This window comes from Bufo gargarizans, chromosome 3, assembly GCF_014858855.1.
Source record: "Bufo gargarizans isolate SCDJY-AF-19 chromosome 3, ASM1485885v1, whole genome shotgun sequence".
Taxonomy (NCBI): domain Eukaryota; kingdom Metazoa; phylum Chordata; class Amphibia; order Anura; family Bufonidae; genus Bufo; species Bufo gargarizans.
In genome coordinates, this window is record NC_058082.1 from 354,782,081 (window position 1) to 354,926,259 (window position 144,179).

At 43.0% G+C, this 144,179-nt stretch overlaps 1 protein-coding gene and 1 long non-coding RNA gene across 3 annotated transcripts; both read right to left on the minus strand.

Moving 5' to 3' along the window:
- Positions 1–54,345: 54,345 nt before the first annotated feature.
- On the minus strand, positions 54,346–60,290 carry LOC122933066. Of its 2 annotated transcripts, none has more exons than XR_006388377.1 (4): positions 58,566–60,290; positions 58,401–58,461; positions 55,816–55,888; positions 54,346–54,673 (listed from the first exon to the last, which is right to left on the minus strand). It is a non-coding gene; the product is annotated as an uncharacterized LOC122933066 (long non-coding RNA). The 2 variants fall into 2 exon arrangements; XR_006388378.1 differs by having other exon boundaries at positions 54,346–55,244.
- A 6,296-nt stretch (positions 60,291–66,586) lies between these two features.
- On the minus strand, positions 66,587–116,341 carry LOC122933065 (heterogeneous nuclear ribonucleoprotein R). The gene is made up of 9 exons (XM_044287814.1): positions 116,217–116,341; positions 91,105–91,212; positions 89,733–89,846; positions 79,529–79,705; positions 79,091–79,226; positions 77,716–77,921; positions 76,911–77,060; positions 71,807–71,928; positions 66,587–68,126 (listed from the first exon to the last, which is right to left on the minus strand). Exons 2-9 carry the CDS (start codon positions 91,183–91,185, stop codon positions 67,520–67,522), a joined length of 1,593 nt encoding a protein of 530 aa, XP_044143749.1. The 5' UTR covers positions 91,186–91,212; positions 116,217–116,341; the 3' UTR covers positions 66,587–67,519.
- Positions 116,342–144,179: the final 27,838 nt, after the last annotated feature.

Sequence of the window (144,179 nt, forward strand, 5' to 3'; positions counted from 1 at the left end):
CCATCTGGTGGAGACAGAGAGCTTTAAAAGCCTTATGGCGGTGGCTGTCCCACAGTACGTCGTGCCCAGCCGCCACTACTTTTCCAGGCGTGCCAACCCTTCCATGCACACCAACCCTTCCATGCACAACCAAGTGGGGGACAAATTCAGGTGTGCACTGCGCAACACCATCCGTGGCAAGGTCCACCTAACTACTGATACGTGGACCTGTAAGCACGGTCAAGGATGTTATATCGCAGAACATGGGTAAATGCAGTGGCGGCTGGGAGTGAGGCGGATAGCAGTTTGGCGCATGTCCTTCCACCACGAGGATTGCAGGGCGCTTCAGTTTGCCTCCTGTTGCTTCCTCCTCCTACTCCGCTTCCTCATCCTCTACCAATCGACTCCTCATCTGATCAGCATAACACCTTCACCTCCAACTTCAGCACAGCCAGGGGTAAACGACAGCAGGCAGTTTTAAAACTTATGTTTGAGGGACAAACCCCACACCGCGCAGGAGCTGTGGACGGTCCTTGAACAACAGACCGATGAGTGGTTGGTTCCAGTGAGCCTCAAGCCTGGCCTGGTGGTGTGTGATAATGGGTGAAATCTCGTAGCAGCTCTGGGACTAGCCGGTTTGATGCACATCCCTTGCCTGGGGCATGTGCTGAATTTGGTGCTGCAGAGGTTCCTTAAAAATGACCCAGATATGTCAGAGCTGCTGCAGAAAGTGCGCCCAAACTGTGCGAGCAGCAGCAGGCAGAACAGCACCACTTCACCACCAATGCCTGGGCCTCCATGCGAGACCTGTGTTCCTTGTTGCGCTTTTTTGAGTACTCCACCAACATGGCCAGTGCCGAAATCACAGTTCTCAGCGTTACTATTCCACTTCTATGCTTCGTTGGTGGCACCCAAACTAGCTCATGGCCATCACTGGTGCGTGGCTGGGGGGATACAGAGGACACAAACGATACACCTCCCACAGAGGACAGCTGTTCAATGCCTCTGGGTAGCCTGGCACACATGAGCGATTACATGCTGCAGTGTCTCCGCAACGACCGCCGAGTTGCCCACATTCTAACTTGTGCTGATTACTGGATGGCCACGCTGCTGGATCCCCGTTACAAGGACAACGTACTGTCCTTAATTCCCTCACTGGAGCGTGATCGTAAGATGTGCGAGTACAAGTGCACGCTGGTAGACGTGCTGCTGGTGGCATTCCCATTTCTGTGGGGGCATAGTGGAAGCACAAGGCGAAGGCAGAGCAGGAGGAAGAGGTCGCCAAAGCAGCTGAGGTGCCACCAGCACCTCAGAAGGCAGGGTTAGCATTGCCGAAATGTGGAAAAGCTTTGTAAGCACGCCACAACAACCAGCACCACCAGCTGATATGGAACGTCTTAGCAAGTGGCAGCATTTCACCAACATGGTGGAGCAGTATGTGTGCACACGCCTACACGTACTGAATGACAGGTCTGCCCCCTTCAACTTCTGGGTCTCCAAATTGGGCACATGGCCTGAGCTTTCCCTTTACGCCTTGGAGGTGCTGGCCTGCCCTGCAGCCAGTGTATTATCTGAACGTGTGTTTAGTACAGCAGGGGGCGTTATCACAGACAAGCGGAGCCGCCTGTCTACAGCCAATGTGGACAAGCTCATGTTCATTAAAATGAACCAGGCATGGATCCCACAGGACTTGTCCGTACCTTGTGCAAAATAGACATGTATACCAACCTTAACCAGCCATTGTTATACTACAGCGCAATTGCTCATTGTTGTATTTTGGATATTTCCCACTCTTTTGGAGTGTAACCTAATAAAAAAAAAAAAAAATTGAAACCTAAAACCAGTGTTGGCTACCTCGTCCTCCTCCAGCGCCACTTCCACCTACACCGCTACGTCCACCGCCTCCTCAAACTCCATATGGACCTGCACCTCATAAATCAAGTTTATTTTTTTTTTATTTGTACGTATTTTATTTTATGTAATTTCACTAATTTTTCTGTTACATTATCGGGTGAAATTCACCAATTTTTGGGTGTGATATACTACTATACCTAGTAGACAGGTAACATTTCACTAATTTGTCTGTCACACATTCTCATAAAATTCACCAATTTTTGGGTGTAATATACCACTGCTCTACCTAGTAGACAGGTAACATTTCATTAATTTGTCTGTTACATATTTGGATGAAATTCACCAATTTTTTGGGTGTGATATACCACTTCTATACCTAGTAGACAGGTAACATTTCACTAATTTGTCTATTACATATTCAAGTGAAATTCACCAATTTTTGGTGTGATATACCACTGCTATACTTAGTAGACAGGTAAACAAATTTCACTAATTTGTCTGTTACATTCTCGGGTGAAATTCACCAATTTTTGGGTGTGATATACCCCTGCTCTACCTAGTAGACAGGTAACATTTCACTAATTTGTCTGTTACATTCTCGGGTGAAATTCACAAATTTTTGGGTGTCATATACCAGTGCCATACCTAGTAGACAGGTAAACAAATTTCACTAACTTGTTTGTAACATTCTCGGGTGAAATTCACAATTTTTTCTGGTGTGACATACCACTTACCCACCAAGTAGACAGGTAAAAAAAAACATTAATTTGTCTTTTACATATTCGGTTGAAATTCACCAATTTATGGGTGTGATATACCCTTGCTCTACCTAGTAAACAGGTAACATTTCACTAATTTGTCTGCTTCATATTTGGGTGAAATTCACCAATTTTTGGGTGTGATATACCACTGCTATACCTAGTAGACAGGTAAAAAAATTTAACTAATTTTTCTGTTACATATTCGGGTGAAATTCACAAATTTTTGGGTGCAATATACCCCGGCTGTACCTAGTGCACAGGTGAAAACATTTCACTAATTTGTCTGTTACATTTTCGGGTGAAATGCACCAATCTTTGAGTGTGATATGCCATTGTTATACCTAGTAGACAGATAAAGAAATTACTCTATTTTGTCTGTTACATTCTTGGGGGACATTTGGCCATTTTTGCCGTGATTAACCCCCTGTTCTGCATAGGTCATAGGGACCTAAATTTCACAAAATCGTCTGTTACAAGGTGACATTTTACCAATTTTGCTGTATACAATGTAAATTGCTGTATAGGAACACAGCAAGGCTCTAAAGGAAAAGAGCACCATATGGCCTTTGGAGTGCAGATTATGCTGGATTGGTTTTCGGGCGCTACATCACATTTGTAGGGCCCCTGAGGTACCTTGAAAATCTTCAATATGTGAACCCCTATTGGAGACTACATCCCTCAAGTTTTATATCATGGGGTGGAGTGAGCATTTTGACACCACAGATATTTTGCAGAAATTAATGAGCCGAGGGCGGTGTAAAATGATAATTGAATAAATTAAAGGGACACTGACAGGCCTTCTGAGCATAATTAGCTCTTTATATGCCCCCCTAGGTCTTATAATAAGTTCCCAATTCATATAAGTATTATCCCTGTGCGCATTATAAAACGTTAAAAATAATCTTTATAATCACCTGTCCTTTCTGCCCAAGGGGCGTTCTTTGTGCCGCATTTGTGCCCAGCCGCGTCCCAGCTGCCGGATCCTTAGACACGCCCATCTCATTAGTATTCACTTGGCGCAATGTAATCCCGGCGAGCAAGGGTGCCGGCCGCATGCGCAGGATCTCCGAATGTCGGGGACTGGAAAATACCGCCCAGCGAAGTGAATACTAATGAGATGGGCGGGTCTAAGGATCCGGCAGTTGGGACGAGGCTGGGCACAAATGCGGCACAAAGAACGTCCCCTTGGGCAGAAAGGACAGGTGATTATAAAAATTATTTTTAACATTTTATAATGCGCACAGGGATAATACTTATATGAATTGGGAACTTATTATAAGACCTAGGGGGGCATATAAAGAGCTAATTATGCTCAGAAGGCCTGTCAGTGTCCCTTTAAATTTAAAAAGTTTTCCACAGATATGGCATTTCACTGTTTAATATATTGTGTCTCCCATGTGCCATCTGAGATTCACAGCATACCACTTAAATCGATAGGTAGATTCTACTGGTTACATAAATGCCATAAATGTGGACATAAACTGTTGTTTGGGTACGCTGCAGGGTTCGGAGGTTAAAGACCACCTTTTGGCATTTGCAGCACATATTTTAATGGATTAGTTTATGGGTGCCTTGTTGCTATTGTTCATCCTCTGGGGAACAGTACAGCCATTCTCTGATAACCATACATTTTTTTATATTTTTCTCTCAAATGAGCTGTGCGAGGGCTTATATTTTGCCAGATAAGTTGTCACTCAATTAAACCAATGAAGTTCTATTTTGGGGTACATACGACGATTTGATTTATTCAGCTTTTTTGGAAGCAGGATAAAGAAAAGACAGTAAATCCGCTATTGCTTTTTGAGTTCGTTATTCCGGCATACATCGTACGGTCAGTATGAAAACATAGACACCAGTTTGATATTGTTTTTTTTTTGCCATATTCTGAGAGCTTTTTATTTTAATATTTTTCTGGCAATGGTCTTGTGTGAGGGCTCATTTTTTACAGGATGAGGTGATGTTTTCACTGGTGCCATTTTTGGGTACATGCAGCTTTTTGATCACTTGATATTATGCTTTTTGTGAGGTTTTCATATATTATTTTTTTTTTTTCTACAGTGTTAACCTGATGGGGTAGATCATGTAATATTTTTATAAAGCTGGTCATTACAGATGTGGCGATACCCAATATGTCTATTTTTTTATTTTTACTGGGTTTTACACAATAAAAGTGTTTTTGAAAAGAAAAAAATTGTTTTTCTGAGAGCCATTTTTTTATTTTTATAGTGATAATCTTGTGTGTCGGGCTCATTTTTGCAGGATAAAATGACGTTTTCACTAGTACCATTTGGGTGTACATGTGACTTTTTGATTGCTTGAAATCATATTTTTTGTGAGGACAGTTCTGAGTCTGTTTTTATTTTTTACAGCGTTCACCTGACAGGGTAGATCATGTGATATTTTTATTGAGCTGGTCGTTATGTACTCTGCGATACCCAATATGTCTATTTTTTAAATTGTAAATGGCTTGATGAGGAAAAAGAAGGCTGGAGGCTGGGTCTCATAGGCTTCTGTAGCAGGCAGGCTCTGATGCATATGCAAGCAACAAGCTGCCTTAGCAGCCTGTCACAAACCACAAATACATGAAGTTTTATGCAAAAACACAATATTTCCAGTGTTGATCGTGTGTTAAGCCTTTTCAAGACTTCCGCAATTCGCTGTGGCATGCTGCATATCAGCTTCTGGGCCAAATCCTGACTTATGACAACCCGTTCTTACCTAATTAGGGTTTGGAATTTATCACAATTTCTGTGTTTTTGATTGTCCACCTGCTTTTTGAGGATTGAACATGGTTTCCTAATGGGATTAAGAGAAGGAGGGTTTTCTGGTCATGGACCCAAATTTCAATGTTTTGTTCACAGAGCCACTTAGGCCTCTTTCACACTTGCGTTGTCCGGATCCGGTGTGTACTCTACTTGCCGGAATTACACGCCGGATCCGGAAAAACGCAAGTGTACTGAAAGCATTTGAAGACGGATCTGTCTTCAAAATGCTTTCAGTGTTACTATGGCAGCCAGGACGCTATTAAAGTCCTGGTTGCCATAGTAGTAGTGGGGAGCGGGGGAGCGGTATACTTACAGTCCATGCGGCTCCCGGGGCGCTCCAGAATGACGTCAGAGCTCCCCATGCGCATAGATGACGTGCCATGCGATCATGTGATCCATGCGCTTGGGGCGCCCTGACGTCACTCTGGAGCGCCCCGGGAGCCGCACGGACGGTAAGTATACTGCTCCCCGGCTCCCCACTACACTTTACCATGGCTGCCAGAACTTTAGCGTCCCGGCAGCCATGGTAACCATTCAGAAAAAGCTAAACGTCGGATCCGGCAATGCGCCGAAACGACGTTTAGCTTAAGGCCGGATCCGGATCAATGCCTTTCAATGGGCATTCATTCCGGATCCGGCCTTGCGGCAAGTCTTCAGGATTTTTGGCTGGAGCAAAAAGCACAGCATGCTGCGGTATTTTCTCCGGCCAAAAAACGTTCCGGTCCGGAACTGAAGACATCCTGATGCATCCTGAACGGATTTCTCTCCATTCAGAATGCATTAGGATAAAACTGATCAGGATTCTTCCGGCATAGAGCCCCGACAACGGAACTCTATGCCGGAAGAAAAGAACGCAGGTGTGAAAGAGCCCTTAGCTACCCCTTTTGCCACGTGACATGGTTCTCCATTATACTAAAAACAGCATTGTTCATCACCAAATTGCTCCTGGATCATTTAGAGAAGTTGCTCTTGGAGGAGGTTTTGATATCATTCTTTATTCGTGGCAATGTTTTTAGGCAAAATTGTGAGTGAAGGTAAGACAGGTGCATCAGCATTTTATAAAGTAACTGTGTATGATCTATATACAAACGAATACCGTCATCAGAATGACGCAACAGGCTATTTATTACCTGCTTACCATTGGCGGTAATAATGGTAGCAGTTAGTGTTTTTATGGGTATCTAATTTTACCAGGTTAGATGCCCAGGGTGCATGAGCTGCTGTGTCACTCTGTGCCACCAAAAGGTATACAAATAGGTTTAGAGTTAGATATCCATCCATATAGAGAACACCTCGCAGTTGGTGGATGGGCCCAGGTACGTTTTGATCAAAAAATATATCTGATAAGAACCTCTGATTTATATTAGATGAGGTATTAGTTTGTATACAGCTCATACACAGTTACTTTATAGAAAGGTGCTATGCCTGTGTGACTTTAATAGACATAGAAATAGATTTAGAGTTAGATAGCCATCCACGGTACCAGTCAGAACCGAACCCAAGTTCGGGTCCAAGTTCTAAACTGGTTTTCCATTTTAAAAATCAAATACAGAAGTTTTTCACCAAAGCCTCGCAAGACTTCGGGAATAACTCACTTTGCCCCATCGGAGGCTGTACATTTTAATGCTGTATGGAGACGGATCTCACTTTAGCAAATGAAATTTACCATGTAGAAAAAGATAATACAAGGTGTCACGGTGCAGTTCACCGTGACATGTGTTGCGTGTAATCTGGCTGCACATCCCCTTGCATACTGGCTGCAGGTTTCTGTGTAGGCTGGTTGCTAGGGGCTGCATGCTGACTGCGGTACCCAGTGTGTACTCTGCCCATGCACGTGTGTACTCCTTTGACTGTATCTGCATTTCTGTTCCTGTATTCTGGTTCCGTGTTCCTGGTTGCCATGGGCAATGCTCCGTACTGCAGGGTTCTGTTTCTCTCTCACCTGGAAGGGTTAATTTCCCTGTGTTGTTTCCAGGGGTGTGTCCTCCAGGTGCCCTCATTAGGCAACCTTATCTTCCTGTGAGCTGGTTGCTGGGGGTCAGTGGTGTTTGCGCTTTTGTCTGTAGGTCAGTTCTCTGCTCGGTTCTGTCTGTACTCCGTCTATGTGTTGCTTGTTGGGTGTTGTCCCCTTGCTGCTGATCCTAGGTGTCATTCTGTCTGCTCTTCGGTGTGGTTTCACCTGATTCTGCATACTGTCACATGCCGGGGATCCCTTGAAGGACCTCCAAGACGCCGCTTGCGGCGCAGGTAACTGCTTCTGCCTTTGCTATGTCTCTGCCTGTCTGGTGACTCTAGTACTATTGGTACCTTCATAGGTATCCTCTGGTCTGTCTGGACCAGCTGCCTCTGACTCGGTTTATGCTCCGGAGCAGCCCCTGGCAACTACCTTGGCCGAGCCTATCCTCACCATCTGAGGTTCTAGTAAATACCAGGTGTTGCTTAATCACGCCCCTCCAGAGTATTGCCAGTCAGTGGCACAGTGGGTTCTCACCCGTTGTTTCTTGTGTGTACTTTGAGTGCCTCTGTTCCTGTCATGAGTTTGTTCTCTTTAACCAGCTCAGCCCCCCTAGCTTAAACCCCCTTAACCACTTCAACCCCGCTAGCTGAAACCCCCTTAATGACCAGGCCACTTTTTACATTTCTGCACTACACTACTTTCACAGTTTATTGCTCGGTCATGCAACTTACCACCCAAATGAATTTTACCTCCTTTTCTTCTCACTAATAGAGCTTTCATTTGGTGGTATTTCATTGCTGCAGACATTTTTACTTTTTTGTTATTAATCGAAATTTAACGATTTTTTTGCAAAAAAATGACATTTTTCACTTTCAGTTGTAAAATTTTGCAAAAAAAACGACATCCATATATAAATTTTTCGCTAAATTTATTGTTCTACATGTCTTTGATTAAAAAAAAATGTTTGGGTAAAAAAAAAAAATGGTTTGGGTAAAAGTTTTAGCATTTACAAACTATGGTACAAAAATGTAAATTTCCGCTTTTTGAAGCAGCTCTGACTTTCTGAGCACCTGTCATGTTTCCTGAGGTTCTACAATGCCCAGACAGTACAAACACCCCACAAATGACCCCATTTCGGAAAGTAGGCACCCTACGGTATTCACTGATGGGCATAGTGAGTTCATAGAACTTTTTATTTTTTGTCACAAGTTAGCGGAAAATGATGATTTTTTTTCTTACAAAGTCTCATATTCCACTAACTTGTGACAAAAAATAAAAACTTCCATGAACTCACTATGCCCATCACAAAATACCTTGGGGTGTCTTCTTTCCAAAATGGGGTCACTTGTGGGGTAGTTATACTGCCCTGGCATTCTAGGGGCCCAGATGTGTGAGAAAAAGTTTGCAATCAAAATCTGTAAAAAATGACCGGTGAAATCCGAAAGGTGCACTTTGGAATGTGTGCCCCTTTGCCCACCTAGGCTGCAAAAAAGTGTCACACATCTGGTATCTCCGTACTCAGGAGAAGTTGGGGAATGTGTTTTGGGGTGTCATTTTACATATACCCATGCTGGGTGAGAGAAATATCTTGGCAAAAGACAACTTTTCCCATTTTTTTTATACAAAGTTGGCATTTGACCAAGATATTTATCTCACCCAGCATGGGTATATGTAAAATGACACCCCAAAACACATTCCCCAACTTCTCCTGAGTACGGCGATACCACATGTGTGACACTTTTTTGCAGCCTAGATGCGCAAAGGTGCCCAAATTCTTTTTAGGAGGGCATTTTTAGACATTTGGATCCCAGACTTCTTCTCACGCTTTAGGGCCCCTAAAAAGCCAGGGCAGTATAAATACCCCACATGTGACCCCACTTTGGAAAGAAGACACCCCAAGGTATTCAATGAGGGGCCTGGCAAGTTCATAGAAATATATATTTTTTTGGCATAAGTTAGCGGAAATTTTTTTATTTTTTATTTTTCTCACAAAGTCTCACTTTCCGCTAACTTGGGACAAAAATTTCAATCTTTCATGGACTCAATATGCCCCTCACGGAATACCTTGGGGTGTCTTCTTTCCAAAATGGGGTCATTTGTGGGGTGTTTGTACTGCCCTGGCATTTGAGGGTCTCCGCAATCATTACATGTATGGCCAGCATTAGGAGTTTCTGCTATTCTCCTTATATTGAGCATACAGGTAATGAGATTTTTTTTTCCGTTCAGCCTCTGGGCTGAAAGAAAAAAAATGAACGGCACAGATTTTTTCATTCGCATCGATCAATGTGGATGAAAAAATCTCTACCAAAAAAAAAAAAGGAGGGGAAAGGCGTCTGTCAGGACATAGGAGCTCCGCCCAACATCCATACCCACTTAGCTCGTATGCCCTGGCAAACCAAATTTCTCCATTCATATCAATCGATGTGGATGAATAAATCATTGCCGGGATTTTTTTTTATATACAAAGTGTTTGCCAAAGCATAGGAACACCGCCACCTCCTCAGCTCATATGCCTCGGCAAACGTATCTTTTACTGCAGAGGAGAAATCTCGTCTTGCAGCGCAGCATACACCGACTTGTGTGTAATCTGACAGCAGCGCAATGCTTCTGTCAGAATGCACATCAGTGCTGCAGCTAGTCTTTACCTTCCAGGTTGGTCCACCTGGAAGGTAAAAAAAAAAAGAAAAAAAGAAAAAACCAGGCCGCAACGCAACAATTTTATTAACTTTTGAACAGAACATATAAACTTTACCTTTTTGAACTGAACAACCTTTTTGCTTACTGGTGATTTTTATTTATTTTTTTACCTTTATGGGACAAACCTCTCCTTCCCCATGGGACAATGTGCAAAGCGCAAATCGCCCAAAGATGTGGCGAAGTACATTATGCACTTTATCCCAGGTGAAAGGAGAGGTTTGCAGCAGCTGTATGTGAATGGGCCCAAATAGCCCTGTGTGCCTGTCCTGGTGAGATGTGATCCCTATGCTAGGTGTACCTGTGTGTGGTACTTCCGGAAACACTCCCCTAAGCATAGGGCAGGGTGGTCAGGACAGTCAGGACAGAAATAGCGGGTGTCACGCCTTATTCCACTCCTGCTACAGACACGACATCTTTTTCGGGGTGACGGTTGGGTTGAGGTACTGGCAACGACATTGGGGAAATGTCGCTCGTGTAGACGGCTAACTACACTGGTGGATGGGGCCACGGAACCTCCTGGGTACAGGAGTTTCTCGATGATCTCTTCCTGAATTTTGAGGAAGGATCGTGTTCTCCCAGCCTTACTGTAGAGAACAAAACTATTATACAGAGCCAATTGAATCAAATATACAGACACCTTCTTATACCAGCGTCTGGTTCTGCAGGACACTAAATACGGAGACATCTGGTCATTGAAGTCCACCCCTCCCATGTGAAGGTTATAGTCGTGGACTGAAAGGGGCTTTTCAATGACACGGGTTGCTCGCTCAATTTGGATTGTCGTGTCTGCGTGAATGGAGGAGAGCATGTACCAGCTTCAACTGCCCTTCTGGTGCTCGCCACTTCACCATGTTGTACGGCAGTGCTGGTACTAGGTCCAGGATGGGCTGCGCTGCTGGTGTATGCCTCACCATGTAATCCGACAGCGCCAACCCCACTCTGCTGCCCTTGAAGCGGATCCTGCGCAACCTGTGGTCTAGCGACACGGGGCCGGGTACGCCTGGTGCTATCAGGGACCTCAGCCTCCTCGTCCGAACTTTGGGTCAGAGTGCCACTGCTTTCTACAGGTTCATATTCTGACCCGCTAGATTCATCAGATGAGGGTTCCCATTCCTCATCCGACTGGGTCAGAAGCCTGTAGGCCTCTTTAGAAGAATACCCCCTGTTTGACATTTGGGCAACTAAATTTAGGGGTATTCCCTGAGACTACCCAAGAAAAAAAGCAAGCCTGTCTTACAAATGGGAGGCTAGCGAAGTACCGGAGGCCGCTACGGTTGATAAAAAATATCCAAACTGATTTTTTTATCGCCGCAGCGCGTGTAAAGTGAATGTGCAGTGATCAAAAAAAAAAAATTTTGGGTCACTGCGGTGGGGCGGGCGTGGGCGACCGATCAGGCCTGATCGGGCAAACACTGCGTTTTGGGTGGGCGAACTAAAGTGACACTAATACTATTATAGATCTGACCGTGACCGCTAATCAGCGAATCAGTGACTGCGGTGCGGTGGGCTGGGCGCTAAACAATCGCTAAACTACCTAACCAAGGGGCCTAAACTATCCTAAACCTAACAGTCAATACCAGTGGAAAAAAAAAAGTGACAGTTTACACTGATCACTTTTTTCCCTTTCACTAGGTTATTGACAGGGGGCGATCAAGGGTTAATTGGGGTGATGGGGGTGATGGAGGGTGATCTGGGGCTAAGTAAAGTGTTGGTGGGTACTCACAGTGATGCCTGCCCCTCTGCTGAGACCAACCGACGAAAAGGACCAGCAGAGGAGCAGGGAAGCCATTTAACACATCATATTTACTAATATGATGTGTTAGCTGGCTTCTGATTCGATTTTTTTTTTAAATCAGCAACATGCCAGCGACGATCATTGGCTGGCAGGTTGCTGACGAAATACTCCTTTAACTTTTGCCGGCCCGCGATGCGCATGCGCGGGCCGGCTCTGACCGAAATCTCGCGTCCAGGAGGAATGAATCAACCACCTTCCGGACGCATCCGTGCGTTAGGCGGTCCGGAGATGGTTAATGACCAGACCACGTTTTACAATTCTGCACTACACTACTTTCACGGTTTATTGCTCGGTCATACAACTTACCACCCAATTCTGCACTACACTACTTTCACGGTTTATTGCTCGGTCATACAACTTACCACCCAAATTAATTTTACCTCCTTTTCTTCTCACTAATAGAGATTTCATTTGTGGTATTTCATTGCTGCTGACATTTTTACTTTTTCTGATATTAATCAAAATTGACCAAAATTTTTGCAAAAAAACAACATTTTTCACTTTCTGTTGTAAAATTTTTGAATTAAAACTACATTTCTATATAAATTTTTCTCTGACTTTATTGTTCTACATGTCTTTGATTAAAAAAAATGCAATAAGTGTATATTTATTGGTTTGGATAAAAGTTATAGCGTTTACAAACTATGGTGCAAAAATGTGAATTTACGCACTTTTGACTTTATGAGCACCTGTCATGTTTCCTGAGGTTCTACAATGCCCAGACAGTAGAAACACCCCACAAATGACCACATTTCAGAAAGTAGACACCATAAGGTATTCGCTGATGGGCATACTGAGTTCATGGAAGTTTAAAATTTTTGTCACAAGTTAGCGGAAAATGATTTTGTAAGAGAAAAAATTAATTCTACAGCATTAAAAAAAATGAGTTATCACCAAAGTCTCACAAAACTTCGGTGAATTACTTCGGTATTTGATTATTCAGCTTGAAAACCACTTTAAAACAGGTATCTGAAGTCGGTTTTCAAGTCCAAAAATCAAATCCCAACGTTATTCACCAAAGTCCACAAGACTTCAGTGATAACAAATTTGCCTCACGGGAGCCCATATATTTTAATGCTGTACGGAGATGAATCGCCGTACAGAATTAAAATGAAGTTTGGAGTGAAGCGACTTGGGATCTTGGATCCGAAGCTCGCTTCGTTCATCTCTAGTCTCAAAATAAAAAAAACTGACAACCTCTTTAAAGAATTGTGTCACGGAAAAACAAAACAAGCAAACAAAAAAACTCACAACGCTGGCTACATGACAAAATTAGCTTTTCAACCAAACATGTAAAACCATATCTGAACACCCAAAAAAGAAACAGTTTAAAAGAAATGTCTAGCATTCAATTAACAAGCACAATATTTTAAGATTATTCCATAAGAAGATGTCTAAAACAGTAGACTCAGGTAATTGCAGAGGAGGTGGTAACCCCTGGAAAAAAGCCCTGTATAATGTGATTAAGAGAGGAACCAAGCCAGCAAAGGAGGCAATATGGACAATAATACTGTAGTAAAAAAAAAAGTGGACAATCTTCACATTTTATTTTGGGCCTTAGTGTCCAGGCATGGCCCTAAAAGTATCATTTTGACATGATCCATGGGCTTGCTTTTTTAAACAAATATCTTTAATCGACTATTTGAATGTTGGTCTTTTTCTGTAATATTCCATGCCCCCCAAACGCTGGTCACTAATTCGTTGCTAAAATGTTATCATAGTTGAAAATATACTAATTGATACATAATTTAAGCACTTTTTTTTGTACATGGTTGGTTGTTGCATATGGACCATATAATTAACCATTTAGTGACCAGCCTGTTTTGGGCCTTACTGACCAAGCATTTTTCTTCTTTTTTTCATCGTCACGTTCAAAGAGCTATAACTTTTTTATTTTTCTGTCTATCTAGCTTTCTGAGGGCTTGTTTTTTGTGCGACAAGTTGTAGTTTTTAATGACGCCATTTTTTGGTACACAACTTTTTGATTAACTTTTATTAACTCTTTCTGGGAGGGAGATGGGAAATACAGCAATACTGCCACTGCGTTTTTCCGTTATAAATTTTACGGTGTTAATTTTTCGGTATAAATAACACAATATCTTTATTTTCTGAGTCAGTATTATTACAGTGATACCATTTACTTTTTTGCAATAAAACCCTTTAAAAAAAAAAATAATAATGTTTTTGCATTTCCGCTTCCCAAGAACCATAACTTTTTTTTTTATATGGAATTGTTTAAGGGCTTGATTTTTGCGGGACGACTTGTATTTTGAATTGGTATCATTTTGGAGTAAATGGCGCTTTTTGATCGCTTGTTATTACAACGAAGAATAAATTAGCAATTCTGTCTTTTTTTCTTTTTTTTCTTTTTTTTACGGCGTTCACCGTAGAAGATAATTTACATGATATTTATGTAGTCCGGAATACCAAACATAAAGGGAAGATTATTTTTTGGGGCAATTTTTTTCATTAAAAAGCGTATTTTCAATAGAAAAAAGCGTCATATTTTTCATGGGATTTTTTTATTGAATAAATTAGTTTTTTTTTTTACCACTTAATAGTCCCACAAGGGGACTATAACAGACAGCATTTTCATTGCTTTTAAAATGCAATGCACTATCCCTATAGTGCATTGCATTTTTTAATGGCAATGCTATTCTAACATTGACCAGCAGGGTGAGCCAGAGAGGCGCAGCCTGCTGGAAATGACTGAAGGCTGGTCTGGGGACTACATCAGACCCCAGGCAGCCTTCACACACATCCGCTCCCTCTGTCAGCACTTTACATGTGGCGGGCGCCATTGTAAAGTGCGCCATGTAAAGTGTTAAACAGTCCAGATCGGCACTCATCATGTGAGAGCCGGGTGCCCTCCCCGCATGCCTCTAAAGGCATTCCGTAATAGAGTTCTGTTATTGTCCGTGGTAACGGAATCCATAACGCAATTCACATTTTACCACCAAACGAAGTGTGAACGAATTTCAAAATATGAAATTCGCTCATCTCTAGATATGACAGTGCATTAAATAACTTCTAGTGACTAAAACACTAATAGGGTCATTTATCAAACAGCAATATGCCTAAGTTAGGTGTATTCCTGGCACAGAATGTGACTTCTCCCCACTCACGCCAGGTCTAAAAAAAGTGGGTGTGGCATGGGCAGGGAAGGGGCATCGCAGGTCTGTCACATTTACCATTTTCTACATCTGATTTAGATGTAGTAAATGGTCTAAATGTAAGGCAGCTAGGAAGCTGTCTTACATTCAGAAGTGGCAGAGAATCTGCTGAAGCTATGTAGAGGCCGGCGCCTCTTCAATACTCCAGCAGATCCCGTGGATAGGGGATAACTCAAAAACTTGACACTAACTCTTTATTATGGCATTAAAAAAACACAATGGTGGAATGCTAGCGGAGGGGGGCTGAGGTTTGTTGTTAAAAGTTTACACTTTAATATTTTTTTTTTTTAAGCAAATAGGCATATTCTTATGTTATCATGTCTATTGTGATTAACTTGTAAAAAAGCCTTACCATTTATGGTCTGAAAGATGTGAAAAGTGAGATGCTAGGCATCTGGCTCATGTCACTGGACATATGAAAGTGCATTCCAACAAGTGGTGCTGTCTCATCAAACACTGGGAATATTGTTACATGGGCTCTTGCATTGCAGAGCATATGTATTTTTAGCCATTACTGTGGCTCAAGCAGCACTATAATTACACATTAGCTACTACCTCCATACGTGCTAAATTTAAAAAGAAAATGTTGATTTGAGATGTGTGAAAGACATATTGGGGCACATTTCGAAATGTAAGACAGCTTTCTGGCTGTCTTACATTTATACAATTTTCTACGCCTAAAACAGGCATAGAAAATGATGAATGACACGGGCCTACCATCCCGTCCCCTTACCCGCTGCGCCCACAATTTTAGATCTGGCATGAGTGGGGAAGTCGCAGATAGCAGTATAACTAACCGTTGCGCCGCCATCTGCACCTGAAATATGCCTAATTTAGCTGTATTTCAGAATAGTAAATGACCTCCATTGTCTTCACAGAACTATGAAGTGACTACTATTACATAAAAGTAAAAACATACAGTCACCTTTACACCTTTCCGCCATAATGAAGGCAAACCAATGATTTCATAAAAAAAATATATATATATATATATATATATATATAATGTAAAATACAAAAAGAAAATATAGAAAACATTTGAAGTTTCTATTAGTGTGCCTTCACATGTTGCAGATATTTCTGTGACTTTTTCATTCATTTGAATGCGGTGGCAAGCACATGGATTTCTGCAAGCCCTATTCAGGTGAATTGAGCTGACCTTCAGTCGCAGAAATTTCTGTAACAATATCCGCAGTGTGTTTGTGGAAAAAAAAAAAATGTTAACATAGCCATAAGGATGAACCGTGTAGATAGGCTGGATAAATGTAGTGCTGCATACGTGGGAGTGGCTATATGAATCAGAAATGAGGAATATACAAGTATCTCACAAAAATGAGTACACCCCTACATAGTACATTTTTGTAAATATTTTATTATATCTTTTCATGGGATAACACTGAAGATATGACACTTTCATACAATATAAAGTAGTCAGTGTTCAGCTTGTTTAACAGTGTAAATTTGCTGTACCCTCAAAATAACTCAACGAACACCCATTAATGTCTAAACCGTTGGCAAGAAAAGTGAGTACACCCCTAAGTGAAAATCGCCACATTGTGCCCAAAGTGTCAATATTTTGTGTGGCCACCATCATTTTCCGGCACTGCCTTAACTCTCTTGGGCATGGAGTTCACTAGAGCTTCACAGGTTGCCACTGGAATCCTCTTCCATTCCTCCATGATGACATCACAGAGCTGGTGGATGTTAGAGACCTTGCATTCCTCCACTGTCACAGGTTAAGGGGAAAGGAAAACACCAAATACACACCACAAAGAATAGACAACAATCTAGGCCTCAAAAAGCTAAGGAAAAAGGATGTGACCTCCTAGTAATCCCTAGGCCTTTCCCTAACTCCTGCCATTATAAGCAGATCCTGATGGTGGAAATACTCATACACCGGATACCTAAAGCCCTGCTAAAACTGACCAGCCCTAGGATAGGTAGCAGGGGATGAGACAGCTGGTTCCTTCCAAAATGAAGGAACCTGCGTCTCCCTGAGGACTAGAAACAACACACTCCAGATAATAAGAAACAGCGAAGGCAACAAATACCTAGCTTAGAGATGTATGGAGAAGCAGGAGATCCAAGACTGCTGATGGTCAGCAGTGTGAAGCGGATCTAAATAGAGCCTTATCACTGATAACGAGCGGCACCTGAGGAGAGGTGGGATCCTGCCAAACAACAACATACATAGAGGAAAACGGAGAGACCTGTCAGATAGCCTCACGTGCAGCAAGTCTATTCGATCTTCTCACCTCTCTTACAGGAGGGACCGTGACAGTACACCCCCTTCTACGGGTGGCCTCTGGACACCCAGGACAACTTTATTAGGATGCGCCCTGTGAAAGGCCCTCACAAGGCGACAGGCATTCAGGTCGGTCACAGGAACCCACAATCTTTACTCTGGACCGTAACCCTTCCAGTGCATGAGGTACTGAAGAGATGCACGAAGAATACGTGAGTTCACTATCCTGGCAATCTGAAACTCAAGATTACCATCCACCATGACAGGAGGTGGTGGCAGGGAAGACAGTTCAGCAGGTTCAACATATCTTTTCAGCAATGACTTGTGAAACACATTATGAATCTTCAAAGCCTGCGGAAGCTCAAGACGAAAAGCAACCAGATTAATAATGGCAGAGATCTTGTATGGCCCAATAAACTTTGGCCCCAACTTCCAAAAGGGTACCTTCAACTTAATGTTTCTTGTGGACAGCCACACAGAATCAACCACTCTCAGGTCCGGACCACTCACTCGTCCACAGCCATACGTTTATACTTTTTGCCCATTTTATTTAAATTGTTTTGACTCTTCCGCCAAATAGATGACAACGAAGAGGAGAATCTTTCCTCTTCAGGTATTAGACGTCTCAGTACCAGAAAATGTACCAAACTGTGGTTAGAACCCATATGCACCAAAAAACGGCGACTTATCAGTGGACTCCTGTCTAGTGTCCTTGTCTCGGCCAAGGACAAAAATGAAGACCACTCCTCTTGATTCTCAGAGACAAAACATCTCAAATAAGTCTCCAGATTCTGGTTAGTGAGCTCAGTCTGCCCGTTCAACTGAGCATGAAAGGCCAAAGAGAAGGACAATTGGACCCCCAGATGAGTACAGAATGCCTTCCAGAAGCTGGAAATAAATTTAGTCCATCTATCAGACACCACATCAGAGGGAATGCCATGTAGTTTCACGATGTTATCGACAAACACTTGAGCGAGAGTTTTGGCATTAGGTAAACCTGATAATGATATAAAGTGTGCCATCTTGCTTAAGCAGTCAACAACCACCAGAATCACAGTTTTCCCAAAAGAATTAGGAAAATCTGTGATAAAGTCCATGGACAAATGAGTCCAGGGTCAGGATGGGATAGACAAGGGAAGTAGAGATCCTGAAGGCCTAGTATGAGCCACCTTAGCACGCACACAAGTCTCACAAGCTGCCACATAGCTCTCAACACATTTACGTAACCCTGGCCACCAGAATCTTAGAGAAATGATATCCACAGTGGATCTGCTCCTAAGGTGTCCCATAAGAACAGTATCGTGATGTTCCTTAAACACCTTGTGTCATAGTTCCGAAGGGACAAACAACTTCCCTGGAGGAAAGGAATCATGTGTCTCTCCTTGGCCTCAAACACCTCTGCCTCAACTTCAGGATAAAGGGCTGATACAACCACCCCATCAGCCAATATCGGAGCAGGATCCTTTGAATCACCCCCCACCCTGGGGAAAGCTACGCGACAAGGCATGCACCTTGACGTTTTGAATCCCAGGACGATAAGTGACAATGAAATTAAATCTAGTAAAAAACAACGACCATCCGGCATGTCTTGGGTTCAGACGTTTAACCAACTGCAGGTAGGCCAGATTTTTGTCATCAGTAATTACCATAACGGGATAAATCGCTCCTTCCAACCAAAGACACAACTCAAAAGCCAATTTAATGGCCAACAACTTTCTATTACCTACATCATAATTTCTTTTGGCAGAAGAGAGTTTTTTAGAGAAAAAAGCACAAGGCACCATTTGCGAGGAGAAGAACCCTGCGACAAGACTGCTCCAACCCCTACCTTTCATGCGTTAACTTCTACAATAAATGGTTGGGACACATCCGGTTAAACCAGAATAGGAGCTGAAGCAAAACATTCCTTTATTGCTGAAAAAGAATGCAATGCTTCTTCAGACCAGACTGAGGAATCTGCACCTTTCTTAGTCATATCAGTTAATGGTGTAACAACAGTTGAGTAATTCAAGATAAATTTACGGTAGTGGTTGGTGAACCCCAAACATCGCATGAGTGCCTTCAGATCTTCGTGTCGATCCCAGTCCAACACAGCACAGATGTTTTCCGGATCCATACGAAAACCCAAAGATGAGAGTAGGTACCCCAGGAATTGCACTTCAGGGACCACAAACACACACTTCTCCATTTTGGCATAAAATGTATTCTCTCTTAGGATCTGTAAGACCTGTCTCACATGATCCTTATGCATCTCCATATCAGGGGAATAAATTAAAATATCATCCAGATAAAAAAACACACACATGCCCACCAAATGATGAAAGATGTAATTGATGAAGTGTTGAAAAACCGCAGGAGCATTGGACAAACCAAAAGGCATGACCAGATTCACAAAATAACCCTCAGGAGTATTAATTGCAGTTTTCCATTCGTCCCCTTCCTTGACTCTTATCAGATTATATGCCCCCCTCAAATCCAACTTAGAGAACACCTTGGCGCCGACAATCTGATTGAATAAATCTGGGATCAAAGGAAGGGGATAGGGATCACGGATAGTGATGCAATTAAGCTCACGGAAGAGTCCATCCTTTTTTTTAACAAAGAAGAACCCACCGCCATTGGTGATTTGGATGGTCTAATATGACTTTTAGCCAAACTCTTGTTGATCTACTCTCGCAGGGCTACTCTTTCGGTTCAGAAAGATTGTACACCGAGACTTGGTAATATAGTTCCGGGAATAAGGTTGATGGGGCAATCATACTCCGATGAGGAGGCAACTCCTGGTCTCTACTAAAATGTTACCTCCTTCCTTTCTGATGTATTCTCTAAGGGTAGTACAACAGAAAGCGACGTGCTAAGACAGTTGTCAAGGCAGAAATCGCTCCAATCGAGAATCTGTCTCTCTTTCCAATCGATAGCAAGGTTATGTTTGGTTAACCATGGTAACTACCACCAGCAGTAGCAGGCAAAACTCTCCAGCAAAAACATGAAATAGATTCAATATGAGAATCTCCCACCTTTAGGCAAATGTCCTACACCATTTGAGGCAGACAATTTTGAGAGAGAGGGGCGGAATCAATCGCAAACATAGAAATATTTTTGTCTAATGCGCTTGTTGTCAAACCATACATACGGACAAACTGGCCATCCACTAAGTTAACCCCTGCCCCACTGTCAATAAATACTAACATTTCCACAGTTTTGGTATCTAGCGCCACCTTGGCAGGCAGGAGAAATTGGGTACTACTGGTAAGAGACAAAAGTATATTCTCAACTTTCCCATCCACACTACCAAGAGTGAGAAAAGGACTAGACACATTAGGACTTTTTTTTTCGCCTTTTCACCTTGATGTTTAACATAAGGACATATGTTAACAAAATGTCCTCCTTGACCACAGAAAAAGCAAAGTCTTTTCTTAACCCTAAAGTTTTTATCACTTGGTCCAGGTGTGACCTGACCCAATCGCATTTTCTCATCACCAGACACGAGCTCAAGTGTCTCTTTACCCAGAGTGTCAGAAGAGACCGCTTCCCTGTATGATAATACGTCCCGAGCGAGAGGAACTTTAGATCACTCCCTCAGACGTCTATCAATACGCACCGCCAGAGACATGGCAACCTCCAATGACTCTGGATTTGCGTGAAATGCCAAGGCGTCCTTCAGGTTCTCTGACAGTCCTTGACAAAATTGACTACGGAGAGCTGGGTCACTCCTCTCCATATCAGTTGCCCACCTCCTAAATTCAGAGCAATAGGACTCAGCTGAACGCTCTCCCTGCCGCAAGCAACGCAACTTAGATTCGGCCAGGGAAACCTGATCTGGGTCATCGTAGATAAGTCCCAGAGCTCTGAAAAATTAATCTACCGACCGGAGGGATTGTGAAGCAGCCGGCAAAGAGAAAGCTCAAGACTGAGCGTCACCTTTCAGCAACGAAATAATAATCCCCACTTTCTGACTCTCATCCCCCAAATAGCTAGGACGCAGTCTGAAATATAATTTGCATGATTCCCTGAACCGAACAAAGTTGTCACTTCCCCCGGAAAACCTATCCGGGAGAGCAACCTTCCGTTCAGGGCAGGCCTGGTTCCCGCTGCCGAAACCCACCGCCTGTGGTCTCTGAAACTCTACAACAGCCGTGCGGAGGTCAGCCACCTCCAAAGACAGCCCCTGCATATGATCAACCAGTGCAGAAACAGTATCCATAGCTGTGGTTGATAATGTCACAGGTTAAGGGGAAGGGAAAATACCAAATACACACCACAACGAATAGACAACAATCTAGGCCTCAAAAAGCTAAGGAAGAGGGATGGTGACCTCCTAATAATCCCTAGGCCTTTCCCTAACTCCTGCCAGTATGAGCAGATCCTGATGGTGGAAATACTCATACACCGGATACCTAAAGCCCTGCTAAAACTGACGAGCCCTAGGATAGGTAGCAGGGGATGAGAATTCCAAAATGAAGGAACCTGCGTCTCCCTGAGGACTAGAAACAACACACTCTAGATAATATAAGAAACAGCGAAGGCAACAAGTACTTAGCTTAGAGATGTATGGAGAAGCAGGAGATCCAAGACAAACCAGCACTAGCAACTTCAAGCAGAAACCGCATGGTCAGCAGTGTGAGGCGGATCTAAATTGAGCCTCATCACTGATGACGAGCGGCACCTGAGGAGAGATGAGATCCTGCCAAACAACAACATACATAGAGGAAAACAGAGAGAATTGTCAGATAGCCTCACGTGCAGCAAGTCTATCCGATCTTCTCACCTCTATCACAGGAGGGACCATGACATCCACCTTCCGTTTGAGGATGCCCCACAGATGCTCAATAGGGTTTAGGTCTAGAGACATGCTTGGCCAGTCCAGAACCCTTACCCTCAGTTTCTGTCACGACCCTTGGTCATGGTCGTGACTCTTGTGGCCGCATGCAGTTGTCTGCGGTCTTGGTGTTGTGTTCAATCCTAGTGTGTGTGTGCACTGGGTGTGTCTGACTGTTGGGTGTGGCTTCTTGGCCCTATAAAGCCTCAGTGGAAGGCAGTAGTCAGAGAGGATGCTTCAGCCATGCTTGCTGGAGACATCCTCCTGGTTATTTACAAACTGCCAGTGGGGGCCACCCTTCTGGACATAAAATTATGTTACACGGTGTTATGAAGGTGTGTGTGGGGTTTCCTTATTATTGCAGCTTATGGTCCTGGGTTCCTGTGTGATGTCTGGTGTGTGCTGTGTTCGTTTGTGTTCTGAACAGCAGCACTTGCACATGGGTTCCAGGTTTTGTTGTCTGTGGCAGGTGAGTGTTGTGTTGGTTGCATTTGCCTGTCACTGCCATAAGATGTTTCTGTTCCCCTTGTAGCTTGGCCACTTTAGACTCCTGTTTCTCCGTGTCCAGGAGGAACGGGCTGTCTACCCAGCTCCTAGTTCAGGGACCGACGGAGGGTCAGTAGGGATCCGAGGTTCCTGAGCCTGGGCCCTCCTACCTTTAAGGGCGGCTCATGCAGCTAGGAGTCAGGGTCAGATTAGGGAGGCGCTAGGAGGTGACCTGCTCCCTAATTCTGTGTTTCTGGCCAAGTAGCAACCTTACCATCACCTGGCACCGCACGGCTGAGGGTTTTCCCCATCCTCAGCCGTGACAGTTTCTTTAGCAAGGCATAGTCATCTTGGAGGTGTTTGCGGGGTCGTTATCATGTTGGAATACTGCTCTGTGGCCCAGTTTCCGAAGAGAGGAGATCATGTTCTGCTTCAGTATATCACAGTACATGTTGGCATTCACGGTTCCGTCAATGAACTGTAGCTCCTCACAGCTGGCAGCACTCATGCAGCACCCATCATGCTTGACTGTAGGCAAGACACACTTGTCTTTGTACTACTCGCTGGTTGCCGCCACACATGCTTGACACCATCTGAACCAAATAAGTTTATCTTGATCTCATCAGACCACAGGACATGGTTCCAGTAATCCTTAGTCTGCTTGGCTTCAGAAAACTGTTTGCAGGCTTTCTTGTGCATCATTTTTAGTCTTTCTGGGACGACAGCCATGCAGCCCAATTTGATGCAGTGTGCAGCGTATATAAAAGAAAAACCATAGGGAGTCCAGCTTCCAAAAAGTGACGTACTTTATTCCAAAACTATATTAAAATCCAACATGGCAACTCGGTCTACGCGTTTCGGATCTGCTAATACTGATCCTTACTCATGACAGGTTGCAAGCACAAAAACTGGGGCTTATATAACTGAAGTTACTAATCACAGATAATTGGGATCAGCAAACAGGACACACCCTCATTGACATTACATTAAAAATTTGGAGATACCACATTGATTTAGAGACATACTTTAAAAAAATATAACTAATAAAAACAAATACAGATATAATGAGAAGAATCAATAATGCTGAATCAAATCATGCTTGTGTATCAAGCCTTGCCGGACACGGGAGCCCATAGAAAAGATCCATTAAGTTTTCCTGTTCAGAAGCTTGCGCTTGTGGTCTCCACCCCTGACAGGTGGATTTACTCTTTCTAAACCCTGAACGTGGAAACCTGCAGTGTTACCTTGATGGGCAACCGCATAGTGAAGACTGACGGCTGAAACATTCCTCGTCCCAGCATGCGGAATATCCGATAAATGTCAACAGATTCTGACTTTCAAAATATTTGTGGTACAACCCACATATTGGAGGCAACAAATAGAGCAGTTAATGCAATAAACAACAAAGCTGGTATTACAGTTGATGTATTGTTTTAGTTCAAAACTACGATATGTAGCAGTCAAATAAATAAAATAACCTGTTTGAACAAAATTACAACAAGTGCAGATACAATGTCCGCACTTGTAAGTACCATGTTCCCTTAACCAAATAGCTTTTTTGGTGTCATTCCGATCCGAAAACAAGCTGGGACTAGTCTTTTGTGCCAGTATAGGGGCACGGCGAGCAATGCTTCTGACGCCATCGCCGATGGCGTCTGAGCACTGCTCACCGTATCTCAAAACTGGAAGGTGTTTATTAATTATGCGACAAATTCGCAGAAATTCTGTACTATAATTAGTTAAAAAAGAAAGAATAGACCCAGCGGTTTTCCTATTGTGTGTCTTACTCTCATGTTGTGTGGCATGAGGAAAGACTAAAGCCTGTCTGGACTTAGCCAATGAGCAAGACTTTAGATTTTCTGGGCTGACCCGTTAACACATGTTGAGACACGGCGAATAATTATTTACAAGTGGTCACAAGGACCAACTATTAAGTAAATAATTATTTGCCGTGTCTCAACATGTGTTAACAGGTCAGCCCTGAAAATCTGCAACTATTGGTCCTTGTGACCACTTGTAAATAATTATTCGCCATGTCTCAACATGTGTTAACGGGTCAGCCCTGAAAATCTACAACTATTGGTCCTTGTGACCACTTGTAAATAATTAATGCACAAGATTTAGCACAATTGGATAGTCTGTTGACTATCTCATCCATTTCTTTTTCAAACACAGAAATACTGGAGTAATTGCGTCTTGCTCGTATGTATTCTCCCTTAGAAACATTATGTACCACATGAGAGGGATGGTATGATGTGGCCATAAGGGTAGTATTACTGGCTGTATCCTTAAGGTAAGTACTAGTTGCAACCTGTTGTTTAACAGGACCCCCATGGAGATACAAATCTAGAAATGGAATGGTGGAAGCATCCTATGTAATAGTAAATTTAAGATGGCATCCATTCTCATTGAGGAAGTGCCCGAAGGAAGGGACGCCCACCACCCGGACCGCCAAAAAGTAGGTCGTCGATATATCGACCGTTCCTCCTCAGGGAGCTCCCCCACGGATTGTCAGATGAAAATAGGTAGTGGTGCTCCCACCATGACTTGTAAATGTATGCTATGGAGGGCGAGAATTTAGCCCCCATGGAAACTCCAGTAAGTTGCAAGAAACATGAAAACATTGTGTTTAAGTAAAAACCAAATAACATGGCAAATGTAACCCTGAAAAGCAAGAGAAAAATCTGAATAGATACTGAGAAACCACTTGAGAGAGACAATGGCCATCTCATGTGGTATCACAGTATATAATGACATAACATCAGCTGGAATCCAAGTATATTGATGTTTCCACTGAAAATCAAAAAAGGCTTGTAACATAGCCCGGGTGTCTTGTAGAAACCCAGGAATGAATTGAACCAGAGGCTGCAAAACGCTATCTACCCAGGCTGATAGCATGGAATGAACCGATTTCTGCCACTATTGGTCTCATGGCCGGGGTAAAACCCCCTTTATGTATTTTGGGTAGAGAGTGGAAAATTGGAATAACAGGATATTGTGTATATATAAAATAGAGGCAGCAATTCATGTTGGCACTGGGGGTGGGGTTGTGGTTTAATTCTAGATAGGTACATTTATCCTCTAACATGGCGAGGTTTTGTTGTTTATAAATGTAGCGATCCAGTACCACAACCCCCCCCCCCCCCATAAGCTTGTTTTATAATAATATCATGCATGTTAGTTAGTTCATTTAACGCTGTTTGTTCCCTGTAGGTTAAATTATAATTTTTCTTTTGCCTGTCAACTGAGTATATTTCCTTATTCAAGGCTATTAAATTCTTCTCAATTAATTCATGAAAAGGGTCTAATGCAGACGATTAACCTTATAAAATTTCCACTGACCAAGAATTATTTTGATGTACATATAATTTAATAATTTTAATAACTTTCTGGTGATGAATGGGGAATAAAAAAACACAAATTCCTCCATTGATTTTAAATTTTGTGCCATTCACCAAGCAGAATAATCAAAATGTTACATATATACGTATATTCAACTGGCTGGTGTTATTACGTCGACACTAAGTATGCATACTGTTTATGTTTTTTATTTTTTTGAGCTGATGTCATATGTAGGCCAATTTTTTTCCAGGATCAGATGTAGTCTTTCTGGGTACCATTTTGAGGTACATGGGCCTTACTAACATATATTTTTTTTTTGAGTGGGGGTTGGAGGGGGATAGGAAAAAAAGAACATTGCTATTGTTTTTTTTTGTTTTAATTGTTTTTTTTGTGTGGTTTAAATAACATGTTAACTTTATTATACAAGTCGTGATAATTAATGATACCATATATGGATATGTCTGCCTTTTGGGGGGGGGGGGGAATCTGTAATGTGTAAATTTTTTACCAAAATTTGTCAACTAATTAATGCATTACTGCCTGTCAGTGTCAGCCTAACTGGAATGCGGCCAAAGAAGGCCCACCCTCCTTTTGTCTAACCTGCTAGATGCCAAGTCACTCATTATTGACCACTGCATCTAGGGATTTAAACGGTTGGGACCGCAGTTCTCTCCACACCCGTCTATTACATCAGAATCCTGGAGGTCAGTCAATGCCAGGCTTTTCCTTTCTTGGTGAATGAGCAATTTGCTTTTTTTTGGGATATACTGTATGTAACAAAGGCAATGGAAAATAGAGACATAAGCCACTTTTCCACTGCATGGAATCTGCTCAACTGTATTGGACTACCCTTTCAAATTTTTCTGCTAGACAGTTGTAGATAGTATCTAGTACTTTTTGGTACCACATCCAAGGAGGTTCCAAAGTGATCCAATCCAGTACCATGAAGGTCACATGGCCACACTGCTGAGTGGTCTAAGAGAATTGCCACTACACTGCCACCAGCTACATTGACGGGATACCACAACTGCTAGACAGTTGTAGATAGTATCTAGTACTTTTTGGTACCACATCCGAGGAGGTTCAAAGTGATCCAATCCAGTACCATGAAGGTCACATGACCACACTGCTGAGTGGTCTAAGAGAATTGCCACTACACTGCCACCAGCTACATTGACGGGATACCACAACTGCTAGACAGTTGTAGATAGTATCTAGTACTTTTTGGTACCACCTCTGAGGAGGTTCCAAAGTGATCCAATTCAGTACCATGAAGGTCACATGACCACACTGCTGAGTGGTCTAAGAGAATTGCCACTACACTGCCACCAGCTACATTGACGGGTGGAATACCACATTCACAGTGGAAAACAAATTATCTTGTATCAAAACTGAAGTGAGTAGGTTAGTGCCAGTACCTTGCAGTGGAAAAGTGGCTTTATTTGATTTATGTATAACATTTACCTGCTCATTTTCCTCTTCACTTCACTGGTTCAATTATTGTAGTTTATACTTAATTTATCTTAGCTTTAATAAAAATCAGCTGCCACTTCTGAGTGAGCATATGCATATACAGAGCAGCCAATATGAATAGCACTCCAGTGCAAATTACAGAGAATGAAGTGGGGAACAGGAGAAAATACACAATGTTTTCTGATGTCAGAGGCTCTAGATAGGTGGGATTGTTGTTCCAAAAGACTACACGCTACTAGTGTTGGTCGCGCACCAAAGTGCTCTGGTGCTTGGGTACAACACCTCAGGATGCTCGGGTGCTCTACCGAACACCCGAGCACAATGGAATTCAATGGGAGAACCCGAGCATTAAACCAGGCACCCCCTGCTCTAAAGAGGGGAGGGTGTCTGGTTCACATGAAAATGTCAGAAATTAATGGAAACACCACTGAAATGTTTCGGGAACAGCACGGGGAGGATGTCTGGATGCATCTTGGACTCCAAGGTTGCTGCTGGGAACGATGTTGTCCAAGTAGTATGCCACTTTTACTGACTGACAATAATACGCACAAAACTGAAGATAAAATCGATTTTGGAGGAAAAATTGTTAGGAAACATTCTTTCCTGTATATTTACTTGTATATAAAGTGCAAGTGCTGCCAAAAATTACAAGGAAGAGGCACTCCGATACAACCTGTATATCACATAAACGAGGGCCTCATTCACATTGTGGTACAATTGTTCAGGTAGTGGGATTCCTACATTTATAAAGCCTATGCACTAAGTAAAAGGGCTGCCAAAAATTACAAGGAACCGGCACTCCAATACACCCTTTATTACACATAAAGGAGGGCATCATACACACCCTTGAAAAATTATGATTGATGGCCTGCTAGAGATTCTCAAAAATTATTGGAGCAAGGGCCTGCTGATCTGACCATCTAAAACATTAGGGGCGAGTGCCTGCTGCTGATGTGACCATCTAAAACATTAGGGGTGAGGGTCTGCTGCTGAGCTGTCCCTCTAAAACATTAGGGGTGAGTGCCTGCTGCTGATCTGACCATCTAAAACAGGCATGCTCAACCTGCGGCCCTCCAGCTGTTGTAAAACTACAACTTCCACAATGCCCTGCTGTATGCTGATAACTGTAGGCTGTTCGGGCATGCTGGGAGCTGTAGTTTTGCAACAGTTGGAGGGCCGCATGTTGAGCATGCCTGATCAAAAACATTAGGGGTGAGGGTCTGCTGCTGATCTGACCATCTAAAACATTTTGGACGAGGGCCTGCTGGTGACCCTCTAAAACATTATGGACGAGGGCCTGCTGGTGACCCTCAAAAACATTATGGGCGAGGGCCTGCTGGTGACCCTCTAAAACATTAGAAGCGAGGGCAGCCTAATAAGCATGTTGATATGATGGAGAAGGAGGAGGATGAGAAAAGGGAGATTGAACCATATACCCTTTTTAGTGGTGGAAGGCGTGCACGGGAATACAGTGTATTCAATACACCATAAAAGCCACAGTGCCTTTATGTTCAGCCGCTTTCTTCTGGTGGAGTAAAGAAGTCTGAGGCAATCCAGGCCTTGTTCATTTTTATAAGAGTCAACCAGTCAGCATTTTCAGTTGACAGGCGGATGTGCTTATCAGTTATTATGCCCCCAGCAGCACTAAATACACGCTCTGACAAAACGCTGGTGGCAGGGCAGGCCAGCACCTCCAAGGCATAGAGCGCTAGTTAGTGCCACGTGTCCAGCTTGGACATCCAATAGTTGTAAGGCACAGAGGGCTCACTGAGGACGCTGACACGGTCTGCTACGTACTCCTTTACCATCTTTCAACATTTTTTCCTCCTTGTGACACTAGGTTGAGGGTGTTGATGGGGTGTCGTAAAACTATCCCAGGCCTTAGAGAGTGTTGCCCTGCCTCTGTTGGAACTGCTGTGTGTTTCCCTCGTCTCCCCTTCTCGGCAGGCCAAGGAACTACATACTCTGCAGCCAGCGTTCTCTTTGTAGCGGGGGTCAAGAAGGGTGAACAACCAGTAATCGATGTTGGCCAAAATGTGTACAACGCGAGGGTCACGGGAAAGGCAGCCTAACATAAAGTCAGCCATGTGTGCCAGAGTCCCAACGGACAAGACTTCGCTGTGCTCATCAGGAGGATGACTCTCAATCTCCTCATCCTCTTCCTTTTCTTCTACCCATTCACGCTGAACAGATAGAATAAAACTTCCATGGGTAGTACCCTCTGTAGCGGAGGCAATCGTCTCCAGCTCCTCCTCATCATCCAATTCGGGCTGAGAAGACGAACTGAGGGTGGCCTGGCTATCACCCTGTGTACTGTCTTCCCCCATTTCCACCTCTTCCACATGCAAAGCGTCCGCCTTAATTGTGAGCAGCAAGCGTTTGAGTAGAAACAGAAGTGGGATGGTTACGCTGATAATAGCGTTATCGCCGCTCACCACCTGTGCTGATTTCTCAAAGTTGCATATAACCTCACAGAGGTCAGACATCAATGCTCACTCGTCGCTTGTGAAGAGAGGAAGCTGACTGGAAAGGCGACGACTATGTTGCAGCTGGTATTCCACTACTGCCCTGTGCTGCTCACAAAGCCTGGCCAATGTGTGGAACGAGGAGTTCAAGCACGTGCTTACGTCGCACAACAGTCGGTGAACTGGCAATTGCAAGCGCTGATGCAGCGTTGCCAGACCGGCGGAAGCTGTCGATGACTTGGGGAAATGGGCACACACGCGGCACACCTTCACCAGTAGCTCAGGCAAATTGGGGTAGGTTTTGAGAAACCGCTGAACCACTAAGTTGAACACGTGGGCTAGGCATGGTATGTGTGAGCTTGCTGAGCTCCAAAGCCACCACCAAGTTACGCCCATTATCACACACAACCATGCCTGGTTGTAGGTTGAGTGGCGAGAGCCACAGCTCAGTCTGGTCCCTTATACCCTACCACAGCTCTGCGGCGGTGGGCTGTTTGTCACCTAAGCAGATCAGTTTAAGCACGGCCTGTTGCCGCTTCCCCACTGCAGTGCTACACTGCCTCCAGCTACTGACTGATGTCTGGGGATTGGCCAGCACGTAACACAGGGGAAGAGGAGGCAGTGGTGTGACCCACAGACACTGATTGTGGACCCAGATGTTCGGCCTACCTATTAGGGTGCTTTGATGCCATGTGGCGGATCATGCTGGTGAGGTTGCTAGTGTTCACGCCCCTGCTCATTTTGGTACGGCAGAGTTTGCAAATGACAATTCTTTTGTCGTCCTCACTTTCCTCAAAAAGCGCCAGACTGCGGAACACCTACCCCTTGGCAAGGGAGATTGCCGCAATGTGGTGCTCCGGGGAACAGTTGAGGGCCTGTTTGGTGTGGCCCGCCTTCTCCCTTTTGTCACCCCATTGCCTCTTCTAGACTGTTGCGGTGCTGCGGATCCCTCCCCCTCTGTATTGCTATCCTCGCTCGGCTTGCCTCCTTCCTAGGTTTGGTCAGTGACTTCATCGTCCACCACCTCATCTTCCACTTCTTCACTCTGGTTATCCTCCTCACTTGTTGCCCTAACAACAACCTCAGTTATGGACAACTGTGTCTCATCCTCATCTTCAACCTCTTGAGACACTAATTGCGGTTGACTTATTGGCAACTGTGTCTTATCATCATCATCCACCTTGTGAAACACTAATTGCCGTTCCCCACCGTCATCTTCTTGTGACTGTGGATGCTCAACAGTTTGGAAATCAGGGCACAAGATCTCCTCATGTCCCTCTTCAAGCGGGCTTGTCGAGAGGCCCAAATTAAGGAATGGCGATGAAAAGAGCTCCTCGAAATATCCGAGTGTGGGATCACTTGTTTGCCAAGATTCTTAATGGTGGGAGGAAGGAGGATCAGGGTGAGGATTCTGTTGACCAGACTCATGCCTACTTAGACTTTTTAGGACTTTGTGGAAGACAGGGTGGTGCTTAACCGACTGGAAGCATTATCTGCTGCAATCCAACCGACCACCTGGTCGCACTGGTCTGACTTCAAGAGTGGTGTCCTGCGCCACCCTGCAAACTGGGACATGAAGCTAGGTATCGTGGATGAGTGTGTTTCTTGTGTTCTGACAACAGGCACAGTTTCACCACACCCGCGCACATTAAATGGTATATATGCTTGCAAGTATTTCAGGCGTTCAGTAGCGCAGGCAAATAAAGTACACAGAATGTCACAGATATTTTTAGGATGCGCACACGTTAAACAGGAGATTTAGCACAGATAATGTCGCTGTCACTACCGCCTAATAAAAAATTACACTGAATGTCACTGATATTTAGGTTGCACAAACGTTATACAGGGGGTATAGAGCAAGTAATGTCGCTGTCATCACCCCCTAATAAAAATTACACTGAATTAATGTCACTGATATTTAGGAAGCACAAACATTATACAGGAGGTATAGCGCAAGTAATGTCGCTGTCACCACCGGCTAATAAAAAATGACACTGAATGAATGTCACTGATATTTAGGTTGCACAAACGTTATACAGGAGGTGTAGCGCAAATAATGTCACTGTCACCACCGCCTAAGAAAAAATTACACTGAATTAATGTCACTGATATTTAGGTTGCACAAACGTTACACAGGAGGTATAGCGTAAGTAATGTCGTTGTCACCAACGCCTAATAAAAAATTACACTGAATTAATGTCACTGATATTTAAGATGCACAAACGTTATACAGGAGGTAAAGCGCAAGAAATGTCGCTGTCACCACTGCCTAATAAAAAATTACACTGAATTAATGTCATTAATATTTAGGTTGTACAAATGTTATACAGGAGGTATAGCACAAGTAATGTCGCCGTCACCACAGGCTAATAAAAAATTACATTGAATTAACCCCTTCAGGAACCTGCCAATTTTCACCTTAAAGGGAGTTTTTCACCTAAAATGACCATTATACACCACAAACATCATGATATCCATTACATTCCCCATATTATAATCTTACCTTTCATATTGCTGTCCGTCGCCTATTCTCTCTTAAAAACACTTTTATTCCATATGCTAATCAGGTTCTGAAGGTGCCCAGGGGCGGCGTTTATGCGGCCGGTGCCCAGGCTCCACGGCGCTGTTCAAATCAAACCCCTCCCCTTTCACCCCTTTGGCCCGCCCTCGGTTCTTCAGATACCATCCTCCAGTCAATGACAAATCCGGCGCCTGCGCCTGCGCCCTCCATTACCCACTAGGGCAGAGGCAGCAGAGCGTTTAATGCGCATGCGCCGGCCCGTACATCCCGATCTAGCCGGCGGAAGTACGGGCCGGCGCATGCGCATTAAACGCTCTGCTGCCTCTGCCCTAGTGAGTAATGGAGTGCGCAGGCGCCGGATTTGTCATTGACTGGAGGATGGTATCTGAAGAACCGAGGGCGGGCCAGAGGGGTGAAAGGGGAGGGGTTTGATTTGAACAGCGCCGTGGAGCCTGGGCACCGGCCGCATAAACGCCGCCCCTGGGCACCTTCAGAGCCTGATTAGCATATGGAATAAAAGTGTTTTTAAGAGAGAATAGGCGACGGACAGCAATATGAAAGGTAAGATTATAATATGGGGAATGTAATGGATATCATGATGTTTGTGGTGTATAATGGTCATTTTAGGTGAAAGACTCCCTTTAAGGAAAAGGCCATTTTTTTGCAAATCTGACATGTGTAATTTTATGTGGCGATAACTTTAAAACGCTTTTACTTATCCAAGCCATTCTGAGGTTGTTTTCTCGTCACATATTGTACTTCATGACAGTGGTAAAATTTTGTAAAATAAATAAAAAAATTATTTATAAAAAAAGCCAAATTTACAAAAAAAATGGAAAAATTAGCAAATTTACACATTTCTATTTCTCTACTTTTATAATACATAGTAATACCTCCAAAAATAGTTAATACTTTATATTTCCCATATGTCTACTTTATGTTTAGATCATTTTGTGAATGCCAATTTATTTTTGGGCAACGTTAGAAGGCTCAGAAGTTTAGAAGCAAATCTTGAAATTTTTCAGTTGTTGCGCAACCCAAGGTCCCTCTCCCTGACAGATTTTCTGGGGGAAGGGACAAGTTTTTGACATTCCGTGAGGCCTGTAAATTATATTTTAAACTGCACCCTTACTCCTCTGGTAATGAAGAACAGCGGGTGGGGGTTGTTATTTCCCTGCTGCAGGGGGACCCGCAGTCCTGGGCGTTCTCTTTACCCACTGATTCCCAGGCTCTTCGGTCAGTGGATGAGTTTTTCGGGGCCTTGGGTCTCATATATGACAACCCTGAGTCGCACTGGCTGAATCAAGATTATGGAGACTCCTACAAGGAGAGCGGCCGGTAGAGGAGTATTGCTCTGACTTCCGTAGGTGGGCTACGGATACCCAATGGAACGACCCGGCTCTCAGGAGTCAGTTCTGCTCTGGGTTATCCGAAAGGGTTAAGGATGCGCTTGCATTATATGAGACCCCCTTTTCCCTTGATGCGGTTATGTCCCTTTCTATCCGAATAGATAGACGCCTTAGGGACAGGTTGAAAAAACCGAAGTAATTGGTAACCCCTCCCAAGCAGCAGTTAGTCTGTACGGACTTAGACGAGCCTATGCAGCTAGGAGGAACCACTCATCAGGTCCGTCCTCCTGAGGTTCGCCGTAGGCATGTTTTTTTTTTTTTTTGTGGGGAGAGGGGTCATTTCATTAATGTCTGTCCTTCTTTCCTCAGAAACAAAAGACCGTCGGAAAACTACTAACCCCAGGCTGTGTGGAGGATGTCAGCCGGGGGGTATATGTTTCCTCCATACGTACATCGCAATTTGTGTTGCCAGCGGTTATTGTTTTTGGTGTTAAGACGGAGACTATTTCTTTCTTTCTAGACAGTGGAGCGGGGTAAATTTGATAGATGCCCATTTTGCCCGCACTATGGGTTTGTCTCTCTGTACGCTACAGAGACCTATTCCCATATTCGCTATTGATTCTGCTCCTCTGTCTCAGAGAAACCTCACCCACATTGTTCGTAATTTACACCTTCGGGTAGGGGACCACCATAACGAGATGCTTTCATGTTATGTTCTGGAGGGGCTTCCCACTCCGGTAGTGCTGGGCCTTCCCTGGTTTGTAGCGCACAATCCAGTGGTGGATTGGCAGGCCAAGGAGATATCTGAGTGGAGTGAGCATTGCAGAGAAAATTGCTTAAATAGCAATTGCTTAGTCACCTCCATAACTACCCTACCTACATTTATTTCGGATTTTGAGGACGTTTTTTCTGAAAAGGGTTGTCAGAAGTTACCACCTCACCGTCCTTATGATTGCCCGGTTAACCTTATTCCCAGCGCAAAATTACCCAAGACCAGGTTATATAATCTTTCGGGTCCAGAAAGACAATGTCACGACCATGTTTATGGCCGTGACTCCTTGGGAGCCGCATACAGTTGCCCGCGGTTTGGGTTGTAGTGTCAACCGCAGCGGGAGGCATATTGTTGTTGGCCTCAAGTGCGGTTGCCGCGGACAACAGCTATGTGTGCGGTTCCCTTGGAGTTGTGTGCGCGTTTTGTATGCACTTTCGTATGTCTGTGTGCACTCTGTGTTATGTGTGGTGTGCACTTACAGCTTCCCCTCACTGTGGTTGCCCGCGGCAACGTTTGGTCGTTGTGTGTACATGTGGTGGCAGTGTTCCGGCCTTCGGGCTGACTCCCAGGACATGAGTGCCACCCATGTCGTTGCCTGCGGCAACAGCCACAGTGTGTTTCGTGTTTTGGACACTTCCCCTTTTAAGTTGTGTTTTCCCTTCCCTGGTACTGGAAGGGTTAACTCCCTTCCCAGTGTGTGTGTGTGTCACTGGGTGTGTCCGACTGTGGGGTGTGGCTTCTTGGCCTATAAAGCCTCACTGTTAGCACAGGTCTGGGGGTTGCTTCAGCCATGCTTAGCTGGAGCAGCCTCCTGTGTTTTCTACCTGCCAGTGAGAGCCACCCCTGTGGTCATAAAGATATTGTCACATTATGTTTATGTCTTGTTGTGTGTGATGTCCATGTGATGTTCTGTTGGGACCTCCCTATGTTGGTTTGTGCAGCTAATGGTTCTGGATTCCTGTGTGCACAGGGATCCAGTCAGCTAGGCTGTGGCAGGTTGGTGGAACTACTTAGTTCGCCTGCCATTTCCGTTAGTCTGTTTGTGTTTCCCTTTTCCCAGCAGCTTGGCCATTGAGACTCCTGCTCCTCCGTGCCTAGGAGGAGTAGGTCGTCTTACCCTGACTCCTAGTCCAGGGACCGGACGGAGGGTGAGTTAGGGATCCGAGGTTCCGGAGCATGGGTCCTCCTACCTTAAAGGTCGGCCCATGCAGCTAGGAGTTAGGGTCAGGTTAGGGACGCGTTAGGAGGTGACCTGCTCCCTAATCCTGTCTTCCTGGCCGAGCAGCCTAACATCATCTGGCATCGCACGGCTGAGGGTTTTCCCCATCCTCAGCCGTGACAGACAAGCCATGAAAGATTATATCTCCGAGAGCTTGGCTAAGGGACACATCAGACCCTCTTCTTCACCCGTGGCTGCAGGGTTTTTCTTCGTTAAAAATAAAGATGGGGGTCTGCATCCTTGCCTAGATTTTCGCGAATTAAATCGGATAACCATCCGAGACCCATACCCTCTTCCTCTCATTCCTGACCTGTTTAACCAGATTGCGGGTGCTAGGTGGTTCTCCAAACTTGATCTTAGGGGGGCCTACAATCTGATTCGTATCAAGGAGGGGGATGAGTGGAAGACAGCTTTTTAACACCCCTGAGGGGCATTATGAAAATCTAGTTATGCCTTTCGGTCTGACCAATGCTCCTGCCGTCTTTCAACATTTCGTTAATGACATTTTTAGTAATCTAATCGGCAGGTTTGTGGTAATATACCTAGATAATATTTTAATTTATTCGTCTGATCTGAGAACACATGAGGCGCATGTCAGACAAGTACTGCAGGTCCTACGGACGAATAAATTATATGCTAAAATTGAAAAGTGTGTCTTCGCCGTTCAGGAAATACAATTCCTAGGTTATTTTTTATATGCTTCAGGTTTCCGTATGGATCCTAGGAAGGTCCAGGCAATTTTAGATTGGGATCTTCCTGAGAACCTCAAAGCACTGCAACGGTTCTTGGGCTTCGCAAATTTCTATAGGAAATTCATAAAAAATTATTCAGTTATTGTAAAACCCCTTACTGACATGACTAGGAAGGGGACTGATTTTTCTAAATGGTCTGACGCCGCTAAAGTTGCTTTTTCCTCTCTAAAAGAGAGGTTTACCTCGGCACCTGTACTAGTCCAACCTGATGTCTCTCAGCCTTTTATTGTTGAAGTCGATGCGTCAGAGGTGGGAGTGGGGGCGGTGCTGTCTCAGGGTCCGTCTCCTGGCAAATGGCGTCCTTGTGCTTTCTTTTCTAAAAAACTATCTGCAGCAGAAAAGAACTACGATATTGGCAATAGGGAACTATTAGCTATTAAACTAGCATTTGAAGAATGGCGTCACTTTTTAGAGGGGGCAGTCCACCCCGTCACTGTGATTACGGACCACAAAAATCTTCTGTACCTCGAATCAGCTAAGCGTCTCACTCCTAGACAAGCTAGGTGGTCGCTATTTTTTTACCAGGTTTAACTTTGTTATTACCTATCGTCCTCGTTGTTTCCCTGGAGGGGGTAATGTGAGTGATCCGGTACCCATTCTTCAAAGAGGAGTGGTTGTTTCTGCGGTACACTTTGCTCTGGAGGGGAAGGTGTTAGAGGCCCAGGGGGATGCCCCGGTCTCTTGCCCCTCAGAGAAATTGTTTGTACAGTTGAACCTGCGTTTCAAATTATTAAAGGAACATCATAATTCGGCACTTGCTGGGCACCCGGCACCCGGGTAGTAAAGCAACCTTGGAGCTATTGTCTCGTCGTTTTTGGTGGCCAAGGTTGCATCAGGATGTATTGGATTTTGTGTCTTCTTGTTCTACCTGTGCACGCGCAAAAGTTTCACATACACGTCCTGCAGGGTCTCTATTACCACTCGTCATTCCCAATAGACCATGGACACATCTGTCAATGGATTTTATCACTAACTTACCTTTGTCTGCGGGTAAAACAGTTATTTTGGTAGTAGTGGACAGGTTTAGCAAAATGGTACACTTCATTGCGCTACCCGCACTACCTAATGCTAAGACTCTTGCTCAGGTATTCATCAGTGAAATCGTGAAGCTTCACTGGGTCCCTTCCGATGTTGTTTCAGATCGGGGTACCCAGTTTATTTCTAAATTTTGGAAAGCTTTTTGTTCCCGTTTGGGGGTACACTTGTCGTTTTCCTCAGCTTTCCATCCTCAGTCGAAAGGACAGACTGAGCGTACCAACCAAAACCTTGAGACATATCTAAGATGTTTTGTGTCTGAAAACCAAGAGTTGTGGTCATCATATTTACCGTTAGCTGAGTTTGCCATAAATAATCGTCAGGAATCCACTGGCAAGTCACCATTTCTTGGTGCATATGGTTTTCATCCCCAATTCTGTACTTTCAAAGAGGGGGGGTCTTCTTGGGTTCCCGAAGAGGAACGGTTTTTGTCATCTCTTTCATCAGTATGGCAGAAGGTGCAAGCTAACTTGAAAAATATGGGAGGTAAATACAAATGCATGGCTGATAAGAGACTGTCGCCAGGTCCGGACCTAGGAGTGAATGACTATGTGTGGTTGTCTACTAGGAATATTAAATTAAAGGTTCCCTCTTGGAAACTGGGTCCTAGGTTCATTGGCCCTTACAAAATTGTAGCCATCATCAACCAGGCTTTTCGCCTGGAGCTACCTCAGACTTTTAAAGTCTTTCATAAGTCGATACTCAAAAAATATGTTCCACCTCTAGAACCGTCACCGCTGCCACCCCCTCCTGTTGTTGTGGATGGTAATCTAGAGTTTCAGATATCCAAAATTGTTAATTCTCGTCGGGTCCGCCGCTCTCTTCAATATCTGGTGCATTGGAGAGGTTACGGTCCCGAGGAAAGAATGTGGGTTCCTGCGTCTGAGGTAAACGCCGACAGGCTAGTTCGGGCTTTTCATGCCTCTCATCCTGAGAGACCTGGTCCTGAGCGTCCGGAGGCCCCTCGTACAATTGTTTATTTAGCACAGTTTTTATTTTATTTTTTTGACAGTGTTCATCTGAGGGGTTAGGTCATGTGATATGTTTATAGAGCTGGTCGATACGGACGCGGAGATACCTAATATGTATACTTTTCTTTTTTTCCCTATTTTTTCCCAATTTTTTTTTTACTTTATTTTACTTGAAACTTAATTTTTTGGGGAAAAAACTTTATTTATTTTTTTTCAATTTTTTTTTCACTTAATATATTTTTTCCCACTTTAGGACTTCAACTTTTGGGGGTCTTATCCCCTTTACAATGCATTCCAATACTTCTGTATACAGGAGATGTAGCACAGGTCATGTCGCTGCCACCAGCAGCAAAAAAATTAGACTGTCATTGATATTTTGGATTAGCGTAATGTAACTGTCCGCAGCGGACACCGTCTACACATTACACAGGAGACGTAGCAAAGATAATGTCGCTGTCACCAGCAGCTAAAAAATTACACTGAATGTCACTAATATTTCGGATGCGCTAACGTTATACTGGAGATGTAGCGCAGGTAATGTCGCTGTCAGCAGCAGCAAAAAAATTTGACTGAATGTCACTGATATTTCGGATACTCAAACGTTAAACAGGAGATGTGGCGCAGGTAATGTAACTGTCCACAGCGGACACAGTCTACAGAAAAAGTACACTGGATGTCACAGATATTTTTAGGCTGCGCACACGTTAGACAGGTGGTTGCGCTAATAATTATATTGCTGCCAGATAGAACAATAGTCCTTAAAAGGACTTTTGGGTCTCCCTAACAATTCCACGCAATTTAGCGCAGGTTGCGCTAATAATTATATTGCTGCCAGATACAATAGTCCTTAAAAAGACTTTTGGGTCTCTAACAAGTTTTTTTAAATAAAAATATTTGTATTTCACTCTCTACGCTATCTGTCCCTTCTTCAGCACAGCTCTCCCTGACTAAGACTGAGCCGAACACCGCAATGTGCCGAGCACCGCGATGCTCGATTAAAATTAGTGTTTGGCTGAGCATGCTCGCCCAACACTACACTTTAGCTAATATGCAGTCGGTGATAATAAATCAGTCACAACTGAGCAGATTTTAAAAAGCAGTCAGTATCAAAATGAATAAATTGCAATAAAACATCTCCCACAAAGGGGTGTCTAAAACTAAAACTGCTCCTCTTGTATAACATAAATGCTTTCCAAGTCTGGAGGTGCTAAAGGAAATCTGAGAAATGTTTTGCTTTTTAGCTCTCTTATCATAGGTTTTGACCATCATGGCTGAGTAGCCTGACAGTAAAACTCACCAATATGTAGTCTCTGCGAATGCCAGAGCATAGTTTGTAGTAAGGCCCTGCCCCTCACCTCCAGTCCTGCTCACATTCTAGGACAGGCTGCTGGTGGCCATTTTAAATCATTTCCAGAGAACCCCTTTAACAATTGCCTATCCCTACCTTATCTTTTCTAGTTGGAATGTCACAGCTAAAAATGCTTATCATGGCATAGGATTTCTTTTTATTGAAAAGCAAGATGTACCAGCACAGATTGCCAACGGCAAGTATTGCACGCAGGCCAGTGCAATCCAGAATAATATCCTCATATATCCATTAAATTCGTTGACAGGAATAAGCAAAAAGGCATTCTTGCAGTAAATATATAGAGTGGAAAAATACAGATAGCAGCATTGGAAATATTACTAAGGCCTCATGCACACGACCGTTGTTCTGGTCTGCATCCGAGCTGCAGTTTTTGCGGCTCGGGTGCGGACCCATTCACTTCAATGGGTCCGCAAAAGATGTGGACAGCACTCTGTGTGCTGTACGCATCCGTTGCTCCATTCCGAAGCCCCGCAAAAAAAATATAGCATGTCCGTTTTGCGGACAAGAATAGGCATGTCTACAATGGGCTTCCGTTTTTTTGCGGATCCGCGGTTTGAGGTCCGCAGAAAACAGCACGGTCGTGTGCATGAGGCCTAAAGGTAAGCCTACTAAACCATAATGATCAACATGCTGGTACTATCTACACAGCATTGCGTGTAATAAAAGATTAAATTCCCCCTGCCGTTCCAGTGTCACTGCTACCATGCTTTGTTCATTCGTTTGCATAGATGTCCCATCGACAACATACGACTGCTGAAACTAATCCTTGGCCTCAGCTGTGTACAATATTTTCAGTATACAACTGTCTTTCCAAAGTCTGCAACTTGAATCTACAGTCAACGTATAATTCCATGTACAGTTCAATTGACTATGATAGACTGGATGATCCAGCCAATCAGTATGGGCATATCACTGGTAAAACACCTCCATTACTGAAATGCACTCACTGACTGGCTGTCTAGTAGCGCTTCTCTACAGTACAGTGTGGTACTACATATTCTGTGGTGCTCATTACCTGTGCCAGGATGAGCAGCCCCACTGGACACCACGTAACATGGCCACCACGTTATTTTTGTGTGTACTGTACAGGACCCTGAAAACACAACATAACTGAAAAACATGCCACTATTAGGGTCCATTCACTCATCCTCAAAATGGGTCCGCATCCGTTCCACAATGTTGCAGAACAGGTGTGGACCCATTCATTTTCAATGGGGCCGGAATGAGCTGTCCGCATCCGCATTTGAGTATCCTTACTTCCGTTCCTCAGAAAAATAGAACATGTCCTATTCTTGTCCGCAATTGCAAAGGCATTTTCTAGGAGAGTGCCGGCGATGTGCGGTCCGCAAAATGTGGAATGCAAATTGCCGGTGTCCGTGTTTTGTGCAAAACACATACGGACGTGTGACTGGACCCTTATAAAAATGCATGTGTGTACTGCTTTTTATAATTCCCACAGACTTTTATTTGACATGTGGAGTTGGCGCTTGTTTCATAAAAAAAAAAAATCCATCAAAAGCATGGCAAAATGCCATAATAAAAATATATGACTCCAGTGATAAACAGTTTTGTTCCTTTTTTTAATAATCATAGGGGCAGCAATAATTAGTCAGTTCTCTCATTGCTGCTATGTGTACATATTAATATGCAGACACTGCTGCACTGAATATATATACTAAAACCGATATTGGACGTAGAATGATCACAGCAATATATATATATATATATATTCTTGTAATGTATACGCTTTTGTACTAGTATATTATTATACGCCTATATAAGTACATTTGGTAATGTGTACTAGAAGTTGCTGTCATTCCCATTTTAAAATGGAGATTATGAAAATGAACAGGAAGAGGAGGGAGCTCAGGACATCTCAGTACGGGGCTCAGCAATGTGTTAAAATGGCCTTGGAAGTAACAACAATGCTTTTCTCACAATTTAATAAATCCTTGGATGATATTCTATGGAAAAAATCTATTAAAAAAGAAACATTGTACAATGCCTGCAACACAATAGTTAATGCTGTAGGCCTCCAATTCTTACAAAAGTCAATATAAATGGGGAGAACTTACCAAACTCATCAGTTTTCTATTCTATCCACCTAGTAGATCTCTTTTTCTCTGTGTACACCAATCAGCCATGACATTAAAATCACTGGTGTGAACTAAAAAAACACTGAAAAAGATAAGAAACATCCTGCACAATGTGATAAATATATACCATATGCGGATGTACATGGCTACATTTAAAAAAGAAAAATCATTACAAGTCAGCAGCAGGTGAACAGCCAGTTCTTGTACTGTTGGAAGCCGGCAAAATGGACAATCATAAAGATCTGAGTGACTTTGACAAGAACCAAATTATGGTGGCTCGTTTACTTAGTCAGAGCATCTCCAAAATGGAGGATCTTGTGTGGTGTTCCTGGTATGCAGTGGTTAGTACCTACCACAAGTAATCCAAGGAAGTACAACCAGAGGGTGATGGATGTCCAAGGCTCATCTAAGGATAAAATAGTTACTGCAGGATTAATTGCTGAAAAAGTTGATGCTTGCTATGATAGAAAGGTTTCATTGCATCATAGGTTGCTGCATATGGGGCTAGGGAGCAAACAACTTTAGGCCTGTAGTTTTAATTTTATGGCCAATTGGTGCATAAACAAAGTTGTGCTCTTTAGTTCACATACCCCTGGTTGAGTCTGCAATATGTGTACCATTTTAGACAAAACGTATCTGTTAGGCCCCTTTCACACGGGCGGGAATTCCGTGCGGGTGCAACGCGTGAGGTGAACACATTGCACTCGCACCGAATCTGGACCCATTCACTCAATGGGTCTGTTCAGATGAGCAGTGATTTTCACGCATCACTTGTGCGTTGCATGAAAATCGCAGCATGTTTTATATTCAGTGTTTTTCACGCAATGCAGGCCCCAAAGAAATAAATGGGTCTGCGTGAAAATCGCAAGCATCCGTAAGCAAGTGTGGATGCAGTGAGATTTTCACGCATGGTTGCTAGGAGATGATGTAAGTAAATTGATAAAAGTCAATATACTGTATTATTTTCCCTTATAACATGGTTCACTGCATAGCGCAACCAAGAAGCACTGTGGGATTTTTTATCTTTGCCCATATAGTGCAGGTTAGGCCATTATTAAAGAGCAAGATAGAGGCTCTTATGTGTACCCGTTTTATTTCATGTGAAATTTGTGAGTTGTCTGCCATCTTGATTCCTTCTCCCCTCAGCAGGGGTGTTACTAGGGTCTCAAAAGATTCTGGGCCCGAGCCCCAATGACTATGGCCCAGTTCTCTAAGTCTTCCCTCCTCCCGCACACTGCATTTTGCTGTACTTGCTATACAGCAGCAGATACCTCTCACATCCGGAGCCTCCAGGTGATGTCTCCTCTGATGTAGATCTTCTCTGTCATCATCTTCTCCATTTGGTCCATACAACTTCTCTCAGCCGCGCCTTGTCTCTGCAGACATCTCTGCAGACAGACATCTTAGCTTCCTCTCACATTTCTATCATCATCTCCCAACCTAAAGTCCCCACAGTGTTATCCTGCTGCTCGCTATGCTCCCCAATACCCTCAAATACTCTCCTGAAGAAAAATTTGTGCCCCCATAGTAATACTGTCCCATACAGCGTCCCCAACCGTGATAACGCTCCCCAAGAGTGCCCCCATTAGTAAAAGAGCCCTCCAGTATTAATAGTACCCTCACAGAGCCCCCAGTAGAAATTAAACCCCCTATTGTTCCCCCAGTGGTAATAAAGCTATCTACAGACCCCTCAGTAGTAATAAGGTGGATCTATAAATCCCTACTATAGAGCCCCAGGTAGTAATAAGAATGCCTATAATGCCCCCGGTATTTATATCGCCCCCTACTGTTATAATGCTCACTCTGAAGTACCCCCAGTATTTATAATGCCCCCTGCAGTGCCTCTCTCCACCATAGAGTCCTATGTAAATAACATCACACAACTCTCCAGCTCCCTCCAATATACAGTCCCATGTAAATAACAGCCCTCTCTATCTACAGCCCCCTCCAAAATACAGTACCATGTAAATAACATCACCTCCTCCCCAGCCGCCTTCAACATGCAGTCCAAAGTAAATAACATCACCCGCTCCCCAGCCGCCTCCATCATGCAATCCCATGTAAACATCACCCCCTCAACATTCAGTCCCATGTAAATAACATCATTCCCTCACCAGCCACCTTCAATATACAGTCCTATGTAAATAACATTGCTCCCTCCCTCAGACCTCTGTAACATCCAGTCCCATGTAAATAACATCACTCCCTCCCACAGCCGCCATCAACATACAGTCCCATGTAAATAACATCACTCCCTCCCACTGCTGCCTCCAACATAGTCTCATGTAAATAACATAAGCCCCTCCCACAGCCCTCTCCAACATTCAGTCCCATGTAAATAATATGACCCCTGCCCAGCCACCTCCAACACACAGTTCCATGTATATAACATCCCTCCCTTCAGTCCTAACATACAGTCCCAGTTAAATAACCACAACTGCCAGCATTGCTCTGCCTCTCCCTTCACTTACCTCTCCTCATGTAGCAGACATCACCACAGCTTCTTCCCCACATTTCTCCTCCTCACTGCCATCCTCTCCTGCACTGGTCACATGACGGTGGCATCATCGCAGGTCCTTCTAAACCACTGCCTATTTTACTGGTCACATGAACTGTGATGTCATCACAGGTCCTTGAGATCTTCCAGTGCATTAGATTCAATTTGTATTGCCCTCCTAAGGACGGCAATACAGTTGTATCTAGCAGGCAGGAAGGACATTCGGGGCCCGGGACAAAACATCAGGGGCCCAGGCCCCGAATGTTTTAACCTAGCAATGCCCCTGCCCCTCAAGTAAGGTTTTCCCAATGAATCCTACAATTCCTGTCATGCATGGCTTTTTTAGAGACAGATATGGCAGAATCTTATCACACTGCACTGCTCTGAGGGTATATATGTCAGGTCAGTGACAAATAACGACTGTCCCCTCACACTGCAGGGTCTCAATGTTTTCCTATGTAATGCAGCTTGAGCCTCTCTCTACACTGGAAAGTCATCAGACACAGGTGGCACAGACAGAATTACAACTTTGCATTCTTTTGTGAAAACAGCTGGAAAACTCCATTAATACTTTATGTTGCTAAAAATTTTGGTAACTACAAATGGAAATATGCAACATCAGTGGTTAGCTGGGAGTATCTATTGAATTAGTTTGATGAAGTACAGAAAATCATTTTCATCCTTGACAATATCGTATTTCAGTAATGCCGCAAGACAAAGATCCAAAAAAAAAAAAAAGTTCAATTTGTGCTCAGCCATGCTGGAATAGTTTAGGTTCTGGATAACAGCACATAGTAGTACTGACTAGCTCTTATCTTTAAACCAGCCAACATATATTTAGTACATAATGAAGTCATAAAAAGGGACCATGGCAATTCCCATCCGGATATAAAGTACCACATTTCTAAGACTATAACACACTTTTTAGCAAGAAAAAAATCGTATAGTCCACAGTCAGGGGGGTCCAGCTGTGCCAGAGCGAACATACAGTGCTTTGCCCGATAGGGCTTAGTAACAGGTAGCTGAGAGAACATAGCACACACACTATCTGGCACACACCATGTTCTAATCAGTGGCTGCAGTGTGAGGTAGCAGCTCAGCCCCCTGACATTCTCATCTCTATAGTTATTCCTGCAGTAGATGCTAGATCATATTTGGGTGAATGGCTTTTGATGATGTCACAATCATGTGATCAGTCACATGACAGAGAAAAGCCAATCTCTCAATTTTGCTTTTTACACATTGTGATTAGGGATGAGCGAATCATCTTCAGATGAAACATCCGAAGTCAATTCACATAAAGCTTTGTTTGAATACTGTAAGGAGTGAGCGCTCAATACAGCATTAGAATGTACTGGCTCCGATGAACCGAAGTTATTACTTCACGAAGTCTCGCGAGATTTCGCATAATAACTTCATAAATTAATTTCTACTGTAAAAAAAACTTTTTCTGAACTCGGGTTGGGTTCCAAGTGGCACCTTGGAACCGAACCCAAGTCCGGGAAATGTTTTTTTTTACAGCATAAATCAATTTCTGAAGTTATTATGCGAAGTAATAACTTTGGCTCATCGGAGCCAATACATTCTAATACTGTACGGAGCTCCTGCTCCGTACAGTATTCAAACAAAGTTTTATGCGAATAGACTTTGGATGTTTCATCCAAAGTCAATTCGCTCATCCCTAATTGTGATCCTGGCCTCTGGGCAGACAGCTGAGACCTGTTGTGTGAGTCATCTTATGTCTAGCGGAGCTGTGTGTGTCCTACATGTAGCAGATTTTGCAACCGTTGTTTGTGCACCTGTAGCAGGCAGTGTGTATATCTGTACAGGCAGCAGAGTTGTGTGTGTACACATGTAGAAGAGTTGTGCCTCTGTATATAAGATTTCTGCAGCAGAGCTGTGTGTAAGGTTCAGTGCACTTTACTTGTAGGGGGGTTGTGTGTCTATATAGGAATCTTATTGAGAGAAACACAACCCTCCTATTTTTTTCTGTTGCCTAATCCTGGGTACGTTTTAGAATCCAGTTCATCTTATAGTCCATAAAATACAGTACTTCTAAACAGTAAGGAAAGTGAAAAGAAAGTTATCAGTTGACATCAATGTTTAATAGTTTATGCCGCGTTCCATCGATACGATCAGTGTGCTCAGTCACCTTCTTTACATACTGTTTAAAAGTCTCTTGATGAACCTGGAAAAGACAAAATGGGAAACACATCAGGATGTTCTGTAGGATGAGTCTGGTGTGAGGGCACCTTTTTTGAGCAGCACTTCAGTATAATTAGAAGTTGGATTTAGTACAAAAATAGAGCACTGTGCCCCTTCTACTCCCTGTTTTATCTACATATTGTTGCTGGGCATAGATACTTAAAGGGGTTGTCAGGGTTCAGAGCTGAAGCAAACAAACCCAGACTTTAACCCAGGCAGCCCTCTGTTAGCACCGGAGCATTTTGTGCCGGTGACGGCACTGACTCTGATGGGTTGGCTGTAGCGCTGCCCTAGCTGTTTTACAGGCTAGGGCAGCGCTAAAGCCTGCCCATCAGAGCTGGTAACGTCACAGGGCTCACTGCTGGGCAAAGTCTCCATCTAGCAGTTCCTTTGGAGAGCCCAGTAGGTCACCAGATCTCCATAAAATGCCTTTGCACTGCACGATTCAGCACAGGGCAAATGAGAGCATCGGAGCATGAAAAATGCTCCGATGCTCATAACAGGGGGGCTGCCGGGGTGAAATTGTGGGTATGTCCAGGTTCAGCTCTGAACCTGGACAACCCCTTAGGTATTATAACAAACTGCATCCTATAATTTATTATCAAACTTTTGTTAACAGCAATAGTTGATGCATTATACTGATGGGGCTAATTCATGGTTGCTTATCACATCGTAATATCATTCATATCCTTATGATTATGGATTCTTTTTAAGAACTTTCTTATTTAACTCTTACAGCATATCTAAGTTACATTTTATTAATGGCTTCTTCATAGTGAGCTGTGCTCTAGTGGATGATATTTGCAAATGTGTGCTTTCTCTGAAATAGCACTGGAAAGTAGGAGCCATAGGCCAGTTTCACATGAGCATCGTAGTGATTTATGATGGCGCGAGTTCCAGCCCGACTGCATGTCTACTGTCCCCTACTTATGGCATGATTTAAATACGTGACAGTATACCCATGGTTGGGCTGCAACTCACAGCATCATACATCACTTTGACGCAGTGAGCTTGAGTCAGCCGAGACAAGGTCAGTCCTGGAAATTCAGCTGTCAAATGGACCATATATACGCTCGTGTGAAACTAGCCTTAAAGATTATTCACCTAAAGCAGATTAAAAATACTTACTCGAAACTTATATAAACAATCCCACATTGGATCTTTCTGTAAAAATTACAGCCGTTAAAAAAGTTATATATTAAAGTGTACCTAAACTTAACTAAATTTTATTAAACCTTATTCTAAATGTGCCAAAATAATTTTTGTAATACACATTTTTCTTTCCCATGCGAAATAGGCACCTAAACTTCAGGTGCCTATGATGCTTTAGAATCTGTACTCCCATACAGTTCTCTTGTATGGGAGTATGTATTCCCCTGTGGACACACTGAGCTCTGTACAGGCCAGAGCTGCTCCACTAAAAAGCATGACGTACATGTGCCCAGTGCCAAGGAGGCTTAGTCTGACAGCAGCGGTAGTGTTGGACTATTGGGTCATACCGCCTGCAGGCACTATTCTGGGGCAGCTGTCGTGATGTGGTGCTACGCCAAGTTACCCACTTGAAAAAGGCAACATTGATGTGCTGAGTGTGCTTCTACATTTTGATCAAAATGTATACAATTGCTTAGTGTAAAGTATGTGAATTATGTCATGGTATACTATTAATTGGGCTGAGAAGCAGTGTACAGTAACTTGTGCTGGAAGGCCACAGATCAATACATGGATGTGTAATTGATGGGGTTTTATTAAATAATTTTATTTGTGGTTTTATTTTTTCATCTTATCAGCACTTCTCCCATTCAGCCTAGGTGCTTTAAGTAGTAGGAGACTGCACAAGGGTTAATCAACTCCTACTTGGTCTCAGTGTAGTTGCGGAGACCCCATGGAAGGGTAATCTTTTGACACGTTTATATGGTACTATACTGCAAGGAAAAGTTATAGGACAACTACATAATCAATATTTATGGTACTTGTCCAATATCCATGGATGGATCATGTGATGGACCATGTGATGAGCGCAGTGACGTCACCACAGGTCATTTTCCTCACAGATGAAGGCAGAAGAGAAGCTGAGCTGCGCGAACAAGTGGATTAAGGTGAGTTAAATTATTATTTTTTCTTTTAACCCCTCCAGCCCTATTGTACTATGCATTCTGTATTAATAATGCTATTATTTTCACTTATACCCATGTTATAAGGGAAAATAAAAATGATCGGGTCCCCTTCCCGATCGTCTCCCAGCAACCGTGCGTGAAAATCGCACCGCATCCGCACTTGCTTGCGGATTCTTGCGATTTTCACGCAGCCACATTCACTTCTATGGGGCCTGTTTTGCGTGAAAAACGCACAAAATAGAGCTTGCTGTGATTTTCACGCAACGCACAAGTGATGCAGAATATCACCGCTCATCTGCACAGCCCCATAGAATGAATGGGTCCAGATTCAGTGCGGGTGCAATGCGTTCACCTCACGCATTGCACCCGCGCGGAAAACTCGCCTGTGTGAAAGGGGCCTAATAGCTTTGCTTTCTCCTCATCACTGTGTAAAGGGCCGACACCTTCAGATTTATACTTTTTACCATTTATATAATTAAAGAACGTTTTAGCGTTAGTTTAACTCTTTGGCTATGAACCTCTCTGTGTCTAGTTTGGCTGCATTTATTTGTCTTTTTCCCCCTTATAGTTTTTCAATGCTTCCTCGCTACCCTCCTGTTTTAGTGATTTAAATGCTTTCTGTCATTTATGGCTTTCTTTAGAATTCTATTTATCCATAGTTTTTTTTTTTTCTTGTTCTTTTCCCTTTCTTGTCCCTTACCCTTTTATTCTCACAATTAGAGTTTAGGATGCTTTTAAAAATATCCCATTGTATTTTTATTTTTGAGGAGTTTGTCCCAGTTAGTTAGGCCAATGGCCTCTCTTAGTTGGCTAAATTTAGCTTTTTTGAAGTTTGGTATTTTTGTGCCTCCTTAAAGAAACACTTTTTAGAATGACAATTGGAAGGTTATTATTTTATGGTCACTATTTCCCAGTTGGGAGAGGTAATTGTCTTTGGTTATTGCCAAGAACCTGTTTCCTTTATGAGATATACAAGTTTCAGTTTCCCAGTCTATATCTGGGTAGATGAAGTCCCCCATAATAACCACCTCATTATGATTTGCCGCCTCATCTATCTCGTTTAGTAGTAGATTTTCTGTGGACTGCAGTATATTAGGTGGCTTATAATAAACTCCTATCAGCATTATAATTTTTGTCACCATGTATTTGTATTAGTTAAACAAACAATCATCTGGTCAAAGATTTTTTTTTTTTACAGACATGGCTTTTTTGCAAGTCCATATTGGGCGTTGCACTTGTTCAAACTGGCCATGCATATTAAATGGAATCGGGTGATGGATGAAAGAAAGCAATATCTTTTATCCGTGAACTATATTTCTTTGAACAAAGTCCGACTGTCGGACTAAAATCAGCTGACTCCTTTTCAGACTCTGGTGAGCTGTCATTGGTCAGCTGAAACAGTCGTTCGTTAAGTTTCACCCAACTAATGATCATTTTAGTTAAAATTGTCCAATCAATTCTCTGCTCAATTTTAGCCTAATGTACAGTATTTTGTCGGACTAAGTTTCGACCACTATTGAGTCCTAGTAGTGCATATAGAAAGGACCTACAATCCCTATAAGGGGCCTCATGCACACAACAGTGTTTTTTCACTGTCAGTGATTTGGCTTCAGTGGTCAGTGTCCGATTTTGCTTCAGTTGTGTTTCCTTGTGTCTTCCTTTTTTTTTTTGTCTGACAGGGGATAAAAAAAAAAGGAAGGTTAATGAAAAGTGTCATTTTATTGCACCAAGGTCTTGTAGAAAAAAACTGACATGGACGACATACCAGTTGTGCATCATTTTATTTTTTTCTGACCCATTGACTTGAATGGGTCCGTCCTCAGTTTTCCACTGACAAGAATAGGACAGGTTATATTTTTTTGACGGACGCAGAGAAAAAACAGAACTATCCGGTTTTTTTCACAGCTCCATAGAAATGAATGGGACCTCCGCTAAATTGCGAAAAATGATGGAACGGACGCAAATGCACACAACGGTCGTGTGCATTCAGTTTCACATAACTGAAATAAGAGTCAGAAATGCATTTGCATGGTAGTAGCCTGAACAAATGTTTGGTCAATGACATGTCAATGTCATCCCCATAGCAACCGATCAGATTCCACCTTTCATTTTTGACTGCTCCTTTGTAAAATGAAAGGTGGAATCTGATTGGTTGCTATGGGCAACTAAGCCAGTTCTACTTTACACCAGTTTAATAAATGACGTCATATACCCACTGCACTTCCCTGGTGAAATCTGTAATATACTTGATATACATTAAAAGTGTTCGACCACAGTGTTTTGTAAAAATCCATGCTAAATTGGTACTTGTGCAAAACAAAGAAACCAAATGCCTGCTGCCATGTATTATTCACTGCAGCCAAAAATCAGTGATGCGAGAGAGGTTATGCTCAGCCATTACTAAACAATGCAGAAACCTGGGTTAGGATAAAAAAAAAAACACTGAATACAATCCTGTTTAGGCCACATTGACATATGACATAACCGCATTTTTGGACTGCATCCGATCCCCTTTTTCTGCGGATAGGATGAGGACCCATTCATTTCAATGGGTCCACAAAAAATGCTAACCGCATAGTGTGCTGTCCGCGTCCATATGTTCGTTCCATAGCCCCGGAAAATAGATTGATACCGTTTTGAGGACAAGGCTCAACATAGTTACAGTGGATCCACACACAAAAAAAAAAAAAAAAAAACACAGGTCATCCGTGTTTTTGGGAGGATCCATGTTTTACAGACCGCAAAATACATACGGTTCTGTAAATGAACCCTTAATCAGTGGGGAAAACAAACTGTTAGGGCTGTTTCACATGAGCGGATGCCGTGCGTGAATGACAGCCAAGACCCGATGCGGACAGCAGAAGCACGGAGCATTAATATGACTGATAATGCTCCGTGCCTCTCTGTGATCTCTTTACTATGAAATCACTGTGAGATAAAAGTTGTCACCGTGATTTTGTAGTAAAGAGATCACAGAGAGGCACGGAGCGTTATCAGTCATGTTAATGCTCCGTGCTTCTGCTGTCCGCATCGGGTCTTGGCTGTCATTCACGCAGCGGATGTCACACACTGCATCCGCTCGTGTAAAAACAGCCCTTAGAGGTAATCCCGCCTTTACCACTCCATTCAGCCCCCAATTTGCAGGGGAAAAAATGAAAATGTTAATTTAGTATCTATTGATCTTTAAAAGGGGTTCGCCGGGAAGAAAATGAAAATATGTAAATATTATTATAAATATATTCCAAAATACCTTTCATTAGTTATAACTGCTCATTTTGTTTAGGGAGCAATGATTAGGAGAAACAAAATGACCACTGTCCTACTAGTGTACACAAAGCCTGTACTAATCACACAGGACAAGTTACTTTACAACACAGATAAAGAGCTGCCTCATCCTCCTCTCTGCTTGTCAAGGATTATGATCCCGAATACAGATGTGAAGATATTCAGCTGAATCTCTGTAAGAATGGCGTTCATGAGGAGACATGAAGTACAGAGAGGCCGGGCAGGACAGGCTGTGGTAATGGAGACCGCATACAAGTGCTGGTCATTAGCCACATCTGCTCATGAACTCCATTCCTACAGAGATTTAAGTGATGACCATATTAAACTCTATTCAGGATTATAAAAACTGAGAAGCAGAGCAGAGAGGAAGCTCTTTACCTCAGTGTTGTGAAGTAACTTGTCCTGCTGTGTGATTAGGACAGGTTTTGTGTGTACTAATAGGGCAGCAGCCATTTTGTTTCTCTTAATGATTGCTCCCCAGACAAAACTAGCCATTATAACTAATTGTAAGTTATTTGGAAATATATTTATAATGAAGTACTATTTAAGTATTTTCATTTTCTTAATTCCTGTGCGCTGTCCACATCCATACTTCTGTTCCGCGGCCCCGCAAAAAAGATAGAGCTTGTCCTATTCTTATAGGCATTTCTATCATAGGGCTGTCCCGTGTGCGTTCTGCATTGCAGACCGCAAAACACATGCGGTCGTGTGAATGTACCCTTACAAACATTGATCCCTCACAGCACTCGTGGATGTCTGACACGCACAACCCACACATTGTAGTGCCCGGAAACTAATTATACCAGGGAGCACTGGCCCAGTAGAAAAATTTCTCATCAGTGGCGGTGCTAGGATCTTAAAACATCAGGGGCACAAGCCCAAGGCATAGGTCTACCCCAAACCCCCCTCCCCAGAGCTGAGCTCCTAGAAGCTGTTTATAGTATAACACACTGGCCCATAAACAGACATGGATTAAAGTGGACTTGCATGTAACTTCCCTGCACTGCTTGCACTTTTCTGTGCTCTTTGGAATCACACTGGCACTGGTTTCTGCTGGACTGGAAGAGGGAATTTACACAAACCCTTTTACTGGTACCAGCACTAGTGAGGGACAGGACTCAGCAGCTCTGTAATCTGCTTGTACTGTCTGGGATGTAGTGCTCAGCTGCTAGGCCTGCTTATGGGCCAGGGATAACTACAGGACGCGCTTCAGACTCATACTGAGCCACCAGTGCAGGGCTGCTGGCTCATTTCCCTATACTTTAGACTGGCATTAAATGGAGCTGCTAATTATGTTTAATATGCCTCTGGCTAAACTCATACACAGCTGCCAAATAGCTTCACACTGGTGGCTCAGTGCAGAACAATGGAGAAAAACGCGCTGGCCAGAGGTTCGGGGCAAAATGCTTGTAATCCGGGACCAAGGATTATAGGGGGAAAATCTATAGACAAACTGTAAAACAAACTTTATAGGGGTTGTTCATCTTCGGGGAGCCTTTCTGCCAGAGCCATCCCCTATGACCGGAATTCCCCACCACTGGATTCCAGATTCTTCTGTGCCCCACTAGCGCTGCCTCCGTAAGTGTAACTGCCTGTGTAGGGACAGTGACAGGGAACATTTTTGTAATATACTTTATTTAGGTAAAATGCTTATTTGTGGTAGAAAACTTGGCCTGAAATGTTCCTTAGTGGCACTCTTTCAATTGAGTCTATCAGCATAGTACTATGCTGACTAGAGAGACAGGCTGTGCTGGGAGCTGCACAGCCTGGTGGAGACAAGAGCCTGGTAGATTTAAATTAAATGTATATTTCTTCTTTTATAAAATATGGACTTCTGCACTATTGTATATGCTCACTGACTAGCGCTGTCAGCGAGTTCCCCCCTGCACTCCTGACGTGCTGACTAATGAACCAGCTATCAGGAGCGATGTCTGTGTGAGCGGTAAGCACTCACTACAGGAAGTGCAGGGAGAAGCCGCTATACAGTATATAGGGACAGGCATTGCTCGCAGCGGCTGGTTCATTAGTCAGCACACCAGGAGTGCAGGGGGAAAGCTCACTAGCAGCGCTGGCTAGTGAGCAAACACATTGTATAAGTTCATATTTCATAAAAGGGGGAATGTATACTTAATTGAAATTTACCAGGCTCCTGTCCCTACCAGGCTGTGAGGGTGCAAGGCAGGCAAAAAATGGTAAACTGCACTATAACAGGCTACATAATTAAAGCTGAGAAACGGAGCAAGATTATGCCACAGAAGAGATGTGTTTGTAGTAGTTTTATTTAATAGAAGACAGTCCAAAATATTGTTAACTTATTTAAAAACTTTATTTTGTTACAATTCTGAAAGCTCCTGATCTCATTCATACAGCAGGGTAAAATACATGGTGAAAAATCAGAAACAACTGATAGGATAAGGAAAAAAAAAAAAAAAAAGTCAATTTCTACAAAAAATTAAAAATAAAAATTCTGCAGCATAATGGGATTTGGCAAAAACCTCAATGAAGAGTGAACTTTTTTTGCCAGTGAAAACTGCGGACTGCCACATATTTGTCCTGCAGCAATAAGCACTGTATTATTGTGCACAAGGAGAGTCCTCCACAGCCACTTTTTGCAGTAGCTTTCTCCTCTGACCTTCGCATAGAATATACCACCCCTTTAAATGACAAATTCAAGAACCTGTAAAAACAAAGAGACGAATGAAGAACTGGTGTAACAAAATTAGAACATACTATGTACAATGTCTCACATCAGGTCTTAGACAACATTTCAGCATTTAAGGCAGAGTGCCAAGCTAAACCAATTTAAAATGGATACCAGAACTAAAAAGTTGAACTATTTGGAGGGAATTAATCAATGTTGCAGTTAGGGGCTTTACAACTTTTTGGGGCCATCTGCACATACATTTTGTGACGTAATCAGCAGTGTGCATTCCAGCGCCACCTACAGATTTGGAGTGAAAATTTGGCCAGAATTTCAGTGTACATCACTTTTGTGACACATTTATGAAGTGCTTCCACTCTTCTGTGAAGGCTTGCTACAAGATTTTGGTGTGTTTGAGAAGGTTTGCCCATTCAGACAGAAGAGAATTTGTGATGTCTGACACTGATGTTGGAAGAGAGGGCCTGGAATACGATCTCTGTTCTAGTTCATCCCAAAGGTGTTCAAGAGGATGGAGTTCATTGCTCCATATGGATTAGTCATGTTCTTCCGCACCAAACTCTGCTTTGTGCACAGGAGTACAGTCACACTGGAACACAAAAAAAAAAAAAAAAAAAAAAAAGAAGTCTTCCCCAAACTGTTCCCACAAAGTCTGAAGTATACAATTAATTGTCCATTGTATGCCGACATATTCAAGGGTTAATCTGGGAAATATTGAGGACCTATAAACATCATCAATATTAATTCCCGAATAAGCTCTTTAAGAATTCCAGTGAAATTAGGGGCTTAGGCCCACCCCTGAAATATAAATCTCACAGCAATATAGCTCTTCCACCAAACTTTACAGTTGGCACAATGCTGTCACACAGGTAACGTTCTCCAAGCATTTGCCAAATACAGACTCGTCCATCACACTGCCAGATAGCAAAGTGTGGTTTTGTCACACCACAGAACATATTTCCATTTTTTACAGAGCACTCTTCCAGCATTCAGTGGGATTGTGCTTTACACCACTCTATCCAGTGCTTGGTGATGTAAGGCTTACATTAAGTTGCTCAGCTATGAAAACCTGCTGGCTAACAGGAGGTTAATACCAGAGGTTATTGAGTCAGCAGAGCGTTGGTGCCTCAGCACTCGGTGACCCGATTCTATAACTTTACCTGGTCCGAGTTGCTGTGGTTCTTATACGCTTCTACTTTGCAATAATGACATCCATAGCTGATCATGAAACATCTAGGAGGGAAGAAATGTAATGGCTTGTTGCAGAGTTCTTTATAATGAAACAAAAATTTCACAATGTATAGCCTACATGGCTAGATGCTGGATGTTATACACCTGTGGAAATGGGACTGAATGGAACAGCTGAATTCAATGATTAACCCTTAGGATACCAGAGTTTTTTGTTTTTGCGTTTTCATCTCTTCCCCATCTTCCTTGAGCCATAACTTTTTTATTTTTCCGTTCACATAGCTGTATGAGGGCTTGTTTTTTTGTGGGACAAGTTACAATTTCTAATGCTACCATTAATATGGCATACAATTTAGTGGGAAGAAAAACAATTCCCCCAGTGTATTACAGGTTTTGTCCCCACGGCGTTCCCTTTGCGGCAAAACTGATTCTCTGGGTCAGTACGATTACAACGATACCACATATGTTTAGGGTTTTTTATGTCTAAATTGTGTAAAAATACATTTTAAACAATATTGTGACCCCCCCCCCCCCCAATAACTTTTTTGTATAGTTATATCTACTAAGCTGTGTAGACGAAGGTACGCCGAAACGCGCGTTGGGGTTGGTGCCATCCTGGAGGAGACACAGCATGGGTAATTGTCCAATGTTCATTATATTTATTAGCTTTTTGCACATGCATTTTAATGAATGAGAATCATGTTGAATACCAATGGACTTGCATCCGCTGTATGTCTCCTCCAGTGAGGTCGTGTTTTTTTTCTCCTGTTTTTAATCATGTCTGTATTTAATTATGTAATATACTGTGAGTTTTGTAATAAAGGATATAACTAGTATAAGCGGTCTGGCATTTTCTGTGTAGGATATATATATATATAATGGCTGCCATAGGCTTAATCAATTACTTAGACAAGTAATCATCCCTTGGTTGGGGCAAATATCGCATGTTGAAAGCTGTGTTGGGGCAAATTCTTTTGCAGGACAACCTGTAGTATTTATTTTACAATTTTCTACACCATCTTGGAATTTATGTGACTTTTTGATCACATTTTATAAAATTTTTGGGAGAAGGAATAAAAAATTAAAAAAGGCAAATTGGGCATTTTGACCCTTTTTTCTTTCACGCCATTTGCCATATTGAAAAAATATTTTTATGTTTTCGGACACGGTGATGCCCATAATATATTTAGTTTGTTTATGCATTTATTTTTAGTCTACAGAAAGGAAGTCGATTTAAACGTTAAGTTGTTTTACATTTTTTGTATATATAAAAAAAAAAAAATTCACTTTAAGATTTTGAAGCTTGTATTTGAGCCTACAAAAAAACTTTGTTTTTTATTCTGAACCCTTCTCTAAACCCATGATTTGTACAGAATTTCTCATTTATGTTGGCCTGCCACCTGCTGTCCAAAATAAGAATTCCAGCTTTAATACCCTGGGTCTCTTCAGAGAGACCCAGTGTATTGAATTCAATTACTGTGATCCTCATTGGCCGCAGATGATGCTGGTAAGAAGCCCGGAAGTGCGAGCTTTCAGGTTTTTCAACCTTTAGTCTCCATTCACACACCTGCAATTTCGTTCCACAAATTGCAGACCCATTCATTTCTATGGTTCAGCACGATGTGCTGCCTGGATACAGAATTGCGGACCCGCACTTCCGAGTCTGCAATTCAGTTTCCGGAAAAAATAGAACATGTCCTATTCTTGTCCGCAATTGCAGACAAGAATAGGCATATTCTATTAGTGCCGGTGATGTGCGGTCCACAAAATGCGGAACGCACATTGCCGTGTCAGTGTTTTGTGGATCCGCAACACGTTACGGACATATGAATGGACCCTTAGATGCAGCTATCTCACTTGATCACTGCATCTAAAAGGCTTAAATGACAGCTATCGGCATGTTTGCACTTCGCTCCAGCGCCATAACAAAAGGGTTAAGAGGAGTATCCCAATATGTTTTTCCATATAGTGTACGTGCTGTTTGTATGGGCTTTTTTTTTAGAGGCAATTTATGATGGATTTGTAAAAATATATGTGTCCCATTCAAGACACTTTAGAACTGAACTTGGCCCTACAAAAATAGGTTCCCCACTCATACCAGGTCTATACCTAAAAAAGGGTGGGGGCGTGGTTGGGGATGGGCTGACAGGCTTGTCTCAGTTATCATTTTCCACGCCTGTTTCAGGCGTAGAAAATGGTCTAAATTTAAGCCAGCTACACATTTGAAATTAACTGTCAGATCCACCTCCAGCGCAAGGGGTTATTAGGATCGGCGTCCAAAACACCGGTCATAAGTGACCCCCAAACTTTATCATATAACGTAGAGCATAGGTTGAAGTCTTTACCAATCTGACATAATGGGGCGTGAACCCATCTGCTTCAGCGTATTTACAGCTTCTGTGCAGAGCCATAATGTGGCCGCATGCACAAAGACCCCCATGTCAGGAAAGAAGATCCATTATGGAACATGAAGGATGTCTACCAGTGGCCAATTTGCAATTACAATTAAATTCATGAGAGGCCAAATCACAATTTTTCACATTTACTTTATATTTACCTGGAAATCATATTACTCTTGTATATTTGACTAGTCTTCGAGTTAATAATGTGTGTCACATCTATGAAAAAAAAAGCTTCTCATTTTAGTTTTAATAGGCAATTCTAGTATAAGTTTACTTTACTGAATGAGAGATTATGGCAAGTTTCTAAAAGTCTTACTTACCAGGGATTAACAGCAGCAAGTTTTAGGGAGAACTTCTTTTTGGCACTTGTAACAACTGTTCTCTTCACCTGCAACAGGGGACATGGAACAGCCTAAAACAAGTCTAACATTAAAAGGCTCTGCAGACTTGCTTTGCTTATTTCTTAGCACAATTTGCGTCATAAAAACCTTAGTTTCCAATTGCCATAAGAGGAAAATTTAGGAAGAGTTACTAGGATGAGCAGCTATAGGTGAGCAGAAAGTGACAGCACTGTCATGTTCCAGCCATACTTCCTATAGACATCGACTGTATCCTCTTGTATCATCATTTAGTCATCATTTGTTAGGCAGTAAAGAGGAGCAAGAATCGAAATGTTCATTTTCCTGTAACATACACTATTACCGTTAACCAAAGAAAACCAACTTGTTTTCAGAAATATGAGTTCAACATAGATATCTTTATTTCTTTCCAATGTGAGTACCTTAACATTATGTCAATTACTGTATTTTTCACTTTTTTAAGATGCACCTAGGTTTTAGAGGAGGACATTCAAAAAAAAAAAAAAAAAATTCATCTGACCTCAGATCAGACCGCTAAACTTTCAGACCTCAGATCAGAACCAAACCCCCAACTTTATTAGACCGCAGATCAGACCCCTCAACCCAATCCTCATCAGACCTCAGATCAGATATAAAATGAACTCACCTCTCCTGCTCTGGACCGCGCGCTCTTCTTGCACTCACCACTCCCTAATCATCTTCCAGGCCCTGTGCTGCACTGTAAAATGACGACACACAAAGTCAGGTCATAAGTGCATGCCTACGCGCACTACGTCCTGACACTACACGCAGTCAGGACACAATGCTGCGAGAGGCCCGGAAGAAGAGTAGGGAGCAGCAAGTACAGTCAGCACTAGCAGCATTACAGTCACCAATCCACATGCTTCCTGCGTACTAATGAACGCTTCTGCATATTTTTATGGAGATATGATCTTTAACAAGGTTCTCAGTGCTGTTGAAGGGTTTTTCATCATTTTGATACAGATTACCTATCCTCAGCTGTTTGAGAAGGCACCGATGCTCCTGTGAGGGCTGCAGCCTTCTCGCAGTTTACCAAGCACATTGCCGTAAGTGTATAGTGGCTGTGCTTGGTATACCGCTCAGTCCCATTAAAGTGAATGGGGCCGAGTATGATGCCAAGCACATCCACTATACAATATACAGCGCTCACAGGAGTGCTGGAGCCCTCAAACAGCTGATCGGCTGAGGTCCCAAGTGTCAGACTACCAAACAGAAACTGATGACCCATCCTGAGGATAGATGATCAGTATCAAAATCTCAGAAAACCCCTTAAAATAGATTAAATAGCCTGTTATCAGGAAATTCACTTTTAAGCCACGGTGCTCCTCCTGCTTCCTCTGCCAGTCATCCCCCTTCCCCCAAACCTCCCCGTTTACCAACATGGTCAGGCAAGTAACCAGGCCCCCATCAATCAAGGAGAGGGAAAGGCTGGCAGAGGAAGAAAAGTGCACCGAGTGGCTTCGGCCCACATTTGGTGCACTTAACTGCTCATATGCATATGGATGACAAGTTATTTTTCTGGGAAGAGAAGGAATTTAAAATGTTTCTTAATCTACTAAAGTATTGTGAAATGCAACATTTAGGGTCCATTCACACATCCGTGTGTTTTGCGGATCCACAAAACACAGACAGCGGCAATGAGCCTTCCGCATTTTACGGACCGCACATTGCCTGCACTAATAGAATATGCCTATTCTTGTCTGCAATTGCAGACAAGAATAGGACATGTCCTATTTTTTTCGGGAACGGAATTGCGGACCCGGAAGTGCAGGTCTGCAATTCCGTATACGGGCAGCACATCGTGCTTCCCCATAGAAATGAATGGGTCCGCAATTCCATTCTGCAAAATGCGGAACGAAATTTCTGACTTGTGAATGGACCCTTAAACGATGTTTAATATATGCAAAAGCAGAAATGTAAAGGGTGTCTTTCAAATGACTAAATGCAGCACAGCAAAGTGCAGGGGCAGAATAAGGTAGTCCTGTATAGTGCTCAAATTAACTAAAGTGGAAAGTAAGTGCACCAGCTGGTAGTTAGGGACATGAACTTGAAAATGTATTTTTCCCATTTCCTGTGTTGGGCTTCATCACCACGTTTGATTTCTTTGACCTCAAGAGTCTGGCTACTGTGGTGTGAATATGTTTTTCAGGAAAACCTTTCAAAGGGCATAAGCAGGAAAGACTATATTAGTTTAGTATGAGAAATGTTTAGCGTGTAATCATGAAGAAAGAGGTCTTACCAAGTAATCCATCTTCACTGAAAATGTAGTTTAGCAAACCCCCATTCATAGCATTCAGAGCAGATTCTCCTGATAGTTAGGTAAAAGAAGGAGTTAATACAAATAATCATGTTTTCCAACTCTACAGTATTCTCATATTAGACAAAACGTGGACAGTGTGAAAACCAATATTGGTAAACTTTTTTTTCAGTGTAGGTCTTAAAATGGTGTCTTTTTTGAATACATAGAAATTGACATAATTTGTGATTAGTTTTACTTCAGTTTTTCTAAAATTCCACAGATTAAAAGGAGAATTCAGGTAATGGAATTATCCCCTATCCAGTGGAAAACAGGAATTGGACAAGGTTGAAATTTAACATGCGACTTTTCTTTCCACTTCTTAAAATAATAATAAAATTAGCTGAGAGGCCTCCTTGGCCATTAGATAGTTGGCAGACTAGACTAAAATTTCAGGGTATACGTGGCTTTTTTACTAATGTGTATAGTTATCTTTATTATAACTGATTAAATAGATCTGGATATCTGCATAAGTGTTATGTCACGCTGCCAGCGTTCAAACTCTCTGAGCAGTAAAGAGTTCTTTCATTCTGGAAACTAGCGACATATCAAAATGTTTTGCCTCTATCCAAAAAGGTGCAACTTAATCTAGTCTCCTGGCGAACTTTATTTTTATAAATAGAGTGCACCTAAGCAGTGCTCAGAAATTTGCATCAGGCTTACATTGCATTTAGACTGTAAGAGTAACATAGCACACTTTACTACTCTATCCAGTAAAGAAAAAAATGGATGGATGTCAAAAGGGGGTAAAAACAGCTCTTAAATAGATTCTGTAGAAAGCAGAAGTCATGATGCCAACAGTGAACAGCTCTACACCTTCTACAGTACACGTGCCCACACATGGTCTGGTTACAGATCAGCGAAAAGGCTGCTGGAGACCGCGGCTATTGTCTTTCATCACCCAGGGACGTTTCTGGTAGGTACACATTTTCCCTGAAGTAAAGCATGAAATATTGCATGTGCCCACAAAAATCAATGGGCAACTATGTAATACATATTCATGCCAACAAATCTAATCACAGCCATTTTGCCTTAAAAAGTGTAACTAAACCTTTTAACAAACTTTGCATTAATCTTATAGTGTGTGTACATGAGGAATAACTATATCTGGTTACTATATGACTTGTATCTGGCATATTTAGCAGTTGTCCTCTGTGCATTCTGAATGTCTAGTTTGAAGTTCTCCCAGAGATGGTGGGTGGAGACCAGCTCCCACCCACTGCACACAGAAAGTAGAAGTTGCTTCCTAGCCTTCTCTTACTCACTTAGAAGCATCCCTAGTATGATGGAGGACATTATATAGAAGTTATGATCTGCATAGTTGCAAATAAAGCATGGGTGCTTAGATATAAACTTCCTATTCAGCTACAGCAGTCTGTATGTGCGCCTCTTCTGTCTCACTTCTGCTCCTACTCACTCCTCTCCTCTCTCTATAAACTTGTATTGGCATGTGTAACCTGATCCTTCTGCGGAGCTACTCCCATCCTGGATGGTTTTCAAACATATTTTAAAATGAAAAGCAATTAGCAAGTGTGTTAAGCAGCCAACATGAAATCTAGACATTTTAGCAAGTTTCCTGTGGTCGCTTGTATTATTAATTTATGCAAAAGTTGTGTGAAAAGTTAGTGACCATTTACTGGTATTCAAACAGCTGTATGGTATTTCATGAACACATATCGAGAGACTAAAGAAGCCCTTTCTGTCTATTTTTTTCCCCATGTAGAAGATTACATTTCCCTGAAATCAGAGAGCCCTTTGATAATGTATTCTCACAATTTAGGCTACTTTCACACTAGCGTTCGTCGGTCCGCTCGTGAGCTCCGTTTGAAGGGGCTCACGAGCGGACCCGAACGCTTCCGTCCAGCCCTGATGCAGTCTGAATGGATGCGGATCCGCTCAGACTGCATCAGTCTGGCGGCGTTCAGCCTCCGCTCCGCTCGCCTCCGCACGGACAGGCGGACAGCTGAACGCTGCTTGCAGCGTTCGGGTGTCCGCCTGGCCGTGCGGAGGCGTGCGGATCCGTCCAGACTTACAATGTAAGTCAATGGGGACGGATCCGTTTGAAGATGCCACAATATGGCTCAATCTTCAAGCGGATCCGTCCCCCATTGACTTTACATTGAAAGTCTGAACGGATCCGCCCGAGGCTATTTTCACACTTCGCTTTTATATGCCAAAATAATGCAGACGGATCCGTTCTGAACGGAGCCTCCGTCTGCATTATTATGATCGGATCCGTTCAGAACGGATCCGATCGAACGCTAGTGTGAAAGTAGCCTAACTTGTTTTCTTGAAGAGTATGTTTCGACCTATACATACTCCCATGAATATTGTGTTGTCCGTCATATTTTAGTTGTTGGTGCAAAACGAGTTTCTGTTCTTACTTCAACTGGGGGCAAAAAAAAGCTGCAGAGGGAACCAGCCATTCGTAGACTTGTGTTTTTTCCCCCCAAACTGGTGTATGTTACTCTCAGTCAAAACCATGTGCCACTCAGATTAGTACTCAATTGTCTGTGCAGTAGGAACACTAACAACCTAAATGCACTCTGGGATCTAATAATGCAAATTTTCATCATTTCTACTGGATTCAAAGTCTTGGCAAAACAGATACAAAAATGTCAAATCAAAAAGACTTTTGAATGAAGAATTGACTTCTCTAATTTGATCAACCGACAGTTTAGGTTGTATTTTTTTTTTTTTTATACAGGTTTCCTATGGCTACAATGCTAGAACAATATAATTAAACATGACCATAAATATATGTACATACACAAAACATCACAAGCTAGAAAATAATGAAACCAGACTAAGAAATAAAGTGATATTCTAGTGGCATACAGATCAGCGTCACAATATGCAAGTGAGCTTATCTGCCTGGAAACTGTTCATTCCAGTTCAGTGCTACAACGACAGCTGATATATGCCCTAAAATAGTGCACAAAATATCAGGAAGGGAAAAGGTTTTTCACATTTTTTGCAATTCTCTGTGAAGGGATAAATTCATACAAGTCACATTTGCAATATTTTCATTTGCCCCTGAAAATATCTCATTCAAATACAATCAAGACATTGATTTTTGTTGGAGGCCTTAAGTCCACTTCAGAATTAAGAAAGAAGTAGATTGCAGGTCAATTGATTTGCTTTTAGAACAATTTCAAAAGGATAATCATTTAATTCAGCTTCATGAATAAAATAACTTTATTTGCAAAAGGAAATTGCACAATCGCACAAAATTTAGAAGGAAGATTCGTGATGTAGATCTTGAAATAAGAATCCAAGCTCAGTATAGTTTTGAGATCTGTAAGCTGACTTTGTGTCCTCTGCTCAGACCTGTTTACAATACAAATTTGGTTTCCATACAGAATAAAAGAAGACAAAGTTGGTTTTATTGTGACTGCTTTAAATGAGTGATCAAATACATTTGGAAATCTGAACTGTCTATATAATACTGCTGGTTTTCTTGAAGATACGCAGACCAAGTTAAAAACTTAGTAAGGTACAACCATCCACTGTCTAATTTTAACGAGACAAAAAGTCAATAATTTCTCAAGATTTTCCCCTTTTTGAAAATATCAATTTTCATAAGATGTCAATTAAAACAATTCACATTAGAGAAAATATAACTAGATACAATTTATTTTAACTTGTGTCCATGATCGGCCTCTACTTTTATGTATTTTTTAACACAAGCAACTAATAATTTTTAAAGAAAAAGAAATGGTAAGAAAAAAAGTGAGGATTTTATCCATTATTCCTTTAATTCATTATTAGTACTAATATTCATTGTGGATGACTGCTTCGAGGACTAGTAACATGCATTTCAACTTACTAAGGGCAGGAGCACTAACTTAAAGGGATTCTGCTGACTCTTGCAAGTCCTATGAACTACAGTAATAAATCAAAAGATCACCTGCTACGAAGCTTAGATAAGTAATTTGTAGGTCAATACACACCACCGTTCCCCTCTGTGCACCTACAAATCAGCCATGGAATGCACAGAGACTTCTGCAGTCCTTTCTACTATGTGTACACAGAAATGAGTCCTCTCAATGCATTCGATTTGCAGACAGGTGATCAATACATGTATTACTGTAGTTTATACGGCTTGCAGGAGGTGATAGATTCCCTTTAAATGCTGTGAGTGAAAAACCCACCATCTTGAGGACATCCAATAAGGAGCACCTGGTGATAAAGAGGAGAGGAATGGGAATCTCCAATGAAAATGTTGATATAACCCTCATCTATTGAACAGAGTAGGATTGAAGAATTCAAATCTGAATGGTTTTGATGTTCATTTTCATATGAAAAATCTATTTTACGGATATCAATTGGAGCAAAACTAATTAACCTATTTGGAGGTCTAACACATCAGTCCTATTTCATTTTCCAAAATATATGTTAATAGATTTAGGGGCTTAGCGACATATATACAATTAATCTTATCACAGTAAGCCATTTCCTTTCCTGTAAGGAGACAACTTGTTTCATGACCTGTTCTGGGAACCCTAAAAGCCCACATATAATGAAATGCAAATTTGTGGCAGCACCTTAAAATGAGTAAACTGAATTTTAGTACAATACACTGGGTCTAATAGCTGAAAATTAAATCATGGGGAACTGGCATTGTTGCCTGTAGATAAAGTTCAGATTTGCAACAGATTTGTATTGGTTGCTGTGGGCAAGAAAGCTACTATTCTCTAAGGCCACTATATTTTCTTTGCCACATTTTATTCTTTGACACTTTGAATGCACTGAATTGTGTTACGCAACTTCAATATACATTTACATTTTGGATATACTCTCCAGAAACATCTTATAGCGAAGGGTCATTTTCAGACATATCATTTAGACACATCAGAATATACTATTGGAAGGAGTAAAGTGTCCTTTCCACTTCAACTTGGAGATCTGTGGACGTCCAAATTGTGTCAAGTGTCTTATGGAAATCATAAGAATTGTAAAAAATAAATAAAAATAAAATAAAATTAAAACACAACCCAGAGTACATCTGGCCCTACTTCATTTTACCAGTTATTGGGAGCTCAGCACAACCAAACCAATGACATCTCCTAACATGTCTCAGTGGAATGTCAGAAGAGGTCTTTGGTCATTAGATGAGTTTCCCTTCCCTTTTGAGGAATCTTTGGTTATTTGGCTGAGGTTGTGTTTCAAAGCTTTTTAATGTGTTGGACATTGTCTCACAGGGTGAATACCTCTAACTTGTGCCTTCTGGAGGACAGCTAAACATATATAGGATGTTTTAACATGAACCTTGTTTTCAAGTCAATGCAGTGCAGGGCAAGCTTCAGCTTGTACAATTTCTCATCCGTTTTTATACATGTTTCGCTCTGAAATTTATTGCTCTGAAGAACTAGTCAAAGTAACTTCAAGTTCAAATAAAATGCAGTAACTAAAGAAAAGTGAAAATGGGAGTTTAAGCCACCTCTTCTGTACCTCAAAAAATTCAACCCTAGTCATATGAGCAACATGGGTATGCTATGAGACAACACCACTGGAGCACAATTTCATGTCCTTGAGTATCCACGTTCAGCTGTTGCGTATCTATTTTGTCAAATTTTTTTGTTTCGTTTTTGAAACACAGATTTGATCACTCACATATGCAGTCCATCTTAAATTGTGTTTGTTTCAAGAATCACAACTCAGATTTTTTTTTTTCTTTTGCTCTTTTTAATAGGATACAACCAAGTTTGGAAAAGGATGAGGTTGTTTGCAGTTGAATTTTGAATTTTATTATAATTTTTTTTTTTTGTGAAGAGTTTTATTGAAATTGCACATGAACAAGTAAACGGGAAAATACAATCACAGAACATTTTGCAGAGGCTTCATGAGCCAAAGCGAAACAATTTGGTAGGGCATCTTTTTCCCTTCCAAAAAATGTGAAATTATAACAATAAAAATACAAATTAACTAAGCCTAGAAAGTCATAACAGCAAATACACAAAATCCTAAAATGTTTAATTATAAAGACGACTTTTAAAATTACTAAAGACTTCAAATACTGTTTACATTTATGTACAAAAGAATGCTACTGCAGATACATTAAAAGGTAAAGGAAATATTGCCAGTAATCCTGCATTTCTGCACAAATTACTTTGTCCTAACCTAAAATCTTCTTCACCTTATACGCCAATATAAAAAAAAAAAAAAAAAAAAAAAAATCAATACAATAAAAACAACAGTATCTGCTATGTTACGGGCAACTAAAACATAAATCAAATTAACTGCCAAGGGTGGAGAAACCATAGAATCACAATCTAGAATCAAGAAACATAAGCCAAAATGGTAACATCTGGAACAAAAAGGAACCATTGGAACAATAGTATTGTATTACAGAGTTCCCTTCAAGCTTGGTTCTCACCACGGCTTAAATGCTAAGTGAAAGCCCCATTTATATTTCCATGACTGTACCAGAGCATAATTGGAGTGCACCAATGTTAATGAAAAAATAATATGAAAGCTATTTACAATATAGCAAAGAAACAAGTACAAGAATTACAGGAAACTGATGAAGCCTGTGTGTGTGAGTGTACGGAAATGTAGTCGTTTGAAAAATCAAACATTCTAAGTGTTGCCTTTCCTATTTCCACTGCTGACCATAAGAATCCTGATAAAACTCTTGGTTGTCATTACTGTAACCATAGTTACCAGTATAATCACCACCTTGCTGTAATGGCTGTTGCGCTATGGGCTGGGTTCCCCAATTCTGCTGATTGTTGGTCTGGCGACGCTTGGAGTCTGGCTGGCTGTACCCATCTGCCTTTCTTTTTCCACCAACATTCCCACCTCTACTTCCACGGTTACGAGAGTTGCGACCTCGGGACTGCTGCGAAGGCCCACCTCTTCCACCTCTGGATCCTCTAGGAGGGCCCATGGGGGAACCTCTTTGTACATAACTGGAGCGCCCTCCACGCTGAGGAGGAGCTGATCTGCCTCTAGGTGGTGGAGGCCCACCTCTACCACCTCTTCCTCCTCGCCCACGCACAGGGTATGCATCATCATAACCATAGTATGGATCATCGTAGCCACCACGGTAGTCATGATAATCATAGGAGTAATAATCATCATAGTAATCTTCATAGCCATAATAATCTTGCGGATATGAATAGCCACCTCTGCCTCCACGGCCCCTGCCTCTGCCTAGAGATGGCATTCGAGGAGGGGGATAATAGTAATAATCATCATACCTAAGAATATAAACGAAGCATAAACATGTGCATGATCAAGGTAGCAAATTTTAAGAAAATAATTGCAATGCAGATCTATTTACTGACATTAAGAACGAGGATATTAAACTGTACTGAACTCTTTAGTAAGAGCCAACCAAATCAGAACTAAGCCAATATGCCAAATTAAAAAAACATTGTAGCTAAAAGGGGTTGTGACCGGCACTGATGGGTGGGCTTTAGTGCTGCCCTAGCGTGTAAAACGGTAAAGCCCTCCCATCAGAGCTGGTGAAGTCACCAAACACACTGCTGGGCAGAAGCCTCCGACCGGCAGTCTTTTATTGTAAATAAAAGAGCCCTTCCCTGTGCGATCCAGTGCAGGGCAAGATGCTATCAGGGGCGCTGTCTGGGTGAAATTATGGGTATGTCCGGGTTCAGCTCTGAACCCGGACAACCCCTTTAAACTACTATGTCTGATCGGGTGGTAGGCCCATACTTACTCAGCTAATGTGAAACTTCCATAGAACTGAATAGAAGTAGATGTGCATGCCCAGCCACCTTTCCATTTGCAGCAGCTGTGAGATGGTGGTCAGGGTGCCACCATTCGCAATACAGGTGCAGATCTCAGAGGTTGGACCCAGACCCATCGGACATTTATAGCATATCAAATGTCAAGATGTGGATAACCCTTTAAGAAATTAAATCAACTTTAAAGGGGTTATCCAAACCTGAAAAATCCACCCACAATGCCTGGGAATACTTATCTGCTCCCCGACGTCTGTGTCCTTCCAGATCTCTTCATGGCCATCGCTGCATCTCCCTAGTGGCTGATCACAACATCTGTCGCCAGGAATGTGCAGCCAATAGCAGGCTGCGACGGTGACCTGCCCCTTTGTGTCACGTGTGCACACCCTAATGACGAATGTGATCTGCATGCCGGGGAGATCCAGCAATGGCTGGAGAGGGATCCAGAAGGACACAGGTGTCGTGTAAGTATTCTCTGTATGAGGGGCCTGGGCATTGTGGTTGGGCTTTTAAGGTTTGGATAACCCTTTTTAAAAGTGGGCTTTTATCTTGCTGGGCGTATATAATATAATTTAAAGCATACAAACAAGTTTATTTAGCATTATGACACACACAGTCATTTAGTAAGCTATAAAATACAAAAAAAAAATTTAAAAAAATTTACCAAAATTAAGCCAATTTTTACCTGCTTATGATGCAGCCTAGTTTAGTACTTAAAGAGGTTTCCAAGATTCTGGGCATAGGTCATCAATATCAAACTGGTGAGGTACTGACTACAGCGTGGAGGCTGCAGCATTGACCAGAGCTCTGCAGCCTTCTCAAACAGCTAACACCGACACCCAGAGGATAAGTCCTCAATATCAGAATCTCAGAAAACTCTTTCAAGATTAGGCGATTTTTTGTTTTTCACTCCCAGCCCTCCCAAAGGCATAACAATTTTTTTATTCACATATGAGGGTTTTTCTTTTGTTGTGGGACGAGATGCACTTGGCAATGGCACCACTTACGGTTTCATACAGTCTGGCGGGAAAAAAAAAAATTGCAAATAGGATGGAATTATTTAAAAAAATAAACACCCATTCCGCCACAGTTTTATGTTTTTGGGATCTTTTAAAACCGTTTCCTATGCGGTAAAATTGACATGTTACTGTTATTCTCCGGGCCAGTACAAATACAACGATACCACATATGTACAGTTTTTCTAAACTTTGGAAAACTACTATTTTTATTTCTTTGCATTGTCATATTTTGAACTCCATAACTTTTTTATATTTGTGTGTACAAAGCTGTGTAAGTGGAACCTTTTTTTAAATCTGTACATTTCACTGATATTATTCTGGGGTGTGTGACTTTTGATCACTTTTTCTAAAAAATTTCGTGGGAGGTGAAGAAACCAAAAAACGGCAAATTAGCCATTTTCACCCCCCCCCCCCCCCCTGTTTGCTGTATGGGATAAATAAGTTTACATTTTAATAGTACGGGCGTTTTTGCATGCGGCTATGCCCATGATGTTAATTTTTTTATTATTTATGCATTTTTATTAATGTTTTAGGGGAGTAATTAGAATTTTTATATTTTATTATAAAAAAAAAATCTCTTTTTGTACACTTTAATAGGGAACTAAAACAATTATATTGCTTTTCTTAGACTGACAGAATGCCTTTTAATAAAGGCCAATTGAAATTGATTTTTAGCCAAAAATTATTAAAAATGCAAACGAAAAATTTCCGCCGAAGGCTACTTTCACACTAGCGTTCGATCGGATCCGTTCTGAACGGATCCGATCATAATAATGCAGGCGGAGGCTCCGTTCAGAACGGATCCGTCTGCATTATTTTTAGCATATAACAGCTAAGTGTGAAAATAGCCTCGTACGGATCCGTCCAGACTTTCAATGTAAAGTCAATGGGGGACGGATCCGCCTGAAGATTGAGCCATATTGTGGCATCTTCAAACGGATCCGTCCCCATTGACTTACATTGTAAGTCTGGACGGATCTGGACGGATCCGCACGCCTCCGCACGGCCAGGCGGACACCCGAACGCTGCAAGCAGCGTTCAGCTGTCCGCCTGTCCGTGCGGAGGCGAGCGGAGCGGAGGCTGAACGCCGCCAGACTGATGCAGTCTGAGCGGATCCGCTCCATTCAGACTGCATCAGGGCTGGACGGCTGCGTTCGGGTCCGCTCGTGAGCCCCTTCAAACGGAGCTCACGAGTGGACCGACGAACGCTAGTGTGAAAGCAGCCGAATGTGTACAAAGCCTTTAAAATGTATGCGATCTACGTAATCTGCGAACGCATACATTAGTCCCAGGTGCCTGTTGTTACAAATAGCAGGCACCCAGCAGTTTTTTTAAATGCCCAATCGATTTTTTTATTTTTATTGGAGGAAGTTTTTTTTCCTGGTCAAGTGAGCTTTGGAAGGTGAAAAGAACAAATAAAAAAATATTAAAATCAGTTTTAGAATTCGTTAATTTTTATTAATTTTTTTTGAGCTGCTCACTGTATGGGCTAAAAATAAAATAAAAAATAAAGCGATCAATTTATTGTATCGCTATTGTATTGCAGGGAAGGGAGAGGGTTGAATCAGAGTTCTTAAACCCAAATTATAACACTAATTGGCTCTCAGAGTCAGGCCTCATGCACACGTATGTTGCGGTCCACAAAAAATGGATCAGCAAAAAAATATGGATGACGTCCGTGTGCATTCGTTTTTTGCGGAATGGAACTGGCCCATAATAGAATAGTACTATCCTTGTCCGTAATGCGGAACGGAAATATGGACATACGGAAAACGGAACACACACGGAGTAACTTCATTTTTTTTTTCTGGACCTATTGAAATGAATGGTTCCGTATACGGTCCACAAAATAAAGTATAAAAATAAAAACAGAACAGGCATGGATAGAAAATACGTTCGTGTGCATGAGGCCTCAGTCTAATAAACTTAAACTAAAGAAACTAAAAATGAATAAAACATTACATTTCTATACAGTGCCAAATGTTATGTTGGCACTCCCAAGGGACAGATCAATATGCAAATCTTTATAAAAAAAAAAAAAAAAAAAAAAAAAAAAATAAAGAATTCCCTGAATGTCTAGGCTGTAAAAAATAAATGCTGCTGCTACTCCCCCCCCTCAAGAATTGCGGGAGTGAATTAAACAGCCAAAATACTTACAAAGTACCACGGGATGCCTGCCGTGCAGCCTGGCGCTCTTTCCTCTTCTTATCTGGGGGTTTTGCTAGTACTATTTCAATTTCTTCACCCTCAAGGTCTGCTCCATTCATTTCATCCATTGCCTATCCAGAAGCAAGCAGATTTACAGACTTCAACAAACTGTAATAGAATGGTATAGAAAGGATCACGATCACACTGCCTGGCCCTGTCAAAGTACAGTGGGTGCAGCAAAAGCAGAGGTAGCTGAGCTTCTAGGTGTAATGGCAACGCCCCTGTTGCTCCTAGAGGCTTATTTGCACATATATTAAAACCTCATATGAGGATGGGAACAGCCTAGATGCCTTCAGCTGCCAAAGCGCACAAGCAACAGTCAGCCAGGTTCATAGGTACAAATCTGCTGAGAGATGCCCTTTTATGGATCTTTTAAAAACGCATTTGTTAAACAGATGGCAAACAATGGATACCAATGATCGCAATCTGTTGAACCGATCCTCCTACTACTTTCAACAGATTTTTTGCCAGATTGCAGTTTAATCATTTTCACCTACATTTACACTGGACATGGCCTTTTGAAGTGGCACTTGTCTTAACTAGGTTTTTCTATAGCACTCTTCCAGTCAAAACAGACCCGCATCTGAGAAACCAACTATTCTATGTGTAGGCAAAAAGGTTCATCATTGATATATTCAAATAACATAACATTTCTTAGGTGGATGGGGCTGAGTTTAGGCTGAATACATTTTATCTACACCATAAGGCCTCATGCACATGGCCGTGTTCCGCGGCCAAGAGCGGACCATGGAGACCCGGCCGGGATTCCTGCTGACCGCATGGTGTCATTGGTTGCTATGACGCCGTGCGCTTCATACAGCCGCTGTTGTACAGTAATATACTAGTATAGCGTATTACTGTACAGCAGCAGCTGCATGAAGCGCACAGCGTCATAGCAACCAATGACGCCACGTGCTCATGCTGTCAGCAGGAATCCCGGCAGGGTTTCCACGGTCCGCTCTTGACCACGGAACACTGCCATGTGCATGAGGCCTAAGAGCATGACCATTTTGTTGGAAGGGATTTCCTAGTTACTAATAGTGTAAAATAGATTTGGTAACAGCACCAGGCATAGTACCAATAGTACCAGCTGTAGTGCTTACATAGTACAAAATCCCAATGCGCAGGTGCACGTCGCCATGGCTAGAAACACAAAGAAAAAAAACAATGCAACAGCACTCTGCAAACACAAATAACAGTTATAGAAAACATTCTGTCTAAAAGTCTGTGTGTTATATCTCTGGGATCACGTAGAAATATAGTAGCAGGATCTGCAGAGGAGAATGGTCAGATCCTCCTTTTCTATATAAAGTATGTTTTACACGAGATACCATGTGCATGATCTTGTAAGTAGAATAAAGTGTTTTATTTTAACTCTACTAGTGGGTCACCGCTATGTCTATGTTCTCTTTAAAAAAACCTGACAAAGAGGACCCTTTTTCTGTCTGTGGGTTAAGAGATACGGAAACTATTCTGGTGTGGGAAGGAGATGAATAAGGGAGACGAGCAGTGAGAAGAAACATGCCACCATCTAACTGTTCACCGAGAGCGGATCAAAACAGTTTGTGGACTTTGTACAGAAAATATTCAGGTGCTAATGCTACGCTTATTTTATAAATTGGAGATTCTTGGCAAATACATTTTGCACAAAATAATTTGGACCGTCTGCTGGCGTCAGGAGAGGTAAAGTAGGCTCGGCATGTATGTTGGCACCTGTATTCCCTGGATTTAATAGAGGCCATTATGGTACCAAAAGTGGTAAAAGGCACCCAGCATGCATGTGGAACCTGTATTGCCTGTATTTTATGATGGCCAGTATGGTACTATAACAGGTAGTATTTAGTGTTAGGTTCCCGTCTTATAGAGATCGTCTTGACGCTGGCAGACAGGCCCAAATAATTTTGTACAAAATGTATTTGCAACGGATCTCAAATTTACAAAATAAGCAGAGCATTAACACCATAATGTTTTCTAGAACTATGGCATTATTGTACTGTGTGTTTGAAGAGTGCTGTTGCGTTGTTTTTTTAGTCTTTTTTTACTTGGTACCTATAGTACTGGCTTTACTGCTTACATAGTACCAAAAGTACCAGCTTTTGTAAACATAGTACATACATGAGAACAATAGTCACAGCTATAAGTACATACAGCTGAATAGCGAATCCACTTGGTTAGGCCTCATGCACACAGGCCGTTGTTGTGGTCCGCATCCGAGCCACATTTTTTGCAGCTCTGGTGCGGACTCATTCACTTCAATGGGGCCACAAAAAAATACAGAGAGCCCTCTGTGCCCCGTTCTGTGGCCCTGCAAAAAATATATAGCATGTCCTATTCTTGTCCGTTTTGCAGACAAGAGTAGGCATTTCTACAATGGGCCGCCCTTTCTGCAAAAAAACGGAACGGTCATGTGCATGAGGCCTTATGCAGTGATAATTCTGGCCTTCACTGCATAAATGTACAGATTTGCCTTTCAGCAACTTTGGAAAGCTGGTTAGCATGTGAAGGTGTGGATATTGTGTATACAGAATGTAGATCTCCGTAGATTTTGTTAACCAGCTTTCCCTGACTGCTGAATTCCAAATCTGCCTTGTTATGTAGTGACCCCTTCATATAGCTAGACTGTCTCGCAATTCAAGGTCCTGGAAAGCCGGACGGATGACAACACTGTGCAGCTGCATTAGTCACAACAGATTATGTTGCCCTGATACCATATGATATGATTTAACAATATGTCCCCATCTCCACCCCACAGAGAAGGCTACCCAGCTTTCCCAGACTACAGAATGCCAGGTCAACATTGTAGAAGTAAGTAAAAGAATCCCAGCAGCAAATACCCCATACTGTAGCACAGCTAGACTGGGGGAATTCTCATCTTGGACACTGGGGATATATCGCTAGAATATTCCCCCAATGTCCGATAGGTGCGCAGTGCGCCCTCTGGCACTTTGCAGGCTTTGTTCTAAGCATAGGTGTGTTTCTCAGAGGTGGGCCCCGCACCTATCAGACATTAGGCGAATATCCTAGCGATATGCCCCCCAATGTCTAAGATAGGAATAACCCTTTAAGGATCCCAGGAAAGCTGGGCAACATATTAGGCAGAGCTGTAATCGGAACTGCTAAATCCTACCTAATTAAATTCTTCTCCTTACTCCCAAACAGTGCCCATAGCTAGACAGATTTGGCTTTCAGGGTCTAAGAAAAGCTGTAAAAGAGCTATAATACAGACTGTGGAATACTAAATCTACCAAAAGCAAACTGCCGCCCTCATTCCTAAATAGTGCCATAGCTAGGCAAATTTGTCTGAGTTACAACAATGTAGAGCTTTAAAAGGGGTATTCCGGTTACATTAAGTTATCTTAACTATTAGATCAGTGGCCGCATACCCCCTGAAATGAACAGAGCGGCCAGTCGGGTATGCATTCTGCTGCTCCATTCATTTCTGTGGGAACGTCTGAGATAATGGAGCGCTGTACTCGGCTCCAATTAATGAAGCGGCTGTGTGCATGTGCAACCGGCCGCTATGCTCATTTCAGGGATGGTAGGGGGTACGGGGCCCCAGGTCTTCAGATCGGTGGAGGTTCCAATCTTATAGTTATCGCCTATAAGCTGCTGAAGTTTTGCAGTTTTCACAGTGCTCTGAGTGTCTTCTGAAGTGAATGGGCATTAAGCCCCACCCCTTTCCCGAACTTATGGTTTTGACTAAGGTCAAACTAATGCAGAGTCGGTCCCCAGGTGATGATTGAGAAGGCAGGGAAGAAGGCATTTATCTGTCTGCAGGAAATCTGCTAAAACAGATTTCCCTAGCAGCTTGCAGATGTCTATTAAGAAAGAACTATAGGCAAACTTTATTTTGCACGTTACGTTTTATTTCCTTCTTATTTTCAGGGTCAAGTGTTCCTTTAAATGGGAATTCCAGAGATTTCCATAGAAATGAAAGGACTGGCTGCTCTGTTCATTTCATAGGGGCGGCAGGGGGTATTTGAGCCCTTTTTCTTGTGACAGCGGTGGGACCCCCACTGATCTACTAGTTATTCCCTATTCTATGGATAGTGGATAACTTCTAACAACCATAGTACCCCTTTAACTCCTAAAACCTACCCAACAATATTGTTAGGTAAAATTTAAAGTAAGGTACAATAGTAAAATGAATTACAAGATATTAAAACCTAAACTAGGAGAAAAAATAAACAATTACAACAATGAACAAGAAATAGCTTAGTGCTTATGTTACGAAGGAAAATTATAATATATGGTATATTTGATTGTGTATGCTTATGCTATGGATAAGAGTTTACAAATATAGAAAAACTTGTTTTAGAACGTGAAGATAAAATACCCAGGAAGCCCTAGCAAGCTTTTCACACTTCTGTGCAAATACCTAGTAGCACATACTACACATTTTCTTATCAATTTCAGTATTACCAAAGAAAGCCAAAATGAAGTAGGCTACATAATCCATGCATACATATCTAAGTATCTTTTTTGATTAAAAAGAAAAACATTAAGACAATCCCTTTAGATCTATGGTGTAGATTTATCAAACTGGTGTAAAGGAAAACGGGCATAGTAGCCATAAGCAACCAATCTAATTCCTCCTTTTATTTTTCTGAGCTCCTTTGGAAATTTAAAGGTGAAATCTGATTAGTTCTGATGGGAAAACTAAGCCAGTTTCCCTTTGCACCTGTTTGATAAATCTCCCCCAATGATCTTTGGGTTATGCTCAAACTGCATTTTTTCTACATGGATTTTGGCACAATCTGTACCAAAATCTCCATTTTGTACATTTGAATGGGGTCTCCTTCAATCGCATTCACTTGCATAGGAACATTTATTAACTGAGTTTTCTGTGGCAGTAAAAAGTGGCCCGTCATCCTATCGGGAGGAAAATGCGAGGATTAGTGAACGACAATGGAGCTACTTCTCTTGTTGTCACATGTCAATGCAAACTGCAAATCTGCGGCTGAAATCTGAGGGTCAGCTGTGGATCTCTGCCGCAGAACATACATATTGGATTTTAATGCATGGTGTAATCACAGCAAGGTACGTTTCTCACCCTAACTGCAGAGTCTCTCTCTTCAAAGTGCACAAAGGCATAGTCCTTCAGTTTCTTCACCCGCTCCAACTTTCCAAACACTGAAAAAGCCTTATCTAGAATTTCCTCTGTTACTGTGGATGACAAGTTCCTTACAAAAAGCACTTTAACCTAAAATTACAAATAAAGAATAAAGCCTAAAAGTGATCAACTTAAAAACAGAACATTCATGACAAAATGAAACCATTCTTAAAGGGGTTGCCCAAGATTTTGATACCGATGGTCTATTCTCAGGGTAGACCATCAATAGCAGATCAGAAGAGTTCTGACACCCGCACCACTGCTCATCAGCTGTTCTCTTCTTGCTCCCACGGTTAGTGCCAGAACTATACATCTCCATCCACCATGTAGTTTACAGAGCTGGTTACTGCAGTGCTGCTCCCATAGAAGTGCCAACCCCATTGTTTCGGCACCAGACCTACAATTGATCGGCAGAGGTGGTGCCGGGTGTCAGACATGAGGACAGGCCGTTAATATCAAAACCCTGGACAACCACTTGAAAGATATTCTAGTCTGGACAGTTATTACATGTTTATATGCTGCTCGCTCATACTAAGATGCAGCATAATAAAAGAACAGATCCACTACGCGTCTGGGTCACAGAGAGAATGCAGCAGGTTTTTATGTCACACTACGAGTATTCTGTTCTCACAGAGTGAGGTCTGCAATGTAAAGAAAGGCTCAGGGGTAAGGAGGGCCGGAGGAGGGGCATCACTCATGTTCATAGCGAACAGTTCTTTAATAACTATTTCAAAACACTGCTCACCTTCGCCATTATTTCAGGGTCCGGCTCCTCCACTGGATCTGCCCACTCTACAGTTACAACATTGCCCCAAACCTTCACTTTGCCACTCATTAATCTCCGCCTGGCTTGTGCTGCAGTTTTGTGGTCCTCGTACTCCAAGAAACAAAATCCACGGTTCTTCTTCTTATCATCAGGTTGATGGTACAGAATCACATCCACCAGGCCCTCTAGAAATTTTGCACAATTTTAGACTTCAATCAAGCTACTGAAACATAATATTAGGTAGTTTGGGCATTAAAGACATTCTAAAGTCAGTAGCAACTTGTCCACTTCTGAGCATTATATAAAAGGCCTTCTGCTTGGACCTAATGCTATGGCAGAGTTTATGCTACAGTTTGTGTTGTGCACTCTCCACCTTGCTCCTGTTAAGCAGTATTAGATGAAGATTTCTAATGAATACAAGAGCACACACTTTAAATTTATAGGAAAGCTTAGCACCCCGATTTTAACTGCCCTATCTTTAAAAGAGGTTCTCCAGCTTCCACCCCTAATTTCATCTGGGACCTGGACAGCACCATACTTAAAGTGTAAGCTTCTGGACAGAGTCAGGTGTGCCACTGAAGCCAATCACTTGCCTCAGCGGTGACAGATCTCCAAGTGGCAAGTTAGGCTACTTTCACACTGGCATTTTGGCTTTCCGTTTGTGAGAGCTCTGAACGGATCTCGCAAGCGGTCCGAAATGGATCAGCTTTGCTCTAATACAATCTGAAAAGGATCCGCTCAGAATGCATCCGTTTGCCTCCGTTCCGTCTCCACTCCGCTTTGGAGGCGGACACCAAAACTGAGCCAAATGGATCCGTTCTGACACCCAATGTAAGTCAATGGGGACAGATCAGTTTTCTATGACACAATAGAAAACTGACCTGTCCTCCATTGACTTTCAATGGTGTGCAAGACAGATCAGTTCTGAACGGATGCAGACGATTGTATTATCTGAACGGATCCGTCTGTGCAGATCCATGACGGATCCGCACCAAACGCAAGTGTGAAAGTAGCCTTACCCAGCAGTGACATGTCACCTGAGGTCAGTGATTGGCTGCAATACCGCATGTGACCTTATCCAGACATTTACCTGCCATAGGCCGAAATACGCTAGACTGGCGCTGGAACAAAGCAGGCGAGTTTTTTTTGGTGAGTTTTTTTACTTTCAGTACAGCAATACAGTGCTGTCCTGGTCCTAGCTAAAATTAGGGATGAAGCTGATAAAGTGAAGCAGAATCCACTTAATAAATTAAAGAATGGGCACCCACTGTGGGCTCTGGCTAATTAGATTTTTATTTTTATTTTTTATCCAGATGGGAGAGACACTCCTTAGGCATTCGATAAAAAAAAATACCTGTGACTTTACTAAATTCTTCCAGAATATTTTCTTTAGTTTTATTTTTTGGGATGGATCCAACAAAGAGCCTATTATTTGCAACAGAGATGCAAACTCCAATATGTTTCCCAGGACGTATTTCATAGTTGTCACACTGGGGAAGACAGTTATAAGAAAGAAAGAAAAGTAAGCAATCATACCTTTAAAGCACCCAATTACATAAGCATGCTTATGACAATAAAAGCCATGTGGAATAACTGGTATCCCCATTGTTAAAATGATAAAACAATAAAAGTATGCAGCGGTTTTCGTCTGGTCAATTCTCTGCATATTATAGTGAATGGGGCCGAATAGCAATGTGGTAGCTTCTGGGTTTTAGGCTACCTCTTTGTCACCAAAATTGACTTAGAGTTCGTTTCAACCCATTAGATCATATCAAACTAATAAATCACTTACCAACTTGACAGCCTCCTGTGCTGCGTCCTTGTTGCAGAAAGTGATGAAAGCATAACCTCGGTTTTGCCCAGAGAGAGGATCCATCATAAGACGAAGATCCCAGATAGGGCCTGCTTTCTCAAACAGAGGGACTAGCTCATCCTCATACAAGTCTCTTGGTATCTTTCCAACAAACACCTATTTAAAATCATTTAAAAAAAAAAAAAAAAAAAAAAAGACACAATAAACACAAAGAAACCATTAAAAAAAGGACCACTCCGGTTAAAAAAAAAAAAAGAACACAAAAGTTACTCTTACAGGTAATTGTTTTTCTTGAAACCCATGCGACTAGGTCCTCCCATCCAGGACAGGAAACCTGACGAGATAAGGTTCACACCCCCGCCACACCTCATTGACTCTAACAACCGGACCTCCGGAGGAGTGCCAACCACCAAAGAAAAGGCTTGAAACCAGAAAAATTTGGTAAATTATATCCCTTCTATTACATCTTATGTATATAACAACTTTTATTTTTATATATAAAGGGTGGGAAAATTTGGGGTGCTGTCATGGGTTTCAAGAAAAATTATTAAGAGTAATTTTGGTTTTCCCCTCACCCATGACAAAACCAATGCCAGAATAAACTATAAGCCAAGACTACTTGTAGTACTTTTCTCCCAAAGGCTGCATCCGAGTCGAGATGCAGTCTGTAGTGTCTTAAAAAAAAAAAAAAAAAAAAAAATAAGGTATAGGGAGAGCGCTAGTTGGGGGAGGGGGAATAGGCAAGGGAAATGGCATTTTTTTTACCCATCTAGCATTGACACTAGTAGAAGCCTTGTGACCCCTGAAACTGGATCAAGAGATTATCATCTATTCTCCAAGATGCAGTGGTATCTAAGTAAAGCAACAAGCATGTTCTAACATCCAGACAATGAAATTTCACTTCCAACGCATTTACTGGATTTGAACAAAAAGATGGTAGGATCACATCTAGATTTCTGTGGAAATCAGAGACCACTTTAGGCTGGAAAGATGGGGTAGGCCTAATAATCCCTTGGTCTTCCAAAACTGTAGTAGGAGGAGGGAAGGCTGAGAATGCCTGAATCTCTGAGACCCGTCTAGCTGAAGTAATCACCAGCATGAAGGCCAACTTGAAGGTAAGTATCTTAATAGAGATATTATTTAGTGGTTCGAATGGCTCCTGAGATAGGGCCGAAAAGAGAGTGTAAATTCCAGGGGCTTAATGAGGGATTCAATCTAGAGACTGCAGACAAGAATCTTTTAATCCATGGATGATGAATTGCTAACATGGAATAAAAGAAATAACTCATAGCAGCCACCCGTACTATAAGGCTACATTCACACGTCAGTATTTTTCTATAATCCGAATTTCGGTCCGTTTTTTGCGGATCCGTTGTTCCTGAAAATGTTTCCTTATGTCATCCGTTTTTTGCGGATCCGCAAAAAACGGAAACATGTATACATTTCAATAATCAAATAAAAGTTGTTTGGATTTCTTTGAAAAAAAATGTAAAAAAAAAATAAAAATAAAAAAAATATATTTGCTATGTGTTTCCAGGAACGGATTCCGCAAAAAACGGAAGACATACGGATTGCATTGTACCAGGATCCGATTTTTCAGGAACATAATAGGACATGTTTTATATTTAAACGGACATGCGGAACGGAACAACGGAAACGGACAGCACACATTGTGCTGTCCGATTTTTTTCCAGGACCCATTGAAAATGAATGGGTCCTGATCTGGTCCTGATCTGTTCCGCAAAAAACGGAACAGATCAGGAAAGAAAAAACGGACGTGTGAATGGACCCTTAAGGTGGATGCTTCTAGACCTGCTTGCAAAGAGTCTATAATTTTTGGCACATCTGGAACTTTAAAAGGATCTGGACTTTGACCCAGGAAGGTCGAAAAAATATATTCCACACTTTAATGTACTTTTTAGAGGTAACCAACTTCCTACTTCTCAATATTGTGGAGACTACTTTATCAGATAACCCCCTCCTAGACCAAACCTCTCTTTCAAATTCCACACAGAGATTGAGTATTTCTGGACTGGGATTCACTAGGGGACCCTGGTAAAGAAGATCTTTCTTCAATGGTAACATCCACGGAGGCTCTACTGCCAATTTCAGAAGGCTTGGGTAGCACGACCTCTTTGGCCACTTTGGAGCCATCAAGATAACCGAGGCTCCTTAGTCCTCTATTTTTCTAAATACCTGGGAAATAAGGAAAATTGGAGGGAAGGCATAACCCTACCTCTTGGCTCCAGTCCTGTGCTAACCCATCTACTGCTAAGGGGCTGTCCAAATGATTGAGGGAGAAGCACCTTTCCACTTTCCTTTTGGCTCTTGAGGTGAACAGATCCATTGTAGGCAGGCCATATCTTTGGACTATCTCCAGACAAATGTCTCTGTTTAGACACCATTCTTCCTGTTTTATGGAAGTGCGACTGAGAAAGTCCGCTATCAAAATCTCCTTCACCTTCAAATGGACTGCTGAAAGAAAAAGCTCTCTTTATTCCGCTATGTAAAAAATCTCCTGACACAAACTTAAAAAATAAATAAAAAAATTCAGAACTTTTGTTCCCCCCCGACGGTTTATATAGGCCACGGTCGTAAAATTGTTTGAATACAAGACTATCTTTTTGCTCCTTACGTCTGGAATAGCTAGTTCCAGAGCCATCTTTACTGCCTTTAATTCCTTGAAGTTGGAGGACGCCTTCCGTGAATCCAGATCCCACCTCCCCTGCCAGTATCTGTTCTGAAAGTGCGCACCCCAACCCCAGGGGCTGGCATCTGTAGTGATTACATCTGATCCCTGAATGACCATGGAAAACCTGCAGACAGATTTTTTTTTTTTTAATTGCCCACCATAAAAAGGGAATGCCTGTCTCGAGGATAGGTGGAATTTTTGTTTCAAGGAATAAGGGGAACTGTCCTAGGATCTCAAAATGTCTGCTTGTAGCTCTCTGGAGTGGATCTGTGAATATGCCACTGCTGGAACAGAGGATGTCATCTGACCCAGCACCGCCATTGCCTCTCTGAAAGTACACTGGTAAGAGTGAAAGACTGACAAAATCTGCTCCTTTACAAGGGGAAGAAAATTCCTTTACTGACGGGAGTCCAACTGAATTCCCCAAAAACCCACAAACTTGAGAGGGAACCAGGTTAGATTTCTTCTAGGGGGGGGGGGGGGGGGGTGTTTCGATACCAAAATTTTGATTCGGTTTCGATACCATAAAAAAGGTGAATCACGCAGTTTTTCTCCCTTTTCTTTTTTTTTTTTTAACGCCGTTCACCACATGGAGATATTTTTTTTATATTTTAATAGTTTGGACTTTTCGGACGTGGTCATATGTAGTATTTTATTTATTTATTGTTTATTTTATATGCAAAATGAGGAAAGAGGGTGATTTATACTTTGTGTGGTTTTTTTTGGCCAGTTTATTTAATAACCAATTTCCCCCTTAGGGCTAGAACCTGGGATCTTTTAATCCCATGTCCTATTCACCCTGATAGATCTCTATCAGGGTGAATAGAACTTCACACTCTCCCTGCTGCCCTGTGCATAGTGTACAGTCGTGGTCAAAAGTTTTGAGAATTACATAAATATTGGAAAAGCTGCTGCTTAAGTTTTTATAATAGCAATTTGCATATACTCCAGAATGTTATAAAGAGTGATCAGATGATTTGCATAGTCCTTTGCCATGAAAATTAACTTAATCCCCCCAAAAAAACCTTTCCACTGCATTTCATTGCTGTCATTAAAGGACCTGTTGAGATCAGTTCAGCAATCGCCTTAACTCAGGTGAGAAGGTTGACGAGCACAAGGCTGGAGATCATTATGTCAGGCTGATTGGGTTAAAATGGCAGACTTGACCTGTTAACCACGGTGACCTGCAAAGAAACACGTGCAGCCATCATTGCGTTGCATAAAAATGGCTTCACAGGCAAGGATATTGTGTCTACTAAGATTGCACCTCAACAATTTATAGGATCATCAAGAACTTCAAGGAAAGAGGTTCAATTCTTGTTAAGAAGGCTTCAGGGCGTCCAAGAAAGCAGCAAGCGCCAGGGTAGTCTCCTAAAGAGGATTCAGCTGCGGGATCGGAGTGCCACCAGTGCATAGCTTGCTCAGGAATGGCAGCAGGCAGGTGTGAGCGCATCTGCACACACAGTGAGGCAAAGACTTTTGGAAGATGGCCTGGTGCCAAGAAGGGCAGCAAAGAAGCCACTTCTATCCCCCCCAAAAAAACATAAGGGACAGATTGATCTTCTGCAGAAAATAAGGTGAATGGACTGCGGCAAAGTCATATTCTCCGATGAAGCCCCTTTCCGATTGTTTGAGGCATCAGGAAAAAGGCTTGTCCGAAGAAGAAAAGGTGAGCGCTACCATCAGTCCTGTGTCATGCCAACAGTAAAGCATCCTGAGATCATTTATGTGTGGGGTTGCTTCTCATCCAAGGGAGTGGGCTCACTCACAATTTTGCCCAAAAACACAGCCATGAATAAAGAATGGTACCAAAACACCCTCCAACAGCAACTTTTTCCAACAACCCAACAGTTTGGTGAAGAACAATGCATTTTCCAGCACGATGGAGCACCGTGCCATAAGGCAGAAGTGATAACTAAGTGGCTCGGGGACCAAAACTTTGACATTTTGGGTCCATGGCCTGGAAACTCCCCAGATCTTAATCCCATTGAGAACTTGTGGTCAATCCTCAAGAGGCTGGTGGACAAACAAAAACCTACCAATTCTGACAAACTCCAAGAAGTGATTATGAAAGAATGGGTTGCTATCAGTCAGGAATTGGCCCAGAAGTTGATTGAGAGCATGCCCAGTCGAATTGCAGAGGTCCTGAAAAAGAAGGGCCAACACTGCAAATACTGACTCTTTGCATAAATGTCATGTAATTGTCGATAAAAGCCTTTGAAACTTATGAAGTGCGTGTAATTATAGTTCACTACATCACAGAAACAACTGAAACAAAGATCTAAAAGCAGTTTAGCAGCAAACTTTGTGAAAACTAATATTTGTGTCATTCTCAAAACTTTTGGCCACGACTGTACACAGCAGCAGGGAGCGGACAATTGCAGCCAGGTCTTCAGTAGCGTCCTGGCTGCCATGGTAACCGATCGGAGCCCCCAGATTACACTGCTGGGGCTCCAATCAGAAGCTGCCACTGCCGCCAATGTCTTTAATACTGTGAAGGGAGCAGGGGGGGGGGGCCGACACACTGCACCACCAATGATAATTAACCTTTAATATACAACTACAGCCGGCGGCAGAAACACATTGCCAGCACCCTGCTTCTGACAGGGCGCTGTGATCCGCGGCAGTTAACCCCTCAGGCATGGCAGTAGCACAGCCTAGCATCGATAAAAGGCAAATCCCGGTAACGTATCGATACCGGGCTAAAAGTATAGATTGGGGGGTATTGAACATTCGATACCCAAACAACAATAATTTCTTCCAATTTATTTTCCAGCCTAAGGCTAGTTAACACTAGTGTCAAGGAACTCCGGAAAGCTGTTCCGGCAGGTGAACAGCCTGCTGGAACCGTGCTGCCGCTAGTGCACGCGTGCCCCCGGATTACCGCTCCGGCCCCATTGACTATAATAGGGGTTGGCCGGAGTCCCGGCGGCAGCACAGCAAACATGTAGAGAGGCGGCTGGAATAAAAACTACGACCCGCCGGAGCAGCCGTCCGGCGTTCCTTGCCGCTAGTGTGAAAGTAGCCCAAGTCGTTCAAGGTGGAGCAAAGGAAATTTATATATTTTTCTAACCCTTCTTTTGGCAGAGATTATTTAAAAAAATCATCCAAATAGGGTACCAAAGTTATTCCTGATAGCAGCATTCATAAGACTATCTCTGCTACCACCTTGGTAAAGACTCTTGGAGCTTGGGATATGCAACTTCCCTTCTACCCAAACCACTGTTCTTAAAAACTTTTGGGAACAACCATGAATTGGAATATAATAGTTTTATTGTCTCCATATGGAATTTTTTGTAACTTAGGGATGCGTTTAGCTTTTTTCAAATTCAATATTACTCTAAATGTCCAGTTTTTGTTTTTTTTCACTAGAAACAAAAAGGAACAGAAACCCTTCTCTACCTCCCTCTTTGGAAGCGGGCAAACCACCCCATTGTCTAGAAGGGCAAATCCTTCTAATTCCAAGGCTAGCCAGGGGTTCTTGGGGCAGACTGACTGGGTGAAAAATTCCAGAGGACTGGAAAGGAATTCTAATCGAAAACCCTTCTCTATAACGCTTAGGATCCATTTGTTTTATTTTTACTGAATATAGGATAATATTTATTGACATTGTGTCAGTTAAAATATTTATTGAATCTATGCAACACCTCTTTGTATGCTTTATTTTTAATTTGTACCATACGGTTTTTTCTATATTAGGAGGTTAAAACAGGCGGCCTCTCTGCCTGCGATTATCCACTTGATTATTTACACCTGAACTTAACCGCCTGCCCAGAACATGGGGGATGGTGAATCAAAGTTCATAAGCAAGTGGAGCACTGCAGACAGATGGCAAGTCATGAGTAAGAACATTTGTTCGAAACGCGTTGACTTAGGGATGGGCGATCTGCAATATAAATTTGTGCCACGATATGGATTTTGTGCATATCGCCGGACCAACATATGACCACTGAGCAGTAGTGAATGATCGCGCTCTCGTTCTCCTGAGGCGGCTGCCGCTGGCCACTAATAAGAACAGAGGAGTAGGGGAGGGACTGTGGCCACTGCGCCACCAATGAATGCCTGAATACCAACATGTGCCGACCATATCCCGGCCCCTATGACTGCACGCTGCGATCCGCCGAAATTAACCCCTCAGTTGAGGGGTTAATTGCCCGGATCACAGCGTGCTGTCAGAGGTCGGGTGCTGGGAATGTTCTTCAGTCTCTGCATTGGTGGCAGTGGGCAGTTCCGATCGGAGTCCCAGCAGTGTAATGCTGGGGCTCTGATCGGTTACCATGGCAGCCAGGACGCTACTGAAGTCCTGGCTGCCATGGTATGTTAGTGAGCAGCATTATACGCACGTGCGCCGTGGCCGCCGGTAGCTCCTTCTTCTGTCTGTGCGGCGCATTGCTAATGCTATAAGCACAGATCTATGATAAGAAGGAGCAACCGGCGGCCACGGTGCACGCGAGTATAATGCTGCTCACTAACATACCATGGCAGCCAGGACTTCAGTAGCGTCCTGGCTGCCATGGTAACCGATCGGAGCCCCAGATTTACACTGCTGGGACTCCGATCGCAACTGCCCACTGCCACCAATGATTGGGGGGGGCCTGTGGCCACTGCCACCAATGATTAATACTGGGGAGGGAGGGGGGCACATAAGAGGCTGGGTGGGGCTGCACATGAGAGGCTGGGGGGGGGGGGGGGGCGCACATGAGCGGCTGGAAGCCATGGTCAGCTCCCTGCTGTTGTGTGACAAAGCACAGGGCAGCAGGGAGAGTGTAAAGTCCTATTCACCCTAATAGAGCTCTATTAGGGTGAATATGACAAGGGTTCTAGTCCTTAAGGAGGCTGTTATTAAAAAAAGAGTAAAAAAGTTTAACCCCCCTCCCAAATATAGAAAACAATATATTGCATATCACACATGCTTAATATTATATCGCAATATACATTTTAGGCCATATCGCCCACCCCTATGTTGACTGTAACTGGATGTGTGAAGATTATGCCATCAATGTTTTATTACCCACAGCTGGAATAAAGAAATCATCACGCAAAGATTATAGGTGCTTGAATTCTTTCAACTTCAACTTGCCCCCACCTGAATTCTGGCATCATTGTCTTCGGATATATTTTTTGGGGGCGTGAATAAAAAAACACCAGCTCTTTTGGGAAATCTCTCTCTTCTGTCACTCTGCCTCTTTCATTGGACTGGGGTTTATGAAAAAGGAAGAAGGAAGGCCTCTGGGGAACCGGGAATCCCTTCTTATCTGAAGCTATTTCTAGGATGTCCTCTAATGAGCATCCAAATAACCTAGAACCTTCACAGGGAATAGCACAGAGCCTTGCCTTAGAGTCCTGATGTCCTTTCCATGACTTCAGCCAGATAGCAGCCGCTCTGGCGGCAAAAAAAACTGCGTTAGTAGGTGCGTCCACTAGGAAATCTGCGCTTTAAGGAAGGTAGGGAGAGAAGAAAGCAATTCCTCTCTAGGGGTCTTGTCCTTAAGAGATTCAAGCTGCCCTAGCCATAATTTTAAAGAACTAGAGACCCAAGAGGCAGCGATAGTCGGCCTAAGAATGGTTGATGCTGATTCTCATGCTCATTTGAGATAAACATCAGCTTTTTTTAGCCAAAGGATCTCCAGGCAGCCTAGATCAGCGAATGGAAAAGCTGATATTTTGGCTCTCTCAGCTACAGAAGCGTCCACTGTGGGAGCCTTTTAACTGTAGCGGGAATAAAACATTTTTCTGTCAGGATTCTTCCACTTCTTCCTAATAAGAGCTTCCATTTTTTTTTTATGTACGGGGAAAACCCTATGATGTTTAGGACTCAGGCCCCTCAAAAACCTGATCAGCTATTGTTTTAGGCTGTTTCACGTCCTCTAACTGCATGGTGGCCTTAACAGCTTTTAATAAAGGTTTTGTATCTTCAGCCAGGAACAGAGCCCTCCCCCGCTGTATCCTCTTCTGAAGAGAAATCATCCGATAAGGTCTGGCTGCATTCCATATCATCATCCTCCCCAGAAATATCATAATCAGTGTCTCTATTGTAAACAGTTTTCTCTGGTGATCTCAACTCAGTTTGAGTAACTTTTGAGGATTTACCTTCTGATCTCACCAAAGCCTTAATGGACAAATTGTGCAACTCTTCCATAACCAATTTATCCACACAGACTTGACATAGTGGTCTTACATAAGAAGCTGGTAAAGCTACTCTACATACACCAAATTCGTTATGCTTAGATTTGCAGGATGATTCTTTGCTTTATTGTTATAGGCAGCAAAAAAAAAAAAACATCCAACATTATTTGGAGAGGATTTTTCTCACCGTTTGAAGAGGAAAACATTCCCACTCCTCAGGTCCAATACAGGGCTTGTGGGCCTCGAGGGTTCGACTCTTCCTGAATTACCCAGCTCTGACATTATGTCCAGACACCGGATCCTGCACAGTACTGTGTGCACAAATGTGGAGCAGGCTGCCTTGGCCTCCTTTTAACTCTAGGCCTAAACCAGCCAACAAAGGTACCCTCCCATTGAGGCTGGGAGGAGGCAGGAGGAAGACAAGCTTCAGTGAGTTGCTCTCCAAGGAGACTGATGCCGCATGGGATAGGTCCCTTCACGGAAAGGTAGACCCGAACCTTCCTCAGCTTCCCAGGGTGAGAACTCAAGGTAGAGCAGGAGCTCCCTAGGCACCTCCTATCAGGAGGACCTAGTTGCAAGGGTGCTGTCATGGGTGAGGGGGAAAAGAAAAAAAAAAACAGCCATCACTTTGTAAGAGTGGGGAACAGAAATCTCCATGACTCCAATGCCAGTAACGGAGTCAGATTAGCTCTTAGTACATTGATGTACACAACAGAGGTGAAAGTGTGAAACTAAGTGAGAACGATGTATCATAAAACAAACAGAGACAAACCTGAGGTAATTTGACATCTTAATTTTATCCAAGTCCAGTTATCACTGGCATCCTAATAGTATCCTGCAGCTTGTGTATATTTTTTATACAGACTGAGGTGACTCAAGACAGTGCTGCTCAGATACTATGGCAGCACAGGCTTCAGCTGCAGTCTACTACATAGTTGCCAACTGTCCTGAATTTGGCAGGACTGTCCCTAATTTTCAGAGACAGTCTCTGCAAATATGTGCAGTCCTGGGTCAAAAATGGGTGGGGCTAGCATAAACACCACCCATAAGTTGGTGTTCCTAGGCAGGGTTTAGGGGCACTTATGTGCCCCAATTTTACCAACTTAAACATGTGCAAGTATGCTACTAGAGAAAAAGCAGAGGATCTCTGTAATGGCACTATTCAGGTGAATAAAAATTTGGGAGCACCTAGCTCCATGGCTTCAGTCAAAGAATGAATTTTTAGTTTCTGCCTGGAGTAACCCTTTAAAGAGACAATGCTAGCACATACTGACTTTTTCTGTTGACTGTCACAATATAATTCCATAGTGTCTCACATACACTGTACAAGTAAAATGCTAACAGAGGCTTTATGCTAGTACAGACCTCTGTACCGATGCCTGGTTGAGCACATGAAGAAACAGATTCTGGAGGTGGTCCACCATATTTTCTTTGTCCTGTTGTGACATCCAAACTGTATCCAGTTCTTTCCAGTAATGCCTGAATAAAAGCATTGGAGACACGAGTACAAAAACAACATATAAAAACATAGAATACTGCACATTTACAGTACACTACAAAAAATATATACGTACAAATAACACAATCAGTTTCAGTAGTTTTATTGCAAACCAGTATGCTCTGGAGTGGCAGTTGCAAAGAGCCAAGGCAATGGAAAGGCCCCCGTTGCTTCTAGAAGCTCATTTGCATATATTAAGACAGAATCTTAAAATAAGCATTGCTGAGAAAAATTAAGACTAGATTAAGGGCTCATTCAGACACGGTTTGTGCCTGCATCAGATCTGCAATTTGCGGAACGGATGCGGACCTATTAATTTCAACGGGGCCTCAAAAGATGCGAACAGCACACTATCTGCTGTCCACATCTGTACTTCCATTCTGCGGCCTCGCAAAGAAATAGACTATGTCCTATTCTTGTCCAGACAAGAATAGGCATTTCTATCATATGGCTGGTCGTTTTGCACACGGCAGGTACCTGCGTTTTGCAGATCCACAATTAGCAGACCGCAAAAACAGATAAGATTGCCTGCATGAGCTCTAGGTATACATTTAGGCTAGAAAGTGTAAGCATGTGCCACAATTATCACAGCGGCTGATGCTGGATGATACATTTGGTTCGTTTCTGGCTAGGTTTAGACCACATTCGTTGCATTACTTCATGACAGAATTTTGTGCCAAAGTTTGGTGCTATTTAGCACAGGTACACCAGTTTGTGGCCAGAATTCTGGCACATTACTGATTAGTTTATCTCACAGTGTTCCCACAGCCTGCAAACAGCATAAATATAGTGAGAAGCTGAAATTCTAAAGACAGAGACCTACTTACACTGGCATTTTGTGTGAATGTGCCATGTAGTGAGATGCACCACCAAAATCTACTTGATGCACTATGAGCACTATAATTTATGGCAGTGAATTTGTAGACAGTCACTGATTTAAAAAGTTTCAAAACATAACCCCTCCCATGGCTAGATCTGGAGAGGGAAGAATAATAGAGCTACGGTCTCATCCAGTTTGACACGGGTCACGCGGCCCATGCAGCCAATGACTGGCTGCAGTGGTGATGTGTCCTCCCATGGATCACATGACGTGGGTTATGTCCCAAAAAAAAAAAAAAAGTGTCATTTGTAATTCAGGCAGACCTGATGACTTTTGAGGAGTTGAATACTTTTCCCAAGGCACTAGGTCTCCACCCGGCCTATACATACATAAACTTGCATAAAATACATGCATATTACCTTGATCTTTGCTTCATCCGGAGCCTTGGTGCTTTCTTGTGTCTTGTTTCCCTGCTTCTCCCTCTGTCTATAGGTTTTCATGACTTCAGTACGGTGGGAGTTCTAGTTCTGAAAAGAAAACAATTCAGTTTACTCATAATTCTAATTAAAACCAAAAGTGCTGAAATAGTCTTTTATACACCAGAAAACTGGCAAACACCTACTGATACATTCCGCCCTTTGTATCTTAGGGTACTTTCACACTAGCGTTATTCTTTTCCGGCATAGAGTTCCGTCCTAGTGGCTCAATACCGGAAAAGAACTGATCAGTTATTTCCTATTGCATTCTGAATGGAGAGCATTCCGTTCAGGATGCATCAGTTTGGTCCCTGTTACGTTTTTTGGCCGGAGAAAATACCGCAGCATGCTGTATGTTTTTCTCCAGCCAAAATCCTGAACACGTGCCGGAATGCCGGATCTGGCATTCATTTCCATTGAAATGCATTAATGCCGGATCCTGCATCAAGTGTTCCCGCAAAACGGATCCGTTCTTTCCGTCCACACATGCACAGACCATTAAATCTGAAAAAAAATTAAAAATAAATACCAGATCTGTTTTTACAGATAACACCGGAGAGACGGATCCGATATTTCAATGCATTTGTCAGACGGATCCACATCCGTCTCCGTATGACAAATGACATTCGTTTGCTTCCGGATTGCCGGATCCGGCAGGCAGTTCCAACGACAGAACTGCCTGCCGGAATCCTCTGCCTTAAGTGTGAAAGTACCCTTACTTGTTCTTTTGTTATTAGGTCAAATTTTCTGTCATGAATACGCTCACAGCTATAAAACCGTCACAAGCATGCTCATACAGTTCGTTACATCAACAAGAAGCCCCCATACAAGGCATTTTTTTCAGCTTTCTAAGATGCCATAACCTTTTTTTCCATTCAGTTATGTAAATTTGTGTCTTTCAGTAATACTTGAGCTTCAGTTAACTGTCATTTTTCTTTTTAGAATTGTTATTTTTTTGTACCATGGAAACATAAGAAGGGGGAGAATAGTCTGGTCAAATTTTTTTTTTTTTTTTAATGGCACAAAGATTCCTCCTGTAACTAAGGCTGGCATACTGACATACAAGTCCCAGTTTACAGGGGAAATACAGCCCCCAAAGACACTATTCAGCCTCACTGCAGAGCTGATCCGGGTGCAGGACATGCACGCAGGGCTCATTGAGCACAGTGTCTACAGCCAAGTAAAAGGCAGAGATGATGAGATACAGTGATCCCTCAATATACAATACACATTTTCAACACACAATGGTCTTTTCTGACCCATCGTGATTAGACTCAACATACAAGGTCTCAGTCTTAGGCCTATTTCACATTAGCGTTTTCAATTCCGCTATTGAGATCCATCATAGGATCTCAATAGCAGATGAAAACGCTTCAGTTTTGTCCTCATTCATTGCCAATTGGGACAAAACTGAACGAAAAACGGAATGCGTCCAGAATACAATCCGTACCGTTTGGTTGCGCTCCCATCACGGACATAAAAATCATTAATAACCAATCGGCTCTGAAGGCATACACCAAAACCGCTGCTTCCAGCGTTTTTCTGTCCATCGTGTGGTGCGGAGCAAGAGGCATCTGTCCTGGCACACAATGTAAGTCAATGGGGACTGTTCAGTTTTCTCTGACACAATCGAAAACGGATCCATCTTGGCTATGTTACAGATAATACAAACGGATCCGTTCATGACGGATACATGTGGTTGTATTATTGTAACTAGGGTTGTTGCGGGTATCGAAATTTCGATACTCAATCGATACTTTTGTCCCGGTATCGATACGATACCGGGATTTCCGTTTTTTCGATACTGGGCTGCGCTTCTGCGCAGTCTAGTATCTCTGAACATGAGCGCGCTGCTATCGGCGCGCTCATGTTCTCTCAGCAGCACGGGGAGAAGGAAGCTGTCCTCCCTCCCCCCTGTGCTGCTGCCGCTGCCACCAATGAGAAGAGAGGGGCGGAGGAGGGGCGGCAATGAGAAGAGAGGGGCGGCAATGAGAAGAGAGGGGCGGAGGAGGGGCGGCAATGAGAAGAGAGGGGCGGAGGAGGGGCGGCACCACGGAGGAGGGGCGGCAATGAGAAGAGAGGGGCGGAGGAGGGGCAGCAATGAGAAGAGAGGGGCGGCAATGAGAAGAGAGGGGCGGAGGAGGGGCGGGCGCACTGCGCCACCAATGATAGGATTATTTCCACACAGAGCGGCGCCCAGCGATGTCTCTGCACTCACCATTAGTCAGAGCGATGGGAGGAGACATCAGCTTCACTAGTGGGCGTTCCTTTTCCCTGCGCTGCGATTGGACAGCGCTACAGCCAGGGAGAAGGAACGCCCACTAGTGAAGCTGATGTCTCCTCCCATCGCTCCGATAGTAATCAGCAGCATGTGGAGCAGGAGAGGAGACAGTAATGGAGCACTGCAGGCGAACGGAGCGGCGCCCAGGACTAATGGTGAGTGCTGAGACATCGCTGGGCGCCGCTCTGTGTGGCCTGATAGTGAAAGTCTGGAGTCCCATATAGTAGTCAGTCTTTAACACATACAGGAGGCGGGTGCTGGCAGCAGAATCGCATTGCCGGCACCCTGCCCCTGACAGGGAGCTGCGATCAGCGGCAGTTAACTGCCGCTGATCTGCCAGTACCCGCCTCCTGTATAAAGGGGTAATTATCATTGGTGGTGCAGTGTGCCCCCCAACCCATTAAAATCATTGGTGGCACAGTGCGCCGGCCCATCTCAACCCCCCAGTATTAAAATCATTGGTGGCAGTGGCCACAGGGACCTCTCCCCTCCCCCTCATTGGTGGTGCAGTGGCAGCTTCTGATCGGAGCCCCAGCAGGGTAATGCTGGGGCTCCGATCGGTTACCATGGCAGCCAGGACGCTACAGAAGCCCTGGTTGCCATGGTAACATCCCTGATGCTGTGTGCACAAAGCACAGAGCAGCAGGGACAGTGTGAAGTCCTATTCACCCTGATGGAGATCTATCAGGCTGAATAGAAAAAGGGATGAAAGATCCCAGGTTCTAGCCCCTAAGGGGGGGGAAATAGTTATTAAATAAAAAGTGTAAAAAAAAAAAAAAAACACTAAAATATGAAGTATAAATCACCCCCTTTTCCCAATTTCACATATAAAATATATAAATAATAAACATATTACGTCGCCACGTCAGAAAAGTCCAAACTATTAAAATATAAAAAAAAAATCTAGGTGGTGAATGCCGGAACAGAAAAAATAAAATAAAAACTGCACGATTCGCCATTTTTAAAAATGAGGAATGCACGTGGCTTTTTTTGTTTATTTTTTTTTGCGTGGTATCGAATGGTATCGAGTATCGCAATACTTTTTCATGGTATCGAAACCGAATGAAAAATTTGGTATCGCAACAACTAATTGTAACGGAAGCGTTTTTGAAGATCCATAACAGATCCAGCAAAAATGCTGATGTGAAAGATACACACACTACAAAAAGTTAGAAACAGGTGCCCTGTGCCCGTTGAATTCTCCTGCCTGGCATGCTAATGAATAGCATTGGTACAGGGAGGAGGAGACTGCCCAGTTTCTCAATGGGCATCTCCTTCTCCCTGGCTGAGCTGTCCAATTACAAAGGAGAGCGTCAAAGCCAGGGGGAGGGAGAAAGAAAAATAAAAAAATAAAATAAATAAACAAAATCGCAGAATATAGAACACGCTGCAATTTTCACGCAGTGCACAAGTGATGCGTGAAAACCAATGCTCATGTACAGAGACCCATTGAAATGAATGGGTCAGGATTCTGTGCAGCCACAATGCGTTCGCATCACACATTCACACGAGCGAGTATTCCGCAAGGATGCAAAGGGACCTTACTCGTTCCTCTTTATTTTAGATTTCCACTTAGTCATTTTAGACTGAAAGGATCCTTTCCTATATTTCTGAATGGGCAATTTACATTAAGGTACGGCATTAACATTTTTAGACAATTTTCAATCAACTTTACGACAGGTAACTAACACCAACTCATCATCAAATGGGAGCCTATGCCCGATAGTTCTCGGCCAGGGATGCTCAACTTGCAGCCCTCCAGCTGTTGCAAAACTACATCTCCCAGCATGCCCAGATAGTCTACAGATATAAGGATACTTTCACACTTGCGGCAGGACGGATCCGGCAGGCTGTTCACCCTGTCGGATCCGTCCTTCCGCTGTTTCGCCGCTCCGTCCCCATTGACTATAATGGGGATGGGGGCTGCGCTCCGGCGCAGTACGGCAGTGCACGGCGAAAGGCCGCTAGGACTAAAAGTCCTGCATGTCCGACTTTTTAGTCCGGTGGCCTCTGACCGCGAACTGCTGTACTGTGCCGGAGCGCCACCCCGTCCCCATTATAGTCAATGGGGACAGAGCGGCGGTCCGGCGGCACGGCGAAACAGCGGAAGGACAGATCTGCCAGGCCGAACAGCCTGCCAGATCCGTCCTGCCGCAAGTGTGAAAGTACCCTTAGCCTGCAGCAGGGTGAGGTGGGAGTTGCAGTTTTACAACAGCTGGAGGGCCGCAGTTTGAGCATCCCTGTTCTAGGCAATTTCCTATCGGGAGCCTTCTACTCACTCTTAGGGTCCATTCACACGTCCGCAAATTGTGGATCCGCAAAACAGACACCAACAATGTGCGTTCCCCATTTTGCGAACCACACATGGACGGCACTACAATAGAAATGCCTTTTCTTGTCCGTGGACGAAAATAGGACATGTTCTATTTTTTTGAGGAGACGCGGAACGGAAGTGCTGTCTGCATCTTTTGCTGCCCCATTGAAAATGAATAGGTTGCGGAATGGATGTGGACCCATTTTGCAGACTTTTGAATGGACCCTTAATTATCACGTGTAAATTTTTATTCACAGGGAACACACATCTCTACCTTTTTTCCAATTCACTAAACATCTCAGACTATGAATCCGTCAGATACTAAGGTGCAAAGGTCTGTACAGGATAACTGCCTTTAACCGCTCTAACTCCTTAGTGACCAACCTGTTTTGGGCCTGTTCCATATTTTTTTCATAGTCACCTTCCAAGAGCTATAACTTTTTTATTTTTAAGTCTATGTAGCAATATGAGGGCTTGTTTTTTGCAGGACACGTTGTAGTTTTTAATGGGGTAATTTTCGGGTAAACATAACTTGGGCTACTTTCACTTGTGATCCGGCGGGCAGTTCCGTCGTCAGAACTGCACGCCGGATCCGCCGATCTGCATGTGACAAAGCATTTGTGAGACACATCCAGATGCGGATACATCTCACAAATGCATTGCAAGAACGGATCCGTCTCTCCACTTGTCATGCAGACAGACGGATCAGTCTTGCATCTTTTTTCACATTTTTACCGGCACTAATACATTCCTATGGGGAAAAATGCCAAATCCGGCATTCAGGCAAGTCTTCAGTTTTTTTCGCCGGAGATAAAACCATAGCATGCTGCGGTTTTATCTTTTGCCTGATCAGTCAAAAAGACTGAACTGAAGACATCCTGATGCATCCTGAATGGATTGCTCTCCATTCAGAATGCATGGGGATATGCCTGATCAGTTCTTTTCTGTATAGAGCCCTGTGATGGAACTCTACGCTGGAAATGAAAAACGCTAAAAGTAACTGATTAAGGGCTCTTTCACATTTGCGTTCTTTTCTTCCGGCATAGAGTTCCGTCGTCGGGGCTCTATGCCGGAAGAATACTGATCAGTTTTATCCTAATGCATTATGAATGGAGAGAAATCCGTTCAGGATGCATCAGGATGTCTTCAGTTCCGGAACATGCTGCGCTTTTTGCTCCGGCCAAAAATCCTGAAGACTTGCCGCAAGGCTGGATCCGGAATGAATGCCCATTGAAAGGCATTGATCCGGATCCGGCCTTAAGCTAAACGTCATTTCGGCGCATTGCTGGATCCGACGTTTAGCTTTTTCTCAATGGTTACCATGGCTGCCGGAACGCTAAAGTCCTGGCAGCCATGGTAAAGTGTAGCGGGGAGCAGCATACTTACCATCCGTGCGGCTCCCGGGCGCTCCAGAGTGACGTCAGGGCGCCCCGAGCGCATGGATCACGTGATCCCATGGCACGTCATCCATGCGCATGGGGAGCTCTGACATCATTCTTGAGCAACCCGGGAGCCGCATGGACTGTAAGTATACCGCTCCCCCGCTCCTACTATGACAACCAGGACATTAATAGTGTCCTGGGTGCCATAGTAACACTGAAAGCATTTTGAAGACGGATCCGTCTTCAAATGCTTTCAGTACACTTGCGTTTTATCCAGATCCGGCGTGTAATTCCGGCAAGTGGAGTACACGCCGGAACTGGAGAACACAAGTGTGAAAGAGGCCTAAGGGTACTTTTACAATTGCGGCAGGACGGATCCGATAGGCTGTTCACCCTGTCGGATCCGTCCTTTCGCTGTTTCGCCACGCCGCCGGACCGCCGCTCCATCCCCATTGACTATGACTATAATAGGGACGAAGTGGCGCTCCGGCACAGTACGGCAGTTCGCAGTCAGAGGCCGCTGGACTAATAAGTCGGACATGCAGGACTTTTAGTCTAGCGGCCTTTCACCGTGCACTGCGTCGGAGCGCCGCCCCCGTCCCCAATATAGTCCATGGGGACTGAGCGGCGGTCTGGCTGCATGGCGAAACAGAAGGACTGATCGGACAGGGTGAACAGCCTTTCGGATCCGTCCTGCCGCAAGTGTGAAAGTACCCTTACTTTTATTAACTGTTTCTAGGAGGGATATGGGGAAAAAACAGCAATACTGGCACAGAGTTTGTAGGTTTTAAATTTAGCAGCGTTCATTTTTCGGCATAAATAACATGATAACTTTATTCTCTGGGGTCAGTATGATTACAGAGATACAAAATAAATAAATTTTTATATATATATATATATATATATATATATATATTTTTTTTTTTTTTTTTTTATTTCATTTTACTACTTTTGATTAATAAAAACCCCTTTTTTTAATAGAAGAAAATCTGTTTGCATTGCAGCATCCCAAGACCCATAACTTATTTTTTATTTTTACAGAGCTCTGTAAGGGCTTGATTTTTGTGGGATGACTTGAAGTTCATTAGTGTAATTTTGCGGTACATAACACTTTTTATAGCTTTTTTTTTAACCATTTAATACAGGCGATCTTTTGATTGCTTTTAAAATACAATACACTTCCTATAATGCATTGTACTTTTAGACCTCTTTCACATGATCATTACGGATTGTGTCAGGGTGCGTTCAGTGAAACTCGCACCATTTTGCAAGCAAGTTCAGTCAGTTTTGTCTGCGATTGCATTCAGTTTTTTTCATGTGGGTGCAATCAGTTTTGAAAAAAATACTAATGATTTATAATCATCTAGCAACCATCAGTGAAAAACGCATTGCATCCGGATTACATCCAGATGCAAGCGTTTTTCACTGAAGCCCCAATCACTAGTCGAGACGTCACTGGGCCAGCGGTAAACAGTTAGAAGGCCGCGGCGCTAATGGAGCGCCACTGCCTTCTCAAACAGCTGATCGGCAGGGGTCCCGGGTGTCGGACCCCCGCCGATCATCAGTTAAAACAAAGTGCAGAACCCCTTGAATTACCCAGATAGTTCCCAGCGATCGATCCATAATCTTCTCAGGACTAACTTGTCCTATTTTATCGTCCTATAAGGCTTTCCCGCTGTTAGGCTCATTTGCATAAATAATTCCTTCCCCTCACACCATCATAGCCTATTTCCCTCCCCCTAAACTTTGACAGCCAATTTATGCCCTCACTGCTTGCAATCTCACTTTTGCCCTTTCTTTGTTAGGCCAATCAGATAGTTTAGTGTATGTCCCCTCCCTCTCACGCCACTACGTGCTGGAATGTTCTGCCCGAAATTAATATTGTGCATGCGCGAGATTTTATCTATAGGGGCGTTTCTTAGGCAGAGCTGAGGTGCTTGACTCAAAGAAAATATCTTCTCCAGTCAAACATGTAAGATATGACTTATTTTAGTTAGCATAAAAGGCAGGAAAGCATTATAGGGCAATAAAATAATACCGGTTAGTCCTGAGAAGATTATAGATCGATCGCTGGGAACTATTAAGGTACATTCGGTTTTATATGTCAGAACATGGTGACAGGTTCCCTTTAATGTCAGTGCTATACTAGAGAGGAGCAGCCTGCTGGAAAATTCTAGAGGCAGGCCTGAGGCCTACACTAGGTCTCGGCCCGATTGCACAAACAGACATGCTAATTGATAGAGGGAATCTGCTCCCTCTGTGCCCGCTTACATGCCGAGGGGGGCCATTGCCCATGGCTTGTAAGAGGTTAAACAGCACAGATCGGCACTCCTGCTGGTCAGTGCTGTTAGGGCAGGAGCTCCGGCTCTCATGCAAGTACAGCCCCCTCTCTCCGCTGCATGGGGAAACAGCGCAGCCCAAGGCCCCTCAGTGTCCTCCGTAAAAAAGCTTAGGCCTCTTTCACGAGAACTATAGGGATTGGCTCAGGGTGCCTTAAGGGAAACTTGCATCATTTTGCAAGCAAGTTCAGTCAGTTTTGTCTACGATTGCGCTCAGTTTTTTCAACGCAACACACTCATGTACATAGACCTATTGAAATGAATGGGTCAGGATTCAGTGTGGGTGCAATGCGTTCACATCACGCATTGCACCCGCGCAGAAAACTCACTTGTGTGAAAGAGGCCTTATAGTTCGTCACTAAGGGGTTAATGTCAGAGGAAAACAACCCATATCATCCAAATAAGATTAAAGCCCCATGCACACGACTATTTTCAGTCCGCATTTTTTGTGGATCAGATGTGGACTCATTTCAATGGAGCTGCAAAAGACAGCACACTGTATGCAGACAAGCATAAGATATTTCTACAAGAGTTAGAACAATAAAAATCTGGCATACACACTGCCGGATCCGCGGTTTGCATAACACATACAGTCATGTGGATTGAGGTCTCAAAAGCAGGATGATAAAAAGCTTACGATTTTCTTTTCCCTCTGACTCTCAGCAATTTACACTAGAGCTGACTGCAATTATTTCACACACTTTATCTCCTCCTTAAGGGCTCATGCACACGACCATTGTTGGCCGACGCCCATATTGCTGACCATTAACAGCATATTGGTCGGGAACAAGTGTTCGCAGGAATGTTCGTTCCCGATAATCTGCCTGATCATCAGGCAGTGTAAATCCGCCATAAATCCTTTAGAACACAAGATTAAGAAAGTTTAAGGCTACTTTCACATTAGCAGTAGGCTGTTTCTGTGGGTGAACAGCCTGCCGGATCCGTGCTGCCGCTAGTGGACCGTGCCGTTGGAGGTCTGGCGGCAGAACGGCAAACGCGCAAAGAGGCGGCCAGAATAAAACTACAACACCACACATTTACAAAGTCCAGGTGCAGATCTTGGCTTATAAGAGAGGAAAGGAAAGGAGTATAAAAGAAACATTACAAACAATTCAGTTAGATAGTAGGGCTCTCACAAAAGCAGACTTACAGTTCCGGCATTTTGGTCAGTCTCAATACTGTCTCCTACTTCAGACATGTTTGCAGGATGACACACATTGGTTACTTTATTATTTTGATTGGTCATATTAAAAATGATGGCTAAAGGGGTGGCGACTAGACCCCAAATGTACAACTAATAAAATTGGCTCTATGGGCGTTGTCCGGCAGAGAATCCTTTAGGGCTCTTTCACACAAGTGGATCCCGTGCAGGTAATCCACTGCGTGAAAGAGTGCCAAGCCCCATTCCGGACAGCAGAGACACTGAGCAGTAACATGATTGATAATGCTCCGTACCTCTCTGTGACCTCTTTACTACAAAATCACAGTGAGAAAGTTGTCACCGTGATTTTGTAGTAAAGAGGTCACAGAGAGGCACAGAGCATTATCAGTCATGTTACTGCTCCGTGCTTCTGCTGTCCGGAACGGGGCTTGGCTGTCATTCACGCAGTGGATTACCTGCACGGGATCCGCTCGTGTGAAAGAGCCCTTAACCAGCAAAGTGTCTAGATGTTAGATTCTTAGGTCAACCGCATCCCCGGGCACGAGGGGAACTTATTAACAAGTGAAGTCCCCTTATTTGGGACTTGTAACAAATGTTAGTGTCACTGTAATTTAGGACACCAGTAAGGAGCTAAAATGCACTTTAGTCACATGAATTGTGCCCCAACTAAATATACTTAGGACTTAAATTCTTAATCTACAAAAAAAAAAGATTTTCTGCAGGGTTTTCCAATTTTAATGTGACCGTTAAACAAAAGGTAATTTTCCGGTGACACATTCCATTTACATTTCAGGGCTGTTTAATTTTTTTCACTGACAAAAACTTCCCCATTGCAACCAGATTCCACCTTTTATTTTCCAAAGAAACTAAGGGCTCTTTCACACCTGCGTTCTTTTCTTCCGGCATAGAGTTCCGTCGTCGGGGCTCTATGCCGGAAGAATCCTGATCAGTTTTATCCTAATGCATTCTGAATGGATAGAAATCCGTTCAGGATGCATCAGGATGTCTTCAGTTCCGGACCGGAACGTTTTTTTGGCCGGAGAAAATACCGCAGCATGCTGCGCTTTTTGCTCCGGCCAAAAATCCTGAAGACTTGCCGCAAGGCCGGATCCGGAATTAATGCGCATTGATCCGGATCCGGCCTTAAGCTAAACGTCGTTTCGGCGCATTGCCGGATCCGACGTTTAGCTTTTTCTCAATGGTTACCATGGCTGCCGGGACGCTAAAGTCCTGGCAGCCATGGTAAAGTGTAGTGGGGAGCGGGGGAGCAGCATACTTACCGTCCGTGCGGCTCCCGGGGCGCTCCAGAGTGACGTCAGGGCGCCCCAAGCGCATGGATCACGTGATCGCATGGCACGTCATCCATGCGCATGGGGCGCTCTGACGTAATTCTGGAGCGCCCCGGGAGCCGCATGGACTGCAAGTATACCACTCCCCCGCTCCTACTATGGCAACCAGGACTTTAATAGCGTCCTGGCTGCCATAGTAACACTGAAAGCATTTTGAAGACGGATCCGTCTTCAAATGCTTTCAGTTCACTTGCGTTTTTTCGGATCCTGCGTGTAATTCCAGCAAGTGGAGTACACGCCGAATCTGGACAACGCAAGTGTGAAAGAGGCCTTACAATGAAAGGTGGAATCTGACTGGTTGCTATGGGCAACCAAGCCAGTTCTACTTTACACCAGTTTGATAAATGACCCCATATGTTCCTATGAAGCCCTGCCACAAACAGGCCTCAAAGCCTCCAGAAAGCCTGATGCCTCTTTCACACGGGCGTCACGTTTTGGCTCAGGGTGCGTCCCAGGTGCATTGCCCTTATGGTGAGACAACCCTTAGACTAGATACCATTGTATGTAATCCAGACCTGGGGTGCTCAACCTGCGGCCCTCCAGCTGTTGCAAAACTACAACTCCCAGCATGCCCGGACAGCCTACAGCTATCCACCTACAGCAGGGCATGGTGGGAGTTGTAGTTTTACAACAGCTGGAGAGCCGCAGGTTGGGCATCCCAGGTCTAGACAATCCTCTGAAACAAATGTGAATTTAAAGGGCTTATCCATTATATATAATATTTTTTTTCTAAAAGTAGGAAATGCTTTAATATGGAAAAAAAAGAAAGAAAGAAAGAAAGAAAGAAAGAAAAACATACTCCCCCAACGCTGCTCCCCACTATCTACTTCTGTGAAACTGATTGCATGCCCTCTAACTACATGACAACACCGGCCTCAATGGTGCAGTCTGTATACAAGACCACGGAAGCTGGCGATTTGTTGCAGTGGTCACGTGGGTAGATGTCATGTGATCTTATGCAGAGACTGGGACCCCCGAGAGCGCCGGGAGGGAGGTTATACTGGGGTGCATTATGTGTTTAGTTCACTGAGGTCTTCTGCAACTTTTTCAGTCTCAACGCCATTCCCCCACTAACTTGGTCATTAGTGATGGCACAAATCGTACAGAGCAAATATATATCTAAAGGCACGGTCGCGATTTAAGAGGGATTTGGTTAAGTATATAATACCCAAATTACCATGAACTCCTCCAGCCCTATTTTACTAAGCATTCTGAATTAAGAATGCTATTATTTTCCCTTATAACCATGTCCCCATCCCGATCATCTCCTAGCAACCATGTGTGAAAAATCGCACCGCATCCGCACTTGCAATTTTCACGCAGCCCCATTCACTTCTATGGGGCCTGCATTGCTGAAAAACGCACAAAACAGAGCATGCTGCGATTTTCACGCAAGTGATGCGTGTAAATCACAGCTCATGCGCACAGCCCCATAGAAATTAATGGGTCTGGATTCAGTGCGGGTGCAATGCGTTCACCTCACGCATTGCACCCGCGGGGAAATCTTGCGCGTGTGGAAAAGGCCTGAGGCTGCCACAGGAACCAAACAGCTCCCTCGTTCTCAGCACGGGAGAGCCATTAGGACCCCGGGAGCACATCGCCCCAGGATTTCACTGCTCCATGCAATAGACCACAGCATCTGAGCAGCGCAGGTGTGTTATAGCTGATCACGGACATAACCTCTTGGCGTCTGCTGTGTAAAACAACAGGCATCCAGCGGCTATGGCATCCACTTAGCTACCATACATGTGCAGCAGAAATTCTAGGTAAAAAAAAAAATAAATAAGTGTAAGCTGAACAACAAAAAAGAAATAAAGTACAATAGATAATATACAGAGCTTAAATACTGACGTTTTCATTTTGCTGCACTGCTGACATCTCTACTGGACCCAATATGCCACAGTACAGTGCCAAAATAGTATTTGTGTCACTGACTAAATTAGTATAGACCTTTATCAGACTAGCACGGGAAATTTTCCAATGTAATATTACACCAAGCCAAGGTATTTCCTCTCTTCCAACAAGAGATAAGAGACATAGGCAGGTGTCCGAATACTGTGGTGCAGACGACAGAATCTGATCTGTCTCCATTAGGAGCTCCACTTTAGATACACAAGTCAAATTACTGAATCCCACAAGTGGTATATATCCACACGTGGCAGATTTGTGCTGCAGAAATGTCTGCGTTTCAATCAGATGCATTGTACATCTGTAGAAATTTCCACAGCCTGAACATACGTTTCGATCTTTTTCATGTATTGCACAAGCATCTGCAAGCCAATGCCAGGAGTGGATGGATGACGCAGTACCACAATTAAAAGGGGTTTTCTGAGTTTTTAGTACTGATAACCTACCCTCTGGATACCCGGGACCCCCGCTAATCAGCTGTTTCAGAAGGAAGTGGAAGTTTCTCAGCTTTACCCTAGGCCGAGTGACAACACGTACATAGTTCCGGCCTAGGAACAGCTCAGCCCCATTGAAGTGAATGGGGCTGAGCTGCGATACCAAGGACAGCCACTATACAATGTATGGCGCTGTGAGAAGGTTGCAGTGCCAATGCCTTCTCAAACAGCTGATCAGCAGAGGTTCGGAGCGTCAGAACCCCACCAATCAGATACTGAAGACCTATCCAGGATAGGTCATCAGTATTAAAATCTCATAAAACCCTGTCAAGTTTTCCATTAAAACTGGTTTTAAAGAAGCAGGGCTTGGAAATGTACCTAAAACTAAGTCACAACTTGGGGCAAAACCACCACAGTTTTTGAGATGTGACTGTGTGCAGCTTTGCGTCACATGACATGACATTTTGCAGAACAGTCTCTTATTTGCAGCGTGTATGCTGAACAGCAGATGACCATGGGATCAATATAAAGATTCAAAAGGCAAGATCGTCTTAAAGCAACAGATGATAGTGTGAAGGACTGCTCTCTCTAACAGAGTACAATGCAGCCATCCCTGTCAGAGTGTCCTACAATTCCCAGCTGAACTGTCAGACTGGAGAATACTGTGCAGCACCATCCTGGAACATCTCAAGTGGAAGTCTATACTAACATCCCGTACCCCCAAAGTCATACAGAGGATTTCCACTATGCGCAAGCACTACATGTGCTACCACTTTCACACTTCTGACAGGTCAGAAGTTTTCATCGCTGGTGGCCCGGGTGCTGAAACGAGTGGGTCACAAATTCTCAGCAGTGTACAGATTCAAAGAAAGTCTATAGACTTCTTACAAATCCATAAACAGCTCACTGAGGACTGAGAAACGCCAACGAAAATGAAGGGGAACTGCTGAGCACTACTGCCCCCTCGTTCTTAGGACTGGTAAAGTGTCGTCACCCGAACAACATAATTCAAAAGATCGGACAGGTCTCAAATATGTGAAAATTATAGGCAACCAAGTGTACACGAAGTCTCCACTCGGGTAATACATAAGTAATGTTTAAATTTGCGTTAGGAATTCCATTTTTCTTCTACAATAAAACCGAAAAACGGAAGTCCAGCTGTGACAGGCACCTATGATGCCCAATAGTCCCCACCGGCTCACAATGGGGATCATTAGGTTTAGTTATTTTACACGGGGAAAAAAAAAAAATAAATAAACGTTTTAAAATAAAGTGCACTATGAGCTATAAAAATATGTGCAATTAGCAAAATGAAATTCCCTTTGGCCTCATGCACACAAACACATTTTCTTTCCGTGTCCGTACCGTTTTTGTTTTTTTGCGGACAGTACATTTCAATGGGTCTACGCAAAAAAAAAAAGGAAATTAGTCCGTTTGCATTCCATTTCCGTATGTACGTTCCGCAAAAAAAAATTAAAAAATAGAACATGTCCTATTATTGTCCGCATTACAGACAAGGATAGATGGGACTGTTCTATTAGGGGCCAGCTGTTCCGTTCCGCAAAATATGGAATGCACACAGACGCCATCTGTATTTTTTGAGGACCACAAAATACATACGGTCGTGTGCAAGATGCCTTAATAAGATGTCTGTCATGTAGCCATTTCTTCCTCATCAGGACCTCAAACCTTGATCAAATAGACAGAGTAATAGGAATACACAGAGGGGCAGATTTATCAAAACTGGGGTAAAGAAAAGCGGAAGTTCTGAAAAATAGCTCTCATCTGTGTTATTTCCCTGGGCCCGGACTCGGCTCTACACAGACTGGATGCAAAAGAAGAAAAAAAAAAACACGGTCCAGCTTCCCATAAAAAAACTTTGCAGCTTTATTTGTGCCAATAAAAAAAAACTAATCTACACACTGTTCACATAAAAAATCCAGAATGTTTTGGACCCCTGAATTCCGGTCCTTACTCATGACATACAAAAAATTTGAATATATACCTCCTTATAATCAGGCGATGCCACCTGGACCATGGCATCACATGACGAATAAGGGAGGGGAATAAAACATACACCAAAGAAAAAAAGATCTCAGCGATATTGTAAAATCTTGTTTTCTGCTCTAACCGGTTGGAAAACAGCTTCCTAATTCAAACATCCAGTACACCTCACGGCTGAGGAGCAGAGACTGCAGGCAACACCACTCTTCTGGCAACTTTGTGTCATTCACCTCAAGTGATAAAGAATATAGCGAAGGGTGAGATAAGGGAAAGGAGAAATCGCTCTAATATTTTGTTTGCTCAAGAAGCGGACAAAACAAAAAAATAGATTGTGTGCTGGAAAATATTCTATTCAATCTGTACAGGAAGCTAAAGAATGGGCTTTTTCTTCTATCAGAAACTGCTTCATCAGGGAATATTGGCGATATTCCCTGATGAAGCAGTTTATGGAAAAAAAAAAAAAAAAAAAAAAAGAACACAAAATACAAGGAAAGTCTAACTTTTGTGACAGGTTACAGGAAGGAATATATGGAAATATGTAAGATCATACAGCGACATTTACCAGTCCTGAACTTTGATCAGGAGTGGAGGGAGATAGTTAATGAAGGGGTTAAATGTGTAGCCAGCAGAGCAACTACCACAGGGCAGCAAATCAGCCCCAGCCTCCTCCAATGACTTACATCCCCACCGGTGTGGTTAACCCATAAAGGGAGCTATAACTGGTAGTGAATGATGTACATGCTGTAATTATATGGCAGTATGTCAGAAAAAGCCAATCTAAGCAGCATTCGAAAAAACACACAGTATGCAATCTATGTAATTACTTACAACTGTTCAGTACATAGGTTGTACTACACCGCAAACATTTAGCAGATATCCCTCATTACAGCACCCACAATGTTTCTGCAGCTGGTCTTCAGTTTGCCACTGTGCACAAAGGCGATACAGCAGCGTTTTCTGTTCAGGGGGTGGCAAGAGTAAGGGCTGTTTCACACGAGCGAGTCCATTGCGGGAATCGCGCTCCGTGTGCAAGTGTGATCCTCTGCTCTGGACTTGCAGGAGAGCATGGCATTATCATGATGTATAATGCTATGTGTCTCTGCTTGACCTTGTTTCTACAGAATCATACCGACAGCTTTATGTCACTATAATTCTGTGGAAAAAAGGCCATGCAGAGGCACATAGCATTATAAGTCATGATAATGCCGTGTGCTCCGGCAAGTCCAGAGCAGAGGATCACACTCACACACGGAGCGCGATTCCCGCAATGGACTTGCTCGTGTGAAACAGCCCTAAGGGTACTTTCACACTTGGGGCAGAGGATTTCGGCAGGCAGTTCATTCGCCGGAACTGCCTGTCGAATCTGTTAAAACGTATGTAAACTGATGGCATTTGTCAGACGGATCAGGATCCTGATCCATATGACAAATGCTGGATCTGTCTCTCCGGTGTCATCAGGAAAAACAGATCCGGCATTTATTTTTTCACATTTTTTCCAGTCTGAGCATGCGCAGACCGCAAAAACTGATCCGTTTTGCCGGAACACTCAAGGCCGGATCCGGCATTGATACATTTGAATGGGAAAAGATTCCGGATTTGTTCCGGAATTTTGGACGGAAAAAATACCGTAGCATGCTGCGGTATTATCTCCATCCTAAAAAAAAAAAAAATCAAAAAGACTGAACTCAAGACATCCTGAACGGATTTCTCTCCATTCAGAATGCATTAGGATAAAACTGATCAGTTCTCTTCCGGTATAGAGCCCCTAGGACGGAGCTCTATGCTGGATAAGAATAACGCTGGTGTGAAAGTATCCTTACCCTTTCCATTAGGGGTGGAGATCACAAGCGAAAACTCCTCAGCCGTGAGGCGTATTGGATGCTTGAATTAGGGCACTTTCACACTAGCTTTATTCTTTTCCGGCCTAGGAGCTCAATACCAGAAAAGAACTGATCAGTTCTATCCCCATGTATTCTGAATGGAGAGTAATCCGTTCAGGATGCATCAGGATGTCTTCAGTTCAGTCACTGTACGGTTTTTGGCTTGAGAAAATACTGCAGCATGCTGTAGTTTTCTCTCCGACCAAAAATCCTGAACACTGGCTGGAATGCATTAATGCCGGATCCGGCCCGAAGAGTTCCGGCAAAACGGACCCGGATTTCCGGTCTGCGCATGCACAGACCTTTAAAAATGCCAAAATAAATAAATTAAAAATACCGGATGCGTTTTTCCGGATGACAACGGAGTGACGGATCCGGTATTTAAATGCAGTTGTCAGACAGATCCATCTGACAAATGCATCAGTTTGTGCCCGGATTGCCGGATCTGCGACAGAACTGCCTGCCGGAATCCTCTGCCGTAAGTGTGAAAGTACCCTTAGGAAGCGTTTTCCAGAAAAAGAAAACATGATTTAATTTTACAATATCGCTGAGAGATCTGTTTTTATGGTCATTTCTTTTGTCACATATAGGGTTTTTTCTTTGGTGTTTGGTTGATTACCCTCCCTTGTTCATCGTGTGATGCCATGGTCCATGTGGACTGGTGCACTTTATACTACGAAACCATGTAAAGACCTGCAACAACTAAAGGGGCAACAAATGTCAACTTTATATATTTCTGCTGCATTGCTTACCTATAGGCTGCCATATAAAGAAAAAACATATACCGCATTTTACACACAAGGTGTTTTTTTTCTTTTTACACAAGCCATTTCTGTATGTAGACTTTTCACCACTCCTGACATGCCTGGTTTAATAGCTTCTTGCATTCCCTATGTAATAACAATTCTGGAGCCTCTATTCTTATGTCTGTATGTTGTGTCATTCCTTTATTATTTCTACTAGAAGCAAGTGAATTGCTATTAGCCTGCAGTAAGGGTACAGAGGGGTGGTAACCAGTTGGGGGCGTGTACCTGCAAAGACTCACTCTGTCCAATCAGTGCTGCAATTTTCAGACTGTGCAGATACACCCCCCCCCCCCCAACTTGTTACCTCCCCTCTGTACCCTTACTACATACTGCTAGCAATTCATTCATCACTTCTAGTAGAAATAATAAAGGAATGACAACCCAGAGCCATAAGAATAGAGGCTCCAGAATTATTACATGGGGAATGCATGAAGCTATTAAAACAGACATGTCAGGAGTGGTGAAAGGTCCTCTTTAATAAAAAGAAGAAGAAAAAAAAAAAGTAAATCTGAGCATGCAGAATAGACATATGCCAAAAAATAACATACATATAAACCTAAATGTAAGGGTCCGGGTCTTACAAATGCCTGGTAATCAGTAAATCATAAGCAAAGACCACATAATGGGGGCAGGAGGACCATTTTCTTAAGCAGTTTATTAAATTACTTTCAGGTGCATAGAATGGTACATCCAATTATAATGTAATGTTATTTATATCTATATTATACACACAGTGGATAACAAAATAAAAAAAAATCTTTTCAGAACTTTTTCCACCTTTAATGTGACCTATAAACTGTACCACTCAATTAAAAAACAAACTGAAATCTTTTAGGTAGAGGGAAGAAAGAATATAAATATGGTTGCATAAGTGTGCACACCCTTAAACTAATACTTTGTTGAAGCACCTTTTGATTTTATTACAGCACTCAGTCTTTTTGGGTATGAGTCTATCAGCATGGCACATTCTGACTTGGCAAGGTTTGCCCACTCTTCTTTGCAAAAACACTCCAAATCTGTCAGATTGCGAGGGCATCTCCTGTGCACAGCCTCTTCAGATCACCCCACAGATTTTCAATCAGATTCAGGTCTGGGTTCTGGCTGGGCCATTCCAAAACTTTAATCTTCTTCTAGTGAAGCCATTCCTTTTGTTTATTTGGATGTATGCTTTGGGTCGTTGTCATGCTGAAAGATGAAGTTCCTCTTTATGTTCAGCTTTCAAGCAGAAGCCTGAAGGTTTTGTGCCAATATTGACTGGTATTTGGAACTGTTCATAATTCCCTCTAGCTTACCTAAGGCCCCAGTTCCAGCTGAAGAAAAACAGCCCCTTGGCATGATGCTGCCACCACCATGCTTCACTGTGGGTATGGATGTTCTTTTGGTGATGTGCAGTGTTGTTTTTTGTGCCAAACATATCTTTTGGAATTATGGCCAAAAAGTTCAACCTTGGTTTCATCAGACCATAACACCTTTTCCCTCATGCTTTTGGGAGACTTCAGATGTGTTTTTGCAAAATGCAGCCTGGCTTGGATGTTTTTCTTCGTAAGAAAAGGCTTTCGTCTTGCCACTCTACCCCATAGCCCAGACATATGAAGAATACGGGAGATTGTTGTCACATGTACCACACAGCCAGTACTTGCCAGATATTCCTGCAGCTCCTTTAATGTTGCTGTAGGCCTCTTGGTAGCCTCCCAGACCAGTTTTCTTCTCGTCTTTACATCAATTTTGGAGGGACGTCCAGTTCTTGGTAATGTCACTGTTGTGCCATATCTTCTCCACTTGATGATGACTGTCTTCACTGTGTTCCATGGTATATCTAATGCCTTGGAAATTCTTTTGTACCCTTCTCCTGACTGATACCTTTTAACAGTGAGATCCCACTGATGCTTTGGAAGCTCTCTGTGGATCATGGCTTTTGCTGTGGGATGTGACTAAGAACATTTCAGGAAAGACCAACTAGAGCAGCAGAACTTTATTTGGGGTTAATCAGAGGCACTTTAAATGATGGCAGGTGTATGCCGACTCCTATTTAACATGATTTTGAATGTTATTGCTTAAGGGTCCATTCACACGTCCGTAAGTGTTTTGCGGATCCGCAGAACACGGACACCGGCAACATGCATTCCGCAATTTGCGGACTGCACATCTCCGGCACTATAATAGAAAATGCCTAATCTTGTCCGCAATTGTAGACAAGAATAGGACATGTTCTATTTTTTTGTGGAAACAGAAGCACGGATCCGCTGATGCGGACAGCACATTCCAGCGCCATTGAAAATGAATGGGTCTACATCCGTTCCGCAAAATTGCAGAACTGATGCGGACCCATTTTGCGGACGTGTGAATGGACCCTAATTCTGAACACAGCTACATCCCCAGTTATAAGAGGGTGTGCACACTTATGCAACCACATTAATTTAGTTTTTTTTTTGTTTTCTTCCCTCCACCTAAAATATTTGTTTTTCAATTGAGTTGTACAGTTTATAGGTCACATTAAGGGTACATTCACATGACCGTATAATTTTATCCGCATCCGTTCCGCATTTTGCGGAATAGATGCGGATCCATTCATTTCTATGAGTGAATAAAATGACAACATTCAGTATGTTTTTCTTTGCTGCATTTGACCTGGAGATTGCCCTTTCCTGTGCAGCTTGATAAGGATCGTGAGCTGTTACTTTTTTCTCACAACATTCAGTATGTTGTCCCCATCTGTGTTTTCGCATTTCTAGTCCGCAAAAATATGAAGCTTGTCCTACTATTGTCCGCACAGATCTGTCCGCAGCCCCATTGAATTCTTTTTTTTTTCCCTTCCATTTTTTGTGGACCGTAAAAAACGGGAAGACATAAGGAACACAAACTGAAGTCATTTGTCAGCAAAATGTGGACACATGGTTCCATTATTCGCATACCGCAAAACTGAAAGGATTACACACAGTCGTATGAATGTACCCTAAAAGGTGGAAAAAGTTCTGAAATGATTTATCTTTGTCTCATTTTTTTACATCACAGAAAACCTGATATTTTAACAGGGGTGTGTAGACTTTTTATATCCACTGATAGATAGATAGATAGATAGATAGATAGATAGATAGATATCGCTCACACACAGCCCGGTCCATAAATATTGGGACATCAACACAATTCTAAAAAATGTTGGCTCCATACACCACCACAATGGATTTGAAATGAAACAAACAAGATTTAGCTACAGACTATCAGCTTTAATTTGAGGGTATTTACATCCAAATCAGGTGAATGGTGTAGGAATTACAACAGTTTGCATATGTGCCTCCCACTTGTTAAAGGGGTTGTCACCCTTATTTTCACCCCGGCAGCCCTCCTGAGCCTGGCATCGGAGCATCTCATGCTCCGATGCGCTCCCGTGCCCTGCGCTAGATCGCGCAGGGCACGGGCTCTTGTGTTTACAATAACACACTGCCGGGCGGTAACTTCCGCCCAGCAGTGTGTTCGGTGACGTCACCGGCTCTGAGGGGCGGGCTTTAGCTCTGCCCTAGCCGTTTTACTGGCTAGGGCAGAGCCAAATCCCGCCCATCAGTGCCGGTGACGTCACCGGGGGTCCTGTCAGCCCCATAGAGAGCCCCGGTACGTCACCGGAACTCTGAAAAATGCCTTTGCCCTGCGCGATTTAGCGCAGGGCAAAGGAGAGCATCGGAGTATGAACTGCTCCGATGCTCATGTCAGGAGGGCTGCCGGGGTGAAAATGGAGGGATGTCCAGGTTCAGCTCTGAACCTGGACAACCCCTTTAAGGAACCAAAAGTAATGGGACATAATCATAAATCAAACTTTCACTTTTTAATACTTTGTTGCAAATCCTTTGCAGTCAATTACAGCCTGAAGTCTGGAACGCATAGACATCACCAGATGCTGGGTTTCATCCCTGGTGATGCTCTGCTAGGCCTCTACTGCAACTGTCTTCAGTTCCTGCTTGTTCTTGGGGCATTTTCCCTTCAGTTTTGTCTTCAGCAAAGTGAAATGCATGGTCAATCGGGTCGGATTCAGGTCAGGTGATTGACTTGGCCATTGCATTACATTCCACTTCTTTCCCTTAAAAAAACTCTTTGGTTGCTTTTGCAGTATGCTTTGGGTCATTGTCCATCTGCACTGTGAAGCGCCGTCCAATGAGTTCTGAAGCATTTGGCTGAATATGAGCAGATAATATTGCTCTAAACACTTCAGAATTCATCCTGCTGCTTTTGTCAGCAGTTACATCATTAATAAATACAAGAGAACCAGTTCCATTGGCAGTTCCTTTCCTTCTCCATACTCTTCTCATCACTCTGGTACAAGTTGATCTTGGTCTCATCTGTCCACAGGATGTTGTTCCAGAACTGTGAAGGCTTTTTTAGATGTTGTTTGGCAAACTCTAATCTGGCCTTCCTGCTTTTGAGGCTCACCAATGGTTTACAATCTTGTGGTGAACCCTCTGTATTCACTCTGGTGAAGTCTTCTCTTGATTGTTGACTTTGACACACATACACCTACCTCCTGGAGAGTGTTCTTGATCTGGCCAACTGTTGTAAAGGGTGTTTTCTTCACCAGGGAAAGAATTCTTCGGTCATCCACCACAGTTGTTTTCCTTGGTCTTTCGGGGCTGCTGAGCACACCGGTGCGTTCCTTCTTTATAGGAATGTTCCAAACAGTTGTTTTGGCCATGCCTAATGTTTTTGCCATCTCTCTGATGGGTTTGTTGTGTTTTTTCAGCCTAATGATGGCTTGCTACACTGATAGTGACAGCTCTTTGGATCTCATCTTGAGAGTTGACAGCAACAGATTCCAAATACAAATAGCACACCTGACTTGAACTCTGGACCTTTTATCTGCTCACTGTAATTGGGATAATGAGGGAATAACACACACCTGGCCATGGAACAGCTGAAGCCAATTGTCCTATTACTTTTGGTTCCTTAACAAGTGGGAGGCACATATGCAAACTGTTCTAATTCCTACACCGTTTACCTGATTTGGATGTAAATACCCTCAAATTAAAGTTGACGGTCTGCAGGTAAAGCACAACCTGTTTGTTTTATTTCAAATCCATTGTGGTGGTGTATAGTGCCAAAAATTTTAGAATTGTGTTGATGTCCCAATATTTATGGACCTGAGATATATATATTTATTTATACATATGGTTGGGTGCATGAGGCAAAAAAAAAATAATAATATATATAACAGAAGACAGTTCCCATCCAGCCAGGTAGTGGTTTTCTGGAACCCCTTACCAGGATCACAGCAGTGGGATGAAGCAAGTATGGTTCCCACTGCTGGTCTGGCCATGTTGGGGCATCTGCAAAAAAGGTCCCCATAACGTTCAGGGGCTTTGGGGAGATTTTAATATGTCAGACCACCTCTTTCATATCGGAGTGATCCAGCAAACTGCTGATTCTATGAAACATAGAAACAGCTAGCACTTTCTATACAGCTTTTTGAGTGAACAAAAAACATCAGATCAAGTCTGTGCCTAGGGGCTCTAATGAAATAAAAATTATCTTAAAGGGGCTGTGGCATTTATCATGTAGAGAGTTAATACAAAGCACTTGCTAAAGTCTTGTATTTTCCATCACATTATACACTGTTAGTTTCCATGGTTACGTCCACCCGGCAATCCATCAGTGATGGTCGTGCTTGCACACTATAGGAATAAAAACATTAGCCTACGTGCGCTCCCACGGTCCTGGCCACCAGAAAGGCCAGCACTTTTTCCTATAGTGTGCAAGCATGACCACCACTGATTGATTTCAGGGTGGTTGTAACCATGGAAACAAGCAGTGTATAATGTGATGGAAAAATGAATCCAGCCAGCAAAGGAAGCAATATGGGTAACAATACATTAGTAAGTGGCTTGTATTAACTTTCTCTACGTGATAAATGCCATTTGCTGAAGACAACCCCTTTAAAGGCAGGGCTCCACAGGTTATATATTGTGCAATGACAGCACGCGTCTCTGGGAAAACACATCACAATAACGCATGTCACGTATTTCTAAGGGATCGCATGGCAAGCTTGTCAGCAGAATTGAGAATTCAGCTCTGGACACAACTGTGTTGGGTATAAGACATTATATGTTTAGAGTTAGGCCTCATGCACATGACCTGTGTGTGTTTTTCAGTCCGCAAACCGCAGAGCCGCAAAACACTGATGGCGTCTGTGTGTTCCGCAATTTGCGGAACGGCACAGCCAGCCATTAATATAACTGCCTAGTCTTGTCCGCAAGAATTGGACACGTTATATTTTTTTTGCTGACCACGGAATGGAGCAATGGATGCAGACAGCACACAGATCTTTTGCGTCCCCTTTGAAGTTAATGGGCCAGCACACGAGCCGCCTAAAATGCGGCTCGGATGCGGACCAAAACAACAGCCGTGTGCATAAGATCTAACTCAACTATTTTATGTTAGGCTACTTTCACATTAGCATCTGCAAAAACGCTTCCATTACAATAATACAACCACATGCATCCGCCATGAATGGATCCGGATGTACTATGTCTTCTATAGCCAAGACAGATCCGTCATGACCACCATTGAAAGTAAATGGGGGAACGGATCAGTTTTCTATTGTGCGTCTCGCTCCGCACCAGATAGCGACAGAAAAACGGCGCTTGCAGCGTTTTTCTGTCCGCGATGGGGACGGAACCAAACGGAACTTTTTCGTTTTGTCCCTATTTACAGTGAATGGGGACAAAACTGAATTTTTTCTTCCGCTACTTAGATCCTGACAGATCTCAACTGCAGAATTGAAAATGCGAATGTGAAAGCAGCCTAAATTGCATCAATGTCTGAAGTGTAACGTGGAGCTCAATGCTGCACATTTTACTATAGAAATCCTGCAGAACATATCGGGAAAATAAAAGCGTCTGTAAAAAGATCTGCTGCCCGGCAGAACAATGCCAGAATAAGGCAGACTGTAACGTGAGCCCTCAGCCATTCGGGGCCGCTCTCCCGGGGCCAGGCGCATGTCTGGAGCAGCACAGGGATGACGAGCAGAGCCGTGGTACCTCAGGATGACACAGTCCTGCATCCTCCCCAAACAGCTCTTTATCAGCTGGCTGCAGGCACTGATTATCCCAGACACGCGGTTACCGCCGCCAGACACTGACCGCTCCGTCCTATAGCCCGGGCGGCACGTCCCACACACCACATGCAATGACCGGGGGTCTGAGCATCTCACTCACCCGAGTCCACAAAGGCTGCAACAAGCAGCCACTGCACTATGCTGGTAAAATGGCGCGTCTTCCCCAACAGACCACGCCTCCTTCTCCCGTACCGCTCAGCCAATCACAGGCGCCGCGCACGGGGCTGTCAGGAGTGAATGCCAGGGGCCTTCCAATTAGGCTAAGCAAGGGATAGGGGAGCGGGAAGGGGGACGAGTGGCGCGAACCAACCGCAGCTCGGGATAAACCTGGCTGGAATGCCCGAATGTTCCGAGCGGCGGCATTGGCCGTGGTGGGGTACGCTGTGTCCAATCACTCGTGCACCACAGAAGCGGAGAGAAGAGCGCGGACAATGTGTCCTCCTGTGATCATTGCTGTGTGGAGCCTCCTCAGATGTGGGTGCTATGAGTAGCCAGGGGCCCACAACGCCATTGCCGCTAGCAGAATCCAAGAATGGATACAAATGACTTTGGTATCTTTAAAACACCTAAAACCAGCATATAAAATGAGCATTAGAGATGGGCACATGTTCTTGCTGATACGGTGCGGTCCTTCTAATTCCAGTCAGGGTTAGTGTGGAGCGAAGAATCCCATTATGGATTCCAAATTCCGTTATGATCCGTGATAGCGGAATCCACAACGGGATTCTCCGATAACCAGAACCCGAACTTTGGACGCAGAACTTAAAACACAAGTTCGATCGACACTAGTCAGGGTATATTGGGTAGTTGTGGTGTGGGTGATAGACACACAAAACCACATCTGAAAACTGCATAGTGTGGGGTTGCCAGCACCTGGAGCAAGCCAAGTATTGACCTTCTCACCTGTCTGCAGGCCCCTATTTACACAGCTAAACAGGGTATGCTAAACCCAGCAGCTCGCAGATATCACTCGATCCCCAGATCCACTAGAGGAAGCTGCATAGCCGATATCTCTGTTCACCACATAACGCTTTGTTTATTGGTAAAAAAAAATCGCTCCTCAGGGTCCCAGATGTCACTGACCTGCTCCTGATAGGTTGCAGGAGCTTTAATCTGGCGACGCTCTTGATTAAAGCCCAGCACCAAGTGTCGTACATGTATGGCGCTTAGGGTGGGTTCACATAACGTTTTATGCCTTTGTTTGACGTATATGTTACAAAAAAAAGGGATACAAAAATGCTGCACCCCACGTTCTTGGATCCTGCACAGTCCTGTAAAAAAAAGTGTGTGTGTATACATATATATATTTTACAATGGCGCTCTGGGGAGCAGATGCCACTGTATGTAATCAGTCTGAGGCAGCCGTTTAACGTATACTTTTTTTGTATATGTTAGGGTGGGTTCACATCACGTTTTTCCCCATCCGTTTAACATATACAAAAAATATATATGTTAAACAGATGCCTCAGTCTGATATGTATCCTGTGCAGGATACAAGAATGTGTTGTGCTGCGTTTTTGTATCCTTTTTTTTTTTTTTTCAAACATATGTCAAACGAAGGCATAAAACGTGATGTGAACCCTTAGTGATTATGAAGTTAATAAACACAATTATTACCTTGGGGGCCTCAATGGAATCTACTCTTAGTACTAGTAAAATTTCCATGGGCCTGCTGTGCAGACATCACTTCAACCCCCCCGTAACCATCCTCCATTATGATGCTAGTCCAAATCTCTATTTAGTCCTCCCCCTCTTCCACTCACTCTGTCCAGTCTGACCCGTTCGCTGAATGGCGATAGCGGAACGCGCACAGTGCCCTGCCTGTGACTGATGTTACAAAACAGTTCCCTCCCCCACTTTCAGCAGCATTGTACCAATATGTCTCATAGGGAATTGCAGGACAGAAGCAGGGAGACGAGCTAAAGGCAGAGTTTCTGGAGTTCTATACAGGTGAAACTCGAAAAATTAGAATATCGTGCAAAAGTCCATTTATTTCAGTAATACAAATTAAAAGGAATTGCATTAATGCAGCTTAAAATTAGAATATTGTGAAAAGGTTCAATATTCTAGGCTCAAAGTGTCACACTCTAGTCAGCTAATTATTCCATACCCCCTGAGCAAAGGGGACCTGAGATTGTGACTTTGGGGCTTCATAAGCTATAAGCCATAATCATCCAAATTATACCAAATAAAGGCTTGAAGTATCTCGCTTTGCATGTAATGAGTCTATCAAATATGTTAGGTTCACCTTTTTATTTGCAATAAATGAACTTTGCACGATATTCTAATTTTTCGAATTTCACCTGTATACATCAGGAAGTGAAGGACCATTCATGATGTCATTACAGGTCCTGCACTGTCCTAACTTTGGAACTACACCATTTGTCAGGGCAGTTTTTTTTACTTTTAGACAGTTCAGGACCTGTGATGATGTCATCACAGGAACTTTTGCTCGCTAAGCAATTAAACTGCATTGATGATGCAGCGTCTTCATCATCACTGCAGTAAAAGGGGTTATCCAATACTATACAAATGTCCCCTATATGCCAGGCCCCTCACAGTGAATATACCTAGGGAGGGTCGTACCCGCCTGCCATTGGCTGCACATTCATCTGTGCACATGGAGAAGCTACAGCGGCGCGGGGTAAGTATATTCACTGTGAGGGGCCCGGCATATGGGGGACATTTTTATACTATTGGATAACCCCTTCAATGTTTTACCCCTTTCCAACTGCTGCCATACATGTACAGTGGAAGTCAGGTCATTAAATATGGCGCCCACTTGCGGGTCCCATAGCTGCCAGGTTTCTGCTGTTTTATTGTTGAATCTATTGGTTTCTGCTGTTTTAAACAGCGGACACCCGGAGCTTATGTTTGCAATCAGCGGTAACGCTGATCACAGACATTTACCCCCTCAGATGCCATGGTCTACTGTGACGACAGCAGCTCAGGCAGCTTTTTCCAGGAGCACTGGTCCCGAACGGCTTCCCGGGGCTGAGATTGGGAAAGTGGCTATCATAGCTACCACAGGTCTATTCCCATGGAGGCCTGCAGGTGGCAGTGTTCCATAGAAAAGTATTGAATCTCCCATAGGCTGCATTCTTGAATAAATGCAGTCAATGGAAGAAACAATTTAAGGAGCACATTCAAGTCCTGTAGGGGGGATTAAAAAAAAAATGTATAAAAGTCAAATCACCCACTTTGCCCATATTAAAAAAAGATCATTGCACAACACGTCCCAAAATGCCCATAAAAACATAAATGTATTTATCCATTAAGGTGAACACCGTAACAAAATCAAAATAGCCGATTCAACTTTTTTTTGTCACTTCACCTCCCAAAAAAATGTAATCAAAAAGTCAAACACTCCAAAATGGTATTAATAAAAAGTATAGATTAACCCATAAAAAATGAGCCCTCACACAGCTCCATAGACATAACTATAAAAAAAAGCTAAGGAGGTTAGAATAAGACATTGCAAAGAAAAACTTTTTTTTCCAAATGTTTTTTTTCCAGTATTAAAACACAAGAAAAACGATATAAATGTGGTATCATAATCGTACTGACCCAGAGAATGAAGGTAACAGTTTTACCGCATAGCAAACGCCATAAAAACAAAACCCATAACTCTATGGCGGAATTGCATTTTTTTCCAATTCCAGCTCATTTGGAATTTTATTTCAGCTTTCCACTACATTGTATGCAAAAGCAAATGTTGCCATTAGAAATTACAAATTGATCTGCAAAAAATGAGCCCTCATATGGCTATGTGAACAGAAAAATAAAAAAATTATTGCCTGGAAACCAGGAAGTAAAATACAAAAAAATTGCCTGGGGCTGGAAGAGTTGATCTTGTTAGGTGGCCCCCTGACAGACCAGCCCACCAGGTCTGGACGCAGTGAATGGCATTGTCTGTGCCGAGGCAGTCGGGCTCCTCCTTGCATTTTTGGTTACCCAGGCAACAGCCACTTTGACCCCGATGCCACGCCACCGACTGCACATGACTTGATTTTACAATGCAGTAGGTACATTATATGGAAAAAGTATTGGGACACCTACACAAACTTTTACTTCTCATTCCAAATCTATAGGCATTAATATGGAGGTGGTCCTCCCTCCACTCTTCAGGGAAGGCGTTCTAAATGATTTTGGGGTGTGTCTGTGGGAATCTTTGTCCATTCATCCAGAAGGGTATTTGTAAGGTCAGCCTGGCGACCCCGCTCTGTAACTTTACATGGTTTGAAATGTCATTGCCAAGTTGCTAGGGTTCCTAAATTCAGGGGCAGACTGGGAACTTAAAGGGATTCTGTCACCTCGTTTTAGCCTATAGAGTTGCGGACATGAGCGGCTAGATCGCCGCTAGCATGTCCGCAATATACCTGTCCTATAAAGCTGTGTTTTTTTACTGTGTTTAAAAAATGATTTTATAGATATGTAAATGAGCCTGATAAGGAGCCCAAGGGGCTGTACTAACCTTGGTGCCCAGCCACACCCCCCTGTGAAGGAGCCCAGCACCGCCTGCGTCCTCCGAATCTCCTCCTTGCTCACAGTTAGATCACCGTAAGCTCGCGATGCGCAGTGACGGCATAGTGTTCCTTCCCTGTGCTGGTGTCAGCCTCAGGAGAGGAACTGCGCATCAGCCTCAGGGAAGGAACCGCTCATTGCGAGATTACGGCGATCTAACTGTGAGCAAGGAGGAGATTCGGAGGACGCAGGCGGTGCTGGGATCCTTCACAGGGGGCGGGGCTGGGCTCCAAGAAGGTTAGTACAGCCCCTTGGGCTCCTTACCAGGCTCATTTACATATCTATAAAATAATTTTTTAAACACAACGAAAGGACACAGCGCTATGGGACAGGTATATTGCGGACATGCTAGCGGCGATCTAGCCGTGCATGTCCGCAGCTCTCAATCTTTAATGTGGCCCTGGAAAATAAAGCGGCTCCATATTGTAGGCAGGTCCAGGGCAGGCCCAATTTAAGTAGGCAGGGCCAGCAATACTGTAGTGTAGCACAAAATACTGCCGCCACAGCATTCAACTATCACCGTACTGACCGTATCACAGCAATACAGTTAAATACAGGAGGACACTTTCTTCTGCCAGCCAGGTGCATAATTAATTAATGCTGAGAGCATCAGATCATGCCCCAGATGTACCCGACAGGTGGCTATGAAGAAGGCTCGTGTGACACCAGGAAATTTCCCTGTAGGGTCTATGGCCAGTAGGCCCTTCCCTAAACTCTTCCACTTTGCCATATTACCACTCACAGTTGATGGTGGAATGTCTAGGAGGGAAGAAATTTCACAAGCTGATGGTGGCATACTATTACAGTACCACACTGGAATTCAATGAGCAGACTGCTTGGCTAGGTGCTGGATTTTTATACACATGGCAATGGAACTGATTGAAAAAACCCAAATTCAATGATTTTGAGAAGTGTGTCCCAATACTTTTGTCTATATAGTGTGCTTCATTCAGGAACTTGAAGGAGTTGTCGCACTTCAGCAAATGGCATTTGTCATGTGTTCATCACGGCCACCTCTATTGGATCACCATGGCAACAAGCAGTGTATAATGTGACAGAAAAATGAGTTCAGCCAGCAAAGGAAGTAATGTAGCCAATCACAATACACGTGCCTTGTATTAACTTTCTCTACATAATAAATCTAATTTGCTGAAGTGAGACAACCCCTTTAAAGCGCTACAATATTAATGACTTATCCTCAGCATAGTTCATCAATATCAGAATGGTGCTGCTTCAGTGTGAGGGCTTTTTCAGTGTTTTGCAGGCCGTTTTTAACGGATCCGTTTTTTGTTTCTGTAGTGTTTCCGATTCCTTTCCATTTTCCGTTCTGTTTTTCCATATGGCATATACAGTATTTACATAGAAAAAATTGGGCTGGGCATAAAATTTTAAATAGATGGTTCCGCAAAAACAGAACGGAAAAGGAAGACATACATTCCATATGTGTTCCGTTTTTTTTTGCGGACCCATTGACTTGAATGGAGCCACAGAACGTAATTTGCGGGCAATAATAAGACATGATCAATCTTTGAACAGAACGGAAATACGGAAACGGAATGCTTACGGAGTACATTCAGTTTTTGTTTTTTTTGCGGAACCATTGAAATGAATGGTTCCATATACGAAACTCAAAAAACGGCCCGTACACAGAACGCAAAAAACAAACAGGTGAACGAGTCCTTACCATGTCACAACTTGCTATCTGGACCAGGCCTCCTCGCCCGATTCGCTATACCCAGAAATACTGAAGCACCGCAATAAACAATCTACAAAAAAATGCACTGAAAGAACCTGACTATTAATTCAGCCACCGTTCACGTGGTTTTTAGACACTTGGTGCGCAATGTTTCAGTACAATGTTTGTGGGTATAACAATTCCTGTTTTTTTGGAGATTGCTGTGGTGCTTCACAATTTCCGGGTTCCTTTACCGTTTCTCTTGTATAGGGAATCTGGTGAGGAGGCCTGGGATAGCAAGTATTGAACATACAGCCTGGGTTGGAACAACAATATCCCCATGTGAACTTGATCCTATAGTGCAGAGGTCCCCAACTATCGGGCTGCGGGCCAGTTCCGGGCTGTGGATTATCTGATACTGGTCCGCGGAGGGTGCTAGAGTTGAACGGCAGGGACAGAAATTACTGGCTCCTGTGTCTTACATTCTAGCCTCATAGGGTGAAGGCCGCAAGGCCTGAGGCCTATGATGCAGTGCTAAGGTGCAGGATCTTGCGTTGATCACAGGAGGCCTGACAACGTCATCACGAGACCTAGCGCAGGAGGGAATAGGACACTACTGGGGGGGCAGTATGTTTAAAGAGGCCATTACTGGGGCCAGTATATGTAAAGAGGGCACTAGTGGGGGACATTAAATGTGAAGAGGCTGCTACTGCGGGGCATTTTATGAAAAAGACCACTACTGGGGGAGGCATTATATAAACACAGACAAGCAAAAGGGTAACACAGTTTTGAACTTTTGACTTTCAGGCTCCATATCTCACCATCCACTACAGCGTGAGACTACCATCATTTTACAGGCACTCATCTTGGCTATCTCATACATAAATTAGACTTGCAACTATTTAGCATATGATTAGTTATGCAGATTCTTGTCATATAACTGCATTGTTACTGCTTTGCTTCTAAAATTCTAAACTTTAATTTGTATTATTTTGTTAGTATTTTGTAAATCTACTTTTGGCTTTCAACAGTGCCTGAATCCTTCTGGGCATGCTTTCAATCAGATTCAAGCATGTCTCAACCAAATCTGTTACCAGTTCTCTTCTACACGCTCCCAAGTTCAAAACATTGTGACCCTTTTGCTCGTCAGTCTACATAGGGCACTACTGGGGGGGATTATATCTACTGAGGCATAAATGGGGTTGATTACTAAGTAGGGGCATAAAAGGAGGCATTAATACTAAATAGGTGCTTTCAATTCTGCAGAAACAAGTTGTGGTCAAGAGACATCATCTGTGCAGGTCTGAGATAAAAAGGAAAGAGAACGACTCGAGTCAGAGGAGACATCACCTGTAAGTCACTGAGTAGGAGCCTAAACGGGATTATGAATTTTTGTGATTTGTCATTTGTGTGATTTACCCCGCCTCCCCACACACACCACCACTGGAAAATAAAGCAGCGTGGATTTGACTTTTATTCTGATTTCTTTGTGAGATTTGGCCTGTCTTTAACAGACCCTGCACTGCTCGGTGGAAACATAGCAGAGTAAGTGTAATTACACTGCTCCACCTCTACAAGCGAGACAACGTGCAGGTAATTTTGAAGCAGAAGCTACTGCTTCCAACAGCACAGTCGGGGAGTCAGGAGTTCCCACTTATCTGATATTGATGACCTAGCCTGAGGATAGATCATCAATACTATACTGTAGCTCTGCACAACCCCTTCAATTAAGATCAATACAGAATATTTATGTTGTACAGAATACACATATTGATGACCTATCAGCATCATCAATAGTTTATCAGCATCAGATCATTGGGAGACTGACATCGGCATCCGCACTGAACGCCTTCCCCAGGGAAAGCATTCCATTGAAGTAATAAGGCAGAGCCTGTACTAGGCTTCTAGGCTTATTGCTTGTATATTACAATTGAGGCCAGCAGATGGCATCACTGAATTGTAATATACTGATCTTTGCATATGGTAATGGATACATGTTTATTACTTTACACATATTGCAATATAATGTTTTAAAAAATTATTTTAAAAAAATCACCCTTTTACCAAAATAAAAATAAAAAACAATAAAACATTGCTGTGTCCAACAAAAAAATTTAATTAAAAAGTGATCAAAAAGTCATACAAGTGATCAAAAAGTCTAAATGGTATCAATAACAATTGAGCCCTCACACAGCTCTGCAGAAGTAACTACACAAAAAAAACGATACAAGTATGGTTTTGCCGTAATTATATTGACCCAGAGAATGAAGGAAACAGGTCAGTTTTACTGCATAGTGAATGCCATAAAAACAAAACCCCAAAAATTGTGGTGGAATAGCATTTTTTTCCAATTCTACCACATTTGAAATTTCCCACTACATTTTTTGCAATATTAAATGGTGGAAATAGAAAGTAAAACTTGTCCCACATAAAAAAAAAAAAAAAAAAAAGCTCATATGGCTATGTGAACAGAAAAAAAAAAAAACGTATGGCTCCGGTAACGCAGAGAGTAAAAAGAAAAAAGGAAAATCACCATGTGACAAAAGGGTTAATGCGGCTCAGCTCCCATTCACTTGAGAGCTTCTGACTCTGTCTTCCAGAGATATTCCCAGAACAACTAATTGGATAGGTTGCCAGGTGTTGGACTCTAACATTAATCTGGCACAGCCACTGCTTCCGGCTCCATCTTCTGTGCCAGCAGTTGCTGAAAATGGCTGATTAGTGCGGATGCCTATGTCACTTCCACATCCTAAGGATAGCTCATCAATATCTAGAACCCCTTTAAGACTGTCGTTTGATACACCAATTAAAAAAAAATGTCAACGGGTCCACACCGCAGTACGGAGTTCACACAGCCAGTGCCTGTGTATTGCGGACCGGCTGTTTACAGTCTGCAACACAAGCATGGCAGCCATACTGTCATCTGAATAGGTTTTATAAAGTTTTGGAAAACCTCTTTAAGTATGTAATTGTTCAGAGACATAATAACTATAGGACTTCTGGTTATAAATGACATTATGCCTTTTAGGTTTGCAGCTTTTTGGGGATCAATTAGCTGCTGACCTTAAAGCAGTATAAAAGAATCCACAGAGAACAAAGGCCTGGACCTATCAAAATATGAGCCCTTTAGACTGCCCAGATCAGGTTATAGACTCCTTTGTCCACATTACAATGGTACCTTTATTTGTGCTGTCCATCACCGAAATCGTCCAAAAAAGACTTTTAAAACTTATGTTAATGAGGTCCGACAAGTGCCCAGGGGCGGCGGTACTGCAGCAAGTGGCGATGTGCCCAGGAAACCACAGCTATTTCACCCCTCTGGCCCGCCCTCCTTTCTTATTATTACCTTCTCCTCTCCCTCACAAATCTCGCTCCTGCGCTGCTCCACACTTTCTCTGCACCTGCGCACTGCTGTGTCCATTATGGGCAGAGGAACAGGACTGCGCATACCCCGCTTCGTAGCTCGAAATCCAGCGGGCGGAAGTAACCAGCCGCTGCAGAGGACTGCAGTGAAGCCAAAGAAGGGGCGGGTCGGCGCAGCAGCGTCTTTCCTCTAGCAGGCACGAGATTTGTAAGGGAGAGGAGGAGGTAATAATAGGAAAGGAGAGCGGGCCAGAGGGGTGAAATAGGTGTGGTTTTCTGGGCACATTGCTGAGGGGCCTGGGCACTTGCCGAACCTCATTAGCATACGTTTTAAAAGTCTTTTTTGGAAGATCTCGGAGAGGGACAGCACAAATAAAGGTACCATTGTAATGAGGGCACAGGAGTCTAACCTGATCTGGGCGGTCTAACAGGCTCAGATTAGGTGACAGACTCCCTTTAAACAGATGTGAAAGCTAAAAAAAAATATATATACTGTATATTGTGTTGCTCATAACCTTAAAGGGGTTTTCTGAGATTCAGATATTGACGACCTCTCTGCAGGATAGTGAAGAGACTGATAGGCACCCTGGCTAGGCTGGTTGTTGCTCAGTGGTAGGAATACTCCATCAATGGTTTATAAAAAATACCACGGCACGACTAAAAAATAATTTTCATGAAGTAACAATCTAAGGAGATCAAGACTAAACTACTGTTCTAAAGTACTTACCGGTATGTCTGATTAAGTGGCAAATAAAATGGCTACTGCTTGTAGGCCCTTTTCGTGGCTAATGGATGTATAAAGACTGTTAACATCCTTTAGTAACGAGTAGACAGTCTTGGGGATTGTGTCTAGTGCCTTGATTAGCGTCAAGAATTGAGTGGTATCGAGTAGTAAGGACTTTATTTTGCGAACAAGCGTAGTGAACATCTTTTCAAGAAATATAGAAAGTGGAGACAAGAGGGAGTCTGTAGAGGTGACTACGATTCTACCTGGAGGTCTACTGACATTGTTTTGGATTTTAGGTAATGTATATAGAACCGGTAACACAGGATCAGTTTTATTGAGGTACATATAGGTCTTTTGATACATTACCTGGAGGTAGAGATATTTATCTAAAATCTTAGTGATCTTCTGTTTAACAGATATAGTGGGTTTGTGTTGGACATGTTCGTATGTAGATGTATTGGATAGTTCTGTTCTGATCTCATTCTTGTAGTAGCTGGTGTCCATGACCACAATAGCACTTCCTTATCAGCATGTTTAATAGTGATGTTATTGTAGGGGGATTTTAATTATACTCATTCTTCTGCTGTTATGATTGAAGTGAAAATGTATCCCTTTAACTATCATTTGGATTTCCCTGTATACCAGGTCAACCAAGGCTTCTGCCCCATGTAAGTCTTAGGAGGATTGAAATTTCTGGTGTTATGTAGACCTATCAATACTTTTCAGTTAAGGGTAGAGTAGTCACAAGTCATTTTTCATGGAATTAACGTTCAAAAACAATAGGATCCAACAGGCCCCTTGGTTAAAGGATAGATCCTTCTGAAGTAGAAAATGTTCAGCTGGAGATATGACGCATGAGGAAATATTCACCACTAAACCTTGATCCATACCTTGGACCGTGCTTGTATGCCTTGGGGTCATGTGTCGGCGATATTGTCCTCCTCTCCTTGTCTGTTTCTTCAGAGACGTCCTCGGGATCTGCGACTCTGATAAAAATTCTGGTGGCAGTAGGAGGCTGAATATGTATCTTGCCATTTGTAAACACGTTTGAGTTCATAGTCCTCCATGTCCCAAATCTTTTGGTGGCTTGAGTTGATTTCTTGAAATGGTCTTTTCCACCTATATCTTAAAGTCCACCCATTCTGAGGATGGAAGTAGAGCAGTCAGTTGGTCCTCAATTGATTAAAGTTCTTTGAATCTTCAATGGCGTTTTGTAGATTAGATGTTCACTAGTGAGAACTATGATGTCAAAATAACATTTTTATTCGGATTATGTTAAAAATTAGAGCAATATTCCTTTTTATCCAAAAATAGAGGTGGGCGAAGTTTAACCCTAAGTCCACGTGGAATCCTTTTGGATTTATGGTATTCTGCCTATGTAGAGCAGTGTAGTTCTTGTGCAATTAATTTGTGTTTTTCTCGCTCCCAATCTTTAGATCGCAGCTCAGTGTTGGAAATATGCAAGAATGTAGGGAAGATTCTAAGTTTTGGTTTCCCTTGTCTGGGATAGCCTAAATACAATTATGTCTCCCAATTATCTTCTTTTTACGGCACTTAGAAGTAGAAAGTACCATAAACATGATATGTTCTACAGACGTTCAACACCAAAAGTTATTTTACCATAACTTTCTCACCAAATTTTAGACCTTCATGTAACAACCAACCAACTCATAAGATTACTGCAACAAAGCTTGTGGTCCCAGTCAAGTGGAAAGACAGCTTCCCACTGCCACACACACATCTTAAATGTGGATCTCAGAGTCCATCAAATTTGCCATCTGGAGTAGTTAGCAAGCTGGGACACACAGTCTCGAAGTAATTTTGTTAAGGACTATAAGGTATGGTTGGACTTAATGAAGGAGAATCTCCATTTTATCTAGTTTTAATTTGGATGTTGTCCATTACTTGCCATTGATAATTGTAATCCTCTCCTTTGTATACAGATGCTGCATTCTGTACTGGTTATTAGTTCTTTTCTGTACGTTTTGTTTGTCTGTCATTGTTTGTTCCCCACTTTGCAATATCTCGATGCTTGGTCTCTGTTTGCAGGCTTTTTTGGGTCAAGGAGCATCCTCTTCATTTTGTCTGATTGTGAGGCTGAATGACTACCTAGCTTTCTCTACCCTTGATTGTTATATTGATTCTGTTCTGCAGAGCTATTCTTGATAACTACAGCCTTCGTAATACGCTTCTATGTTATCTCAGTAAAAAGAAAATTTTTAAAAAGTACTCTGCACACAGCAGAAAGTGAGAGGAGTAAATCATCATATAATTTTGGCACACAGCTAGCTAGGACAGCTAGAAAGCTATCTTACATTTAGAATCGGCGATGGATACGCCAAAGTTATTTAGAGGCTGGCACCTCTACATCTGAACCTGTTCACAACAACCCAAATGGTATTCAGCTCCCCCAACCTGGGACAGAAAACAAGTCCATTGATTAGTGCATGCATGGTCTCTTGGCAGTGGATAAAGGTCTTAGACCAAATGTTAAGGCCCTAGATATCTTATTGCAGGCACATATATCATACCTCTACACATCTTTTTTTGTAGCTGGCTAACAAACAGTATGAGACAAGGTCTTGTCAGCTTTCTACCATCACTAATAAACTTCCTTTAGCAATTCAAAAATCTCTATGCAACATTGCCCAAACCTGGATGGCTTGTGTCTTAAAGGGGTTGTAAATATATAAATACTTATACCCTATCCACAGGGTGTGTCTAACCACTGGAGTGGCGGTCATGTAAGGGCAGTGCCAGATGACAAATTGTACTTGACTATTTCCAACACTCCTGTGCATGTCTCACCTCTGCTTCATTCACATAGAAAACACAGGACATCCAGACAATATTTAAAATGTAGCTTTTAATTTAATGTGAATAAAATACAAGGCCCAAAACAAACAAAACATCTTTTTGAAATAAAAAAAAAATGCACAGGTCTTACTGGATTTAGTAGAATCTGGCTACCGTGTAAAATGAGTACTCCGGGTGGGATCAGGAAGAGAACACCTGGCTTTCCCTAGAAATCCCTAAATGCTGTACAACTGATATGGTTGTCCAGGTGGGCGGAGTGACCACCCTGTCGGTAGTGATCCCCCTGGAGGTTCCCTACCCTGGATACAGTTCTATAATTGAAATGTCCAAAATGTCCTGTGTATGCGTAGTTGATGCTGTAGGCTATGTCCTGACACATTTCTACTGAACTATGGCATTCAGTCTCATCAGGGGACCGCTCGGTTCCCAGAAACAGCATGGTGTGTGGTACAGTGCGGGGACTAGATGCACGTGGTGCACCCCAGGCAAACAGCCAGCCTGGGGTGCACCATGTGCAGCTGTAAAAAAAAGTTTGTAAAAATATTTTTAAAATTCAAATCTTGCCCCTTTCCCCAAAATAAAAATAATCAAACAAATAAACATCATAGGCATAATCACATCCAAAAACACCCCTACTATTAAAATATATCTTATCCCATACTTTCAATGGTATAACGGAAAATGAATGGCTGATTCACCGTTTTTTCATCACTTCAACTTCCCCAAAAATGTAATAAAAAGTGATCAAAAAGTAATTCCTAAATTGGTATTAATAAAAACTAAAAATCATCCTGCAAAAAATGCGCCCTCATACAGCTTTGTAGACATAACTATGAAAAAAAAAGTTATAGGAGTCACAATATAGCAATGAAAAGATTTTTTTTTTTTTCGAAAGGTCAGGCGGACCTATACAAGAATTGAGCCGCTCTGAACTTTCACAAGCTGTGGTGGAATTTTCCCACCAAATCCAGGACATAGGGAACAGAGTGTCTGACCTGGAGACGTGGACGGATGACATATCAGACACCATAGGCACAGACAGAGAAGATATAAACTCCCATGCCGCCCAGTTAGCTGCCCTTGAACTAAAAATAGAAGACCTAGAGAACAGGTCAAGGAGACGAAACCTGAGGGTCAGGGGCCTACCAGAAACTTTCTCCGATTTACCAGCCACCCTGCTCGCATTATTTGAGGTGCTACTTCCCTAGCTGAAGCAGGCCAGCTGAGAATGGATATGGTCCACAGGGCGCTAGGCAAGCCCTGGTCCCCAGATTTACTGAGAGACGTAGTACACAAATTTAATTACCCTGAGGTGAGAGACCAAATCCTGACTGCAGCCCGGAACTTGTCCAACTTACCCGGTCTTCCATCATCAATGCATCTTTATGCTGACCTGGCACCCTCCACGTTCCATAGATGCAGGGAGATGAGGCTGGTGACACAGAACCTGCAAAAGGCACAAGTGCGCTACAGCTGGTGGTTCCATTTTGTCCTCACCTTCCAACTGAACTCTCGCACCAAGGTACCAGTTACCTCCTCTTTAGCATCCCGTTCTCCTGTTTCCTGAGCAGTGACCCTTGAAGATCATCGTACACTCCACAATGCCTGCAAGGATGAGGAGCGGACTAAGTCTACATAGCCTGACGCAAGTCTCTACCTTTTTCTTCTACTTCATGGGACATACCCACTTCTTTCTTTTACCCTTTCTAACTTTTTCCCTTTACAGGGATTCGGCGTGATGGACTTTCGTGTTGCCCTCTATTTTGAGGCCATCTGGGGGGATACGGGTGGTTGATGATGCTACCGGCCTTCCTCCATTGGGCACACTCCTTATTGCTAACCAAGATGGGCATAGCTGCTTATCTACTTGTTTAATGTTTTTGCTCATTATGTTAACGTTTTATTGTTTTACTGTACATCATTCTGAATGTCTCTTTAAATAATCGCAGGTCATGGACGGGGATGGCAACTGGTGGGCTCCTGTGGGAGATGTCGGGGGGTGCCCATTAATATTCAAGCTCCTCTATATTCTAATATACTATGTGTAAAATCCTCACTCATAATGTAAGGGGATTTAACTCCCCACAGAAACGTAAAATGGCCTTTTCCACCTACCTGAAATATGCGCCCGACGTCCTCTGCCTGCAGGAGTCGCACTTCACTCCCACCTCACACCCAAAATATATACATCCTCAATACACTAGATTTTTCTCTTCCACATATCGTTCAAAAAGTAGGGGAGTGATCACTATGCTTAAAAACTCATTTCCATTTGCTGTATGGCAAACTATTACTGACCCCGATGGTCAATATGTGATATTGGTGGGTACTTACAGGGGGTGATATTGGTGGGTACTTATCCCTCACTTATCATAGCCCATTGTGGTGTGGGGACTTCAATTTTGTTCTTAATCCTCCTATTTTGGACCGTTCCTTTCCATCATCCTCGCCCGAGCTCTAATTCGGCCCAAATACACCAAGTCCTTGCATCTCTCTCCCTAGATGATACATGGAGAGAGCACAATAGTTCACAAAGAGTTATTCCTACTACTCCCCAGCACACCATGTATATGCTCGTATTGATATGATCCTCACTTATACATCTAGCCTGCCCTATTTATTATACTCTAGACCAGTGATGGCGAACCTATGGCACGGGTGCCAGAGGCGGCACTCAGAGCCCTCTCGGCGGGGACCCGCATCTTGGAAAAAGTCTATGGCGTACCAATATGCCTTAGACTTTTCCTGCCATTCATCAGCACACTGAATGTAGGCTATTAAGCTATTATAGCTAAATGATAAAGTACATGGAAGATATACTATATTGGTATTCAGGTTAAATTGCCGTGTTGGCACTTTGCGATAAATAAGTGGGTATTTGGTTGCAGTTTGGGCACTCGGTCTCTAAAAGGTTCACCATCACTGCTCTAGACATATCTTAATATCTTGGTCTGATCATGATATGGCTCTGGCGGAGTTCGCCTTCTCTGGACCTAGTTATACTCCATACTCATGGAGACTGAATAATTCCCTTCTAACCCGCCCGGCAATATATGATCAACTCTAAGCTGAGCTGCAGACCTTCTTCACCGAGAATGCTACACCTGAGGTCAATCCTATGTTGCTATGGCTTACTCATAAAGCTTTTATTCGGGACAGGCTTGTAGGAGTGGCATCCCGATAAAAAAAGGAACGGGATTCCACCCAGATAGCCCTGGAAGCTAAGCTAAGTAGATGAATACAAGCACATCAGCAGAACCCCTCTCTCTACCTCCTTAAAGCTGTAAAAGATACTAAATTGTAGCTGAATATGCTGCTATCCAACAGCACAGAGAAGGCTCTCCAATAGACGGCATCTTACTATTATAAATATGCCAACAAACCCGATAAGATGCCCGGCAATTGAAAGCCAAGCAGAGGATTAATCAGGTCTTCCAAATCCGCACCAGAAGTGGATGTACTACTTCTAACCCTGATACCATGTATGATACATTTCAGGCTTTCTATCAGCAATTATATTCCAAATCCCTAACAGTCCCTGGGATCGCAGAGGATGACTTCCTAACATCAATCCCTCTTCGTCGGGTTTCCCCTGATGGCTGACCTCTGTGGATAAATTACCACAGAAGAGGTAACATACACCATCAAAACTTTGAAATTGGGTAAAGCCCCGGGACCAGATGGGTTATCTGCACTTTATTACAAAAAAGTTGCCCTTTTTTTAACACCCCACATTGCCCATTATTGTAATCATTTTCTACAGGGTGCCACGCCTCCCTCGGAATTCCTCTCTGCTAGGATTACTGTAATACCTAAACCAAATAAGGACCCTCTATTGCCCTCTAATTATAAGCCAATTTCCCTCCTCAACCTAGACAATAAAAATTTTACTTCAATCTTGACCCGTCGCCTTAACACATTGTTACCAGACATTTTACACAGAGACCAGGTGGGATCTATACCAGGTAGAGAGGCCCCAGATAACATCAGAAAAATCTTGAATATAATCCATGACGCTAACAGGACCCATACCCCCTTGGCCATATTGGTTCTTGACATTGAAAAAGCCTTTAAGGGTTTCTACCACTTTGTTTGCCCCTATTTAGCTTTCAGACACTAGCGATCCGCTAGTGTCTGCTGTACCAAACAATCCTAATCTAACAGTTTTTTGTCCAGCCGTTTTGCTAAAAAAAAGAACTTTTATGGATATGCTAATGAGCCCCTAGGTGCTATGCGGGTGTCTTTTCAGCACCTAGAGGCTCCGTCTACCTTCACATAATGCCGCCCAGCGCGTCCCTCCAGCACGCCCATCTCTGATGGAATCCGATCCTCCCTCTGTTCCAGCCGTACGAAATCTCGCGCCTGCGCGTCTGTAATCGGCGCAGGCACAGTGAATGTCTGACCGCTGCCTGCTGAGACATCTCCACGGTCAGACATTCACTGCGCCTGCGCCGATTACAGACGCGCACGGCGCAGGCGCGAGATTTCGTACGGCTGGAACATATACCCCGAGGTCTCTTCAAGGTGCTTCCGTGGATGTGATGAGGAGGGCACAATGTTACACATATGGTGGGCCTGTCCCATTGCGAGGAGATTCTGGAGCCGAATATGTACTCTACTATCCTCAGTGTTGGGATGCCTCTATCCTATGTCTCTGCCCCTATGTCTCCTGGGGGACAAGCCCTCCTGGTTAACATATGCCAAATTTAAATTATCATAGTATATACTTTTAGCAGCTAGAATCCATGTAGCTAGAGTTAATAGGATACTTCTTTATGAAAAGCTTAATGCCATCCTCACAGATGCCTTTGTGGCCTTTGAGAAGTTCTGGGAGCCCTGGTTGTTCTCCTCCCATTCTACTGATCTTCGCTATTGTATTACCTTATAGCCTGCCCCCCTCTCCAGGAGCCATCTTATCATCTACAGGGCCTAGCCATGGCTGGTGACTTGCATAAACATTGAACCCCAATGTTTTTTTAAGTACTTATATTTGTACTGTTACTGGTATATTATCCAATGATTTTGTTTTTCCTTTGAGTATTGTTTTTATTTTTTATTTTACACCTTGTGGATTCCAATGTGACATCATTTGCTATATTGTCTCAAATTCTCAATAAATAACCTTTGAAACTAAAACTATGGCAGAATAGCATTTTTTCCAATTCCACCACATTTGAATTTTTTTCCAGCTTTCTACTACATCCTATGCAATATTAAATAGTGCCATTAGAAAGTACAACTAGTTCCACAAAAAACAAGTCCTCATACGGCTATGTGAACAGAAAAATAAAAAAGTTATGGCTCTAAGAATGCATAGAGTAAAAAGCAAAAATGGAAAATCGTTCTCTCAGGAAGAGGTTAAAAGCGTTGTCATATGACAACACATCTACAGAATCGGGAATCTGTCTGATCAGTGAGGTCTGAAAACAGGCCAATCACAAGAATGGGGGTCCATTTAACTCTATGGGGCTGATGGATATAGTCGGGTATGATCTTGGCTATTTCCTACAGCCCCAGAAAGTTGAATCGAGAGGCAAATACATATGCATGTCTGTCTCTTCATTCCAATGGGGGAACATGGGCCCCTGTTCTAGAGATTAGACTCTTAGGCCCCTTTTACACAAGCGAGTTTTCCATGCAGGGGGCAATGCGTGACCTGAACGCATAGCATCCGCACTGAATCCTGACCCATTTATTTCAATGGGTCTGTGTACATAAGCGTTTTTTTCACGCAGCCCTGGCCCCCCATAGAAGTGAATGGGGCTTCAGTGAAAAACGGATGCAATGCGTTTTGCACTGTCAGTTGCTAAGAGATGTTGCTAAGAGATGTTTTTTATCACGCGCGTTAATAACACATCAAAACGCATTGCACCTGCGCGGAAAAAACTGAACGCAATCACAGACAAAACTGACTGAACTTGCTTGCAAAATGGTGGGAGATTCACTGAACGCATCCGGAGCCAGTCCGTCACGCTCCTGTGTAAGAGGCCTTAGAGCACAAGGGAGCTGCTCCATTACGGTTCACAGAAGGGGTTTACCAGCGGGTGAAGGTAGCCGATTCAGTCTATTCTATGATTTATCAATCATAAAGAGTAATGTTAGGGAAAGCTATGTATAGTAATCCTGTAAGACACTAATTATAAGGTATTTAGGAAGGGCAGACATTTTATTCCCTTCAGGACTGAGCCATTTTCCTTTTTTTGTATTTTTTGCAGGACAAGATGTACTTTTTAATAGCACTATTTATGGTTGCATATAATGTAGTGGGAAGCGGGAAAGAAAATTCAAATGGAGGGAATTATAAATTAAAAAAACACAATTCCGCCACAGTTTTATGGGTTTTGTTTTTACAGTGTTCAACTAACCTGTTACTTTTGTTCTCCGGTCAGTACAATTACAGCGATACCACATTTATCTAGATTCTCTTGCGTTTTAATACTGAAACAAAAATGAAAAAAAAAAATTATAATTTTTTCTCTGCATTACCATATTAAGACCCCCATAATTTATTTTATTTTTTTGTGTCCACGAAGCGGTGCGAAGACTTATTTTTTGCTGAACAATCTGTAGTTTATTTTGATACCATATTGGCGCGTATACGACTTTTTGACCATGTTTAATAAAATCTTTTGGGGGAGGTGAAGGGACCAAAAAAAATGTTGAATCGGGATTTTGATGTTTTTTTTTTTCCATTACGCCATTTGTCATATGGGATAAATATCTTTATATTTTAATAGTATGGGCGTTTTCACACGTGGCGATGCCTATGATGTTTATTTTTTAATGGTTTATTTACTTCAATTTTGGGGAAAGAGGATGATTGGAATTTTTCTAAAAGGCTGAGGCTGCTGCACACACCACACGGCCCCACCAATCCTCTCTAGGGGGAGCCATTGCACGTCTGTGAGCGCATGCTCCTAGGTTTTAAGATCCCACATGCCGTGGTCACATCTGAGTGGTTAAAAGTGTATATCACATAAATTAGCCCTAGATGTTTGCGATGGGGAGAGCAGCAAATAGCAGGCCGCAACAGTGACTAGCCTTCCTAGCATTATGGGTGACACTAGGGAGGCTGTTCACCATCGCAGCCTGCTATTGGCTTCTCCACCCGTCGTCAGATGTTTTGGTCCGCTTGACGGGAAGATGTAGCGGTGGCCATGCAGGGATCCGAAGGACCAGGTAAGTATTGTCTATAGGAGGGGCCTGGGCATTGTGGGAGGTATTTGTATTATTGGATAACCCCATTAATAGTGTTCATCCCTCTCTCCTCCAAAGTAATTACCTAGTTTAGGTAGACAGTCATCTATACAATGGTAGCACAGTGGAAGGGAGACTAAAGGGACAAATAATGGCAAATAAATGCACTAAAAACATTGGTTTGAAACTAACAAAGGGACCAGTATGACCCAGAAACACGATATTCCTGCCAATAAAAAGCTCCTAAACTCACGTAACCAACTCACTTCCTTTTCTTATATTTCCCTAAAAAAGCTATTTTAACTTTACAATATGATCATATGTGAGGTTTTTAGCACAAATTTTGATCAAACAGTATGACCCAACCTGCCATAACCAGATGATCTCATTTAAATGATGCACATGTGTGGTTTTGGGAGGTGGAAAAGGGAGGGCGGTACTGGCACTTTATCAGATTGGCAACCCTCCAGAGCTCGTAGAGAGTGTGTGTCCATATGAATTTATGAAAATCTGTTCATAGACATGATGGTGGGCGAGGGGAATCAGGTGGAGAAAGTCCTGCCTTTAGGGAGCAGACATAAATTACAGGTATAAACAATATAGAGTGAGACCTGTAAAATTAGAAAGCCTCCCTAGATACCTGTCTCAATATTGTAACCAGCACATCACAAAATTAAAAGGCCCTGAGGTGTCTGGATTCCTGTAGGAAAGTAATGTCAGCCATAAATTCAGCATTGGACAACTGGCCCATCAGGGGATCCTCCGGTGGTCCCAGGCTCTGGGATATACACCGCCCGTCTAAAGTTTCCACAGATAACCCGATGAATGAGTGTTCATGCGTGCAGCTAAATGATTGTTTCTGGTTAGGAGCGTGCCGTGTAAACTCATACTTGTGTAAATGCAGCACTTCACTTCCACTAATGAGCAGGCGATTGTCCGGAAGGAATGCCTCTGCGGAGAACTCAAAAGTCAATCAACTGGACCTGGGCATGCCAAAGGGTGCCTAGATCGAGCCTCTAGGTGCTGAAGCAACGCCCTAATAGCACCTAGAGGCTCATGAGCATATTTTACAAGTCTTTATTTTAAGAGAACGGCGGCAGGGAGTTGTCAGCAGTACATAGCAGTATGCTTTATATTAGCACATCACTAATGTCAGTCAGCTACATAACCTTATTTCTCATGACAGAAACTCTCCAGTCAAATTTTTGTTTTTGCATTTTTGTTTTTCTCCCTGCATTCCGAGACGCGTAACTTACTTTTCTGTTCACACAGTCTTGTTGCGACTTATTTTTGCAGGCCACGTTGCATTTTTTTTATGGCACCATTTAATTTACCATATTTGTACTGAATTGAACTGGAACAAAATTCTTTAGTGACATAAAAAAAACCTGTAGTTTTCAGGTTTCGTTTTTATGGCATTCACTATAAGGTAAAAATGACATGACAAGCTTACTCTGCGGGTTAGTAAAATGATAGTGATAGCAAATTTATAGTTTTTATTTTGTTTAACTGCTTTTTTTTATTTTCTGTCTACAGACCTGTGGGAGGAGTTGTTGTTTGTGAGGTGAGCTGTAGTTTTTATTGGTACCATTTTGGAGGACATAAGACTTCTTGATCACTTTCATTCAATCGTTTGCGAGAGGCAAGGTGACCATAAAATGATGAATCATGATTTATTTTTTTCTGTTAAAACATTCACTACACAGGAAAAACATTTTATATTTTAATAAATCGGACATGATGGTACCTGATGTGTATTTTATTATTATTTATTTTTATATGTAAAATTGGGAAAGGGAAGGATTTGAATTCTAAATTGTTTTTAAATTATTTTTTTACTGTAATTTTCAGTCCCCTTCGGGGACATGTACATGTGATGTGATTGCTTGTACTGCAATGCTTGTATGGAATTTTGACAGGCTGCCTGTCAGGCCACACCTTGGGCACTGCTTTTCAGGCAGTTCGTTATGACAGGGCTGGGACCCAGCTATCTCCGGCTGATCAGAGCCCCACCATTTTTTCGCAGGAACTTTGTTCGTAGGGCAGAGGAAGCCCCCTGCCTCTGTTTAACCCCACAGATATCACAGTCACTTTTAAATCTGCCATCTGAGGGGTTAAATGACTGTTATCAGTGTTATCCCTAATCTGCGTTGTTGCAAATAAAATAAAAAAACTTTTAATTTTGAGGAAAGGGGGCTGATTTGATTTTTTATTTATTTTTTATTCACTTTTTTTTAGGTCCCCAAGTAGACTCCAACATGCAATCATTAGATTACAATTTGTATAAAGCAGGGATTCCCATGGCATGCTGGGAGTTGTAGTTTTGCAACAGCTATAGGGCCGCAGGTTGAGCATTCCTGGTATAAAGTAATAGAATTTTATCTATTACCATATACAAAGATCGGTTTATTACAATTCATTGCTGCCACCTGCAGGCCTGAATTAGAATATACCAGTAATAAGCCTAGAAGTCTAGTACAGGCTCTGGCTTATTACTTCAATGGAATGCCTTCCTGGATCTCAGCCCAGGGGAGGCATTCTTGCCCGGCAAGTGCTCACTTCAGGGTTTTCAGCCTCTCAGATGCCATGGTAACATTTGAGAGGGGTTAAATGTCAGCGATTGGCATTAACACCAATCACAGACATTAGCCCCAGGTGTCTGCTATGTGGAACAGCAGGCACCCAGTAGCTATGTCGCTCGCACCCCTCTGGAGCGGGCACCATCTTTAAAGACTCAACATCCACCGTTGATGTTTTGCGGATGTTAGGAAGGGGTTAAAGGAAAGACACTGCTTTTCTTTTTTGTATTCACTCTTCGTTTTGGATTCACAAACTGCATTAAAAACACAAACAATATCTGATCATAATCTGCACCAGTGAACATACTGAAGTATAATAAATCATCTTTTACAGCTCATGTCATTCCACAATTCATAATTTGGGATACAGGTCCAGGCGTGTAACCACCTCAAGTGAGTTACTAGAAACTATACGACTTTGGCTCATTTTACATAGGCACGTTTGGTCTGGTAAATATGCTCTGCGTGATGGTTGCATTTCTTGGACCAACCACTGCTCATCTGACTCAAACTCATTTCATCATAGTGATTTATGGTGCTGTGAGTACCTGCCTGACTGCAGGTCGACTATATAGTACTTACATAATGCTGCGAGTACAAGACAGTAGACCCATAGTTGGCCAGGAACTCAAGGCATCATAAATCAGTGAGTTCTGGTCAAATAAGCAGCGATTAGTCCAGGAAATACGTCCATCTTGTGGGGTTGTTTCTTGGACCGAAATCGCTTGTTTAAGAATGGCGTTAGGTCTCATCCAGGCCACATCTGCCCTGATTGCAAGTCCCAGGCTGATGCTGGGTCTAATGATATGAACTCAGTGGAGTTGCTATAGGGGTTGCAGAGGTCTCAATTGCGACCAGGCTGCTAAGCCAGGGGGCCTTGATAGAAACGCACTGGCAATTGCTGTACCTTTTGCTTCATAAGATGCAGTGCATCTTATGCCACTTTTAGATGAGCTAGGGTCACGCTGTACAGGGAGTGCAGAATTATTAGGCAAATGAGTATTTTGACCACATCATCCTCTTTATGCATGTTATCTTACTCCAAGCTGTATAGGCTCGAAAGCCTACTACCAATTAAGCATATTAGGTGATGTGCGTCTCTGTAATGAGAAGGGGTGTGGTCTAATGACATCAACACCCTATATCAGGTGTGCATAATTATTAGGCAACTTCCTTTCCTTTGGCAAAATGGGTCAAAAGAAGGACTTGACAGGCTCAGAAAAGTCAAAAATAGTGAGATATCTTGCAGAGGGATGCAGCACTCTTAAAATTGCAAAGCTTCTGAAGCGTGATCATCGAACAATCAAGCGTTTCATTCAAAATAGTCAACAGGGTCGCAAGAAGCGTGTGGAAAAACCAAGGCGCAAAATAACTGCCCATGAACTGAGAAAAGTCAAGCGTGCAGCTGCCAAGATGCCACCAGTTTGGCCATATTTCAGAGCTGCAACATCACTGGAGTGCCCAAAAGCACAAGGTGTGCAATACTCAGAGACATGGCCAAGGTAAGAAAGGCTGAAAGACGACCACCACTGAACAAGACACACAAGCTGAAACGTCAAGACTGGGCCAAGAAATATCTCAAGACTGATTTTTCTAAGGTTTTATGGACTGATGAAATGAGAGTGAGTCTTGATGGGCCAGATGGATGGGCCCGTGGCTGGATTGGTAAAGGGCAGAGAGCTCCAGTCCGACTCAGACGCCAGCAAGGTGGAGGTAGAGTACTGGTTTGGGCTGGTATCATCAAAGATGAGCTTGTGGGGCCTTTTCGGGTTGAGGGTGGAGTCAAGCTCAACTCCCAGTCCTATTGCCAGTTTCTGGAAGACACCTTCTTCAAGCAGTGGTACAGGAAGAAGTCTGCATCCTTCAAGAAAAACATGATTTTCATGCAGGACAATGCTCCATCACACGCGTCCAAGTACTCCACAGCGTGGCTGGCAAGAAAGGGTATAAAAGAAGAAAATCTAATGACATGGCCTCCTTGTTCACCTGATCTGAACCCCATTGAGAACCTGTGGTCCATCATCAAATGTGAGATTTACAAGGAGGGAAAACAATACACCTCTCTGAACAGTGTCTGGGAGGGTGTGGTTGCTGCTGCACGCAATGTTGATGGTGAACAGATCAAAACACTGACAGAATCCATGGATGGCAGGCTTTTGAGTGTCCTTGCAAAGAAAGGTGGCTATATTGGTCACTGATTTGTTTTTGTTTTGTTTTTGAATGTCAGAAATGTATATTTGTGAATGTTGAGATGTTATATTGGTTTCACTGGTAAAAATAAATAATTGAAATGGGTATATATTTGTTTTTTGTTAAGTTGCCTAATAATTATGCACAGTAATAGTCACCTGCACACACAGATATCCCCCTAAAATAGCTAAAACTAAAAACAAACTAAAAACTACTTCCAAAAATATTCAGCTTTGATATTAATGAGTTTTTTTGGTTCATTGAGAACATGGTTGTTGTTCAATAATAAAATTAATCCTCAAAAATACAACTTGCCTAATAATTCTGCACTCCCTGTAGACTCGCAGCGCAGCACCCGGCCTGAACTTCCAGCACTGCCGGGGTTGCATAGTATTATATTAATTTATGATGCTATGTAACCCTTAGAGGTCCAGATTGTACTGGATAACACTGACAGCAAACTCTGCAAAGATAAGAGATGGTTTTTTTTGGGCCCCCAACAACTACAGGGCAGACACCAAAATGATTTAGCTGTTCTTCTTCCTCTGTCTCCCCCTGCTGCATAAGCACCAGCATCTGTTCTAAGATACATATGAGGGGGGCTAGGGACAACTTCAGCATGAATGGCATGAGCTGCAACTGCCAGACCTGGAAACAACACATGCTCTCTGTTGAGGCAGTCTGGTGCATTAGAAAATCATTCACACCTTCTCGGCTTTCCGCTGCTCGTACAGACGCTGAATTCCAGTTGGGACGTCACAGATTAAGCAGTGTAGCTGCAGACCATTATGACAGTCTCCTGGACATTGCCAACGATCAGCTCCAACACCGCATGGCAACGCTTGACTTGACATGTGATAGGAAGGAGAGGAACTGTTAGCGCTCCTGGTCCCATGCTGCTGTTGGAAACGAGAGAGTGTCCATGGAGGAAGAAGCGGAAAAGTCCTTGGTGTGGGAGATAGCCTGATGCAATCGTGGGTCAATAGCACCTGGCCATGTTGCTGAGGTGCTGCCTTGCCAGGTGTTAGCTTCCCTGGTCTCATTCTGCTGTTGGAAATGGGAGAGTGTCGATGGAGGAAGTGGAAAAGTGCCTGCTGTGGAAGACGGCCTGATGAAATCGTGGGTCGAGGGGGGTCAAAAGCACCTGGCCATGTTACTGGGGTGCTGCCTCTCCACTGCAGCAAAAAACATTAACCCATTGGACCGTGAAAAATATTAAAATATGTACTGTCCCTGCCCTTAACTGCTGCTCGAGGTTTCCACCGTGGAGTTCAACTTGCCGCTCAGCAAAAATCGCAAGGAGCGGTACTCGTTCTTTGCCATATGAGAGTGCAAAGCAGTAGAGATGGCCTTGCGGTTCCTCCGGCGGTAGTTTTGAGGCAGGGGTGGGATATACCTATAACATATTTTCTATATAGTTCATTTGTATTGTGCAGCATTTGTGTGCGGTTCTGCTGAGATACCGCAGCTATACAGAGGGACAAATGCTACTAAAACAACTAATTTCAACTGGTGTGATATACCAGTTGTCCCCAAAAAATACTTATTGAGGCAGGGGTGTGATATACCTATAATATACATTCTATATAGTGCATTTGTATTGTGCAATATTTGTGTGCGGTTCTGCTGAGATACCGCAGCTATAAAGAGGGACAAACGCTATTGGAACAACTAATTGCAACTGATGTGATATACCAGTTGCCCCCTAAATAAACTGATTGAGGCAGGGGTGTGATATACCTAAAATATAATTTATATAAAGTGCATGTGCAGCATTTGTGTGCGGTTCTGCTGGGATACCGCAGCGATACAGAGGGACAAACACTATTGGAACAACTAATTGCAACTGGTATGATATGCCTGTTGTTGCCCTAAAATAAACTGATTAAGAGGTTTGATATACCTGCTTCCAGCAAATACTCATTAAGGGGTTCTATATACCTGGTTTCACAAATACTGCTCTTCTATAGGGACTTTGTCACAGGGTCATTTTGAAAATGACAGGCAAAAGGAAGAGGAAGGCCATTCCGCAGGGGTGGTAGGGGTCGGGCAGGTGCACCAGGCCAGAGCCTAAGTGGGAAGTTGGAGAACGTGCATGCGATTACGTCAAAGGACGCACCAGACTTGGTTGACTGGCTCACTCAGCCTTCCGCTTCTGCACCCTCCTCACTCTCTGCTGTGTGTACCCCCAAAGACACCACGACCACCACAATCACCATAGCCCCTCCACTCGAGTCAGAGGAATTATTTTCCCATCAATTTCCAGACCTTACCGATGCGCCATTCTTGGCATCGGATGAGGAAGAGGAGGTAGCTACGGCCGCCACCCAGCGGTCTGACGACAGTACCCAGATCAGCCCAAGGTCACATCTGGCGCTCCCAGGACACCGGCACATGGCTCCGCAGTGTGGGATTTTTTTAAACGTGTCAGCTGCTGACAATATTGTTGCCATCTGGAGCCTGTGCTGTCAACGCATAAGTTGCGGTAAGCCCAACACTCACCTAGGGACGACCGCCTTAAGAAGGCACCTGGCCTCCCATCACCGAGCCCAGTGGGAGCAACACCGTCATAACCAACAAAGCCACACTCCTGGCGCTCCACGTCCTGCCTCCTCTTCTTCTCCTCCCATTTGTCCTCCACTCCACCTTCCACTGTGCCGTCATCGCGTTCATCTGGCAAAAGACAGGCTTCCGTGGCCCAAATGTTCGAACGTAAAAAGTTGATGACGCCGGATAACCCTCTTGCCCAACGGCTGACCGCCGGCTTGTGGGAACTGCTAGCCCGCCAACTACTGCCATATAAACTGGTGGACTCGTAGGCCTTTAGAAAATTTGTGGCCATTGGCACACCACAATGGAAGGTCCCCGGAAGGAAATATTTCTCCCAGAAGGGCATCCCAGAGCTATATGGCCATGTTCAGCGGCAAGTGAATGTATCTCTGGCACACAGTGTCGATGCCAAGATACATCTGACCACAGACACGTGGTCTA

Bases quoted from the DNA above. Each gene is read 5' to 3' on its own strand.
- LOC122933065 (XM_044287814.1), bottom strand. From the start codon at position 91,185: ATGAAAACCTATAGACAGAGGGAGAAGCAGGGAAACAAGACACAAGAA. The intron at 77,922-79,090 runs GTATTTTTTTTT...CAAAATTTCTAG, and splicing joins AGAATTTAGTAAAGTCACAG to AGGGCCTGGTGGATGTGATT. The intron at 71,929-76,910 runs GTGAGAAACGTA...GCTTCTGGATAG, and splicing joins AGAGAGACTCTGCAGTTAGG to GCAATGGATGAAATGAATGG.